The 144179-nt window shown below is 39.5% G+C and overlaps 2 protein-coding genes across 3 annotated transcripts; both read right to left on the reverse strand.

Annotated features, from left to right (window-relative positions):
- Positions 1-2394: 2394 nt before the first annotated feature.
- On the reverse strand, positions 2395-102752 carry LOC125459255 (switch-associated protein 70-like). The gene is made up of 12 exons (XM_048545466.2): positions 102540-102752; positions 86294-86434; positions 79467-79643; positions 72215-72442; positions 52455-52601; positions 45073-45181; positions 39966-40147; positions 22278-22385; positions 20481-20647; positions 15511-15709; positions 11778-11874; positions 2395-6444 (listed from the first exon to the last, which is right to left on the reverse strand). Exons 1-12 carry the CDS (start codon positions 102633-102635, stop codon positions 6332-6334), a joined length of 1764 nt encoding a protein of 587 aa, XP_048401423.1. The 5' UTR covers positions 102636-102752; the 3' UTR covers positions 2395-6331.
- Positions 102753-116592: 13840 nt separating this feature from the next.
- On the reverse strand, positions 116593-135562 carry wee1 (WEE1 G2 checkpoint kinase). Of its 2 annotated transcripts, none has more exons than XM_048545924.1 (11): positions 134832-135562; positions 129572-129792; positions 124921-124978; positions 123681-123853; positions 123179-123300; positions 122900-123046; positions 121063-121161; positions 120374-120459; positions 118808-118978; positions 118513-118658; positions 116593-117439 (listed from the first exon to the last, which is right to left on the reverse strand). In XM_048545924.1, the coding sequence occupies exons 1-11, from the start codon at positions 135297-135299 to the stop codon at positions 117286-117288; spliced, it is 1845 nt and encodes a 614-aa protein (XP_048401881.1). In that variant the 5' UTR covers positions 135300-135562; the 3' UTR covers positions 116593-117285. The 2 variants fall into 2 exon arrangements, with proteins under 2 accessions (XP_048401881.1, XP_048401880.1); XM_048545923.1 differs by having other exon boundaries at positions 124921-124990.
- Between the last annotated feature and the right edge of the window lie 8617 nt (positions 135563-144179).

Consider the following 144179-nt stretch of genomic DNA (forward strand, 5'->3'; position numbering starts at 1 on the left):
CGGTTAAACTGCAAGGGGGCTTATAATTCCGATTTCTACTCTGAAATGAGATCAGAAGGTTTTTTGCACAAGGAAAGCAATGCAGACCACTGGCAATAGCACTATCCTAAAACCTTGGCATCACCTTCATTGTCCAAGTTTTTCACCCATTTTCAAATGTTCCAGTCAAATAATAGGCACAGCACAGCCTGCAAATAAAAAATACTGAATGACATGACACTGATCACATTTAATTTTGACAGGTTTGATGACATACTTTAATTATTCATTTGTGAAGACAGAATTGATGAGGGGAAAGCAGATGAATGGGAGTGAGGAAAGCATGGTGGGGTGGGGGCAGGAGTGAAGATGATGGAGAAACAGGTGGTGGATGATGTGGTGAAAGCAAGGTCAGAATGGAGAGATGGGAGCAGGACAGTGCAGGGGGGGGTATGTGGAAAATGGAACAGTCCATGGGCAAGTAGTCAGGGGCAAGGTTGGATGGCAAAATCAATATAATGGACTTGAGACATTAACTCTTTCTTGCTTAACAGATGCTGCCAGACCTACTGAATTTCTCCAACATTTCTTGAGTTTATTTCAGATTTCCAGCATCTGCAGTATTTTTCTTTTATCTTCCAGTTTGAGTTAATCACTTCCCAACATTTATTGGGCCTCCTATCTTTAAATTTGCTGAAATGTTACCAATTTTGCTTTTGGGAGACCTTTGACAAAATCATTAATTACATTTCAAAAACATTAATGGCCTTACGACTAAATACGGAAGCACTCCACCTATATCCATCTTCTTGACAGCACAATTCTTATTTATAAGTAATTACTTTAGCAACACTTTTTTTAAAAAAAGAAAGTTTGAACAGATTTGCAATAGTTTCACAAGCACCAGAAAGCCTCTGGTGTCTTGGCCAAGCATGTAGCCAGCGAAGTCAGTGAGCATCAAATTAGTGGACAACAGAAGCATTTATGACCTTATTCTTTCCCAATGTTCATTCATATACTTTCCAGCAGCGAGTGATCAGAACCCCAAGTTTTCTTCCTCCTCTCTTCCCCAGGTCTCTGAGGTCAATTCCACTGTAGTAAAGGAGATTGGTCAATTTAGCACTAACTAGGGATCAAGATAAGATCAAAATGGTTCCATATACTTATCCGTTATATAATACTTTACCAATGATCAACGTGAAACCTTAAAGATCTTTGGTTAACTCAAAATGTACAATAAACAGTAGAAATGCAAGAGGTGTGTCTATAATTTCAAGAAAAAAGATTTACTTAGTTTTTTTCATGAGTGTTGCTCATTAAGCCATCATTTGTTGACCACCTCTCATTGCCCTGGAGAAGATGGAGGTGAGTTACTACTGCAGTTCTTGGAACACCCATGGTTCTCTAAGGGAGAGAGTTCCAGGATTTGGACCCAGTGACGGTGAAAGAATGATGATTTTGTTTCAAGTCAGAATGGTGCATGGAGCAGAGCTTGAAGCGGTGTTCCGACGCATCTGCTGCCCCTGTCCTTTTTATTGCAGTAGAGGTCACAAGTTTGGAAAGTACTATTTGAAAGAATATTGGTGAGTTATTGCAGTGCATCGAATAGATGGTACGCACCGTTGATACAGTGTATCAGTAATGGAGAGACAATGCCTGGGGATTTGATGCTGATCAAGCATGCTAATTTGTCTTGGATAGTGTCAAGCTTCTTGAATGTTGTTGGAGCTGCACCCGTCCAGGGAAGTGCAGAGTGCTTTACTGACTTCTGCCTTGTAGGTGGCAGACAGGTGTTAGGGAGACAAATGGTGAGTTACTCACTGCAGAATTCCCAGCTTCTGACTTGATCCCATGGTCACAATATTTATTTGACTGGCCCAATTCAGTTTCTGGTCAATGGTAACCCCCAGGATGGAGGATATTTAGATTGTCATTTGATGGAAGTGATTGTTGCATGGAAGTTTGTATAGCACGATTGTTGCTTAGCACTGAAAGACACTGAACAGGTCTTTGTGAATACTGAAATAGGCTATTGAAAAAAACATCTCATACAAAAGAGAGATGGAAAAGATATCATATTTGCCAACTTAAGCTTCCCATTTCTGATAGCTATCCAAGGGCCTATATAGTATATGTACACACAATTGAACAGTACAGTACTGAAACAACTTAAATAGCTATCTCGCTCTCTCTTTCTATCGCACTTTGGCTCATAGTTCTTTAAAATAATACAAATGGATAGAAGTGTACTAGAGATGACGAGCAGATATAATCAGGCACTCCCACAGCTATAAATACAAAATTATTGAAATTACAGGACACTCGCATTAATATCTGATTATATTCATGAGTGAAAAACAGCAATGTCTGGGAGATAGGTGGTATTGTACATTAGAGTGAGAAACCATATTGAAATTTTTAAGTTCATATCATTTTTATTTTAGTCACTAACACTGTTTCAATGCTGAATTACAACTGGTTGCAAAAAATCAACTTGCCAGTAGTTACAAATCTATGACAGTGATATTAACCTGACCACATTAATAGTAAAATATAAAGCGACTGCAGAAAGCAATTTTTACTCTAATCTTGGCACTTTAGATAAATGTCTACACATTAATCATGAATAAACTCCAGCCATTCAGATGTTTAGTGATCTCAGCTAGGTTTAGGAATGATAAGGTGAACAATTGATTCCAGTTTCAAATAGTGGTTCAAGCCATGGAATTATGGAAGAGAGCTAACCAGAAGCTGTATCAGAAGTTTGCACAAAACCATTGTTAAAACACAAATTGAAAATGAATAGCCCACCTCAAAAATAACAATTTTTAAAACAAAGTCTAAAAATCAAATTACCGTTTAACTTTTAAATATGTCACTTCTAGACAAAAACAGTTGCAGAAGTTAAACACTTTTTTTCTTTCTTTAATTAAAATTATGATAGTATTGAATGTTCTTAGCAAGCTCAACATAACTTTCAACTTGGTTTCACATAGATATTACAAGTTATTTTTTGTTAATTATTCAAATGCACAATAATTGAGTCCCAAAAGCTTTATCTTTCACATGTCCCCTGGAATCTACTAAGGCTGTAAAAATATCATTAATGTGTTTTAGAAGATTATAAAAGAAACTAGATTCAGTTTTCTAAATAAAACCTGCAAACCTCTTCTCTCCTTTTGAGGGATGGCTATGCCCTGATACTTTGTCCATTTGGCTACTGTTTACATCCCAATGATAAAGGATGGGGGAATATCTAAAGAAGATTAAGCCTCATCCAATGAGATAGTCAGCAGGAGTGGGAACACAATTCATTTTCCAGTCTTTAAACAGGGACGCGTGAGACAGGGGTCAGCTAACTCAATGCAGATGCTGGGTTAAACCTGTGATCATCCTATACTGTAACATTCAGCTACCAGCTAGACAAATACATATTTCAGTGCATTTCTTTAAATGCCATGACATCTGGTCAAGAACATGGCCCCTGTAATTCATCTCAGCAATCTAACCAACTAACGACGCTTAATGAAATTTTTGACAGAATAATTTCCAATTGATTTATTAAATGAAAGAAAGCTACAAAGGACTTTTGTTATGACCTGTGTTAATACAAATGAATCTTTCTTGGCCACTTGCTGCCCCAACTTAGTCGTTTCCTCCAAAGTGAACATTTCCACAACGTGACAACTTTGTTGTATTTAACTTGGATGTTATTCCATGTTTGTCTCATGCAAACAAAGGAGGTTTGTTTCTGTAAATAACACTGCAGTGCTGAAAAGGCCAAAGGTCAGTGATTGGATAATCTCTACAATCTAGTCATCTACACCTAACTACACTGATCAGGGATTGCATATAAAAGAAAACAATAGCTAGCAGAATTCAATTACATGCTAATCAAAGCTACTGCTGCTCAAAACCTCTTGTGGATAACAGTAGAACAGACATGTTTAATTTTCAATGGAATAGAACAATGAATTTTGCAAAGTCTCTCTTCAAGGGATAATGGCATTAAAACATTGAAAAGATGCATGGTGTAAAATGCACAAGTAATGAAGCAAAATGCCAAATCTGCTTTTGCTTTTCAGTCCTGATCTTTGTTTGGACACATAAAAGCATATGCTCACGTTAAAAACCAACTCAAATTTAAAATTTTAATTAGCTTCTTTCAAACAATTTTGTGGAACAATTGGAAAATCCTTTACATACCATCACTATAATTAAACAAGTAAATTTAAATGTTTATGAATTAGATGATCACAAAAAATGAAGCTACAGTCTAAATGTCTGCATAATATTCAAATTTTTATTGAAGGCAATAGTCTGGACTTTTAACTTTTGAGACATGTAGCAGGAATCAGAAATTCCAAGCATAGTGTGCATGCCTTGGGAAATTTTGCCTGCCAATCTTCATTTTGGGCGGGTGGGGGGGGGGAGAGGAGAAGGGGGTGAGTCTGCAGCTGGGCAAGCCCACCTAGGAGTATTGGAGGCTGTCAAAAGGCACTGAGGCCTGCTGTTTAAAAGAGCAACCTCGGTGCCATAGGGTCATGCATATTGTTCTAATGAAAAAGGTGATGGCTCCCAGGCCATGTACACTCTCCCAGCTACTTCCCTGGCATACTATACCCCTCCACCCAGCCCCTGTAATCCCTATGCCAATACTGCACTGTATAGAACCAACGGACCACGAGTTCAAGAATGCAACTTAGCTGAGATTCCATTAAACTGTTGAAACAAATGATCCTGGGGAAAGTATTGTTTTATTGACAGCTCTGGTTGTCTACTGTCAATAGGACAATATTTTTCAGAACAAATGCTGTAGTTTGTGTTATTGAGACATTCAATGGCATGGATCAGCACTTTTGTAGTAAAAAAATGTCTTTTTAAAACTATTGCCAAGTTATGAACTTTTTTTTAAAAGAAGTCTTTTTCGAAACAGTATCGTTTTTGCACTATAGGGTTCTTTGAACCAAACAGCATAAAAACGTCACAGTTTAGCATTTTGCGCATTTGAGGGACTTCTTGAACTTATGTTTTAAAAGGTTTCCTGGTACAGTCTGTGCTTCACAATTCTAACTCCCAATTCCACAACAATTACAAAGGAGCTGAACATGCCTCACAAGCTGGAGTCAACTAGGATGGCAGGAAGTAAGCCCATAACCCATACCTTCAACCTTAAAAGGCCTTGGTGAAAATCAGACAGCCCAGAAGAGGGGTCAGGAATTCCCAATGCAGCACCTGTCCACCATTTTTAGAGGGTTTCTAAGTCATCCCAACTGAGCAAATAGTTTTAAAGTTTTAAACGGTTCTACCCCAGGTAAAACTTTTGGCATGACTATAAGTCCATGTCATGTGTGATCAGTCTGTCTAATCTGCAAGACAGTCCAATTGTTCAGTGCACATTTTATAATATGTTATGATTGACACTTATATTTAAATCAATCCTAATTTAAATAGCCTAATTATTTTAAGGTTTAGAAAGTATCACTTGTAAAACAAATAAGGAGCTATGCAAGAAAATCATTCATCTGTCGTCTGAACATTTAAGATCTTTTCAATACAAATAGTACACAACAAACAACAGAATGATTACAGCACAGAAAGAGGCCATTTGGCCCATCATATCTGCACTGGCTGACCTTAAACAGAACATCAAACAGGTTAAGTATTGCCAGACAAAGGTTTTTTGGCAAATTACATCAGTAATGACATTGTGAATATGAAAGGCAAGTTATTAAAAAAGTATAGGATTTCTTTTCTTCCTGCAAATGGATCGCTGTCAATTGGAGTGCCATGGGCAAATTTGTACTTCATGCATTCAACATTACATTTTGTAAACACTACAGCCTTAGCTGACTGTTTTGTAACAGTTCAAATGGAGAGTGAAAGATTGTGAATTGAGATTAGTGCTGTGAATAAAAGTAATAACAACACCAAATTTATCCTATGACACTACAAAATTACATAACTAAATCAAATCAGTCACACTTCCAGCTCAGTGCAAAGTTAATACAACAGTGCAGCTAAAAACTGAAGCAAGCAAAAAAAAAATCAGTTTCAAGCCAAGTATAAAAATTACGGAATGCTGAAAGCAAGCTTTAAATGTATTTAAAATTAACTTGACAATATTTAGTCTAATAGAAGTTCATATCAACTGCAAATAAGCTGTCCTTTGCTCTGTGTGTGCCAGCATACATTTGAGGTTCCAACACATTAAGATTTTAGTATAAAATACTCCTTGGCATAACAGGTTCAAAACAGTTCTGCTTCCACAATGAATGTGTCCATAGCATTTCATTCCAGTGTGTAGCCTGTCACAACAGTGTAAAACTTTGATCTGTTATGAAATAATAGATTACTGCATTGCACTATTTTTCTGTTTTTGCCAGCTCTTTTCCCGCAGGTTCAACTCAGCCTCTGTGAAGGCAGCTGGACCCCAATTAGTGATTAGCTGACGGCCCTTTGGACCTACAAGAATTAAAGAAACAAACAATGAAAAGGCGCTATTCAATATGCACTGAATACAAATAATGTCTTAAAATTAAATAATGAACTAAAAACTACACTGTGCATGTTTGAGGTCAAGGATAATGGAACAGGTAATAGTTCCACATTTTCCATCATTTTGAAGACATTATTGTGTCAATTTTCTTTAGTTCATTTCCTTCTGACATCTGATTTATATCTCCACTCTAACTTCCTCCCCATATGGAATCTACATGGTCTTAGCTACCAGGCATTAAAACATTGTAGTGTTTTTCAAAACAAGATAAAATTGCTATATCATACAACTTTGCATGAAAGAAAAAATATTTTATTTATTCATGGGATGTAGGCTGCTATCTTAAACCTCTGGAATCTGCATGATGGAGGTGTATGCAATGCTATTGACAAGGGAATTCCAGGATTTTGAGGTACCAGCAGTGTGTTTCCAAGTTTGGCTGGTGTGCAACCTGGAGGAAGAACTTTGCAGGTGCTTTTCTGTGTGCTTGACAGCCTTCATTCTAGGAGGTGGTACTCTCATGAATTTGGAAGATGCTGGCAAAGCAAGCTCGGCAGTTTGCTGCAGTGCATTTTGTTGACGGTTCACACTACTGCTACTGTGAACCTGTGCTGAAGGAAGAGAATGCTTAAGTCGGTGGACGGGATTCCAGTCAAGCAGGTTGTTTTATCCTGGGTTGTCGTGAGTTTTTCTTTTTGAGTGTTATTAAATCACCCAGACAAGAAGAATATTCCATGATATACTGCTTTGCACATTGGATTTCCCTGCTTCTGATCTGCTGTTATAGCCATAGTATTTAGTTAGGTCAGTCAGTTACATTTCAGGTTAATGATTATCCTCAGGGTGTTCATGATGAGGAATTTGGTCACGGCATTGTCAAGAGGTGATTAAATTCTCTTTTGTTAGAGAGGTTATGGTCTTGCAGTTGTGCACAACAATTATCACTTGCTATTTATCATTCCTACTTTGAATGTTGTCTAGGTTTGTGGCATGCAGGCACATACTACTTCATATCTGAGGAATTTGAATGGAATTTAATTAACACTGCAATTAGTATTGGAGCATTTGGGATAATATTAAATCACTAGAAGGTGATGTTACATACTCCCAAACAGGTGCACAAATTGCTGTACTAGCAGTATGATACTAAGGTATTTGATAAAAGGGCCAGGCTATCATAAAAGGAATAGAAGTGACATTTAAAGGAACAAATCAGGAGATAGTGGGAAATAAGATCATTAAGAAATCGGAATTCGGCACATACTACCTAGATCAACCTGAAATTGATAAAGTGTAATAACATCTCTGAATGGTTTAATTAGAAAATAATGGCTAGAAAAGGATTGATAAGCAGTGATTTGATACATGGTCAGAAAACCAGTGACTGAAGGACAACTTTAGTCAACGGAAGTGATAAACAGACACGTGCCCAATAATAAATAAAAACCAAAAGAATTGCCAATGCTGTAAATCAGGAACACAAATAGAAATGGATGTGACTTCGCTTGCTGAGCTAGAAGGTACGTTTTTAGGCATTTCGTCACCATTCTAGGTAACATCATCAGTGAGCCTCCGGTGAAGCGCTGGTGTTATGTCCCGCTTTCTATTTATCTGTTTAGGTTTCTTTGGGTTGGTGATATCATTTCCTGCATTGGTGATGTCATTTCCTGTTCTTTTTCTCAGAGGGTGGTAGATGGGCTCCAAATCAATGTGTTTTTTGATGGAGTTCCGGTTGGAATGCCATACTTCTAGGAATTCTCGTATGTGTCTGTTTGGCTTGTCCTAGGATGGACGTGTTGTCCCAATCAAAGTGATGTCCTTCCTCATCTGTATGTAAAGATACTAGTGATAGTGGGTCATGTCTTTTTGTGGCTAGTTGATGTTCGTGTTTCCTGGTGGCTAGCTTTCTGCTTGTTTGTCCAATGCAGTGTTTGTCACAGTTCTTGCAAGGTATTTTATAAATGACGTTCGTTTTGCTTGTTGCCTGTATCGGGTCTTTTAAGTTCATTAGCTGCTGTTTTAGTGTGTTGGTGGGTTTGTGGGCTACCATGATGCCAAGAGGTTTGAGTAGTCTGGCAGTCATTTCTGAAATGTCTTTGATGTAGGGGAGAGTGGTTATGGTTTCTGGGCCGTTTTGTCTGTTTGTTTGGGTTTGTTGCTGAGAAATCGGCGGACTGTGTTCATTGGGTACCTGTTCTTTTTGAATATGCTGTATCAGTGTTGGATCCTTCAAAATGAAAAATGAAACCAGATGGATCCAACACTCACGACCAAAAATTCACAAACCAGGAGCCCCCCTCAGACCCATAGTCTCGCTACGTGGAACACCAAAGTACAGATTAGCCAAGGAACTACACCAAAAAGACTAAAACACCTAGTAGAAGACTCCCGCCACTCCATTCACTCCACCCAAGAATTCCTGAACACCAGAGACACCAAGATAGAAGAGGATGAAATAATGGTCTCCTTTGACGTAACAGCCCTGTTCACATCCATCAACATCAACCTGGCCAAAGAAACACTGACTACATTATTAGAAGAACCGAAGACACATACACCAGACACCACCAACCTCATCAGCAAGGACAACATCATCAAGCTAGTGGACCTATGCCTCACCACCCACTTCACTTTCAATAACAAAACCTACAGACAAACCAACGGCAGACCCATGGAATCTCCGATATCAGGGTTCTTAGCAGAGGCAGTAATGCAGAGACTCGAATAAACAGCTCTGCCAATCATCCAACCCAAACTTTGGGTCCGCTACGTGAATGACACCTTTGTCATCACTAAACAAAACAAATCAGAGGAAACCTTCAAGGCCATCGATAAATACCCTTTACTGGCATAACATTCACAAAAGAGGAGGAAAACAACAACAAACTGCCATTCCTCGATGTCACAGATGTCAGTGGGGAACTTCAAACCAGCGTCTACAGGAAAACAACACATACGGACCAAATACTGAACTACAGGAGCAACCATCCCAACACCCACAAACGAAGCTGCATTAGAACATTATTTCAATGAGCCACCACACACTGCAGCATAGAGGACTATGAAGAGCAGAAAAAAATCACCTATACAGCGTATTCAAAAAGAACGGGTACCCAATGCACACAGTCCACCAATTTCTCAGCAACAAACCCAAACAAAACAGACAAAACAGGCCCAGAAACCATAACCACTCTCCCCTACATCAAAGACATTTCAGAAATGACTGCCAGACTACTCAAACCTCTTGGCATCATGGTAGCCCACAAACCCACCAACACACTAAAGCAGCAGCTAATGAACTTAAAAGACCCAATACAGGCAACAAGCAAAACAAACGTCATTTACAAAATACCTTGCAAGAACTGTGACAAACACTACATTGGACAAACAAGCAGAAAGCTAGCCACCAGGATACATGAACATCAACTAGCCACAAAACAACATGACCCACTACCACTAGTATCCTTACATACAGATGACGAAGGACACCACTTTGATTGGGACAACACGTCCATCCTAGGGCAAGCCAAACAGAGACACGCACGAGAATTCCTAGAAGCATGGCATTCCAACCGGAACTCCATCAACAAACACATTGATTTGGAGCCCATCTATCACCCTCTGAGAAAAAGAACAGGAAATGACATCACCAACCCAAAGAAACCTAACCAGGTAAATAAGAAAGCGGGACATAACACCAGCGCTTCACCGGAGACTCACGTCTAAAAACAAACCTTCCAGTTCAGCAAGCAAACTCACATCCAGAACCTCAACCTGAGCTACGAGTCTTCTCAAAACTCGCTAACAAACAGAATAGCTGGAATAGATCAACAGGTCTGGCAGCATCTGTGAAGAGAAAATCAGAGTTAACGTTTCAGGTCCTGTGACCCTTCCTCATAACTGATTTTCTCTTCACAGATGCTGCCTGACCTGCTGAGCTTTTCCAGCTACTTCTATTTTACATGCCCAAAAATGTTCCTTCAAACCTTAGGTATTTAATCACAGACTTTAGTTGGGCGTGGGGTGTATTTAAACCAGCGCAGTAGTCAAATGGCAGAGATCAATGGGGTGTGCATGGGGTGTCCCAACTGCTAATACAAGAAACACTAGTGCCCAGTCAGCCAGATGTTGACAGCTTATGTCTCAAAATGGATTAACTGAAAACAACTTTTTATTGAATATCATTCATTTTAATTCAAAATTCATGTGAGGTAATGAAAACATACTTGCACTTGGTGTATCTTTCAGGAGATCTTTTAGACTGACTCACTCAACTTCAACTACTTTTGTAATCAAATGGATCTTACAATTAAAGTCATGTGAACCCCCAAATCTTACACTACAGTAATGCCATGCATTATTGATGGAATTGCATACTCAGTATGAAAACAAGACTTCATCTCCAAAAGGAAGAGAGCAATATGTTATAATCAGGGTTCCTTATCAACGTGTGACCCATTACGATGAGTCAATGTTAAGGGCTGTAAAGCCCCCATCCCTTTAACAGTAATCACACAGTTTGACCTAAGCTAATGACCATATTGGATATTAATTCCATAAATCCACACTTTTGCATAGTGGAGACCTATAAATGATTTATGTTCTGGTTATTATCAGAATTCTAGAGGCATACTTTGGAAAAGAAAAGGAAACAGCTATATGCATTAACATATCATAGTGAATAGATTTTCAAAACTAACTTTATTCAGTACTTATTCTGATTTGTCATCCAGATCAATGGGTCATGAATACAGGATTGTAAGAAAAATATTTCTGTGCTTTGTCTAAATCAAGCTCTTCAAAAAAAAAAACAAATTGCAATTCATGAAAAATGCTTCAAAAGAAGGAATCAGCATACAGTCTTTCTTTGACATCTTCTCATTTTGTGCAATGTAACAGCAACAAGGAATTGAAAAGTGACTGGCAGCATCTGTGGAGAGGTAAACAGAGTCAACACTTCAAGTCTAAAGTCTGAAGATGAACCTTTGGACTCTAAACTTCAACTCTGTTTCTATCTCCACTGATGGTGCTGGACCTGTTGAGTTTCTCCAGGTTTCCAGCATCCGCAATATTATGTTTCTACTTGCGTAGTGACTGACGCTTTAGTTTCACCAAAGCAATGATAAATAAATTACTTTCCAACCAGATTTCTCAGTCACTTCCAGGTATACTCAAAAGAGGATATAGTAACCTCTTCACCACCACTTCTAACCAGGTAGACCCTTGCACTTGCTAGAGGCTTTATTGCTGCTATATTATTATAATTTATTGTACAGTAATTATTTTTACTTTTTTTTACCTGGCTCTATAAGTCGTAGCAATCCTTCATGTTGAGCCACCTTGGCCTTCCAGTTCTTTGTTTTGCTAGTTGCCAGCTCTAATTTTTTTGCTGCTTCCTGCCAAAATTATAGAGAATTGAAACAGTTTATTGCACTATTATATCTACATAGCTTCAAATTGTTACCACTTCCTCCCAATTTTCTTCCAATTTCTTCCTCCATGGAAGATTTAAAATCTTATTGGGCAGAGATTGCAGAGTTGTTGAGCACTTTCATAGTATCATTAATCATATAAGAATCTTGACATGCATGTTATTGGTACGCTTTTTGCAATTCCCATATGTCTTATTTGAGAAAATAACTATCGTAGATCTTGGAAGCTACATCACATTCCCAGACAAATAAAAAGGGAGTCTGCAGATGGGATACTTATTTGAGAGAGTGCTAAAAGGTCAAATACCAAACAGGAGTCCATTCCCTAAATTGATCACTCATTAGAGTTATGTAAAAATAATCCCTTTTTCCTGCTTTGTCCCAATGACTTTGTATTTGCTTCGAATATTCATCTAATTATCCTTGAAATTGAACGAGGGTCTCCAATTCATTGACATCTGAGTGTGTTCTCCTCCAAGACAGACACCATCCTGACTTGGAACTAAATTACCATTCCCTCCTTGTCACTGAGAACACTGTCCGCAATAGCACAGCGGATGTACCTCCAGCAGATGAACTGCAGGTTGAAAAGACAGTTCATCAACCACTTAAAGACAATTAGAGATGGACAACCGTAAGAATACACCACAATGAATTCAGAACTGGGAGAAGAGTTTGAAAGAGTTTTGTTTGTTTCTGTATTGACGTTAAGGAAGATTGGTAATAATGATAAAGCATTGGCAGACAAAATCTGGCATTAAGACGGCAGGATAGCTGCTAACATCTGTTAGATTTGCTGATGATAAAGCACAAATAGCAAATGCAGAGAAGGATTGTAAGAACTAGTAAATAGACTGCTAACAGCAGGCATGAACTTTGGAAGGAAAATGAACATGAACAAAACCAAGGTTTTGGTTTAGTACATCCCCAAATTACTTACAAGTATTCATATATTCATGAAAGAAAAAGAACTAGAATAGGTGCAAGAATTCAAGAAACATGTTATCGGATGGATGGCATCAAAATGGAAGAAGAACTAGAACAGGAGTGGGAAGAGTTGTATTTAAGACAACAACAGTTATTACCCGGAACACGGAATAAGCAAGAAGTGACTTGTAAAGCACTTGATCTAGAACATTCTTTGTATGGATGCAAGACCTGGGCCATAGGGAAAGAGGAAATCAATTTACTATTATAGCTTTTAAATATGTTCTTTGAAGGACAATGGAAAGAATCAGCTGGTTGCAAAAAGTAACATTTGGTGAAGTGCTGAAGATAGTAAGTGAACAAATCACATACGTAGGAAATGGTAGAGACACTAGCAGGCACATTTTGGGATGAAAGGGACAGGTAATAGATGTTATGGAGGAAACATTTCCAGGGAAAAGGAGAAAAAGGAAACTATCAATGCTGAATGGATTGAAAATTGTGAAATATAAGTGGTGAATGTAAAGACTAGAAGAGGACAGAGGGGTATGGAGAAGACTGAGGAAAGGCCAGCATTCAGGCCGGGCAATGATAATACATGTGCAACAAATGTTGGGCTTGCCAGTGGTACTCACATTCTATGTACAAAAGAAAGAAAGAAATTTAAATGAATGCGTCCCTGTGGCATAACACTTCATTCTCCAAGTATCCTGTGCACAAATTACTCCTAACATTCTTACTGGTTGTAAGGAAAGAGTTTTAAGTTTATGATCACTAACTTCTCAAACATTCCTTTATTGTTCATTTTGTCAACGCCCCGATATTTGTAAAACTTTTGGAGCTCTTTTCTGTATACCGTAGCACACAAAATCCCAATATCTCAGAAATTAATGAACAATCCCTGTGTCACCATTTAGTTGTCATTATCTTGAAATACATGCTGTGAATCGTCCTTTAAGTTTTTTTTATTGGATTCACGAAGTAATAGGAACACATTGGAACAGGACTTAATGCAGAGAAAGGAGCAAATGTTAAATATGAAAACAGAAAGGTTTACATGGCGATGCAAGATCAGTTGACAACCAGAACCACTAGAAGATAGTTTCATGCAGTACCCCTCATGTAAAGCCTTGTCCAGTAAATAGTTGAGAACATTAACTTATAGCCTAGTGCCTGCAGCCTTCAACATCTCCACTGCCAAATGAAAAAAAAACTGACAACCTTCACAGACATTGATAGCAGGTTGTGGCAGTGACTGATTTGAAGGAAATGGGAACACAACAAAACAGAACAGAAATAAACGATCAGGTAAATTAAAAAGCACATGCAGCGTGTGTAATGAGAAGCAATAGAAAAAAAAACACACCCTTATCAGAGTCCTTTGAAAAGGAACAGACCCGAATCAGACTTAGTAGTGGCAGCACTGACATTGTAGATTTATGATGGCACCAAGAAGTTTCAGGACTAGTAGAAAAGCTACCAAGGAACAGATCAGTGCTCTTTTCTGCATCAAGGATGGCAATACAGATGTACAGTCTGGACATTAACAAAGAAATGGCTGTATATGAAGTTGTTATAAACGTCATTGCATACTTTAACATTTGGAGGAACACTGTTCCAGAGTGGGTAAAATTTAATAGACACACTCAGTAATTGGGAGAAAGCTGGGGAAAATTCCTTTATTAGTGGCTTGATGTGATAGCTCAGAATTCCAATGAGAGAGCCCTTAATTCAAATTAATTTAAAACCACATCATCATAGGTGTTCCAGAAGAGACATTATGTGACTTTCCGCAATTGAGGGAAGATTTAACTTCATTAAAGGCTATTCAGTTAACCTGGCAGACAGAAATGAAAAACAAAATCATGCATTTGCGGAGACAGGGCGACTTCCTGAAGAAAGACCACTGAGACCAGAAAATTTATGGCACACCGGACAGGAAGAGCAGAGAAACCACCACATGGCTATCTCTGTGAACTGGATATGAAGTCAGAGACTTGAGGGGAGATGTAGAGTAAAGGTTAATGTTAAATATGTAAATGGAACAGTCTACATCAACAGTGATGTATGATAATATGACAACCATAACTACTGGGAGATGGCTCTAAATAGCCTTGTGTAAAACCTTGTTGTGCGAATACAAAAGAGTTTAATAAATTTTCAGCATCAGCCTAATCTCTTCCCAATCATCTCCAGTCCAGAACACAAATGCACGACCTTCAGAGACAATAGCAGTAGTAGTCTTGGTAGATATTTTTACTTGAATAGAAGATTATCTGTTGATTCCCCTAGTAATACACATTTAATTAAAGTCTAGCCAACTAAACTGTTCAACTTAGAAGTGATAACTATATGCTGAAGGAAGTGCATAGCCATTTTCAGATGTTACCAAATCAGAAAGCTAGTAGAGTACAAATTAATTGACTCAGCATTTACAAACTGTGAAGCGGCGATCAAGATGAAGAAACTTGCTTGATCTTTAAAATCTTTTTCTGAAGAAGGGTCTCGACCCGAAACGTCAGCTTTCCTGCTCCTCAAATGCTGCTTGGCCTGCTGTGTCCATCCAGCTCTACACCATGTTAACTCAGATTCTCCAGCATCGGCTGTTCCTACTATCTCTGATCTTTAAAACTATTGTGCAATAGGATGTCATCTTGTGTGTCACAGTCTTACCCCATATTGCTCAAGCGCATGTTTCCTCTCCCGCTCAAGTTCTTCCAGTTGCTTCATTGCTGCCTCCAAAGCTCGATCTTTCATTGCCCTCTGGTTTTCCAGTTCTTGCTTTTCTGCTTCTGTCGTTTGTATGGTTTGTTGTTGTTTTAAATGTAGCCTCTCCAAATCCAGTCGTTTGCTGCACTCCTCTTCCAGCAATCTGCAAGTCAAAAAGCACTGACAAAGTTAACAGATTTCATGTTCAAGTCCTTCTCTCTAGGCACAAACGTGAGTAAAAATTCTATCCTGCAATTGTTATCTAACATCCCCAAGAAAAATACAAGAGCAGTCTTACTGAAATCAAGGATGACAGAAATATTTTACGTCTAATCATGCGTAACTCAAATTGTTTCTCTTTATCATTAATCTGTCTTCTTGTGAGAGTTGTTTCAATAGACAATAGGTGCAGGAGTTTCCTATGAACACAGTCGCTCTCTGATACCTTTCCTCAGTGACTCTTTTTACTCATTGAGCTTTGATAACAGTGTTAGCTATCAAGTTAATCTACACAGTTTCCAGCACAGGAACTGCAGTGTTGCAGTGGTAGTATCCCTGCTACTAGGCCGACAGTTCCCTTGTTCAAGTCCCAACAGCTCCAGAGGTGTGTAATGGTCTTGATTAATCACCTCTCTCCTAATACGGAGCAGATGAAATGTTTACAAATCATTTGTGTTTAAATAGAATTGTATGAATGATTAAAATATAATTTCAAAGATAAGTTCTATTGGTAGCAGTATGCAAAGTTTAAGTACATTTGATAAACACAAATCACAAAGGACAAAGGACACTTTCCTTAAACCAGTATGGACTATCAACACAATCAATGGTGTGAAACAATTCACTATTATTCAAAAGATTATTCTTCCAATTAACTACTTGATTATTCAGTTAATTTTTTATTTTTATTTTTAGTGCATATTGTTGTGGAGATTTGCACTGGAGACAATTTCTTGAATAAATGTAAATTCACTTTCCACTCTGACAATCTTGCAGTTTAATGTTCTTCGATATTTAAAAATAGAATAAAGGATGTGCAATTTTGTCATACATACTTAAGAATGCATGCTTACTAATCTCATTTAAATGGAGAACTAAAGCAGAATGAAAAGCAGCCTTATAACTGCAGCAGAATATGATCATAGCAGCACTGAAACACCTCGTAGAATTTGACGCAATTAGAAACATCAAGAACACACACGAATTATCCTGAACTCAGGGGTGACTTGAACACTGGGTATTGTAACACTGTCACAAGGATAGCCCGTTAAGCCTTCAGACATGTTCCACCAGTCAATAAGCTCGTTTGTCATTTCACTCCATTCAACCACCTTGGTTTCAAATCCTTTTAAACTACTGGAAACAGTAATGATTGCAGATGCTGGAAGCATTAGTCAATAAATGTGGAGCTGGAAAAGCACAGTAGGTCAGACAGCATCCGAGGATCAGGGAAGTCAGCGTTTCAGGTCAAAACCCTTTGTCAGAAATGGAGAGGTGGAGACCATAATTAAATAGAGGGGGTGTGGGGCTGGGGGAGGGTAGGTGGGATGGAGATAGGTGGATGAAGGTAGGGGGTTGTTGTAGTTGATCAGTGGGAAGAGTGGACTGGATAGGTCAGTCAGAAGATGGACAGGTGGGTGGGGGGTGAGGTGGAGGAGAGGGGCTGCGGAGAGATTTTGAAGCTGATGAAGTCAATATTCAAGCCACTGGGCTGTAAGTTCCCAAGGCGAAAATATCAGGTGTTGTCCCTTCAGTTTACGTTTGGCCTCACTGACAGTGGAGGCGGCCAAGGATGGATGGGAAGTGGGAGGGGGATTTAATGTGGATGGCAACCGCAAGGTCAGGTGATTGGTGCATACACAGCACAAGTGTCCTGCGAACCAGTCCCTGAGTCTGCATTTGGTTGCCCCGAAGAAATCACTTCGGGAGCAATGGATATAATAGACGAGGTTAGACAAAGTGTAGGTGAATCTCTGCTGGATTTGGAAGGATTGTTTGGGGCCTCAAGGTCAAGCCACTTAAGCCACACACATATGAAATAAACTCTTAAAAACCTAAAGGTGACTACATAGCTTTTAGCTCTCAATCGTAGCTCTATAGCAGAATAGCTGTTTTGGAATTCACAGGGGAAACCCTGTTCTGAAGGAATTAAACACCAAGCTTGGTTAAGTAAGGATTTTAAAGATAGTATCAGACTGAAAGAAAAGTACACAGTTCCTCAAAAAAATGAATGGCCAGGCAGATGACTAGACAGAAAAATGAACAGTGAAGAATTATTAAAAGATTAATGTCGGAGAATTTAAAATATGACAGAAAGCTAGCTAGAAATTAAAAGATAGCAAGAGAGTCTAAAGGCATTTAAAAAAGAAAAAAGTAAAGTGAGCATTGATCCTCCAAATAGCGTGTCTGGGGCATCACTAATTAAAAATGGCACGTGGATTAAACAAACCTTTCTTCATTATAGAGGATACAAATAATATCCCAGAAATAATTGTGAATGTAAGAGGGAGCAGGGAACTTAAAATAATTAAAATTACAAGGGAAACAGTATGGAGAAAATGATCAGAACTCGAACTGGCTAAATCTCCAAGTGGACATCATCCTTGGCTGGTTAAAGAGATGGCTACTGGAACAGATGTATGTGTTTTCATTTTCCAGAATTCCCTATTCTGGAAAGGTCTTGTCAGATTGCAAAAATTGCAAATATGGCTCCTTTATTCAAGAAAGGAGGGAGACAGAAAGCAGGAAGCTACCGGTTGGTTAGCCTAACATTTATCATACGGAAAATGCTGGAATCTTTTATTAAAGTAGTTATAACAAGGCACTTAGAAAATATTAATGCAATCAAGCAGAATATAAAGGGACTAGATATACGGTTGCCAAATTTGCTGATGGCGCAAGTTTAAGTACAGTAAGGTGTGAAGAAGAGATAAAGAGTCTACAAAGGGATATAGCTAGATTAAATGAGTGGACAAAAATTTGAAAGATGAAGTACAATGTGGGAAAATATGAACTTGCCTACTTTGGGCAAGCTCATAAATGAAGAGAGAATGTAGAACTGTTGTGGTACAGAGGCATCTAGGTGTGTTGGTACATGATTCATAAAATGTTCATATGGAGGTACTGCAACTGATTAAGAAGGCAAATGAAATGTTATCCTTTACTGCAAGAGATATAAACTATAAATGTTGGAATGCTTTGCTGCAGTTGCATGCAGCGTTAGTGAGGCCACATCTGGAGTTCTTTGTACAGTTTTCGTCTCTTTATTTAAGAAAACATCTTAATGCATTAGAAGCATTCCAGAGAAGGTTTATTAGACTGATTACTGGGCAAGGTATTATCTTATGAGGAAAGACTGGATAGGATCCATTTGGAGTTTAGAAAATTGAGATGTGATATTATTGAGATGCACAAGATCACAGGCAGACTCTGCAGAGTGGATATGATGTTTACCCTGGTAGAAGAGCCTAGATATAGGGAATGGTTTAAAAATAAGGGGGTGTGCATGCAAGATGGAAATGACAAAGAATGTCTTCACTGATTAGGTCATGGGTCTTTGTGATATTCTCCTCTGGAGAATGGTTTGGGGAGGTAGGGGGGGCGTGTTGGTGCGTGGTGGAGTTTATATGCTTGTAAGGCTAAGATCGATAAGGGGTTGTGGACAAAAAAAAAGAGTTGATGGCTATTAGGGGTAGGCAGGAATGTACATACAGACTCACTATCTTTCTGACTTGCACTTCTTTGCTCTTACATATGGAAATTAAAGTTTTTTCATTAAAACCGCTTCGTGTTTACTACCGATCCCTGAAATCATTCCACTATGTACTCGAGAGAACCATCACAAGAGAACTATCCACAAATTACTCCCATTACAGTTTAGAATCCCCTCTTATTCCTTCATTCTAACCATAGAGCCTCCACTGGTTTCTTTCTGTTGCTAATATCCTTCTTATTAATGTTTTAATAGTTTCTGCAATCAACAGGGTTAGCCGCCTCCTCCGCCCCGGGTTTCCTTAGAAGTCACCAAATCAGTAGAGCTCCCTGTTGCCCCAACACTAATGTGCCTGAGTCTCTGAAGTGGAATCCCTCCTTTGCGTAATAATCTTTAGATAATCAACCATGAGGTTCTACTTGCCAAATTAGAACCTAACATCTAATTTTACCTGGGCAGAGTCTCCTCCCTTTTCTTCCCCTATATTGTTGGTCCTGTTGCAGATTACAACAACCGTCCCTTTTGTATCCATGTTAAAATATATCATATCATGGCACTTGCTAGACAATACACCCTATAGGCCACTAATCCACCTTGCTCTCACACTGACATCCCTATCCTTAGCCTTCTGCACTGTTTCACTGAAACACAATGGAAGCTTAAGGAACAACACCTCATCCTGCCATTAAGAACTTTACAGCCTTTTGGACATAGTGTTCAAATTCAACAATTTCAGATTGTAAACTAACCCTCCCTCTCATTTCCTTTCAATTGATTTTGATTTTTCCTTTAATTTCGCTTTCAGCCAGCAGCTCACATGTTCCTATGGTGACATTATTTTGTTTGCTTCTCTTTTTGCTCCATCACTATTCCTTTTGGCCCTAGAAGACCAACTTTTTCTGTTATTCAGTCTCTCCTATCCACCACCCACCCAATGACCTTCCTTTAGTCCTCGTTCTACCAACCCCTTGTTGAAATCCTATCATGTTTCTAATATCCCTTGTTCTGATGAAACATTAACTGTTTTTCTTTCCACAGATACTCTCTGACCTGCGGGATATTGCCAGCTTTTTCTATTTTACAGGGCTCTCAATTGTCATTGCAGAAGATGTCAGCCATTCATCTAATTAATCAATTCTCTGTAATTACTATACTCTTCTTCCATTCATGTCCTTAAAATTTCCCATTCTAAGAATCTGGAAGGTTTAAAATATTTTACTACCTGGCCTGAAGTTTTCGGACAGATTCCTCCTCTTGCCGAGCCTGACGCTCATCCTCAAGGGCTTCCTCGAGCCTTTTGTACATTTCTTCCAGTTCCTTCACACGTTGCAAGTACTGTTGCAGTTCAGTAGACTTCTGAGCTACTTGCTCTTCCATCTGCTCTCTGATCTGAAAACCACAGTATACACATTATAATCTTTAGCTTGTTGAATTAACAAACATTCCGCATAGATACGTAGTTGTTGCCAACTTGGAATGATCATTCTTGGGTCTTCACATCAATCAAATGTAATGAAGGTCCAACAGGATTAAATGGATGAAAGACTAAAATGAACCAAATTGAAAATGTACAAATTACTTCACTTAGCCATTGAATACTTACCAAAAGTCCAACAGGTCAAAAAAGGAAAAGACATTTAGTTTCAAAGGGAAATTACGAGGCTATGTCTGGATGAAACAAAACTACTAACACTCATTTATTTAGAAAGAGGAGAACAGAGATTCTAAATTGAGAATCGGACCTTGCTGACTGTAGCTGAGACTGTTACTTAATTATGGTTTTAGAGATAAATAATTTCATTGTCCCTGTGTGCCAATTGGAAAAATATAATCAGTCAGTATGATAAAATCAGTCCTGCTGAAATAATGCAATTGCTGCAATCCCTTAAGATCATCCACTGCAATGTCAGCAACTTTTCTCAATTCAAATCAACTAATAGCAAATAAAAAGCTGCTAATAGCAGCTGCTGGGGCCATGAATTGGTGGATTGAGCACAGGGAAATACTGCAAGATGGGGGATTAGGGCTGGGGACAGACTCAGACTCCTGTAAAATAGCACCAATCCCATATGATGAGAAACATTAAACTGAATGTTGCAACACACAATGAGATTACAGACCCATTAACTACTGTTAAAAATCAAGCAACATGCATTGGGCAAACAAGGACTTCCTTTAATATTAATTACTTTGCAAATTGTTGCACATGTGCACTAAGCAGCACTGTGAGCTAGAATACTAAGCACGTACTTAGAAATGTATGGTACTAAAATGTTGTAAGATGAATTCTCATCAGATCCACCTTGTACATTTGCTGCCACCTGCTTTCCTGGGAACTATAGGACTGGTTGGTCTGGTGAGATCGTGGAAATCCAACTGGCAGTCTAAGAGAGGCTCTTATATCAAATAACAATATATTTCTAGCATGACAGCAACTAGATATGAGTTACATTACCAAGATAGACATAGTCCCAGTAACAGTAAGGGACACCTCACTGAGGGTTTCCTCCTTTGTGATCCAAATTTATTCCCTCCCAAGTCCATGTGATATCATATTTGGCAACACTAAATGCGCTCCTCAACCCTTTCAGATCCCAACAACCACACACAATTTTCCAGTGGGCCAAGAAGCCCAGTTGCTGAATCGCAAAACACATTTCTTTAGACATATTTTCTCTCGTGAAATTGATTCCATGAATCCAAGACCACATTTGTGGACCCACAATGCTATGGTTTCCAGAACCCACAGAGGGACAGCTCTGCAGCTGCTTCTGACTACATTCTGCGATGTAATTTGCCACACAGTTTACCAGCTGAGAGACCAATTTCACAACGTTCTCTAATCTGTCAACAATTGGCTGCTGTACTAAAAAAAACCTGGAAAGTAATGCACAACAGATTCCTGTTTATCAAACATGAATGAAAAGCAATCATATAATCACACTTTCTAACAAAGCTGTTCAAATATATCTAAAAAGCAATCATTTTAATGTGGCATATATATTTATCATGTGCTTACATTTTTTTCTCGTTCCAGTTCCTGTCTGAATCGATCTTGTAGCTGCATTTGTGTCTGTAGGCGTCTTTTCTCCTCAAGAGCAGCCTGTGTTGCAGCATCCTCCAGTTCCTTTACAGAGGAAAGGCAAATATAGAGTTGAACCAATCTCAATACATTACATATGTCCTGCATGGCGGTCTTTATTTGACAATGGTGGCATATCAACGGATTTCTTATGCAGTCAGTGGTAACAGAATTATCATTTCAATTTTGTGACTTTTCACAGAACTGGAAGTTACAGATGTAACCGATTTTAAACAAATATAAATGCCAGAAAAAGAGAGGCAAGGACAAAGGGACCAGGTCTGTGATAGGGTGGAAGGTTGGAGTGATTTAGTCACAAAAGGTATAATAGTGGCAAGGCCAAAGGAAATGGTAGTGGAACAGGTAAGAATCAAAAGCTGGACTTGGAGGAACTGAAACTGATCAAATAGTAATTTTCCCTTCAACTGCTGTCTAAAAATACGAGTAAAACAGCATGACTTGTACTTTTTGCAATGTAATAAGAAAAAAATCATTCTGTGCCACCAAGAGAAAGCACCTCAGAGGAGAGGCTAGGACCCAGCATCACCTAGCCTTTCCAAAAGTGTCATGGACGAGACATTCTTCTCAATACAATACAATAATGTCTTTAAGATACTAGACTTCAGGATATCATTGAGTATCTGAATAATCTGATGGGCAAGGGTGAACAGCCAGAGACTGTTGTCCATATTGTCACCATAGACAGAGGTTAAAGAAGGGATAAAAGTACTGAAGACAGATTTTAGGAGGCTATTAAACGAAGTGATAAGGGGAACCTTAAAGTAGTAATAATCTCCAAACTCAAGGCAGCTGCTGGAAATTGGCAATGAAATCAGAACATGCTGGAATATGCAGGTGATTCTAAAGAATGGTCAATTTGAAACATTAACTCTTTCTTCCACTATAGAAATAGCTAGACCTGTTAAGCATTCGCAACACACACTGCTTTCATCTCCAGATTACTTCCAGTGCGTCAGTGAGGATCAAAGTAGGATAGCATGCTGATGAGTATAATCGCTGTGATAGTGCAGAAGGGAGGGTTTTAGATTCCTGGGACATTGAGACCAGTTCTGAGGGGGGTGTGACTTCTGGGCAATTGGAAGTATGGCATTTATTGAAACACAGTTTGAAGGAGGAAAAGAATGGCAACTTAACATTTGTGACTGTTGGAATTTTAGATGAGATAGAGAGGATGATAAAGAAAAAAATGAGACAGAGGACGTGGACCTAATCTTGCTTGAAGAAACATGTCAGCCCTGAAGAGAAATGATATCAAATACAATACAGCACAGTAACAGGCCCTTCAGCCCAGCAAACCTGTGCTGGTTCCTAATCCTTATTTGACTCACTACTTACTGCCATGTGAGCAGTATCTATTACTCCGTTCACGTGTCGATCAAGATATACCTTAAACGTTGCTAACATGCCTGCTTCCACCACCTCCACTGGTAGTGCATTCCAGGCAGCCACCATCCTGTGTGAAAAATCTTCCCCGCACTTTTCCAGTAAAATTCCCCCTCTTACCTTGAACCTGTGCCATCATGTAGTTGACCTTTCACCTCTAGGAAAAGCCTTTGACTATCTATCCTATCTATGGCTTTCATAATTTTGTAGACCTCTATCAGGTCACCCCTTCAGTTCTGTCTTTCCAATGAAAACAATCTTGAGTTTATCCAACCTAGGGGAGGTGATGGCCAATTGGTACTGTTGCTGGACTGTTAAACCAGATACCCAGGTAATGTTTCTGGGGACCCGGGTTCAAATCCTGCCAGGACAGTTGGTGGAATTTTGAATTCAGTGTAAATCTGGAACTAAGTGTCTACTGATAGCCATGAATCCATTGCTGACTGTCAGAAAAAAAACCCATCTTATTCACTACTGTTCTAAAGGAAGGAAACGGCCTTCCTTACCTGGTCTGGCTTACGTGTGACTCCAGAACAACAGCAAAGTGGTTGACTCTTAACTGCCCATTGGGGCAATTAGGGATGGGCAGTAAATGCTGGCCTAGATAGTGAGGCCCTCATCCTCATAATTAAAACCTTCCAAACCAAACAACACGCTGGTAAGCCTTCTCTGCATCCTCTCCAAGAGCATCCATATCCTTCCAGTAGTGTGGTGACCAGAACTACATGCCATATTCCAAATGTAGCCTAACTAACATTTTGTACAGCTGTAACATAACCTGCCAACGTGTATATTCAATGTCCCAGCAGATGAAGGCAAGCATGCTGTCTGCCTTCTTGAGCACCTTATCCATCTGTGTTGCCACATTCAGGGATCAGTAGACCTGTGTGCCACAGTCCCTCCTGAATGTCAGTGCTCCTAAGGATTCTGCCATTTATTGTATAATTCACATCTGAAATGATCTTCCTAAATGCATCATCTCATATTTGTCCAGATTAAATTCCATCTGCCATTTCTCTGTCCAAATCTGCAATCAATCTAGTTTCACTGTATCCTTTGACTATCCTCCTCACTGTCTGCAACTCTGCCAATTTTGGTGTCATCCGCAAACTTACTAATCAGACCACCTACATTTTTCTCCAGATCATTTAAATATGTTACAAACAAAGGTTCCAGGACTGATCCCTGCATAACACCACTAGTAATTGATCTTCATTCTAAAAAGCACTTTTCCACTGCTGCTATAGCAAGGTGCAGAGCTGGATGAACACAGCAGGCCAAGCAGCATCAGAGGAGCGGGAAGTTTGACGTTTCGAGCCGAGACCCTTCTTCAGAAATGGGGGAGGGGAGGGGAGGGGGTTCCTGAAATAAATAGAAGATGGATAGAGGAGAAGATAGGTGGACAGGAGACAGGCAGGTCAAAGAAGCGGGGATGGAGCCAGTCAAGGTGATTGTAGATAGGTCAGTCCAGGGAGGAAGGACAGATCAAGGGGGCAGGACGAGGTTAGTAGATAGGAGATGGGGGTGGGGATTGAGGTGGGAGGAAGGACAGGGACGAGCTGGGCTGGTTTTGGGATGCGGTAGGGGGAGGGAAGATTTTGAAGCCTGTGAAGTCCACATTGATACCATTGCGTTTGGGAACGCTGCAGCTCAATAGGAGTTGCTGTTCCTGTAACCATTGCGTAGCATCGTTGTGGCACTGCAGGAGGCTCAGGATGAACATGTTATCCAAGGAATGGGAGGGGCAGTTGTTTAGTGCAAACTGACTTGGGGACCTATGCTCGGTTCGCACTAAACAACTGCACCTCCCAGTTGCGAACCATTTCAATGCCCCCTCGCATTCCTCAGACAACATGCCCTTACTGGCCCTCCTCCAATGCCACAATGTTGCTATCCGAAGATTGCAGGAACAGCAACACACATTCCGCTTGGGAATCCTACAGTCCAATGGTATCAATGTGGGCTACACTAGCTTCAAAATCTCCCCTCCCCCTACTGCATCCCAAAACCAGCTCAACTCATGCCCCAACTTCCTAGTCTGTCTTTCCACCCCCTCCTCCCACCTCAAGCCCCACCTACATCTCCCACCTACTAACCTTATCCTGCCCTCTTGACCTGTCTGTCCTCCCTGGACTGACCTATCCCCTCCCTACCTACATTCACCTTTACTGGCTCCATCCCCGCCTCTTTCACCTGTCTGTTTCCTCTCCACATATCTTCTCCTCTATCTACCTCCCCCTTTCTCCCTATTTATTTCAGAACCCCCTTCCTCTCCCCCATTTCTGAAGAAGAGTCTAGGCCTGAAACGTCAACCTTCCTGTTCTACTGATGCTGCTTGGCCTGCTGTGTTCATCCAGCTCTACACCTTGTTATCTCAGATTCTCCAACATCTGCAGTTCCTACGATCTCTTTCCACTGCTAGGTTCTGTTTTCTACGACCAAGCCAGTTTTGTATCCAACTATCGAGCTCACCTTGGATCCTATGAGACTCTACCTTTTGTACCAGTCTGCCATGAGGTACCTTATCAAGTGCCTTCCTAAAGTCCATGTAAACAACATCCACTGCCCTTCCCTCAATCATTGTTGTCACCTCCTCAATCAAGTTAGCAAGACATGACCCATGCTGCCTATCACTAACAAGTCCTTTCACTTCGTAACGTGAATAAATCCTGTCTCTCAGTATCTTCTCCAACAGCTTCCGCACCACTGATGTCAGTCTCACCAATCTGTAAGTATCTGAATGATCTCTGTTTCCCTTCTTTTAAAAAAAGGGAACAACATTGGCCATTCTCTAGTTCTCTAGAACCTTGCCTGAGGCCAATGAGGATGCGAAGATATCTGTTAAGGCCCCAGCTGTTTTCTCCCTTGCCTCCCACAGTATCCTGGGAGAGATCACATCTAGACCTGGAGACCCATCTACCTTAATGTATTTCAAGACACTCAACACTCCTCTTTCATTATTTGTCCTGCCTGAGAATATTCACGTATATTTCCCTAACCTCAACATCCCTCACCTACCTCTTTTTTTGTGAATACCAGTGTAAAGTACTCATTAAGGATCTCGCCCGTTTCTTCTGGCTCCACAAATAACAACACTCCTTCAGTGGGCCTACTCTTTCCCTAGCTACTGTCTTGCTCCTAATAGATATATAAAATGCCTTGGGATTCTCCCTAACCCAACTGGCCAAGGATATTTCATAGACCCTTTTAGTCCTCCTAACTCGCCATTTGAGCTCCTTCCCACTTTCTTTGCATTCTTCAAAGACTTTAACTGGTTTCAGTTGCCTAGATCTTAGGTATGCTTCCGTTTTTTATGACTAAGCTGATAACTTCCCCTGTCATCCAAGGTTCCTGAATTTGCCATTCCTGTCCTGCACTCTAATCAACAGGTCCTTAAAAGACTACCACCAATATCCTGGCAGGGAGGTTTGATAATGCCACTTGGGAGGGTAAGATGATGAAGGTTTTAGAGAGGGTGATGACAAGACTTCTGAAAATGACTTTGACGTGACAGACCTCAATTGTATGCATAAATTGGCAGTGCAAGGGTAGTTCTCCTCAAAGAAGGTTGAGATGAGATTGACAGAGATGATCAAATCATGAGGGAGCTAGACAGTAGATAGAAACTGCTTCTATTGATAAAAGGTTCAAGAACCAGAGGACACCAAATCAAGGCAACTGACAAAATAACCAATAATAAAACGAGAAACAGGAGGAATGAAGCAATGAACAGTTGGGACCTGGAATGCACTGACTGTTGTGGCAAAGGCACAGTATGATCAGTCAGTATGGATTTTTTGAGCAAGGTTATATGCAAAAACTTTACTTTTTTTTAATAAAAGGAGATAACAAGAAAAGAAAAATTCAAAATTAGCTCCATGCCAGGAGGCAAAGGGTGATAAGTCAATAGGTGTTTGTGTGACTGGAAGCTTATTACCAGTGGGGTTCTGCAGGGCTCTATACTAGGTTCTTTGCCTTTCATGACAAAAATCAATAACTTAGGCCTAAATGTAGGGCACACAATTAAGAAGTTTACAGATCATACAAAAATTAGCCATGTAGTCAATAGCAAGGGAGAGATCTGCCTGACAGAAATGTGATAGATGCAATTCAATAGAGAAGTGAGAGTTAATGCATTTGGGAAGGGCAAACAAGACAAGGGAATACAAAATAGCTAACAGAATATTGAGAAACGTAAAGACAGGGAGACTGAATTGCCCATCCACAGATCCCTGAAGGTAGTAGATAACGTGTTTAATCGAACAGAAATAGAATACATAAGTGAGAGGTTGTGTTGAAACGTTATGAAACTTTATGAAACATCAGATAGGACAAAACTGAAGTACTGAATACAGGAAGGATGTGTTTACTGTAGAAAATATGGAGAAGATTTGAGATTTTGTCAGTTGTGCAAAATTCTACACATAAGTGGAAAGTGAATGTTTGTGAATGTGGTCCCAAACAAAGGGGCTGCTTTGTTCTAGATAGTGTCAAGCAACCATCTTGGGTGTGGAAATTTAGTGTGATTACTTTTACTGAATTGTGACAAGGTCGGTAGATTTTCATCCAATCCATGGCCTAATGCTTTTTCACTAGAGGTCTAACTGTGTAGGGAAAATCAGAGATTTTTGGCAGATGTCAACAGGTCACCTAAACTAGGTCCCTTGAGATTAAAAAGAAACAAACATCACAGCTGTTCAAAGCCACAGATACTCCTGCAGAGTGAGATAAGCTCGTTATCTAACCTTTAAGTAGTGCACTGCTCAGACTGGTACTGTTATAGAAATACTGTGCTGAGCATCTAACAGCATTTCCTTTTTTTTTACAGTAAATGTTTGCAAGTCCAACAGAAACCATATTCCATGTCATCCATCATACATACTTCAGGAAATTAAAAAATCCAAATGCTGCTTAAGTTTAAATCTAAGAGCCAATAAAGTACAGGATCCCTGAAATAATCTAATAAAGTTACAATTCTCAGCAGGTTTTAGAAAAATTAGTGGGAGAACCAACAGCCTTGCTACAGCTGCCAAAAATGTGATAGTGATGATTGCATGCAGAACAAATTCACATTCCCCTCTCAGAGCAACTTTCTATCTCATTAACATAGCACAATGTTAAATTAGGAAGTACTCAGACTTCAAGTTTTAAAAAAAAATCAGACCTCAGCAAAATTTACATTTATTAATAATTGCTTAAAGCATGAACACATTGATCTGGCAAATAAAAGTTCCCTCATTAAAGGTTCTCACCGATGTCCTTAGGCAATTACCCTGCAGTTGATTATTTTCCATGTTCATACATGAACGAATCATCAATTAGGGCAAGTTATTCAAAAGGTCATTGGACAGTAGGGTGGAAATTGTAGAAGGACAGGTGTGGGGCAGCAAGGAAAGTATGCACTTGAAGGTAGAAATGAAATTATTCTGCGTATTTGTTGTATCTACCGACAGGTTCAGTGCCAGGCTCTGCCCTGTTTTCTGGATCAGTTGCTCCCAAATTGATTTCTAACTTATCTCAAACTTATAATAATAAATCAATAAAGCCAAGGTGCACAAGGCCCTTTCCAATCACTGATTTCAACAGACTAGCCCAGCAGCAAAACTGGATATCCAATGGAGTATTTTAAAATGGGAATGTTTGTTTTAAATATACTTCTATATTGTTTGAATTCTTTTAGACTGCTTCATTGTACAATAATAATTTGATACAGAAAGTCAAAGTAGTAAATTAACCACCAAAAATCAAAATTGACTACAAAATTGAAAGGGTAAGTTTGCTAATCACATCAAGCTGTGGTAATTTTCAATTTTTAAATAAGATTACGCTAGAAGAATAATACCAACTTGTTGAAAAACCTTCTAATCTCCTCTCTATAGATACTCCTCCCATGAAGATGCGAAATACAATTTAGTGATAGTCAATCATTCAGCACAACGCTAAGGGACCATTTCAACTTTAGCTCAGAGGACAAGCCATCCCACCATGGTGCACATCATGACTGAGCTGGATTCTGATTATGCCGATTGACTGTTTAAAACTTGCACTCTCCCTCAGGGTGATCACTTGAAAAATGAAATCTGGAAATATTTTCACAACCATTTTGAGAAAAACTAACTCAAACACACATTTCAGATCAAATTGGGGCTATTCTGGTCCTCATAATTCTGCAGTATACCAATGAATATATTTAGCTACTGAGCCATTTGGTGAGGTTTCACATGACCAACCTGTGGTCTGCAAGTTCTCGACAGCTCCTATGAAATAACTCCACAGAGGCCAGTATCCCATCACCAAGTCACCCTTTATTACACATGGAGGGACCTTGATATTGATCCAGCTTCCTGACAGGCAGCTCTCAGGAGTGAACAGGATGTCTGACACTCCTGTTTTTACCTGTAGCCAGGGCTTCCTGGTTGGACCACATTAACATCCCCAATCAGCGAATTCATATTCCATGAGGTCCACTTGGCTGACCTCATTACATTCACTACACACACACACACTTCCTTATTAACACATTGAACGTGAAGAATTCTAGATAAGAATCTTAAAACTTACAATCACAAGAAGAAAGCAAATTTAAAAATCAACTAGTTCAGCAAAAGGCTAGAAGTTAATTTCAGGCAATCTTGGACAATATACTTCGGCTACTCACTGGAAAAGTGTTCCTCAGCCATTCAAGGAACTAAAGTATTTTACATTTGCTGATATAACAAATAGGGCTATCTGTCATCACCTGCACATGGAGAAGATTCATTCAAGATAAATTGAAGATATTCTAGAATATAAAGACTGTGATGAAGTATTATTTGCACAGCAAACAGTGATATTTCACACAATGTACAACTAGAGATGTAAATGTGGATAGTGATTGAAATCAGGTGGATCTTGCTGACTACAAAATCCTTGATTTGGGTTATTAAACTGGGCCAAATCAGGAAAGCCCTGGCTGACGAATGTAAACAGGGGATTCAGAATCTCCCCAGATCAGATGACTGACTCCGAGCTGGCTGGTCATAGGTGGTGTACTGTGCACAAGTAAATAAAGGGTCACTTGGTGACGGGATACCAGCCTTTGTGTGGTTATTACAATGTGGATAAGCTAAATCTTATATTCAAGAGAAAAGACTACGTGCCAATGTTTAATCCTGCTATTTTTCTTATGTTTCCGCTAAATTCCCACACCACCTTACCCATACTTTGTTGAAAATAACTGGTTTCTCCTGGCAACCTGATGTATTCAAGGTACAAACTAAACTCAAAAATAACCACACTTCAATCATTTTGCTAAGCTCGTCTGCAGCTTTTTTTTAAAAAAAAGACATTCATGGGACTTATGCATCACTGATTAGGCCTTCTTTTCTTGTCTATCCATTTGCCCTCAAGGCAGATCTGGTGAGCTACCTTCTTCAACCACTGCAGACCCACAGTGCAGCTCAGAAGGTGCAGAGACATAGTCCCTTCACAGCAGCATAAGAACAGAGACATAGTTCCAGGTCAGAATGGTATGTAGTTCGGAGCTGATTTTTTTTGAGGGTGAAACACTCCAGTACATCTGCTACACCTGTCCTTTTAGGTGGTAAAGGTCACAGATTTTAAATATGCTATTACAGGAGTCTCGGAGACTTGCTGAGGTGCAAACTGTAGTTGATACACACTGCTGCCATTGTCCGAATGCTGTGTGGATCTTGCTGTATTTCAATATGGACTGCTTCAGTACTTGGCAAGTTACAAATTGTGCTAAATAATAAGGAATCATCAGTGAATGTCTGTGCCTCTGATCTTATGTTTGGAAACAGGGACATTGATGAAGCAGCTGAAGATGGTTGGGCATAGGACATTATCCTGAGGAACTCTTGCAGAGATGCACTAGTTTGAAATGATTAACATCCAACAACTTCACCCATCTTCCTTGTGATAAATATGACTGAAACCAGCAGAGTTTTTTCCCTCATTCCCACTGACTCCAGTTTAGCCAGGGAAGCCAAACGAATGTCTTAGCAATAAGTATGTAATTTGAGTGTTTTCAAAGAAGAGTAAAGACTATACTGCCGCTCTGAAGGTATTTTCACGAAGAGTGATGAACTTCATGTTTTACCACTATGACTATACAAACAAATGGACGAAAAGTTAGAGAAATCAAATCAAAAATGTAAGTAGAAACAGCAGAACCAAACAGTTACTATAACTAAATGCAGAAAGTGCAAGGGAAGCAGATCAGATGAGCTGTACAAAGAAATAGTGCAGAATAGAAGGTTCAACAGCAAAACTGCAATTCATGGTTACAAAATAATTGTTCCCGCTTTATATGCAAAGGAAAGAATGGAAACGATCTCATTGTTTGTGCTTGCATTTGTGCAGGAAAAAAAGGAAAGGAGTAATCCAAAACAATGTGATAAGGACTTGGCCTACATCCAAAGTTAGTTAACCTGGCCCTGCTACAGCAATGATAAACAGAACTGACAGTTTGGAATATTTGAAAGGTTTGGTACAGAAAGCAGAAAATTTCTTGTGAAATTGTTTATAATACCAGGTAAACAGGTGCATTATTAAGAGCACTATTTGGCCTTGCTGCTTGCTCCTTCAACAGTCAAAACTGAACCTGTTTCGTAGAAGCGGATGTAAACGGATTTCCTCATCAGTCAAGAATCCAAGGCTGCTGGGGGCGGGGATTAGGCAGAAAAGTGGTGTTGAGGCCACAATCAGATCAGCCTCAAACTTATCAAGTGGTGGAGCAGGGCCAAAGGACTGAACAGCCTACTTCCATTCTATATTGTCAGTTTATGTGTTTAGCTCCCACACGTATCTTGAATTACACAAGTAGGGTTTCTATTTAGGCCTGGACTATGTTTGCAGAAATACAGATAACCATTAGAAGATAATTTACAAAACTGAATGCATGAGAGATTAGTGTTACAACTTGAGATCCTGCCCAATTATATCTCATCAGTAGATTTTCTCAACAGTACACATTTACTCCTCATTCCCCACCATTTTGAATAAACAACTTCCTCTCTAATTCCTTGACATCAACAATAAAATCACAGGTCACCACCCACTCCCTGCAATGATTAATCTAGGAATAGAAGAACAAAGCATTCATTAATTTTCCCCTGCTACCTGAAAGTAAGCATCAAGTACTGCGGTTCAAGAAAAAGCAGTACCCCATGATGCAAATGCATGCTTGCCACTGGTGAGATGGCATGAATATTTTGTTCACAACTTACACATTTTTGTTTGGAGTGGGTCACTGTATTTCTCACACTCCAAAATTCAGAATTACCTGTTAACTGAAAATACTCTAGATATATGGCTGTGCCTCTGCCAACCAGCCAAAACATAGCTGTGGGCAAACCACCTTTTGTACCTCAGACTCTGCACAGATTCTACATGAATACAGAGATTAGATGATTTTGTTTTACTCTTAGAACATGGCGGATCTTTGGAACTTTCTTCTGGAAAGGGTGGCCATAGCAGAGTTCTTGAATAATTTTGAAGTAGTTAAATGGATTACTTAAGTGAGGGGTTGAAAGGTTATCAGGATGATGAGAATGCAGATTTAAGGATAAAATCAAATTAGTCATGTTCTAATTAAATGACTGAGCTGGCTTAAGGAGCTGATCAGCCTTCTCCTGCTTTATATGTCTCTCGAAACCAGCTCAATTACATCAAAGCAGTAACATTTTAAAAAAAACTTGGCTTGGTTGTGAAAGCCATCAGTGATAGAAAGCTGGTGGAACTACAGGAAATCAATGTCCGACTGCCCAGTAGGATGCAATCCAATACTGTACTCAATCCAATACTGTACTCCAGATTAAGTAAGGCAACCAAAGTCAATTCACACCAAAGGAATACAAGGGACAAAGGACTGCAAATGTTTCAAATTGCAACAGGACCGTTACAATATATGATCCTTGTTCGTTCAATAATAAAAGATGATTACATTTGCTCATAGGTTTATACTTTATACATGTGCCACAGTTACAAAATCCAGAAGGGTTCCAACTTTGCTTGCTGATCTAAGATTGTAGTAGCAGTATTAAAATTCACCTTATTGAGTCAAGTCTAAGTATTGGGGGAAAGATCAGCTACTCAGCCTATATTTTGATAGTGTTCAGAGTCCTCAATGGATACAGGAAGAATCAGATTAGTCTGGTATGTTCTAAAATGTTCAGACAAGTATAAAGTCATGAAACGAGCCACTTGTGCACAGAACTAGAGGGTATTCATTTCCATTGCAGGGGAAATGAAATTTACAAATGTATATCCTGTCTGCAAAACTAAGTTATTTAATGACTGAAATGACTAATGTTAAATCTAGACTCTAAGCTGAGCTGGTGTTGCAGAAAATATCAAGCAGAAGAGCTTTGCCACACAATGATATTCAGGATGATGACGGTGGACAGGGGAGCGAGGTGCACCTTTAAAATGATAAATAGCATCTATTCACTGAGACCTGGACCAATTCTCCCAGTATCCAAGGATAGAGCAGATGCTTTTAAATATTATTTGAAATGAATAAAATTATGCACTTTATTTTAGTTAAATGTTTTGGCTCTGATTACAGTGGTGTGTTTGTATATTGTGAAAGATAGTAGTTAGTGATGCAATAATTATGAAAGTGTTCCTAGGTCTAAGATAGGAAGACCCATTTCACCCTTTGGGAAGTGATAGCATGTCCAAGACTTTCAACAGGAAAGGAAGGTTAGAGATAAGGAAGCAGCTCGCAAAGTCGAACAAGTCAAGGGTTGCCTTTCGAGAAGAGCAGTAATAATAGTGAGAAGAATAGTGAGGCAATACCCGAAAAGAGAGAACCAGTTGAGTGGTATTTCACCACAATAGATGGTGAAATTTGAATTCAATAAAAATGAGATAAAGATAAGCTAGTCTGAAAGCAACTATAAAACTACTGTCAATTATCATAAAATTCCATCCAGTCACCAGTATCCTTTAGGGAAGAAAATTGCCATATTACCTTGTCTAGCTTACATCTAACTCCAAACAAACAGCACTGATAATGACTCCTAACTGCCCAATGACCATTAAATGATAGACAATAAATGCCAGCCTAGTCATAGATCTCGCAAACACATAAAAGATCAGAGTACCTGTCCCCATATTCACAATTTTTAATTTCTCCTTTATTTATTCAATTCTTCTTTGAATCCTCCTGTTGCCTCTGTCTCATCAGGCAGTGTACTGTAAAACTTCCTAGTGTTATATTCTATTTTTTAATGCATAAAGCACATTAATTGCTGCCACCTCCTATATTTTGTGGACAAATATCCCCCGTCTCCTCCTCTTTGCATTCAATTTAAAAAGCATACCACCCAGCTTATATTGGTTCTGCTTACCTTTTGTTCACTCATGGGGTGTGGGCTACGGTGGCTATGCCAGCATTAACTGACCACCCCATGTTGCTCTTGAGGTAGTGTTAAGCCGACTTCTTGACTGTAGTCCATTTTATGACTGTATCATGTTATTTAACTTTACTTTGATTCTGGGTTCTTTAATCTCTGATGAAAACATGGGACATCACACTCTTCTGCCATGCACCCTCCATACCACCAGCCTGTCAATGTCTTTAACTTCACCAGTGTTTGATACAGTTCAAGTCTCAGGTCATTTCCAAATTTCAAAATTGTGCAAAAACAAGTAGCATTTTACCAAATAACTTGCATCTCTATTTCAGGTACTGCCAGTGTTACTAATATTGTTTTGAGTTCTACTGTGTCCAGTACCTAGGAACCTCATTTATCATAGCTTTGACAAAGTTGCTTTATACTAATTATTTACTACTTTGGCAACGTTGCCCACCTGTGCCAATAGATTCTAAGTCAATTCATTTGCTCCTGACACACCTCTTGTTGTTAATATGCCTTCAGATAACTTTTAAAATGCCTTTTGCATTATTACCAATCTATTCTTCATACTGCCTCTTCATCCTTCATTTCCTTTGTCACTTTTCTACATATTATGTTCAGTCCAATTCAGACCATATTTTGTCCTTCTCTGTAACTAATCTAAATCTCATGGTATTACAATCATTATTCCCAAGCGGTTCCCTACTTTGTGATATTTCCATTTGGTCCACTTCGCTAGGTACGTTAATACTTCCTTCCATCTGGACAAGAAAGTTCATTTCTGATATTCACCAATATGAAACTTGCATATTTTCTCCCAATTCTCTCTTCCAACAGCACCAGTTAAATCTGCTTGGAATTCCATTCTCTGATCTATTCAGGCGCAGCTTGTTTATCTTATAGAGGTCGCTCCCATCACAATGGTCAATTTCCTAAGACCCTGAAGCTGCCATTCCCAACCCAAGTCTCAAGCCTCTCTCATCCTTCTATCTCTAGCAATTGGCACTGGAAGTAACCAGAGGTTGATACTTTAAGGCTCAGCATTCTAACTTTCTCCCTGTTTTTTAAAAAACTTTTACCCTCTTCCTTCCTACGTCATTGGTTCTCACGTCAACCACGGCTTTTGCTCTATTCCTTTTGCTCAGAATCTTCTCTGTGGAGTCATTTATTTTGTAACCAGGAAGACAACATATCACACACACTGAAGATAGCAGAACTGCCAACTTTCTAATTCCCCATTACTACTGCATCCCTACACGGCTTCCTCACTACCTGTGCCAGGATGACCTGCTGGTATTCAATATTAAATCGCAGTCAGAAAGTGTTTCACTCCCAGCAGATTCTGCACTGTATGCCTCGTCCTAGCCTTCAAAGAAGACCACTAACTTCCTAGTCTGTAATGGTAGGCGTAACCACTTCCTGAAACTGCAATCCTGGAAATAGTTAACCAAAGTGTACCGTACAATGAACCAGCCCTCAAGTTCCTTAGCCAGAAGCACAAGTTCAGGCAACAAGAGGCACATCCTGTAATTATGGACATCTTGGAGATATTAGTGGGATTGCAATAAGTAAGTGGTCTCCGAATTTCTCGTGTATGCTGCACATTCCACATCTTTTATCACCTCAAATTCTGGCCTTCCTTGATGTCATGCTCATTCCATCCCTCTTACATACCCAACCCCAAGATTTCAGGGTCTCCCATCACCTTAAGCCACAGACTCCCATTCGTAAGCAGGATGGAAACGCATCTACCTCTGGATAAACACTCACAATCATTCAATCCCATAGACAGAGACGTTATTGCTGCTGAGTAAATAGAGCTCATTCTGACTTAAAACATAGGCCTTTGTGCCAACTGCATTAAAATCATCATACCTAAGAGCAGGAGCAGACCATGTAGCCCCTACATTCCAGTTTGCCATTCAGTATGATCATAGCTGAACTCTTAACCCATTTTCTCATCTTATCCTTGCATTCCTGGATTTCCTTGTTGCCAAGTAATTAATAATCTCCGTTTTGAATACATTTATTGACTGTGTAATGACAATACATTTGACAGAGAATTCCAAAGACTAACAACTCAAACAGTCTCATCTCAGCTGAAATGGTGGACCCTATATCTTGAGAATATGACATCTGGACTCCGAACAGATTTTAAACATTAACCCTCTAAGAACTTTATTCATTTCAGTGAGAGCAGCACTCTTTCTTCTGAACTCCAAATTGTGTGGAGCCATTCTATTCAATTTCTTCATTTTGAGTGAGCATTCACATCAGAGGATTCAATCAAAAGCACCTCGACAGCATCCCCTCCCAGACCAGAAAGCGAGGCTTCATGTTTTGAAGGCTGTCTGCAGTTCACAATTCAGGAGTGATCATTTTCAAGTGCAGCTGGAAGCTTTTAGACTGTAAGTTGTCATTAAGTGCCTGGTTTTGGGGGTGTGTTGGTTTGTACAAGGTTCATTGGAGGTTGGATAACTGACATAACAGTCTGTTAATCACTCAGTCAGTCAATCTTATAACAATCATTTCTTAAATTGGTGAAAAAATATACATTTTGTTGAAGCCTTTTGTTTTGTTGTCACCGGGACATTTCCCAAAAGGAGAAAGCCAACATTTATACTTGATGAGAGAGTGCTGATTGGTTGACAAGTGGTCTCTGGTCAATAGACGTGTTGCCATTCAATATTAATTGCAAGTTAACAGCCAAGCTTTTTTAATTTTAAAACCAAGCCACTTGATTCTGATTGGTCATGACATTGATCTGAGGAATGAACCAAACAAGTGGCTGTCACCTACTTTGTTGAGATGAAACAGACACAATGTGTGTATATGTTCTTTCTGTCTGCAAAGAACTGGTCCTCGATATTAAAACGTGTTGCCTGCTGTACGCACAAGTACAACACATACCAGCCTAACAACTCTAAATTGGTTGCTAACATAACTTGTCACACATTTAGGATTATCCAGTGAGTGTTGTGTAATTGCACAATCACGTCTAATGTTATATACTGTCTTGTGAGTTTTGCAAGTGTGGGCTGGTTGGCTACAGGCAGTACCTTGCTAGTTGGGAACAGCTGAAGTGATATGCTATTTGATATGATCCAGTCTTTTGGGCATGCAGCCTGCACACCTATCATCACACCAGCACTGAAATTCCAGGGGAATCAGTTAGCTCAGTTGGCTAGAGGGTTGGTTTGTGCTGCTGTAATGGGTGGTGATGGCCTTAGTTGTGTTATCACTGAACTGTTAATCCAGAGACGCAGGTAATGTTCTTGGGACCTGGGTTTGAATCCTGTCATGGCAGATGGTAGAATCTGAATTCAATACAAACCTGGAATTCGGAGTCTAAAGATGACAGTGAAACCATTATCAATTGTTGGTAAAAATCTATCTGATTCACTAATGTCCTTTAGGTGAGGAAACTGCCAGGTCTGACCTACATGATACTCCAGATCCATAGCAACGTGGTTGACTCTTAACTGCTCTCTGGGCAAAAAGTGCTGGCCTTGCCAATGACGCCCTCATCCCATGAATGAATGAATGAAGTAAGAAGGTCAAGTGCTAGTTTAATTCCCACATACCAGCTGAGGTCACTATGAAGAAGATTCCGCTTTGTCAACCTCACCCCTTCACCTGTGATGTGGTGACTCTCGGATTAAACCAGCACCAGTTGCCTCTCTGTAATGACACAGGAGCTGTACGCTCCTCTGGGACTGTGGCAACGTTACCATTATTTCACCGCATTACTCATTTGTGAGATACACAGAGTGGATTTTTGGCTTGACAGCAGCAATCTATTAATGGTTATTAAGAAACACCAGTTACATTGCTACATGAATGCCATTCAGTTAGCTTCACCTGGTGGTTTGAGCAAATGCATACGATTAAGTATGTAGATCCTATGTTCCAAAGACCAGCAGATTGTATTAAAGATCATGTCCCTTTGACAGTTCACAACAAGCGTGAAATTGACGTACCCAACTAGCCCATGCTTGCAAAACTCACAACATAACATCCAACATTAGATGTGATTCTACAATTGTATAATTGCTGGATAATCCAGAATGTGCAAATGAATTAGACTAACAACCAAAACTGTCAGTTGTGTTCACAATGTGGTGCATTTGTGTGTACTAGAAGCCACATATATTAATATGAAATGGAAGTGCCGGTATTGGAATTGGATAGATGAAGTCAGAAATCACACAACACCAAGTTCTAGTCCAACAGGTCTATTTGAAATTACAAGCTTTTGGAGCACTGGTCCATCATCAGGTGAAGTTACCATGTCTCCATCTGACGAAGAAACAGCGCTTCGAAAGCTTGTGATTTCAAATAAACCTGTTGGATTATAACCTGGTGTCTGACATAGTATTACACAGAGTCCTTTTCTTTGCAGGTGAAAAGAAAATCTACTCACACTGTGCCTGCTTCAACTCAACACAATAGGTGCCAGCCATTTACTGGTTCATTTCTGACAGCAATGCTCTAGCCAACCTCAGCTAACCTGCGTCATTTAAGATTTAACAAAGCCTAGCTGTTAACTGTCAATCAGCATTAATGAGCGTATTCTTTGTGGCAAAACCTCTGCCAATCGACATACACATGCCAGCCAATCAGCACCCTCCTCAGCAGCATAAATGTTGGTTTTCCTCTCAAATTTTCATACTTATTACACGTCCTGATGAGTGCAGGACAAAAAGCTTAACAAAACATGTTAATAATAATAATACTCATATTCTGTACTACCAAATGATGTATCTTAAATTATTCGTTACCCATTTTCAGGAAAACCGCTTAATCACTTCTTTAGACATATCTCCAACAGTAGCTCAAATCAAGTCTTCCTCACCTTCCGCATTTTCTCCAATTCTTGCTGTTTGTCTTCGTTTGCCATTTGCAGCTCTTTCATTCGTTGTGCTATCTCCTCTTGTTCTGCTTGTATTTTCTGTCGTAGCTCTCGCCGTTTCTGTCGTCCTTCCTTGTGTGGGGGAAGCCTCTGGTCCCTCAAAAAGTTGATGGCTGTTTGAATAGCTATTTAAAATGAACGAAGTCAGAAAACAACACAGAATTAGACTTATCAGATGTTACAGAGTCAAAGTTACCACTGTTGGTGTCCCTGTGGTTGACCAGCAGTCATTCCACTTGTATGGGTGCCAGAATGCACCAGAGTGGAATTCAGTTACCATGTCATGACTGCTTTTCAAGTCTGATTTCCTCGATACTAGGACCAGAATTTATGATCTCTTGAAGTCTGTAAAAGATACTGTAAAAAGTTAAGCTGTTGAGACTCCAGGGCAAAGTTATTGTTAAAATGTATTTGCCTTACAGGAAAGCTCTTTTATTAACTGGAACTCTTTCTTACATTATTACCATATCAACGTAATAATGAATTCAGAAACAGGAAAGATTCAACAAGGGCAAATATTATGCAATCCAAGATCTAGCTGGAATCGATGTACATATTTATTCAATGTGGTAAGCAGGGACCTTCTCCCTGAACTGAGACATAGGTTCAAGTCCCACCTGTTCCAAAGGTGTGTAATAACATCTCAGAACAGATTGATTAGGAAAATAGGTGAAATAATTTTTGTTTTAAATGTGGTAAGGTTGGTTAGTTGACTTTTTCCCATCTAGGAATATGTCACTTCCGTAGCATACTAGTAGAAATCTAATCTTGAAGGGGGTGAAGAAGTAGAAAGACCTGCTCATGAATGATCAAAGTTGGCAGGACAAAATGAGAAGTTTATTTATAATACAAAAAAGTGCGATCTTTGACTTTTTTTAATCAGGAAGTACAATACAAAAGTAAAAGAAGTCATGATAAACCTTTGTGACGCACTGACTTGGCCTCAGCTAGAGTACTGTGATCAATTCCAACACCATCTTAAGAGGAGGTGCTGCAAAGATTGACTGGAATGGTACAATGGTTGAAGGTCACCACTTATGAGGACAGACAAGAGAAGTATAGCAGACAAGGTTAAAAAACATGTTTGATAGAGTGCTCATGAAAGATGTTCATAGTTTTCAGCAACAGAAAGGTTAGCAATCTGCTGACACAAGTTTTAAGTTGAGTGGCAAAAGAACCAGAGACAATAGAAAAGTGTTTTTATATACATAGAGAAATCTATCAACCAAAATGGACCTGAGGAAGCACGTAAAGCACCTGCAGGGTATCAAATTATGGAAGAGGAAATAGCAGAACAACTGTCATTCACTGTATACCCCGACTAACCAGCTGAGGGCCTGATGGGCTGACTGGCCTCCTTCTCGGATTCCAAGCCTACCCACATTTACTTTACTTAGAGCCCTCAAAGCCAAATAAACTATTTTCAACCCAACCATATGCTCAAGATGGAAAAAGAGTTTAATTGCACACTACATCAGCTAGCTGGTTCTACAAAGCTGTGATACGCTCATGTAAATGAAAGAACTCCACAGAATCATATTTCATTTACCCATGGAGAGTCCTTCACACTGATTCAGCTCCCTCAGAGCCAGTTCTTATAGCGTCAGGGTGTCTGATACTCCTTATCTGCCAGACCATATTAACAGCCCCAATCAGGGAACTCATATTTTGTGATAGCTACCTGGCTGACTTCATTATAATCACTACAGTAAACATGATAAATTCAGGAGAATGATAAAGGTTAAGCATTTTCTTAACTCAAAGTTAACTTGTTCTATTAATTCCCTCTATCTACGTAAATTGCATCATAGATTTTATTTTAAACTATAAACATTGTAATATTTAGTTATAAGAGGAACACTTTGGGGAGAAGTTGTTTAGTGGAAAAAAAATCAACTTGTGCGAGATCGCTAAACATTTATTTAAACTTTGAAATATCCCCCTGTTCTACGCAGAAAATCAGTCTGTTACAAAAAAAAACTACATTTAATTTCCCAGTCCATCAAGGTCAGCTTGAACAACATATTCCAAAACTGCCTTCTGCTGAGTTGAATTAATGGATATTGGTATTCTATGCTTTCTTGGCGATAGATATTAACTACAGCACTCAAATATAAGTAATGTTTCAAGCACTGACAGTGACATAGGATTCACAAATTTATGTTTCAAAAAGGAATTATAAGGAGTTAAAAAATGTCATCAGAAAGCTGCAAACGCCAAAAAGTACTTCAAATCACCAACAGGAATCTACGGACATTTTGCTGACACACCCACTTTCAAAACATTGAATAATTCAGTGAAAATTACATATAATTTGAAGATTACGGGAGTATTGATCCAGTGGATCAATTAATTTTTACTTATTTCTCTAATAATCTGCAGATCCTTATGAATACTCCTGGTCAATGGAAAGGATGAAATTGCAAATTGAAACAAGGTTTCCCCTTTTTTAAAATTCTTTCAACAAATTGTGGGTAGTGCTGGCATGGCAGCACCTATTATCTACTTCTGACTGCCCTTGAATTGAGTGCCTGGCCATTTCAAAGAACAGTTAACAGTCAAAAGGGACATTATTGAATTAGGTGGGCTTTTATGGTATTTGATGAAAATTTCACCCTTATAATCTCAGTTTGAATTGAAATTGCTTTTGATTCCATATCTTTTGTAATTGATGGGATTTTAAATTTCACCAGCTGCTGTGTTCGGATTTGAAAGCATATCCCTCGAGGAGGTGCCTGGGCCTCTGGATTATTAGTTGCCACTTGGTGACAATCTCTACTTACGATGAAATAGAATGAAACCACAAAGCAGATGTGATTTACCTCTTATGGCCTATTCTGAAGGCACATTGGTACAAGTAAAGAAGCAGAGCAAATTTCCACCTTGCTGATTTAGGAAGTAAGAGAAGAACATTAAATCAAGTTCACTTTAATTAATATTTTAACAAATCCAAATTAAAACTTTAGAATGCTCTACGACATAGTGCAGAGTCACTGTATCACGAGAACCACAAAAGGTATCTCCGGTCATTTGTCTACACTATCCAGAGTGATCCATTAAAAATGCGCTAGCAAATGCTATATACTCATTAAAATTTGGCAGCATACCTGGTTGATTGATGCAAGATCAGGGAATGGAATACTGCACTGTTATAACAATGAAGCTGACTCTAATTTCTGTTTTCATTCAAAGAAGACCACATCTTGATACAAGATGACCATTAAACGTTAAGAACACACTTGTATTCATATTCACCTTATGTTGACCCCAAAGTGCTTTGAGATAAAGTAACTTTGAAGTTTACTACTGTTGTGATTTAGCATCAGTCAATCTACACCAAATAAGGGCCCACAAACAGCAAGAAAATAAATTCTTTAGTATTGGTTGAGGGATAAATGCTGGCAGGACACAAAGAATACCCCCTACCTTCTTCACATTGTGTCAAGGCAACTTTTGCATCCAGCCAAGATGACAAAAAGCCATTAAATGATTCAATGTCCTACCAAAAGATGGCATCTTCATTAGTGCAGAATTCCCTCAGCATTATACTGAAGTATTGACCCATCAGCTCAAATCTTTAACATATCTGAATTTGAGAGACTCGAGGCCATGAATTTTTGAGTCAGCAGTGAGAATGCTGTTTCTGAATTATGATAGATATTATGGTTATGTCTATACTGTCTTTGTTGAATTGCCTCACCTATCCAGCAGGTTTATCTAGATAATCTCACTATCCCAACAAGACGCAAGAAGAAAATAACTTATGTATACTGCATTCCAGTGATGTTAGATCATTTAATATTAACCAATATCGTTCAAATAGAAAGGAAATTAATGGCCCCAGTAGAACACAACTGAATAATATCTCCTACAACTTGGGTGCACACGCCTACTGAATTGCAAATAGTAAATAATGGTCTGTTCTTCACATGTCTAATTCACCTTGGGTTGAAATAATATAGAATAAAGGCAGATATGGTGTTAATTCCTGACATTGTATCACAGTTATATAACGTATGTATTAATAACAGAAAGAGACAAAAATTCATTTTCTCATCTATTTTCACCGTTTTTGCATACCAGAGGTGGGGATATTCACTCAAGATTGCACAATGTTCAACACCATTCATAATATTTCATTATTGAAACAGAGTTCTAAAGCAGCCAGAACTGGACAATATATCCAAGTTGAGACAGATAAGCAGCAAGTAATATTCATGCCACACAATTACTAGGCGATGACCATCTCTAACAAGAGACAATCTAATTATATTCCCCAGACATTTTATGGTATTGCCATTTCTGAATCCCCCACTATCAATATCCACATAACAAAAACAGAACTGAACTAGCCATATAAATACTGTAGCTACCACAGCAGATCAGAGGCTGGGAAAACTGCAGTAAGTAACTCATCGCCTGTCTTCCCTAAAGCCTGGCCACCATCTATAAGTTGCAAGTCATTGAATACTCTCCACTTGCCTGGATGGTGCAGCTCCAACTCAAAAATCACAAATGAATCTAGGACGATGCTGCCAACTAGATTGGCACCCCACTTAACACTTCCGGCATTCACCTCCTCCACGACTAATACGCAGCAGTAATTGTGCATACCACTTGCGAAGCAGCAATTCACCAAGGCTCTTTTGGCAGCAGCTTTCAAACTCATGACCTCTACCACTTAAATATATGGGAACAGCAACATTTGTAAGTTCTCCTCCAACACACTGTACTGACTATCACAAGTTCCTTCATTACGACTTGGTTAAAATTCTGGAACTCCCTCGCTAACAGAGTCCCTATACTACATGGACTGGAGTAGTTCAAAAAGATGTCTTGCCACCATCCATGCATAGGTAATCAGGGAAGGGCAATAAAACTTGCTTAACCTGTTATGCATACATCCTGTGAACAAATTTTCAAAACTATGGTATGTGATACAGTTGGATTAGCTTTGTGGATTGCATATTCTGATTCTCACAAGATTGGCCAATAAGAGTCTCTGTTTAGGAAGGTTGTAGAAGCTTGGATATTAAAAATGAGTCCTTACCTTGGATCCATTCTTGTTTCTTCTTCTTGTCAGATGCACTAATTTCAAAACTTTTATCAGCGCATTTGATCATCAAGAGGCATTTCTTTCCATCTTTGTCCGGTAGAGACTGCAATGAAAATCAAACAATTTTGTTTTCACAATCTAATTACCTTTTTAGACAAAATTACAAACATTTTGTACATTAGGACTTCCTACTAATACTGAAACACTCCATAACTTCTGATGTTCTCCCCATTTGCTCTAAAGAACATTTCTGCAAACAATATTTTAAAAAGATCTTTAGTCTCAAAAGATTCACATGATCAGGAACATCAGCCTACAAGTACTTGAAGTTTCCTGGATTTAATTACCTGATAGATTTGAACTAAGATAGAAGGAGTTTAGAATCAGCATGAAGTCATCAGGCACACCACAAATGTCTGGCAGTCTAATGCGGCACACTTCCTGAGGGGTGTCATCAGACCATAAACATGATGCACTGTTGGAGATGGATAATGCCAAATGAGAGGGATGAAAGAAAACTGTACAAAGAACTGTCATTCACAACCTCAGTACGTTAAGCTGCTTCGCACCAATGGGATCACTTTTTGAAGTGTATTACTATTGTTACGTTGTTAACTTCTAGGCAGCACCATCCTACAATCGGGAGATGGGATGGTTGACTCATTAGCCTGTTTTTATATTGTTGGCTGAGACAGCAAACTGGACTCATCCCTCTAGTTCTGCATCATCCATTTCCAATAGTGCAGCAGTGGCATCATGTTTATGGTCTGATTACTGCTCTCAGGTAGTGTACCTCAAAGTGTCACCTATTTGCGGGTGTGCCCGATGACTTTATGCTGTTTCTAAAACCTTCCTATCTTAGTTCAAATCCTTCAATCTTCAAAATGGCACAATAAGGCCTTGGATATTTGTCCAAATGGCCAGACAGTAACCGGATTCATATTTATTAAATATTTATATTACAGAAAATACCTTCAATACAATATCCTCTTGCTGAGGCATTGAAGGTTCAAGGCCTGGAGCAGGGCATATCAGGATAAACTGCTACTAACAATAAAATGACTGAATATCACAAAAGATAACTGAATTCTTATAAGAGGATTCATTTGGAGAACATAACCAGACCTTCTGTTAATATGAAATGTTTTGATCAACCATTTACAGCAGAGTGCTACATAGTAACAGTGGCCTTTATAAACACACAAGTTAAGATTTCACTACCAACTGAAATCTTGATGCAGAGACAGGACTCATCAAGAATTGACAGTTGATTTCAATTAGATTGCACACGAATACAGATTTGCCATGGTTATCACAATGAACAGGTCATACTGACAGAGGAATAAATGAAAAGCAGAGACAGTCTCCAAGGATATTGTTACCGTCGGGTCCATATGTCTCAGTGATAAAAAGTAATCCCGTTTTTTATGTCAAACTCAAGGATTTCAAAAATTAAAAGCCATGTAAACCTTCACAGCTGAGAAAAAAAAGTTTTAACAGCCAGTATCTTAAGTCAATGGAGAGGCTCAATGTTAGCAAAACTAAAGAACTGATCATCAACTTCAGGAAGAAAGGAAGAGGACATACCCCTATCTACATCAGTGGAACTAAGGTAGAGAAAGTAGAGAGTCAAAGGCCCCTCTCACATCAGTAATATTCTCTTCCATCAGGCAGAGGATACAGAAGCTGAAACACATGTACCAACAGGTTCAAGAACAGCTTCTTCCCCAATGTTATTAGACTGTTGAATGGACCTCTATAATTTCAAATCTAATGGTGAATCTGCTTTTGTGCACCTCCTCTGCAGCCAAACCTTACATGCCTCACTCCACTAGACACCCTATGATCTATGTGTCCCCATATTTGATGGTTTAACGAAGATCTGTAGCTTGGGTTGGGGTTGGAGGTGTTGGTTGGTTTGCTGACCTGACTGGGTTTCATACAAATGTTTCAGCTCCCTTCTAGGGAGCTTCAACAGAAGCTAGATGGCACTGATGATGTCACCCGGAAGGGAGACAAAATGTTTGCACGAAAACCAGTCTGCTCAGCAAACCAACGAACAGCTTGCCCTTACATGTCATGGACTGCATGCAAAGTAAACTCTTGTACTGCATGTAGGTACATGTTATAACAACAAATCAAATCAAGCTATGCCTGCCTCTTTGTAGGTTACGTGGAACAGTCCCTCTTCCGCACTTACACAGGCCCCAAACCTCACCTCTTCCTCCGTTACATTGATGACTGTATCGGCACCGCCTCTTGCTCCCCAGAGGAGCTCGAACAGTTCATCCACTTTACCAACACCTTCCACCCCAACCTCAAGTTCACCTGGGTCATCTCCAACACATCCCTCACCTTCCTGGACCTCTCAGTCTCCATCTCAGGTAACCAGCTAGAAACTGATGTCCATTTCAAGCCCACTGACTCCCACAGCTACCTAGAATACACCTCCTCCCACCCACCCGCCTGCAAAAATCCTATCCCCTATTCCCAATTCCCCCGCCTCCACCGCATCTGCTCCCAGGATGAGGCATTCCACTCCCACACATCCCAGATGTCCACGTTCTTCCAGGACCGCAACTTTCCCGCCGCAGTGGTCGAGAACACCCTTGACCGCGTCTCCCGCATTTCCCGCAACACGTCCCTCACACCCCGCCCCCGCCACAACCGCCCCCAGAGGATCCCCCTTGTCCTCACATACCACTCCACCAACCTCCGGATACAACGTATCATCCTCCGACACTTCCGCCATCTACAATCCGATCCCACCACCCAAGCCATTTTTCCATCCCCACCCTTGTCTGCCTTCCGGAGAGACCACTCTCTCCGCGACTCCCTTGTCTGCTCCGCACTCCCCTCCAACCTCACCACACCCGGCACCTTCCCCTGCAACTGCAGGAAGTGGTACACCTCCTCCCTCACCCCCATCCCAGGCCTCAGGATGACCTTCCATATCAAACAGATGTTCACCTGCGCATCTGCCAATGTGGTATATTGTATCCATTGCACCCGGTGTGGTTCCTCTACGTTGGGAAACCAAGCGGAGGCTTGGGGACCGCTTTGCAGAACACCTCCGCTCGGTTCGCAAAAAACTGCACCTCCCAGTCGCGAACCATTTCAACTCCCCCTCCCATTCCTCAGACGACATGTCCATCATGGGCCTCCTGCAGTGCCATAATGATGCCACCCGAAGGTTGCAGGGACAGCAACTCATATTCCGCTTGGGAACCCTGCAGCCCGTGGTATCAATGTGGACTTCACAAGCTTCAAAATCTCCCCTTCCCCCACCGCATCCCAAAACCAACCCAGCTCGTTGCCCTCTCCCCACTGCATCCCAAAACCAGCCCAGACTGTCTCTGCTTCCCTAACCTGTTCTTCCTCTCACTCATCCCTTCCTCCCACCTCAAGCCGCACCTCCATTTCCTAGCTACCACCTCGTCCTGCCTCTTTGACCTGTCTGTCTTCCCTGGACTGACCTATCCCCTCCCTACCTCCCCACCTATACTCTCCTCTCTACCTATCTTCTTTTCTCTCCATCTTCGGTCCACCTCCCCCTCTCTCCCTATTTATTCCAGTTCCCTCTCCCCATCCCCCTCTCTGATGAAAGGTCTAGGCCCAAAACATCAGCTTTTGTGCTCCTGAGATGCTGCTTGGCCTGCTGTGTTCATCCAGCTCCACACTTTGTTATCTTAAATCAAATCAATGTTCTTTTATATTCATCGCTAGCTGGACCACCATTTATTACCCATCACTAATCACCACATGAAGGGAAATAAGTGGCATTCGTCAACTGCCACAGTCCTTTGGGTATAGCACTTGGTGTTCTATCCAGTTTTATTCTTTTTCGTCTCTAAAGAACTTTGATACAACTACATGGCTTGCTAGACAATTTCAGAGGGCAGTTAAGAGTCATCCACATTGCTGTGGAGTCAAATTTAAAATTAGTGAACCCCTGGCTTTTCATGACCATTGACAGTGGTTACATGGTTACCATTAGGGTATCTTTTAATTGCATATTTTATTCAATTCAAACTTCATTATCTGCCATGGTGGGATACAAACTATGCCCCTAGCCTGAGGGTCTGGATGACATGTCCCAATGGCCTCACCATCACCTCCAGTCAGCTCAGGTTTCACCCTAAAGATTTAAACACATAATCCAGATTAACTCAACACTTTTCCCACAGATGGTGGATGAAATCTGGAAGGCACTACCTCGGGTGAAAACTGGTGTACCTGAAGCATTGAAAGGGGAATATTGCTTGGTATATGCACAGGAAGAATGCATAAGGTTATGGGGAGGAGATTATGGGAGACATTAGATGAGGTTAGAGACCCAATGGCCTTCCTTTGCACTGTAACAATTCTGTGACATGGTGGCTTGGTAGCTCAATGCTTAGCATTGTTGCCTCACAGCGCCAGGGACCCGAGTTTGAGTCCATCCTCAGACGACTGTGTGTGGAGATGGCACGGTCTCCCTGTGCCTGTGTGGGTTTCTGCTGGATGCTCTGGTGTCATCCCACATTCCAAAGATGTGCAGGTTAGGTGGATTGCTAAATGACCCCGTGGTGTCCAAGCTAAGTGAATTAGCCATGACTAATATGGGGTTACAGGAATGGGGTGGGATGCCCTTCGGACAGTTGGTGCAAATTCAGTGGGCCAAACAGCCTCTGTCTGCAGTGTAGGTATTCTATGGCATTTCAGTACATAACTGAGAAAGGTATGTACTATTGAGGAGACTGTCTTGATGATGAGATTTTAAAATGAGGTCCTGCTAGTCTCTCAGGTAGACAAAGATTTTGATGTCAATATTCAATGCAACGCGGTGTGCCCTCAAAATCCAGTCCGTACTTATCCCTTAAATTAATATCCCTCAATTAGCTGGTTATTCATCTCATTGCTGCTTGTGTAACCTTGTGTTAAATTGGCTGCTGCATTTCCCAATGTTACAACAGTGACTCCACTTCAAGAGTTGGTTGCTGGGCAGGAAGTGCCTTGCAAAGTCCTGAGGTTGTCATAAGCACTAAAGATGTGGAAGTTTTTGTTTTCCGCATTGTGTAATAATTCATGACTGAGAACCGAAAGCTGTTGAAGTAATCATATTGCAGTGCTGAGAGATAATCTAAGTGCAAGGTTAATTAATCCAGAACAAGAGAAAAAGCAAGGGGAGAAAACAGCAATTTAACTTCGAGAATGATTTCAAATAGATCCTAGGATTTAGCTCTTAACTCATTATGAACTTCATAGGAAAAATTCTTCAAATATTTCTTGATTTGACTAAAAATCACAAATAGGAGGATTAGCCCATCTTTCCAGTTCCACCATTCAATAAAATCATGGCTGATTTGATTGCAACCTTAATGCTATATTTTGGTCTGTCCCATAATCCTCAACTCCCTGGTCAATCAAAAATCTGTCTAATTCAACCTCGAATATAGATACACAACTGCCCAGCATCCATTTTTCACAGTGGAAGGAAATTCCTCTGATTAGCAATTCTTCCTCATCATTCTTAATTTAGAGACACTTGTCTTTAAACGGTGCTGCCTAGTTCGAGATTCCACTATGAGGGGAAACATCCTCCCAGCATCAACTCATCAAGATCCCAGGAGATCATGTATGTTTCAATGAGATCATCTTCCATGCTTTTAAACTCCAAATGAATATCAGTACAAACCTGCTCATCACACAACAACCCCTTCAACCCAATCAGGCAGGTGAACCTTCTCTGGACGATTTCCTTAATTCTATACTCCTTTTGCTGAAGAATGAACCAACACAAAAGTGGATTGTGATCGCACTGAAACTTTTCAATTGAAGGATCATTGACACTATGCACCTACTGTTTTTAGCAGTGAAGAAAAGATCAGAATCATTGCTCCTTCACTTGTTTACAAAATGTTAACAGCATTTAGAGCCAATATAAAGCTTTACAGCTGGGCAGCCATCACCAGTTAATACACATGGTTTGCGAGAAAGAATTCTGAATGATACGGAGCAAATGGTGAACAGAACTAGATCCTTTCAGCATGTTTACTTGCTGCTGCAAAGCTAACGACAAGCAAAAGGAATTTGAACGCAGCCTGGGCAAGGCTGAGAAAGAATCTTCTCCCACAGTGTGCCTCAAACATCTGTGGTTGAAAAGTTGGTTTTCAAATGCATTTTAATCCTGAACCCCCATTTAAATTACAATGTTATAATATATCTCAATATGAAAGTTCAACTCGTAAAATGTTTTAAGAAATAGGTATTCATATCCAGGTATCAGGGAGATGGTTATGCCTCATCTTTGCTTCTAGAATGAGAAACAGTCTACTCCCAATAGGAGCTCAAGGAGCACAGTAGAGACCAAACAGAGGCGCAGATACAGCATGAAAAAAAACAAGACGACAGAATGCCTCTGGCTCATACTCATGTGCTTACTCTTGGTTCATACAGCCTGAACAGTTGCCCACATCTCCCATCTAAAAGACCAGCCCAGTGTCATAGGTCATCTGGTAGTATGGACACTCGGGGATCAGTGAATCTCAACTTGAGGACCATTATTCTAGCTTATCTAGAATCATACCTATTTCCATACTTGTGCAGAGTACTGAGAGTTAGTTAGTTCCGTTGGTTAGATGGTGTGCTTGTAATGAAGTGTGCTGCCAACTGTTCCCACTTGGGAGCTGAGGTTACCATGAAAGACTCTGCTTGTCAACCTCTCCCCTTGCCGGAGAGAGCTGCCTTTTGGCACGGTAGAACTATGGTAGCTTTATGTTTATGTTTCTGGGCTACTAATTCAGAGATCTAGACTGATTCTTTAGGGATGATTAAGAGTTCAAATTCCAACTTGCCTGCTCATGAATTCAGACTCAGTTCAAAATGAAAAAGAAAATTCAGGAAATTAACAAATTAAATTAATACAAGAATTGTTTGACTGTTGTAAAAATCTAGCAACTTCACTAATGTGACTGAAATCTGCTGACTTTACCCTGTCTGGCCCATGTGATCTCAGGCTAGTGTTGCAACTTCTGGTTGGAAGCAATCCTGGAGGTTTGAAGCATTGTGTGCATATGTTATTGTACTTGATTTCCTATTTTCTAACCTTATCAACTAATAAGGTCATTTAATATCTCATTTGATACCTTGTGATAGCTAGGATGTTTCATGTCTTAAACATTCAATTGGCTGCATTTGTTGTTGTGTGTTACTGAGTGATAAATATAGCAAACATTAAAAGTACTGGCAACAGAATAGCTAACTTACAGTTAACTAACCACTTTGGGGTTTTACAGTGCGAGCACTTTCAAACAAAATGCAAATTTAACTCTATCTGTTTATAGGTTTCTTTTAGTCACTTAAGCAGTTTGAGATATTTAGGTCCACATATTTACCTCCACATAGCATCTGGAGCTCAATAAAATATCTCCTTTCTTCTCTTTCAGATCTTCACCAACATAATATGAAATTATATCAGGCTTCAGTAAAAACCAACGCTCATTCCAGTTCTTCCTTTTGTGTCCTTTTTTCCATAGATAACCCTAATTGAAAAATGACAATTCACTATTAATTTGCACAAATGAGATTGTTAGCTGCAATTAACAAATGGAATTGAAGGCAAATCACTGAGCTGGTATTCCAGTGAAAGACAGAATATTGGAAGGAAGTGACTAATCTCACAAAGGATCTATCGTGTGGCCACAACAACTCATTAAGTTTATAAATGACTTGGATAACACATTAATGTGTTATATATTCAGGTGTGCCAAAGACTTGAAGGATTGGTGTGTAAGTTGACTATTTTTAAAAAATTAAGAAGTATCGATAGATTAGTTAAGTGTTCAAAACTGCAGTAGATGGAGTAAATTTAAAAGATACATAGGTCATGCTAGACAAACAATGGATAAATCCAAAAACATTTCTTGAATGCTTAAAAGCTAGGAACAGTGCACATGCAAAACATTTTGGATTTTTAGATACTTCCCTCAATTCCTTATTCTGCTGCCAATAAGGCTGCAGCAGGTTTCTCTTGCTAACTGGATACTCAACTTCTTGTGCTCCATTCGTTATTTCACCAATACTAACAGTATTCTGAAAGGAAATGTACTTTTGAGATGGTCTGAAGATGAACCTGAATTCAGAATCCAAAAATGACCATTAACACTTATTCCCTGTTTAAACTTGATTAACAGCCAACTGACCTGAACAAACTACAGCCACAATGAGACAGTTCTATAAAATGGCTAATTGGAATTCCATGCATGCAACTGAAGTGTACATTTCATAAATTAATTCACAACTAAGAACTAGTATGTGGCAAAATGAAATGCTACTTACAGCCAAAGGAATTCAACTAACTTCTAAAAAAAAATTGATCATGCAATTTGTATCCATGGTAATACTTAGTAAACATTTTCAGAAGGTCACAGTTAACAGGGCAAAAAAAAAACACACAATAATCCTGCTGGTTCTGTGCATTAAAGTATCAGGCAACTGACATGCACCCATGCATTACATTTCCACATTGGGCACAACTGGAAAAATCGGGTACAATTTGTGCTGATTAGATGACAAATCAGTTGCTATTGTAGTATATTTGAATAATCAAAAAAGTAAAACTTTTCCCATTAACAATTGCAAATAGGGAGAACAATACAATAAGCTCTGAGCACTGCTAAAAAACAAACTTCAAAACTGTTTACCTTACCCCAATCAGAATGGATGCAAGAATACCAAATTTTAAAGGGAACAGCAATAAAGCATGAGAAAAGAATACAGATTGGATGACAAGTGCACTCTGATTAGCCAAAAGATTGTCAATGTAAAAAGGTGTCACATTGTGAGCCTGAATGATGCTTATAAATTGGTTGTCAGTGCAATTCTTAGTATACTCAGGATTTCCTAGTGTTGTCAATTGTTTCTTGTGGAGTCATATAGTCATGCAGCATGGAATCAGACCCTTCAGTCCAACTAATCCACATTAAACCATGTTCCCAAACTAAACTGGTCCCACCTGCCTGCAATTAGCCCATATCCAAACAAACCTTTGGTGGTCACGTACCTGACTAAATGTCTTTTAAATGTTGAAACTGCATCCACCACTTCCTCTGGCAGATCATTACACACACAAACCATTCTGTGTAAAAAAAGCTGCCCCTCATGTCCTTTCTAAGATCATTCTCCTCTCACTTTAAAAAATGTCCCTTAGTTTTGAACTCCCCCACTCTACAGAAAAGACCTTTGCTGTTCACCTTATCTATAACCATCATGGTTTTATAAATCTCTATATGACCACCTCAACCCCCTACACTCCAGTGGACAAATTCCCAGCTTATCCAGGCTCTCTCCATAACTCAAACACTCCATTCCTGGCAACATCATGGTATATCTTTTCGGAATCCTTTCCAATTCAATACTATCCTTCCTGCAATGGGATGACCAGAACTGTACACAGTACTCCACAGCAGGCCTCACCAATGTCCTGTATAACCTCAACATGACATCACAACTCTTACACTCAAAGGTCTGAGCAATGAAAGCAAGCATGCTAAATACCTTCTCAACTGCCCTGTTTACCTGTGATGCAAATTTCAAAGAACTCCTAGGCTTAATTGTTCTAAGGCCCAGCCATTCATTGTATAAGTCCTGCCTTTGTTTCTTTTACCAAGATGCAATATGTTGCATATATCCAAATTAAACTCCATCTGCCACTCCTCAGCCTATTGACCTAATTGATCAAGATCTCTTTGTAATCTGAGATAACCTTCTTCACTGCCCGCAATACTGTTAATTTTGGTATCATCTGACTGAGCGCTGCCCACGAAAAGCACTAGTTAAACTCAAGAAAGACATGAACATTTTAGTTCTACCAGTGGACAAAGGGCGCATGACTGTCGTTATGAACAAACTGGACTATGCTGAGAAAACACAGGCCCTGCTCACAGATACAACCACTTACCAACAGGTGGTAATAGATCCAATATCACAGCTAGATAATAGGCACTGAAGAGACTAAAGGATGCAGGACAAATAACCAAGACAGACTACATGAGAATGAAACCAGAAGGTACAAACAATCCCCCACCATGCTTTTACAGACTTCCTAAAGTACACAGACCAGACATTCCCCTCAGAACCATTGTCTCCCTACTGGGCACACTTTCGCACAAACTGGCCAATGACCTACAACAGAGACTAAAACACTTAGTTGACGGATCATCCCATTCCATCCACTCAACTCAAGAACTCCTTGACACCCTCAAGAACATAAAAATCAGTGACAAGGAGATTATGGCATGCTTTGACATCACAGCATTATTCATGTCAACTGACATCCCACTAGCCAAGGAAACTGTGACCACATTACTCGAGGAAACAACAATGCAAACCAGCAGCTCCATCAATGGTAACATACTCAAACTACTAGACTTGTGCTTCACCACACACTTCGTCTTTAATGGTCAAGTATACAAACAGATCAATGGCACACCCATGGAGTCACACATCTCAGAACTCATCGCAGAGGCAGCCATGCAAAGACTGGAACACACTACCCACCCCCCCCCCCCCACTCCCCACATCCAACCTAAACTGCGGTTCCGGTACATGAATGACACATTTGTCATTATTAAATGTGTCAAACTAGAAGAGACTCAGCACCTCATCAACAACATATTTGCTGGGTTTAAATTCACAACAGAAAAAGAAAACAATCAGCTTCCGATTCTGGATGTCAGAGTTCAAAGTATTACCAACAGGAGTTCCAAACCTTGGTATACAGGAAAGTGACCCACACTGACCAAATCCTCAACTTCTACAGCAACCACCCCAGTGTTCACAAAGCTATGTTAGGACAGTATTTAAACAGGCCACCACTCACTGCAACATGCCAGAACTACACAGGAAAGAGGAAGAGCACCCATACAAAATCTTTGCTATGAATGGATATCCTTGCAACTTCATCCACAGGTGCCTACTAAATAAACAACAAGAGGACTCGGTACGCCTTAACACACCGGCCACACTGCCCTACATCAAGAACATATCAGAACTGACATTGAGACTCCTATGACCACGAGGAATCAGGATAGGACATAAGCCCACAGTCACTCTATGACAAACACCCAAGGATTAAACACCCAATTCCCACAACATGCAGAACCAATGTAGTTTACAAAATAGCATGCAACGACTGCCACAAGCATTACATCAGACAGACAGGAATGAAACTAGCTATCAGTATACACGAATGTCAGCAATGAAGTGAAATGACATGACAAACTTTTCTTAATATAAGTACACTCAGGCAATGAAGACCATCAGTTTAACTGGGACAACACGACTATAGTAGCTCAAGCCAAACAAGACAGGAATTCTTATAGGCCTGGTTCTCAACCAATAATGCAATCAACAAACATATATAATTGGACCCATATATAAACCCATACAGAACAGAACCAGAAATGACACTACTCACCACAATGGACTGAACAGTATAAATTCCAAGCGGACTAGAACAACATCACTTCATCGGAGCCTCACTGATGTTACCTAGCATTGTGATGAAACATCTGAACGAAAACATGCCAGCTCGGTGAGCAAGTTAACAATCTCACCCACAACCCAAGCTACAAATCTGTGCTAAAACCTTTAGTGCCATCCACAAACATACTAACCACTGCCTCCTATATTTTCATCCAAATCATTTACATTAATAACAAAAGTGGTCCCAATACCAATCCCTGTAGAACACCGTTGGTCACAGGCCTCCAGTCCGAGAAACAACACTCCACCAACAGTCTCCGTCTCCTACTGTAAAGCCAATTTTGTATCCAATTGGCAACCTTACCCAAATCCCATGTGATCTAACTTTACTAATTAGTCTATCATGCATAATCTTATCAAGGGCTTTGTCAAGTCCAGGTAAACACATCTACCAGATGCCCTCATCAATTTTTCTGGTTACTTCCTCAAAAAACTCATTGAAGTTTGTGAGACATGATCACCCTCACACAAAACCACGCTGACAATCCATAATCATTCCATGCCTCTTGGAACCACCTCCAACAACTTACCTACCACTGATGTCAAACTCACAGATCTATAGTTCCCAGGCTTCTCCTCATAGCTTTTCTTAAATAAAGGCACATTATTAGCCACTCCCAGTTCTCCAGCACCTCACCCGTAGTTATAGATGATACAAATATTTCTGCAAGGCTCCCTGCAATTTCCTCCCTAACTTCCACATGTACTTGATCATGTCCAAGAGATTTAGCCACATTTTTGTTTTCTTAGACCACCATCTGTAGAACACAACACCTCTTCTGTAATGTGAACTGCTTTCAAAACAAGTATATTTATTTTCCAAGCTGTTTAGCCTCCATTTCTTTCTCTACCATAAAAACTGATGTGAAGTATTTATTTACTATCTCTCAACACAAAGGTGACCTTGTTAATCTTTAAGGGGTCCTAGTCTCTCTCTAGTTCCTGTTTTGCTCTTAATGTACTTGTAGAATCTCTGATTATTCTGAACCATATCTGCCAATACTGTTTCATATCTCCTCTTTGGCTTCTTGATTTCCCTCTTAAGAATGCCCCTACACTCTTTATACTCTTCAAGGGACTCATTTGAACCCAGCTGTCTCTCTATGATTATTTTCAATTCTTGACTAGAACCTCAATATCTTTATTCATCTATTGTTCCCACGTCTTAACAGCCTTACTTTTCATTCTAATAGGAACATAATGCCTTTGAGCTCTCAGTATCACACTTGTGAAAGCCTCCCACTTGTCAGTCATCCCTTTACCTGTGAACGGTATACTCTATTCAACTTTTGAAAATTCTTGTCTCATACTATTAAAATTTGCCTTACTCTAATAAAAAAAACTGTAACGTTTACAGAAGACTTATCCATTTCCATAACTATTTTTAAACTAGTAGAATTAGGACCACTAGTCCCAGAGTATTCCCCTATTAACGCTTCAGTCACTTGCCCTGCCTTTTTCCGCCCCAAGAGGTCAGGTTTTGCTCTTTCTCTAGTGGGAATATTTACATATTGTTAAAGAAAATTTTCTTGGACACTTTTTGACAAATTCCTCATCATCCAAGCTTTTAACACAATGGCTGTCCCACTCTACGTCAGGGAAGTTGAAATCCCCTGCTATAACAGCCCTATTATTCTTATATATATCTGAAATCTCTTTACGTATGTGCTCCTCAATATCCCTCTGACTATTGGGGGGGCCAACGGTATAATCCCATCAAGATGATCATCCCTTTTTTACTTTTAATTTCAATCCTTATATTTTCACTGGATGATTTCTCAGAAATATCCTCTCTATTACTGTAATGATGTTATCCTTAATCAAAAACGCCACTACCCCTCCTGTCTTGCCTCCCTTTCTATTCTTCCTGTAGCATCTAACGCCCAGAACATTCAGTTGTCAGTCCTGTCCTTTCTTGCATTAAAATTATTCATTGATGTAACAATGATAAAAAGGTAAGCAGGTGCAATTTTATTATCACAAGAAAAGCATCTTCAGTAATGTCCAGTCTTCTAAGATTAAGTAGCCTGACTTTAACTTACTGAAAATGGTAAACATACAAATTTCATAGTAAACCGTCTTCAGTTTGTTAGCAAATTAAGTATTTTAAGTAGCGTAAACCTTCCTAAAATGTGTGAGTAATGACTGGGTGTGGGAAACAAGCCCATTTGAGGACACTGAGGATGTGGCCAGATTTGTGGATAGTAACAGCTAATGGCTGCTTAACAAACCAGTGTTGAAACTGATCATATTGTGAACAATTCTGACAAATGTTAACTAATCATGTTAATATTAGGCTAATTCTGGAGTTAATGCTGCTGCCAGTACTGAACTCATTCACACATTTTTAGGCGACACATTAATGAAGCTTTTACCCCAAGAATTAAGTTCCTGCAACTGCCTGATTTTCATTGTAAGGCAAACTGATGACTGGATACATAATGGTTTCACTAACATTGATGCACTGCTGACATGCAGAAAGAGGTCAGGTTGCACAAGTATACCCTCTAGTCAACAGGAAACAATGTCTGCCTTTAATCTGGCAGAATTCCTCATGTGGGTAAAATCATAATATGCAATGTGTCTCAACAACTGTAACCCCAAATGTTGTAAAGGTCACCTAATTCATCTCCAACTAGCCATGGAGGTATTTCAACAATTAGCAAACAAAATGTATTAAGAGTAAATTTGGGCTGGCAGAGTGGTTCAGTGGTTAGCACTGCAGCCTCTCAGCGCCAAGGACCTGGGCTCAGTTCCAGCCTCTGTTGACTGTCTGTGTGGAGTCAGCACATTCTCCCTGTGTCTGTGTGGGTTTCCATCAGATGCTCATTTCCTCCCTCAGTCCAAGATGTGCAGGTTAGGCACATTGGCCATGCTAAATTGCCTACAGTACACAGAGATATGCAGACTATGTGGATTAACCATGGGAAATGCAGAGTGGTGGTGGTGGTGAGGTGGGGTGGGGGTATGCTCTTCAGAGGGTCATTGTGAATTTGACAGGCTGAATGGACTCCTTCCACACTGTTGGGAGTCTGTGATTTCATAATTCCACACCAAGATTGTGTCTAAAGCAGAGGCCATGCATTTAGCTGTCACTCCTGTTTCCCTTCTCACCAATCTAAAACAAACTTCCCTCTGAATGTTAACCTTTACTATTTCCTGGCTTGCTCTAAGTTCTTTATGACCTTCTGCTCACTCAAACCAATTTAATGGCTGGTCACCCAACCTGGGCTCCCTTCCTGGCTTCATGCCAAGTGATATTTTGTATGGTTACCATAGCTAAGGTCACATGCCCCACCCTTCAGAGACCACTGTAATTCTCCTTTGAAAAAAATTCTATCACTAGTTGTCCAATGATGCAGCCAGTAACTCTGCTATGAGAATACAGAAGGAAGATATGAAGTTAATTTCCACATATTTGCTGATGATGCCCAGTTTGGCCTTTCATCCACTTCTCTCAATCCTTTCACTGACTCTCCACTGAGAAAAGTGCTTAGCCATCAGCCAGCTTGAGCCGCATTTTTCTGCAGTCAACCATTAGCATGTCTGAAGTTATTATTTTTTTTGCAAATTCCCAAATCTAGACTCAAGTCATCCATGGTTACTGACTACCCTTTAGCTGTCAGACTTCTGTCATGGAATTGACTCTTATGATTTCTCTCCTCACTTTCTTCTTTAAGCCCATTTTGTCGGCCAAGCCTTTAGTCCATTACTCATTTGTGTCTGTTTACACTCATGTGAAGTATCTAGAGCCATTTTCTCCAAGAACATGACCATATAAATGCAAGACATTGGTGTTATCATAAAACCTTAGATAAAACAGGTCACACAAAGAAGGCAAGAACAACCGTCTTCCAATACTGACTGTTGAATCATGCGAGCAAAGAGGACGAATAGAGAACTGCTTCTAGCAGAACATAGACAGCCTTGAAGGGTCAGATGTCCCACTCCTGCTCCTAATTTGTATGTTTGAAAACTAGACCACAGCACTTAGCTGTCATTTTTAGAAGACATGACAATAAATAAACTCTAAGTATCCCTCAGAATTTAACCTGGTGCTCAATTATTTCAATGATAAATTCGAAAGCAGTTTACACGCAATGTCTGATCAGGGTTGAAAATTGGTTTACACCAACATTTTGCAATGGTAAATTGGTCATAGCATCACTGTCAAGTTCAAAGACCAGTACTGAACGGAGGGCAGTACCTTGACTTAGTGGTTAGCACTGCTGCCTCACAGTGCCAGGGACCCGGGTTCGATCAAGCGACTGTATGTGGAGTTTGTACATGCTTCCCGTGTCTGTGTAGGTTCCATCCAGGTTTCTTCATCTGGTTTCTTCCCACAGTCCAAGCATGTGCAGGTTAGGTGGATTTGCCATGCTAAATTACCCATAGTATCCAGGGCTGTGCAGTCGAGGTGGATTATACATGGGAAATGCAGGGCTAAAGGGATAGGATAGGGGGTTGGGTCTAGGTGGGATGCTCTTCAGACAGTCAGTATGGATTCAATGGCTGAGTGACCTGCTTTCACACTGTAAGGATTCGAAAATTCTATGATAAATAGCTCAAAATTGCTATATAATGCAAGAAATTGTAATCTGGATTGATTTTTTATTTTGGATGAGGCAAAGTTACTCCAAAAATATTGTTACAAACTCAGGGTCAGCTGCAGATACTTTCTCAGGTTCAGTGACATCAGTTACCCCTTACAGGTCACTTGCTTCACATATTCCAAACTTGATTCACACTGCCAAATATCCACTACCAGTTCAGGGATGTAACAATTGGTATCTCCATCAATGCGAATTGGATATTGTGTCATTTGCACATATCTCAAGTGCACTTCTCCAGTCTTTTTGAAGGAAAACCATTCTCTAAGATAAGAATGAAACAAGCTGTTTTATTTGTCAGGCAGCACAAACTTATAGTGCAACAGTCATGAAAGCTCTTTCTTAATGCACGAATCATTCACAATAAGATATAATGAGCTTGTGAATAGACAGAGGTGAAGAGTTTAGATCTGATTGTCATTAAAAACATGGTTACAGCATTGACAAATAATTATCCAAGAGTACACAATATTTCAAACAGGTAATCTGAAGTGAATGTGGAGTCACCTTGATAATAGAACAGTGACATAACGAAAGGCACAGATCATGGCTCAGAAGACCCAGAAGTAGAATCTGTATGGATGGATATTAGGAATACAAAGGGCAAGGCACTAGTGGTGGCGTTAGTTTATAGACTCCCAACAAATTTACTGTTAGGCAGAGTATTAAGTGTCAAATTATTTGAACTTGTGACAAAAGCAAATAACTGTGGGGAACTTTAATTTTCATATACACTGGACCAATCAAGTTGAGAACTGAGATCTGGAAAATAGGTTTGCACTCTGTTTTTGTGAAAGCTTCTTGGAACAATAAGCTTTGGAACCAGAGATTAAGGTACCTTAGATCTAGCACTGTGCAATTAAACAGAGTTAATGTGTAATCTCATATTAATAGCTCAGCTGGGAAGAAGTGACCATATCAAATATCATTCTTTTAATAACAGTCCCTAGCATCTGACTTCATCAATCTCCATGATCACAACCTTGATGTCAGATCTGGCCAAAGATAAGCTATCATTTCCAACCATTACAAAGAATGTGTATTCTCACTTCCATAACAACTTCCAATTCTGGCCCCTGCCTCAATTCAGCTGTTGCTGTTTCCCTCACCAATACCTTTGTCACCTCTGGAATTGATTTTCTAACATATAACTGGTCAATCTCCCTCAAGGTATCTTCCATAAACTTGAGTTCATCCAAAGCTCTATGGCCTATGTCCTAATTGGCATCAAATTTCATTCACAAATTGCCCATATGCTCCTGGCAAAGCAACACTTCAATTTTAAAATTCCTGCCCTTGTTTTCGAATTCCTCCATGCCCAAGTTCATACCTATTCATGTCAAATCCTCCACCACTCTGATATATCCATGCTTTCATTCATTCTGGCCTCTTCAGCATCCCCAATTTTATTCGCTCCATTTTTGGTGGCCATGTCTTCAAGTGGCTAAATTTTGGAATTCCCTCTCAAACTCTCTCTCCAAATATATGCTTCATCTTCCTTCTTTAAAACATTCCTTATATATTACAACTTTGACAAAATCACTGCTTATTTTCCGAATATCTCCTCATGTTGCTCAGTGCCATAGTCTGCTGTTACAGTGCCTCTATAGTGAGGCCCCTTGGGACACTTAATTACATTACAGAATGCTATATAAATGAACATTGTGATTGTTCAATGTTGAATCCAGATGTACTCAAGCATAAGTTCAGATGCTGTTCCTTGAATAGTGCAGCAGACAATTAAGAAGCGAGAGAGCTCAGAGTCACGTTTGTGGACTGGGCAGAAGTGTTCCACAAAACAGAAACAATGTGTGTTTGGTCTCCCAAGCGGATGAGACCTCATTGGGAACAAAGAATTCAATTTACTTTGCAAAGTTTGAGCAAAGCACCATTACATCTGGAAGTCCCTGTTTGGGGCTCTGAACAGTGGGAGGAAAATATGTACAAAGGCAGATGACTGTCTTTCCTGTGTTTGTGAGAAAGGCAGGCGATGTTGGAGGTGACTGAAGACTAGATCAGAATATGATGAAGGGAAATGTACCTTCAAAATGTTAAGAGGGTTGTGGAAAGGTGCATTTGTTGGTGGAATCACACTGGAGCTAGCAGAAATAGCACAGGATGATCTGTTAAACAAGGAAGCTGGTAGATGGAAGGCAAAGACAAGGGAAATCCTAACACAGGTTTGAGATAGAATGGAAGTGTTTAAACAAAGCAGGGAAAATGGAACAACCATTGTGAAGAAGAATCCTCAGGTGAGGAAAACGGAAGATATACTGGAAGCACAGCCTCCAATTTTTTTGTCCACGTCCTTCTCCTTTTCACCACAGACCTCCTCCTCCCATGGGCAATTTGAGCGCTCATTGATTTTTCCTTAGGCATAGACCTTAGCTGTCCCATTCACCACTATTCTTCTTCTGTTTGGTTGACTTTATTCTTTCTTGGCTTTATTAAACAACCTCTTGACTCCATTCACTTCTTTCAAAGAAGATAGACCTGTGCTAACCTAAGCTGGTCAAAGCTGTGACTGTAGTTTCGTGGGCTGTGTGAACCATTTTGTGCTCCACTCCTGCTCAGAATGTGATCTGCCCACCTATTTCTAATACATTGATCAATGAAACACAAGTGGAAATTGGAAAACAAAACTTTCCAGTTGCAGTTCAGGCAGCCTGCATTGGTCTTAGTTGAATGTGTAAAATAATTGCTCATGAGAAGGGAGGCAGTTCTGAATCATTAAAAAAAAGTTACCTCCTTATTAAGTGTTTATTTTAAAAGTTCCAGACCACAAGTATTAGATTATAACCCTTAAGTAATTACACAAAGCTGAAAAAAATCTCACTTGTGTGACACCTCCAGGAAGAGGCCATCAGATTCTCAAGACAGGGTATCAAAGCCAAGGTTAATTTAAGCCTTATAGATATGAAAGATAAGGGAATTCTCTCTGGTGTGTGTATTGTTAAAAGGAGTGGTTTTAGGATGAATGAGGTTGTATTTTCACCCTGTTTCGAAAAGTTTAAACATGTATACATGTAAATAATTTGTTTATTCTATTTTGACTTACATTTCTTTTATAGAGTCATACAGCACAGGAACAATCCCTTTGGTCCCACTCAGCCATGCCGACCAGGTTTCCATGAATAAAATTAATCCCATTGCCTGCGTTTGGCCAATATCCCTCTAAATCTTTCCTATTCACGAATCTGTCCAAATGTCTTTTGAATGTTGTCATTGTAGCTGCATCTACCATTTCTTCTGACTGCACACTTCATGTACAACCACCCCCTGTGAAAAAGTTGTTCCTCAGGTCCCTTTTAAATCTTTCCCCTCTCACCTTAAAATTTTGTGTAGTAAAGTTCTGTTTTATTGATAAATCTGAATGTGCAGCATTATGTCTTTCAATGAAACACAAACACTATCTCGTTAAACCAAAAATTAACAAATCAGATCTGGGGTAAGAATTGCCCAAATACCATAAGATGGGATCATAACAGACATTAATACAAAATCAGAAACTGCTGGAGAAACTCAGCAGGTCTGGCAGCATCTGTAAAGAGACAGAGTTAAAGTTTCAGGTCCAATATTATTCCGATGCTTTCTAATTCAAGGAACATTACCATCCCCCAGAACTGCAAAGATATTAGTAATCTCATTTATCAAATGGCTACATAACTTCTACTATCAATAAAACATTGCCAAGTTCCTTGCTTTTTAATAAAAAAAGGAGGGATTCAACTGAGCAAAGGGGAGAAACAAACTATCAGCCCCACAAAATGTAATACCATCAGTTAAATCTTCCTCCAATATACATATTCACACAATCAAAACTGCAATATAGCAATTAACATGGAGAACTGCATAATAAAAAAAATCATATATGCACACACCATATCTCAAACAGGTCTTGCTCACGCCCAATTACAGACACATTTATCCCTTTGCACCTGATTGGATCATTTCTTCCCCATGACTGAGTTTCAACTCTAACTTCCACTTTAACAGCTGCTGCTGAGCACAGAAAATAAAGTTAAAGTTAAAAGAAGAAAAACAAAACTTTGGCAGACTTCTTGGCAAATGCAAGAATCACCCTCAATTAAAATTTTAAAATCTGATGTTGCATGCAGCACCAACACCAGCCATGTCCACTGCCAGGCCCTGAATCAGGTTTTGAACCCTGGCATCCCACAAACCATAGCAACGTTTCAAAGGCATTTAGACAGACACATGAACAGGCAGGGAAGAGAGAGATATGGACCAAAAGGCCTATTCCTGTGTTGTACTGTCCTGTGTTCTATGTATAACAAACAATTTTACTTCCAGAATTTTGCAGAAAGGTCTACTGCTGTGTTGTATGGCTCAATGACTTTATAACTCTTCAAATGCTGTGTGGTCCAGCTCTACTCTCCCCCAGAGCTGCTTGTTTCACAATGACTCCTTGCCTAATTTAATAATTAGCCTGCCAAGCATATTAAGTAAACTCAACATTAACTTCAACAATACAAAGTAATTGCCACTTCTAACATTAAAAGGCACACATACTTCTATTTTGTTTTCGTGGTAGTGTTCCTCCCAATATTCAGTCTGTCTTTAGTTCAGATAACTAGCATTTATATGCACAGCCCAACCCTCTCATGCTCCATCACTCCAAAATAAAATTTTGGAAATTCCCAGCCATTCAAATTCCTAAAATGTTGTAACCTCCCCACTGTCCCACTACCTAACCTCCATGCTATTCATTCAACACATCGGTCTCCTGTTCAAATACTCACTTAACAGACATTGTTTTAATCCCAGTGAAAGCTTAAATAATCAATGCTCTCTACCTCCCTCAACTACTCACTAAATCACCACACTACCCTTCACTCGCTTTTCTTACCTGTTGTAACACCTCTCGTCTGGTAGCGAGAGGCCACATGATAGCGTAGAGTTCCAGACAGTACTCAATGCAGTACATGCCTTTCATCTAAGACTACAATCACCAACACACAATTATGCAAACAATTCATGTATTTTTATGATAAATGGCAACACCCTCTCCAGTAGCAAACTGCAATAAGAAATCTACAGTCAAAGCCTTCCAGGAAAGCCCTTAATAGAGCAGCAACAATTATTCAAATATCACTCTATAATGTAATAAACATGTCTTTGAGGTGAATTTGACCTCCTGCAAACAATTAATAACTGTGGAATTAAAATGGTGACCACAAAACCATTGCCAATTGTCCTTAAAGACCTATCTGGTTCACTGACACCCTTTCAGGAGACAAAATGTGTTATCCTGAACTGGTCTGGCCTACATGCGACTTCAGATCCACAGCAATGTAGGTGACTTTTAAATGGCCCAACAAACTACTCAGAAGAAATGAGACCAGGTGTCACTTGGCGTCAACTGAGTGACTGGAAACATATGATACAAACAGCCCCATTGACCATACAAAGTCCTCATTTCTAATCTCTGGGGGGTTGTGCCAAGACTTGGAGAGTTGACTCAGAGACTATCGAGCAACAGCCTTATCTTGTCATTTTCATACAATGACACCTTACAGACAACATACCAGATACCAGATTCATCATCCGTGTTTATATTCTCACCACCAAAAGAACAGGTTCATTAGAGGTGATGGCACAGTGCTGTACAGTCAGGAGGGAAAATGCCCTGGTAGTCACTTCAGAACAATGGTATCCGGCGAAACATGGGCCAGGAAACTGCTTGCTTATTATTACCTGCTACCCACTTCAACTAATGAATCACTACTCCATGTTGAACAACAACTGGAGAAGACAGCGGGGATGGTAAAGATTATACTGTATGTGGAGGACCTTATCGTCCACGATTATGGCATCAAGGAGTCTGAGCTAAACTGAAATCAATGGAAATCAGAGGGAAAACTCTTCGCTGGTTGGAAGCATACCTAATGTAAGGGAAGATACCCTGGTAGTTGGAGGTTAGTCATCTCAACCATGTGACATCATGTCAAACATTCCTCAGGTTAGTGTCTTAAGTCAAATATCTTCAGCTGCTTCATCCTCCACCTTGAAGTCAGAGGTAGCGATGGTGCTAATGATTGAAAGACATTCAGGCAAGCTGCAATCCTTATAATGTAGCAGATCATAAGGTGTAGGAGCAGAAGTGGGCCATTCAGCCCACTCAGGCTTATCCACAATTCAATTCAATCATAGCTGATCTATGATCCTCAACACCACTTTCCTGTCTCTTTGCAACAAACTTGGATTCCCTCACTGATTAAAAATCTGTCAACATCAGCCTTGAATATACTTAATGACCAAGCCTCAACAGCCCTCTGCAATAAAGAATTTCATAGATTCACTACTCTTAGAGGAAATTCCTCCTCATCTGTCCTGAATGGAATAACCTTTACTCTGAGATTATGCCCTCTGACCCTGGATTCTCCCACAAGGGCAAATAACCTCTCTGTGCCCACCTTGTCAAGCCTCCTAAATAATCAATACATTTGATAAGGTCTCGTCTCATTCTTCTAAACACCAATGAGTACAGGCCATTCCATCACTGCTGCGGAGTCAAAATCCCAGAACTCCCTTTCTAAGAGGAAGTGGGTGTCCCGACAACCCCAGGACTGCAGCTTTTGATGAAGACAGCTCACCACTAGCTTCTTGAAAGAGAGATAATTGCAAAAATTTTAAAATAAGGTGGTGCTGGAGACAAACTAAATGATACATTGTTATAAGAAGGTGGAGAGCTGGATGAACACAGCAGGCCAAGCAGCATCAGAGGAGCAGGAAGGCTGACATTTCGGGCCAAGACCCTTCTTCAGAAGAATAAATTGCAAATTCTTTTCTGAAGAAGGGTCTAGGCCCGAAACATCAACCTTCCTGCTCCTCTGATGCTGCTTGGCCTGCTGTGTTCATCCAGCTGTACACCTTGTTATCTCAGATTCTCCAGCATTTGCAGTTCCTACTATCTCTGATAAATTGTTATGATTTCTCTACCTTAATTAGTTTGTACAGCTTTGAATTCTGCATGCAATTCCTGTCATTTAGTTTGGCTCTAGCACCACCTTTTTTAATTGTTTATAATTATCTCTCTGCCTCACTGAATCAGATTACAGGTCATCCCTTCACTGGTTGACGCTTGACTCACTGTTGAACACTCTTGGTCACCTGCACAGACTTAGCATCTGACTCCACTTGCACCAGTTGTATGATCTTTTGATCTCTCTGCCCTTGATCTCCCTGCCTATAAACTCTGTGTCTGTGTGCTCTCCTTTCTTACTGCAGCTGTGATGGGTGCACTCCGAAAGCTTGTGTGCTTTCAAATAAACCTGTTAGACTATAACCTTTTAACAGAAACAGAAATTGTTGGCGAAACTAAGCAGGTTTGGCAGCGTTTCTGAGAGACAGCAGAATCAACATTTCAAATCTGATGACTCTTTGTCAGAACATCAGAAGAATCACTGGACTCAACACATTAACTCTGTTTTCTCTCCACTGATGCTGCCAGACCTACTGAGTTTCATCAGCAATTTCTATTTTTCTTTTAGATCGACAGCATTTGCAGTTGTTTTGTTTTAACCTTTTAACAAACATGTTTAAAACTGATTATTTATTAACATCAACCTACATTTATATAGCACTTTTACACACTAAAACATGTCAAGACATTGTAAATACGCTGCAGTAGCACCAATTTACAATAGTAGGGAATGTTAGCAAAGATAAAAAGACGCAAGTTACGTTAATTTTGTTTATTTGAATATATTTTTACTAGTTACTTTATTAAGAGTGGCCCATATCTTAAACATTTGTTTAGTAAATGGAAAGAACTTCCACCTCATAAAACATGCAAAAATTTGTATTTTGAAGTTTGTATTTTAATCTCTACTGTCCAAATGATTTATATTAAAATACATCACAGTAAAGTCATTCCCTTACTTAGCAGTATTAGCTAAAATGCTGATATCCATCACCTAACCTTCTAAACCTCCCATATATTATTCCCACTTTCACATCAAACCACTCAAAAATTTCATTCAATAATATCTTCGTGTCTAAAATTTAAATACAAGTCATCACTACTGGAATTCAATCATAGTTTCAAACAAAACTCAAATCTCTCCAATTCAATAATGAATCACAAATTGTACCCTCAGCTTATCATGGTTTACTGGCTCTAATGATAAAACATTCCAGGGCATAAAAACTCTTTCAAACAGTCAATCTCATTTCCTGAGACAACTGCAGGAACAGAACAAGTGACCAACACATGTTGGATAACACTTTCTGTACCCTCTTGAGTTCAGATAATTAGAACAAATGTATAAAAACCATACTTTTCTATTGAATCATAAGATTTGAAAGAAAATCATAGAATCCTTACAGTGTGGAAGCAGTCCATCAAGTCCACACTGACCCTCTGAAGAGCAGCCCACCCAGATCTTATCACTGTAACCCTGTGTTTCTCATTGCTAATCCACCTAGTCTGCACATCCCTGGACACTATGGGCAATTAACATGGCCCATCCACCTAACCTACACATCTTTGGACTGTGGGAGGAAACCAAAGCACCCAGAGAAAACCCATGCAGACACAGGGAGAACGTGCAAACTCCACAGGGAGAGTCATCCGAGACAGGAATCAAACCAGTGTCCCTGGTGCTGTGAGGCAGCAATGCTAACCACTGAGCAACTGCACTACTCTTGTGAAAATGTTTGTGTATTTCTCGGGAACATATTAAGCAGTGGTCGATTCTGGAGGTGTTACATGCCCAGTCATCACAACAGAAATGGCTTTAGGAAAATACTTTGAAAATAGATATAACCAGCCATTATGCTAGGTTAATCAAGAGGTTTTTGATTTGAATTACATAAACACATAGCTGTTAGTCATGTAAATTCCAACAATATATCTTGAGATATGGCCCATAATAGCCTTTTGCTCTACTAATGACAGTGTTTCCCTCCTTTCTCCTTCATTGCATTTTGTTGAATACTGGGTGGGAGTTAGGTTGAGAAGAATGGCAAGAATTACTGCCGAGTTACACTTAAGTTACACTCCAGAAACTGCAGGAAAACAGCAGCTACCATTAAGATCCAAATGGTGACTACCCATATTTCTTTGTGACTCATAAGATTGAAAGAAAACCAGAAGTTCAAAGACAAAAGTTAGAGAAAATGAGTCAACGCCTGAAAGATAGGGTATATAAGATATTAACTTTTAATTGGGATCTGCTTTAATATCTCAATTGTTGTTCAATTCAATAAAAACAGAAGTTAGCCATTTAAGTCATCTCTCGTATTCTGACAAGACAGCTTGTTATAAACTTCGATCAATTATCTGCTCTGTTTTGGTGGTGGTAGACACTCATACAATTAGTCTGGTTGCCTGATTCTTAAGGACAATGATTCCCTTTGTTGTGTGTTTCCCAACATGACAGCAGTGACTAGGCATTTCTACACACCTATACTACATTGCCAACATCAACTATGAGAGAAATTCAGAACTATATTTATGGCCTAAAGTCAGTATTTAGACAAGAGCCTTTGAAGTGCCTGTTAGAATAAGAAGTGTTGTTCAAGCTTTCAGTTAGTTCCCCTGGAGTAAAGTGTGGAATTGGTGAGTGGTTGGAGATGCAAATTGAAACAGCAAATGAAAGGGAGTTGAAGGCACAGATCCAAACAGACACTGGGATTTCAGGGACAGATTAAGTGCTTTCTCTGCTCAACAACTTCAATTTCCATTCCATTGCTATCAAGAGATGAAAAACAAGCGTTTGTGCTCTCAGGACACACTCAGAGCGACTCAATAATGACAGTATAAATATAAATTGTAAAAAGGATTCCAAAACAGAATAATTGTAACATAACACCATGAAATTTCTTTAGACATGTAAAAAGTTAACTTTTACAGTACTTTAAACTTCATCTTTTGCAGTCAAAGTGCTACTGCAGTCAGTTCAAACTCAAATACTCTAAGCATATTTTTTGTTCAATTTCTTGACAATATTTTGCTCTCCCAGGAACAAACTTGCCTCATTACTTTGCCAACATGGCCATAAATTTACAGTTTATAAACTGTGCAATTCTACTTAACTGTGTATCTTGTTCACTTTTTGCTTGTTTTCTAAAGGCTTAGTGAGATTCAAAATAATTGTTTTTGATTTTCTCCAAATTTACCTATTTTTGTTTTATTTGTAGCTTGTACCTAATACTTCCCCGATTTGTCTCAATTACTGAGGCTAAAAAAACATAAAAGCAAAAAAATTTGGCAATAAAATATTTTAAGAGGATCTTAATGTTTTAATTTTCAACTATTCACTTTGGTTTTAAAATATACCAGACTTAACACTGGGTATTTCAGCAAAAATTGGTGGAGTGAACATTAAATAAAGAAACTACGATTACAGGTACAGGCCAATCTAACTTGCGCTAATTTTTTTCTTTTTACGGAACATGCATAAATAAAATCTTATAACTTTTCAACCTGTGTCATGAAATATCATTACAGCAGGAACATTATTTTTTTCATTTATGCGGCTTGCTTTTGGGTGATAGCCATCTTAACTCAGTTTTACCCTCGTGAATTTCCCCATCTGGGTACAGTCCTCCAGTATCAAAATGATGCTATGAGCAGCTTGATCAGACATCTCTGCCAATGCCACTCAATGCTGTTTCAAGCTATCAAGTGTAACTCAATAGATACTTATCCTCTTGAAAATGTCCATTTAACATCACCATGAACAACCAGGGAGATGAGAAACACACAATAAGTTGTGAAACTGAATCTCAACTAGTGCTGTACAAAGCATGACGACTAAAACCTTTTGAGGAAATACATTGCTTTTTTTTGCTGGAACTTATGAGCCTTTGAGTGTAACAATTAAGTTTTTCTTTAAATAAAAACATTTATTGTCACATCTTTCTGTCACCACTTATTACATTCCACTCAGGAAAAACAGCATTATCCAAGTAAGAGAGGTTTGGGGAAAACAGAAGGGAATAAGCCTGAGAGTTGAGAAAACTACTCTTACCTGTTTCAGCACATCCAGAATGAGCTCACAGTAAACTTCATTGATTGCCATGGACAATGTTTGTCTGTTCATGCCCTTAGAGAACAGGCCAGAGCCAATCAGTTCAATGAACTCCCAAGCAGAAAGGCCACACCGCTTGGCACCAAGATGAGCTCTGTAGTCTTCAAACTGTTCCTGCTGCCAATTAACTCCCATTGCTTCAGTTAGTTTCCGCAGGAAATATTCAATCTGAGCAATGAGAAGAGGAACGCTTTGTTGGCATAACAACTAATACAAAGCAAATGACAGTTTAATATTAAAACAGCATACATAAATGGAATAACTGGTTCTATTTATATAACACAATGAAGTCAAGACTATGACCAATTTCAGGTCTAATGCTGTTGGAGTGTGGACATATATCTGACCAAAGGTATGTGGATAGGATTAGAAGAGAGACAAGGAAATGAAGAATGAGGTGGTAGCGCATAAGGTGGTGGTTTAGGAAGAAAGAATAGATACTGAAGGTAAGGAGACAAGGGGAAATGAGTACCCATAAAGTGAAATTTATGTACAGTCAATGTCTGAAAGAGTTTTGTCTCTGGCCTTGTCTGTACAGTACAAAGACATTTGATTCTGATGGTTATTAAATGTTATCAACACTCTAACCGGGACCAGAGGTTGTGGTCCTCATTTCTGTTGTTTGGGTTCAACTTCACAAGTGAGTGAGGGTCAGTTGACTACTGTGTAAATCATTGTCTATTGGAAAGTGTAACTGGTGCATGACGTGAACAATACAGAACTAGAGATTTTCTTAATAATGCTCTACTATAAAATCCTAATTTCCGCTAGCAACAGAAAAGTAGAACGATGCTCGATACATAGCGAGTCCTGCATTAGTAACTTTTGCAAAATTCCCAGAAGTCAGAGGAGTGCTCATTAACTTATTTGAAGGCTAAGTCCTACTACAATTTACATATGACATTCGAGTTTCGACTGCAGTGTTTAAATTATGAAAAAGGAGCCACTGAGGCATTAGTGATGTCTCACCAGGTCACCTTTAAGCATTTTCTCATCACCAGCATGACAGAATATCAGTGAGGTCACTGGTTGGTTGCTATGGAGAAGCTGCCAGTAAGGCTTGCTAATCCTGCGCATCAAAATTTGCAAATAAAAAAGGGTCTTAAGGGTTCATCAGCCATAATTTTAAGTACTTACGTGCATTTCAGCACCACAGCTTAAGCAGAAGCAAGATTCTCCTGAAAAGCCATTAATAAGCAGGAGGAACACAGTGTTTCATGTCAGAATGGGATCTCTATTAAACAGGAAGCTCAACACAGCACATTACCACAGGCTAGAATGGGCCAATAGTAGTACTAATAAACACACATCCTGTTAGGAAGGAACCCTTTCAGAAAACCTCTTTTTTTTCCCTTGCCTGTGAAAGGGATAAACAATAAATAATTTATGTAGTTTAATTTCCCTCCCAATAAGGGAATTCCACTACCTTTGACTTTAACATATATTTCAGAGAATTCAACCCACGCCCACTTGTAAATTGTTTCGTAAAAATACGTTAACCGCAGCATTTAATTATTTATTTAGAAAAAAACAAACATTGAGTACAATCAAATGTATAAATGAATATAGTGTTCCCTGAACAAAATGGAACTAAAGCAAATGAAAACCATGTTCTCTTTTTTATCAGTTAAAAAAAGCTCCTTAATAATTTAAGTTCACTTAGTCATCAACAGTCTCCATAAAGCAGTCAATGTTTAACAGGCAGACCAGGTGATTGAGTTCATGAACATATCTTTGAGGACAAACATTACAAAACTAGATCTATTGAGACTATTACAAGTTACAGAAAAGCAGAGTTTAAAATGTTGTATTCACAGCAAACATTACAAAACTTTACAACTAGATTGTAATCCCTTGTGTCATTGATCAGGAAAATTTAGAAACATTATTTATGCATTTCTTAGGAGACTTCTGCAATATCAGCAATACATTCTGAAGACAATTACAAAAGTTACAATGGTATTATTTATAAAATGGCGGACTACATATTAGTTTGAAGCTTGTACTCTCGAAATATTGTGTACATTTAGTTAGCTGCTTAAATCACAAACTGTGGACATGATTTATAACAGGAGTCAACAGGACAAGGTGCAGCCAATCAACATTTGGATATCTACAACACAAAAAACAAACTAAAATTCATTGAAAATTGTAGAGAAACAATGCAAGAACACTGAGAAAAGCAGAAGACCTGCGACACAAGACACTGATCCTTATTTGACATTGGTGACTCACAAATTACTGGTCTACACAATGTTGTGGGCCCATACCCAAGTCAGGAGTCAACACATAAACACAGAACACTGAAGATCTAGGATTACAGTACCATCTTCAATATTTCTATGAGCAAGATCTTTCTAAATTTTTATTTTAGTTTTGTTGATATTTTATCATCATATTTTGCCTCCCATGCTGCAGACAGCTGAGTATTGACACATATAGTATAAAGAGCAGAGAAGAGAATTTGCAAAAGATGAACATATAGTAATGGGACTTTACTGTATTTGTAATAGCTACTGAAATGCATTCTTCAAATGTCTTGTCTAAACTTGTTTTTTCACTCATACTGTCATAATGAACTTTGTTTTGATGCATTTAAACAGCAATTCAAAAGTGGGATCAGTGCAAACCCAGCCTTCACTATTATAAATCACCAGCACTAAATTTCAAAATGAATGATGGTGCTTGACAAGCATCACAAAAGTCTCCAGCAAATGGTGGAAATGCAATAAATAAGTATGTATTGACTTCAGAAAAGCCTTTGCGAAGATACAGCATTGTAGCAAAGTAGATTACAAGCCAAAATCAATAGAGTTTGGTTTGAAGTCACAATCTCTATTTCTGAGGCTGAAATGCTTGCACACAGCCACAACAGCAGTGAACCTCTTCAATTCTGTTCAAATGTTTAGAACATAAGAACTAGGAGCAGGAGCAGGACATCAGGCCCCTTGAGTCTGCCCTGCCATTCAATAAGATCATGGCCGATCTTTTTGAGACTCAGCTCCACGTACCTCCCACTCACCATAATCCTTAATTCCTTTACTGTTCAAAAATTTATCTAGCCTTGCCTTAAAAACAATCAGCAAGGTAGCTTCAACCGCTCACTGGGCAGGAAATTCCACAGATTCACAAACTTTTGGGTGAAGAAATTCCTCCTAACCACAGTCCTACACCTGCTTCCCTTTATTTTGAGCAATGCCTTCTAGTCCTAGTTCCACCTGCTCACGGAAACCACCACCCTGTCTCCACATTGTCTATTCCCTTCATAATTTTATATGTTTCTATAAGATCTCCCCTCATTCTTCTGAATTCCAATGAGTATAATCCCAGCCTACACAATCTCTCCTCATAATCCAACCCTCTCAACTCTGGAATCAACCGAGTGAATCTCCTCTGCAACCTCTCCAAGTGCTAGTATATCCCTTCTCAAGGAAGGAGACCAAAACTGCACACAGTACTCCAGGAATGGCCTCACCAGGACCTTATACAGCTGCAGCATAGCTTCCCTGTTTTTAAAGTCCATCCCTCTAGCATTGGCAGACAAAATTCCATTTGCCTTTTTAAATAACTGCTGCACCTCAATCCTATTTCTGGCGATTCATGCACGAGGACACCCAAGTCCCTCTGCACAGCAACATGCTGCATTTTTTTAACCATTTAAAACATAGTCCATTTTGCTGTTATTCCTACCTAAATGGATGATCTCACACTTATCAACATTGTACTCCATCTGCCAGACCTTTGCCCACTCACTTAGACTTTCAGTGTCTTCTGCACACTTTGCTCTACCACTCATCTTAGTGTCATCTGCAAATTTTGACACGCCACACTTAGTCCCCAACTCCAAATCGGTCCCAACACTGATCCCTGAGTCACACCACTAGCCACTGACCACCAATCCCTGAGTCACACCACTAGCCACTGACCACCAATCAGAAAAACACCCATTTACCCCTACTCTTTGTTTTCTACTAGTCAAGCAATCCTCTATCCATGCCAATACATTACTCGTAATATTGTGCAACTTTATCATATGTAGCAGCCTTTGGTGTGGCACCTTGTCAAATGCCTTCTGGAACTCCATTTACACCACATCCATAGGTTCCCCATTGTCCACCATGCAAATAATGTCCTCAAAGAATTCCACCAAATTAGTTAAACATGACCTACCTTTCATGAACCCATGCTGGGTGTTCCCAGTGGGACAATTTATATCCAGATGTCTTGCTATTTCTTCCTTAATGATAGATTCAAGCATTTTCCCCACTACTGAAGTTAAGCTAACTGGCCTAAAGTTACCTGCTTTTTGTCTAGTTCCTTTTTTAAACAGTGGCATCACATTGGCTGTTTTCCAATCTGCAGGAACTACCCCAGAGTCCAGTGAATTTCGGTAAATAATTACTAGTGCATTTGCTATTTCCCCCATCACCTCTTTTCGAACCCTGGGATGCATTCAAAAAGGGCCAGGAGACGTGTCTACCTTTGGCCCCATTAGCTTGCCCTGCACTGCCTCCTTAGTGATAATGATAGTTTCTAGGTTCTCACCTGTTATAACCTTCTTGCCATCAGTTTTCGGCATGTTATTTGTGTCTTCTACTGTGAAGACCGACACAAAATAACTGTTTAATTCCTCGGCTATTTCCTCATTGCAGTTATTAAATTAGCCTTTTCATCCTCTAAAGGGCCAATGTTTATCTTCACTAGTCTTTTACGATTTACATATTTTTAGAAACTTTTGCTACCTGTTTTTATATTCTGAGCTAGTTTACTCACAATCTATCTTACTTTTCTTTATAAAACTTTTTTTGTGGTTTTCTGTTGGCCTTCAATGATTTCCCAGCCTACTAGTTTCCCCACTGCTCTTTGCTTTTCTGCATATGGTTTTTTTTTCAGTCTGAGACTTTCCTTTATTTCCTTAGACATCCATGGCTGACTCTCTTTTCCTACAGTTTTTCCTTATCACAGGAATATACTTCTGCTGAACCCTGTGAAAAATCGTTTTGAAATTCCTCCACTGTTCCTCAATTGACCTACCATAAAGTTTTTGCTCCCATTCTACCTTAGCTAACTCCTCCCTCATTCCTTCATCGTCTCCTTTTTTTAAGCACAGGACATAGGTACTGGATTTAACCTTCTCACGCTCCATCTGTATTTTAAATTCGACCATACTGTGATCGCTCCTTCCTAGAGGATCCTATAACATAAACTAGATTGCTAAGATTCAAAAATAGAGCTGCTAGAAAGATGAGCACAGGTTTGGGAGACAATATTACATTCAAGGACTTCAGGCAGAATGGTGTATTTTCAGAGGTAAGTCTTATGATGGAAAGTTTTAATAGAAAACATTAAGGGCCCAAGTGGAAACCATCTGAAATATTAACGAGCAACAGGGACATGAATATCAGCAGTTTCATGTATTGGTTTGGAGAAGGCATGAGAGTGAAATAAAAGAAAAAAATTGAGATGCAGGATCAGGTCTAGGGTGGAGGAAATGTGGAGTCTAAATTGATGGACGACCAATGGAGACACCTGAATGCTCTCAATTTTAATGGCACAGATTATATTCATCTAGCATAAGCTGTCAGCTCAGCATGCCCAAAGTTTTAATTACCTTGCGTCTTGGGGAAGATACTTTACTACTTAGCTTGGATGTGATCTTTGATCATTAACAAGGTTTTATATTAGCTTCAACATCCATTGATCATTAACAAGGTTTTACATTAGCTAATTGGGATATTGCCTGAACAAACATTTAGCTCTGCACTTAAAATACCCCGAAGTTCATGGTACAGTGAATGGTTACTCATTTCAAATTTCCATTGTTCGTCTTTTAGACTTTGCTGGTGTTGGCTGAAACTCAAATCTTAGGATTTACTACAACTTTCACCCAGACAAAGATCACATAATCAACATTTTGAAAAGTTAAGTCAATTTAACCCATATTCAAATACTAAACTAAACACTCATCCCTTTGACTGCCTCATAGTGGACAACATACCAACCATGCTTGTAAAACTCAGAACAGGGTCCAACATTAAATGTGACAATCTGTTGGACAACACTTACAAAATAATCTTGACTGCACTAAGAATTACACCATAACTGTAATGTGCATTATGGAATGCATTTGCACATACTAGAGTTGACATTTATTCATACAAAGGGCCATATTCTTTGTCGGCAAAAGGAATAAATCCACACACAGCCTTTGCTCATGAGGAAGGTGGAATGGAGACAAACAATTCCTGAAACATTCCTATTGTAACACCCTGATCAATCTGAAACAATGTCCCTGACTTAAATTTAATTAAGTTAATTAAGAGTGACTCTTAACTACTTCTGCTGCACCTCCATATTAACAAATTAGCACCCTCTGAATTTAGTTTCCTACATGTCAATCATAGAATAGTGTACCTATCATGCAGAAAGAGGCAACTTAGCCCATCGAGTCTGCACTGACCATCCAAAGAGCATCCCACCCAGACCCACACCCTCACCCAATCCCTGTAACCCCCCATTTATTATGGTTAACCCAACTACCCTGTACATCCCTGGACACTATGGGGTAATTTAGCATAGCTAATCCATCTAACCAGCACATCTTTGGACCGTGGGAGGAAACCAGAGCACTTAATAGAAACCCATGCAGACATCGGGAGAATGTGAAAACTTCATATAAACAAACAGTCACATAAAGCTGGAATCGAACCTGGGTCCCTGGTGTTGTGAGGCAGCAGTCCTAATGGCTGCAAGATGAAAAGCTTTGAATACATATCTCTTTTTGGCAACATTTAAGTTCTGTACAACTGAACTATTATTTAAAAGTGAACTGACTTCCCCCATTTTCGTTCCCATTAACTGAAACAACAGGGTACTTGAGTTCTCAGAAACACGTGTCAAATCTTCAAAGCCTTTTTCATCATCCATAAGTCTCGAGACCAAAGACCAAACAGAACCCTCACACGGATAGATGTGTCCGCAACAACACAAGAAGCTCATCATTATCCAGGATGGAGCAGTTCACTACATTAATCAGCCTCCATGCCTCCGGCCCCCATTTCCAAGCACTCAGCTTACAATGATTGCAGTATAGGCACAGCTTTCACAGCAGAAATTCACCACATCAGTTTGATCTTCTCCTAACAAAGCATGCTGAATTTAAAATGTTCATTTGAAGGTTGACCGATCTTACCTCTTCTGGGACTATGATGAGAGGATACACATCTTCTGAGAGGAAGTTGAAGATACACCAAACTTTAAAAGTATCATCATCACTGATCAGTAAATTGTTGCGGTTCAGATTTTTCTTGACACAGAGTGTCCAGCACATCCTATTGAAGTCAGATTTATCAAAGCTGTTTGGTTGAACCTTTAACACAGGAGGAAGGCGTGGAAGAAAGGAATAAAAACATTTAGAAAGAACTCAGGAAGAGTTGAAACAAACAAGGTGATTATATTTCTTTAAACTTCTAACTTGTAGTCAAAAAGTTTGATCCTTTATTTAAGATTTAAGTTAATAACAATAAGAATGCCTACTGCCAACCCATACCACCAACAATTCGCCTTTGCAGCATTGGCAGAAACACCAAGCATCACTGCACTGCGACTTGTAACATTCACCAAGCAGAAGAAAACTCTAATTGCTTCTGTTGCACAACCTTCACCATAGAAACCACTGACTAGTTGGTCAGGAACAAATTCCAAAAGGCTAATTCTATTCAATGTACTTCAAAGCTCTTCTAACCAAGTGTGAGATAAATGACAGAAATTAGTAATGTCAGGATATCAGTTATGCAGCTAATTAAAATCTTTAACTGTACAAGGTTGCCCTCCAGACTCAAACACAACTGCAGCCCTCTATAAAGTTACACAATTCCATTTCGGGTCAGTGACGGCTTCTCTCTCTGCAATTTCAGGTCATACCTGCATGATGAACTCTGTAAACGAAATTGCCACTCATCTTTTTTTAAATCTTTCTCCTCTCACCTTAAAAGTGAACCCTAGACTTGAAATCTTCTACTCTAGGGAAAAGAAAAACACCTGCCATTCATCTTATCTATACCCCTCATGATTTTATAAACCTCTATAAAGGTAACCTGTTAACCTCTTATACTCAAGTGAAAAACGTCCCAGCCTCTCCATATAACTCAAGCCCTCCATTCTTGGCAACATCCTGGTAAATGTTTTCTGAACCCTCTCCAGCTTAATAATATCCTTCCTAAAACAGCAGAGGACACAGTACAACAGAAGAGGCCTCACCAATGTCCTGTACAAGCTCAACATAAATTTCCCAAATCCTATACTCAAAAGGTCTCAGCAATGAAGACTGGCAATGCTAAATGACTTCTGGACAAGCCTATCTATGTGATGCAAACTTCAAAGAATTACGCATCTGAACCCCTAGGTCCCTCTGTGCCACAACACTAACTAAAGCCCTGCTTCTAATTGTGTAAGTCTTGCCTTTGTTTGTTTAACCAAAATGCAACACCTTACATTTACCCAAATTAAAGTCCATTTGCTACTCTTCAGCCCATTGATCTGATTGATAAAGAACTCTTTGCAATCTTAGATAACATTTTTCACTGTCTACTATACCAACAATCTTGGGTCATCCACAAACTCACTAATCATGCTTTCTGTAGTCTCATTTAAAATTATTTATATAAATGACAAACAAAAGTGGACCCAGCACCTACCCTGTGGAACACGACTGGTTGCAGGCCTCCAGTCTAAGAAACAACCCTCCACCACCACCCTTTATGTCCTGCCCCAGGGTGAAGGGTCAACCCTTTAGTACTGTGATGAGGAGGAATTTCTTCAGCCAGAGTTTGGTGACTTTGTGGAACTCATTGCCACAGAGGGCTGTGGAGAACAAGTCATTGAGTGTATTCAAGACAGAGAAAGATCGGTTCTTGGTTGGTAAGGGGAATAAGGGTTACAGGAAGTTAGGAGAATGGGGTTGAGAAACATATAAGACATAGGAGTGGAAGTAAGGCCATTCGGCCCATCAAGTCCACTCCGCCATTTAATCATCGCTGCTGGGCATTTCAACTCCACTTCCCTGCACTCTCCCCGTAGCCCTTGATTCCTTGTGAGATCAAGAATTTATCAATCTCCGCCTTGAAGACATTTAACGTCCCAGCCTCCACTGCGCTCCGTGGCAATGAATTCCACAGGCCCACCACTCTCTGGCTGAAGAAATGTTTCCTCATTTCTGTTCTAAATTTACTCCCTCTAATTCTAAGGCTGTGCCCACGGGTTCTAGTCTCCCTGCCTAACGGAAACAACTTCCCAGTGTCCACCCTTCCTAAGCCACGCATTATCTTGTAAGTTTCTATTAGATCTCCCCTCAACCTTCTAAACTCTAATCAGCCATGATCGAATGGTGGACCAAATTTGATGGGCAGAATGGCCAAATTCTGCTCATATTTTATTCACAGAAGATTGCAATTTTAAAAGGTGCACATTTCTAATCTTTCTAAAAACATCATACAAATACAAATGAAACCATTCAGTTTATGGGCTATCACAGCACTTGTCAGCATTAATCCTTGAAAAACTGCACTCTCAACCCTCGAGAACCCTCCTTTAGACTCTCCCAGGAAAGCTCAAGCACAAACTCCATTTAAGTTACAAACAGGCCTCTTTTTAGGCTCAATTGTAAAGTCACAGGCAATAGGTGACTGGTTCAGATTAGATGGAATTGGTTCAACCCATTGTGCCTTATCTACCTTATTCTCTTGTCAGATGAAACAGACTTAAATGTCTCTGTGCAAATGCACCAACTTCATACATTTGATTATGTTTTAACATTTGCAAACAGCCTGAGAGATACATTTTCTTAAGTTAACTAAAATAAAGAAAATCTATATAAATTCCATCAAACAAAAAAGGCAAAAAAATCCCAAAATTCACAAACTGTTTGGATTTGAATTAAATGGTTTTCCCCTCCCTTGGTGAAATACCCAGCGATCATTATCGGGTATATCTGTATTTAGGACTGTGTGCAGAATAATGACCAGTCAAGAGCCAGTGACAGTATTTTCATCCAAGTTAGAAAGCCGTGGGTAGAATCGTTACTCTCAGAGAATTGAGCAAGACTAATACCTCTGTGCAGTCCTGACTGGGACATTATCATGAGTGCCATCTTCTCAATGTGATCTTATACTGAGGTCTATCCTGCAATCTCAAGCGTGTCTATTTACAAACGAGCAGGGCATCCTCCTAGTATCTGGCCAACACATGAACTTCTTGTCTACAAATTGGCTGCCATACTTCCCTGTAACTTCCCTAAGACTTCAGAAGTACCTGATTGGACCATGCTGACTGGACAGAGAATTGCAATTTCGATATACACCAGGACAATGAGCCTTGGTGGACCAATCTGTTATGATCCTAAATTATGCCAATTTCCTGTTCCAGTTAGATATGTCCATATATAAACTAGCCTTCAATTAACATCAGAAAAGACTGAGGCCAATTATAGCTGCCCATCCAGACAACAGCACAACCTTTTGCATTGTTAACTTGCCATGTAACCTGTTGAGTTATCCTCTAACCATGCCACCTTCTATGAGAAATAATTAAAAAACTGTAACTGTTTCAGAGGAAACTTCGGACAGTGCCAAATTTCAGTCAAGAATGAGAGAACAATGCAGTTGTTGATTCCTCACAAATACTCTCCTGGAGAGTCTTGCATGGTACGTTACCTTCCTCATTCATGCCAGAGTGTGGAGAGGGTGCAGAATATTGTGCAGGGGTGGGGAAAGCAGCAAGCAAAGGAGGAGAGGCAATGGCTTCATGGTATTTTCATTGACTTTAATCCAGAAAGTCAATTAATATCTTAGGACCTGGCTTCAAATTGCACCACAGCAGAATCTGAATTAAGGATCTAATGATAACTATGAAAGCATCGTCGATTGTCGGAAAATCTCAACTGGTTCACTAATCTCCTATAGAGATAGAAACTACCATCTTTACCTGGTCTCACTTAAATATGACTCCAGACTCACAGCAATGTGGTTGACTCTTAGGGATGGTCAATAAATGCTGGCCTAGCCAGAGATGCCCACTTTCTGTGAGTGCATTAAAAAACAGTTTTGGTACACATTAGTAACAACAATAGGAGGGTAGATATTGAGGTCCAATTTCTGATTTTCTGAATTAAGGGAAGTGTTAAATAGTAGGGCCAGAACAGCACACTCATGACAGTGTCAACTAAAAGATTCGGAGAATCACGAAGTACGACAAGATGCAGAAGTGGTGGGTGTTCAGATTCTTGGGGCAGTAGAAGCTTCTCTGGAACGGATTCAAAGTCAAACGCAGAGGGTATTGTACCTCAACAGGAATAGAACCAATGACCTCATCGGGACAGTGACAGGTCTGGTTCAGAAAGGTTAAATTAGTGGACGTTCAGCATAACTAAAGTAGAAAAGAGTAAATCAAAAAAAAAGAGAGAGAGAATGATGGATAATACTAGAAGAGAGTGTGGTATATATAAAGTAGGAGTTTAATGATTTAAAAATGATTATGAGAAATGCAAATAAAGGCTTAGAATGCAAATAAAGGCTGAGAACACAGGCATCTAAACTCAGTGTGGTGAGTTAACTTGGTTAAATCAAGCACAAACAGCCCCTAACTTCTTGATTGATTTGAGATACAGATTGCAGAAGTACTCCATCTACTTTTATTGATCTTGCCACTTGAAATAATCTATCAGTAAATTATAATCAACCTACCCAAACTTCAAAGACAGCCATCCCTCAAAACTTGCTGTAAATAAACTTTATTCTTAGAGGCTGTCCTCACAAGATTTAGAGTAATCCTAGTTGCATCATCGCACCATCTCCAACAAGTAAATTCTTGTTTATTTTTAACATTGCTAAGATCAATCATTACTCCTCTAATTTTCCTTCCTGCATCCATCCAACCTTAAAATAGAGCCTCTTACATACTTCATCCTTCTAAAATCTCTATACATCAAAGTCAAGACTTGCAAAAACACCCTCCTACTCTGGTACAATGGGACAACTAGGATTATTCTAATTCCTGTGAGGACAGACCCTAAGAATAAAATTTACTTACTTCAAGCTTTGAGAGGATGGCTGTCTTTGAAGGTTGGGTAGGTTGGATACAATCCACTTTGATGGATTATTTAAAGTGGCAAGATCAAAAACAAAATTTCTGGAATGACAGAAATTGCTAATGTTTATCTTCCTTCCCATTATAGTTTTCAGAGTTTTAAAAGTCAGGATTAGAATCACCTAATCAACTATTTCCTCACTTAAATCAGCTTTTATCATTTGCTTTTTGTGATATTGATCATAAATGTTCAATATGACTTTTGCCTTTGAAAAATAAACTGAAGTTTTGTTTTAACCCACAAAAGTATAAAATACTTTGAAGAAGGACATTAAAAATTCTCAATTATTTTAAAATGAATTGCCCATTAATATATGCTTTTTCAAAAGCAGTGGAACAGAAAGATCGAATGTTCATGTTTATTGGCTTGATACAGACTTATTTGTGGTGAGTGACATCTGCATGTTGTGTCAGGACTACTTTGGTTTGCTTCATGAATATGGTTCAATTCTTGGTGCAAAAAATATATGAAAGGAGTTTTAAACAAATTATTCAGTTCATGAAAACTAGTATTATTTGATAATTGGGAAAATGATGCAGGGATAACAAGTTAATAAATCATTGAGGCTCTTGGATTTTTAAATTATAAAGTTTTTTATTTTAAATGAAAATATAGGCCATAAACAATGTTTGTCAAATTTTAAAACATAGGAGTTTCAATTCTTTGTATCTTTGTTCAAGTTTAAAATATTAAAAGCTTTTGTCTGCTTTAACAAATGCAAATGACTTGTTTATTTAATGGAGCAATAAACTGCCTGCCCTTTAACAAGGCATTCCTTGTTTGTAGAGGGCAATTATGGAGAACTGCCCAGATCTCTGGTTTCAGCTGGGTGTGTGGTAGAAAAGGAAAAATGTGTTTCCTGAAGTTTACATAAAGCAAGTACAGAAATATTCTTGTGGTCATTACACAAACAACCAAGAAAAAACTAATGTACAGAATCAAAATGTGAGTCAAGGGAGGGGAAGTTGCACAAACTCTAAGCATACTCACTCTTCTAAATCTCATTGTGGTAGTTTCAATTGTGAGACTTAAAAAAAGTTCATCCATCATTTTAAGAAATCTGCTTCCTCTGCTTTCATTTCTTGTCCCAAAAAAGGTAATAATTCTCTTCAAAGAATGTCAACCTGAAAAATCAACTTTATCTTTCTCCACCAACCTGTGTGACCTGCTGTCTATGTTCAGCATTTCGGGGTTTTTTCAAAATTCCAGAATCCACAGTATTTTATGTTACAATTATGATGAGAATATAACCAGAATTTGAACTCTTCCTTCCATGTTTTAGCCTACAGTAAATGTGAAAGCATGTTGTGAGGGACGTCACTACACTTGAATTTAGGCTGAGATTGACAAAGTGGATTTTGCTCACTGTTACTTTTCATCAATTGTGGCATGTACAGGGTTACGGATCGGGTTTGCTCACAGAAAGAAGTAGTTAAGCATAACTAGCACTTTTCACCTTGGAACATCCCAAAATGAATCAAAGTAATTAAGCAGTTTTGAAATGTAACAGCATTCATCATAAAGGAAAACTGCAGCAGACAACCTGTTCTTAGCACCATGCCACTAAAACAATCTTGAGTAAATGACCAGCTAATCTGTTTTTATCAATGCACGAACCAGGAGGGCTCTCTTGCTCTTTGTCAAAAGCATCCACTTCAGAGGTTGACAGACCTCAGTTTTACATGTCAATTGACACTTGGCATCCCTAACATCTAATTCAGAAATAAGGATACTACTTTAAAGCTATACTCAGATCAACAGATATTAATTTTACTACAAAAGCTGCTACTCAGTGCAATGGATTGTTAAACTATAATTGCAACATAAAATAAAGCATCACAATCTGGGTTAAATATCAATTTATTAAGAAAAGATACCTTATCCAAGATAAATCTGTTCAAATATGGCATGTATCCCTGGTTAGAAACTGGTCCTTCATCATCATCCTTAAAATGGTTTTCCAAAGCCACTGGATTATGAGGTACTTGCAACACTGTGCAAAGACTGTGGGAAAGGACCTGTTTCAACAGAATGTAAAACAAGTTAGCAAGGTCTGCATTACAACGACTTGCAATCTCAAACGTTCGCAAAAAAAGTCTGACTGGGTGAAGTAAATTTTTTGAAATATATCTAATTTCAAGATAAAACTTGCATTAATGCAGCACTCTGCATGTCCTCAGGATTGTTCAGTAGTACAATCAACATAGTACTTTTGAACAGCAGTTAGCAACATTTAAGCACAATCAGAAGTGTGTCACACAGGGCAAACAGGCCACGCATCTGCGTCACTTGAAAGTGAGTACAAACACTGTGGATCATTAATATAATGGTACCATGCACAAGGGGAAATTAAAGGGAACACTGTCAAGTCATATTACCTATGTAACCAAGACAAATATGGCTGCTCTTCATTATTACAAGACCAAACCATCTCAAAATATATCAAACAGATAACCTAAACCCCAAATCTTATCTTAAAGGTTGCGTTCCAGATACAATTTGATCAGTCCACTACTAGACATTAAGCAAAACACATTTTATTCTTATGGCTATAAAAGATGTTTTTTTTCTTTAACTTTAACTCTATTGAAATACTTAACAAAATATATTACTGAACTATTAGTCATCAACTGTTCCTATATAGCAACATCTCAAACAGAACCTTAAAGGCAAATACAGCAAAACAGATTCCCCTCACTCCTGTCTTCTCCAGGCCAGTAGACATTCCATCACCGGCAATACCCACCCTGCAGGAGAAACAGGACAGAACAAATCCCTTTCAAAAACATAGTACTGTCACCTCTTGACCTTTGGCATTCTTGCAAATTGTCCTATTGAGTATGCTAGCCAAAAAGCAATAATCAAGTTGTGTACTACCAAATACTGATGGTTGTAATTGTTGGAGGACACAAATTTAAGGCTCAGGACATAGCTTTTTTTTTGTCAGGAGTGTCCTGGACACACCAACATCACAAATGCTGCTTAACCAATCCGTCTAGAGGTCAAAAGTAGGTTATGGACTGAAGATTAGTGTTTAATTCCACTCACAACTCACATACTGACAGAGTCCTTATCTGCATGCGATAAAACCTGGGCATTATTTAGGTTTTGACTGATAGGTGGCAAGTAACATTTGTATGATACAAATGGCAGGCAATGACCATAACCAACAAGAAAGAATCGAATCATTCCTCATTGACATTCAATGGCATTATTACCATCATTGAATCCACAACTGTCAATATATAGTGGCTATAAAAGTAGGTCAGAGGCTGATAATTCCATGGTATGTCCCTCATCTCCCAACTCCCAAAAGCCTCTTCACCAGTTACAAGTCAGGATTGATGGAATATTCAAAGTTTGGACAAGTGCAGTCAAAACAGCAATGAGCAAGCTCAAGACTATCGAGGCAATGTGATCTGCTTGAATAGTATCCCATTCAGCAACTTAAAAACATTCTGCTCCTCCTCATGAGGGGCACTGATATGGTGATAGCAAAAGGTCTTTTCCCTAGGGTAGGGGAGTTCAAAACTAGAAGGCATCATTTTAAGGTGACAGGAGTAAGATTTAAAAGGGACCCAAGAGGTAGCTTTTTCATACAGAGGGTGACTTGTGGAATGAACTGTCAAAGGAAGCGGTAGATACAGTTAGAACATTTAAAAGGCATTTGGACTGGTAGATGAAGTAAAGTTTTAGAGAGATATGGACCAAATGCAGGCAAGTGGGACTAGCTTAGTTTGGGAAACCTGGTCGGCATGGACATGTTGGACCACAGGGTCTGTTTCTATAATAAACATATCTATAATAGACACACCCTGGCTGGAAGATGGGCGACGCACAGCATATCGCAGCAACTCACCAAGTTCCTTTCAACTGCACTTTTCAAAACTTCTATTGCCCATCATCACCACCTGCATCCTTTAAAGAGAGACCATCCTGGTTTGGAGAGTATTTCACTATTCTTTCACCCTTTTGTCAGTTAGAACCTTGGAACTCCTTCCCTAGCAGCACTGTGGGTGTAGCTACACCACATGGGCTGCAGAGGTTAATAACATGGTTCACCACAACCTTCTCAAAGGAAATTAGGGAATATCTGCCAAACTTGCCAGCAACACCCAGATCCCAGAGACAATTTTTTAAAAGTCTGTGTTCAGCAAGATTAAGTAATTGGCAACTGAATGGAATGAGCAGATAATGGTGGCCTAGTTTTTTGGAAGACTGGTAGCAGAATATTGGTAGAACTCATTACTCATCACTAGAAAGTACCATGTGATCATTTACAGAACCTAGGATGATAAATAGAGCCTTTGGTTTCTTTATTCATTCACGGAATAAGCGTGTCACTGGCCAGGCAACATTTATTGCCCATCCTTAATTGCCCAGAAGGCAGTTATGAGTCAACCACATTGCTGGAGTAACATGTAGGCTAGACCAGGTAAGGATGGCAGTTTCCTGCTCTCAAGGATGTAACTGAGTCAGATGGGTTTTTCCTGACAATTGACAATGGATTCGCAGATATCATTAGACTCTTAATCCCAGATATTTATTGAATTCAAATTCCACCATCTGCCAGGGCAGGATTTGAACCCAGATCCCCACAGCATTATTTGGGTCTCTGAATTAACAGTCCAGCGATAATACCACTAGGCTATCACCTCCCCCCATAACATTGGTAACATGTCACTTCCTAGGTGGCACCCCCAACAAACCCATAGCACTCTATCAGGGCTACAAACAAGTACAAGAGTTGGCAGGTCATGTTACAGTTGTATAAGACTTTGGTTCGGCCACATTTAGAGTACTGTGTACAGTTCTGGTCGCCACATTACCAAAAGGATGTGAACGCTTTGGAGAGGGTGCAGAGGAGGTACACCAGGATGTTGCCTGGTATGGAGGGTGCTAGCTATGAAGAGAGGTTGAGTAGATTAGGATTATTTTCATTAGAAAGACGGAGATTGAGGGGGACCTGATTGAGGTCTACAAAATCATGAGGGGTATAGACAGGGTGGATAGCAAGAAGCTGTTTCCCAGAGTGGGGGACTCAATTACTAGGGGTCATGAGTTCAAAGTGAGAGGAGGAAAGTTTAAGGGAGATCTGCGTGGAAAGTTCTTTACGCAGAGGGTGGTGGGTGCCTGGAACGCAGACACGTTAGCGTCTTTTAAGATATTTCTGGACAGGTACATGGATGGGCAGGGAGCAAATGGACACACGCCCTTAGAAAATAGATGACAGTTTAGACAGAGGACCTCGATCGGCGCAGGCTTGGAGGGCCAAAGGGCCTGTTCCTGTGCTGTAATTTTCTTTGTTCTTTGTTCAAACATAAGAGTAGAATACCTGCTCATTGTTTAAAGTCCCACCAAAGCAACAAGCTATTGACTCAGTCAAAACTTCACAGTCAACAATATTTTATTAACAAAATTATTTCAAAAAAGAGAACAGTAATAATAACTTACCAGAATCCCCCATTCTGACATGTACAAAAACACCTTATCTTTAATAACAGCAGATTTTAAAACAAACATATAGTTAAACAATACCTGTGGGAGTAGAAATTTTAAAAAAGTTGGAAATAATGCAAGTGTCTATTTATAGACACAGAGACAAAGCTTGAAATACTTCTGTCTACAAACAAATCTTTATGTGAAACTACATTTTGTGGATTCTTGATGATTATCTACTTTTACTGCAGCTAAAGTCCATTTTATTAACCGGGGAACTTTAAACATTTGACGTAGAAATGTAGACTGGAAAATATTAAACTAGAAAATAATGTAGTCCCAAAGATCCCAAATCTCTTATTCCCCAAAAATACTATCGAATTTCACCTGAACCTTTTTCACATTCTCTGCTACTTCACCTTTGTGTTCACTCTAGTTCTCATATTTATTATGCTGAGCAGAACTAGTTGCATTTAATCTTACTGCTCTGCTGGCTTAGCAGCTTGTTGCAACTTCAAATATATCACCAATTTGTTCCCTTTTGTAAGAATATTTGGATATCTCTCCTGTAACTTTTCTATTGCAAAGTTTGTAAGGATTAAGACAAAATGCATAAAAGCACTTTTTAATTATTGGATAAAATTCTGAAGAGCGACCAGATGTTTATAGACCCCTGATCTGCCACCAGAAATAGTGACACTGAAGCTGAGAAGGTGGTGAACAGGATATCAAGCACAGATAAACAAACCAAACCAAATACTGTTCCGTATTAGATTAGAATCAGGAACAAAAGGATTCACACCACAAAAGAGTGCAGTCTTAGAGAATTTAAAAAATAATGCTCAGAGCACAAATTATTCAAATAATTTTTATTAAATTAACAGCAAATCATTAAAGCAAGGAGGTGGGGAGTAAGATTTGAGTGGTACAGGACAATACCAACTAGGATTCCTATACCCTGCTAACAATATGAAAATACCTATCTGCGCATGTTCGGGCACTCTATAATGTGATTCTAGTGCTGAATACCCAGTTGTCACGTAGTTGAGACGTACATGGAGATTGTCACATTGGATGAAGTATTAAAAACATGTAGAACTATACATATAGCAGCAAGAGTTGAGGGCGGCATGCCCCTTTCAGCACCAGGGACCCAGGTTCGATTCCAGCCTTGGGTGACTGGATTTTGCACATTCTCCCTGTGTCTGTGTGGGTTTCCTCCCACAGACCAAAGATGTGCAGGTTTGCAGGATTGACTGTGATAAACTGTCCACAGTGTCTAGGGTGGGACATGCAGGAATAGGGTAGGGGGTCGGTCTGGGTGGGATGCTGTTTAGATGCTTGGTGTGAACTCGATGGGCCAAACGACCTGCTTCCACACTGCAGGGATTCTAAGATTCAGTGCCTTCACTGGGACAGGTGGGGGCAGGAGTGTTGGAGAGCAAATACAGGTTGGCCCAGATGTCACATTGCTAACATGCACTGTTGCCTGAAGTACACAAGTTTTTTGAAAACTTCTATCCAAGTTACCCTGCTCTTCCACACACTTATAAAACGGCTTTGAATTTAACACATCCATCAAGAAAATATGGAGAGTAAATGCAACAACTAAATAAAAACTAAAAACTCACTAAATATGTCAGAAAAAAATCAGGGTCGTTGCATTCAGGCAAACAAATTTAACGGTTTGATAGATTATAATTACAACAAACAATCTCGCTGAAAATTTAACTTTACAAGCATTGTATCTCATTGCTTTAATGCTAAAAGTTTTGAATTTTTTAATTTGTGTTGCTTTGACCTCTCTTAATTCTTTGTTTCTTCCCTGACCTTTGTTTTGCTTTAGGAAACAAGAGGCTCCCAAAGTGGAGTACGTACATTCCTGGACGTGCAATGTCTAGTGGGTATGTTTATCTTAAGCGTGTAATGGTGCACTTTCAGAAAGAAGAGTTTCTTTCTGGCTCTTGCTGCTCCTGGTCCCAATTGTCTCAGATGTACCTCCACTCAACTACGTGCTGCTCCTCCGGCCGCAGATAGCTCTCTCCTACATTTCTACCAAAATCAGAAATCATACAACACCATGTTATAATTCAACAGGTTTGTTTGAAAACAAGCTTTCGGAGACTCACTCCTTTCTCAGGTATTAGTCACTGCTAAAAGGCACAGCTGCCACTTACTAGTTAATTGATTGGAGACACAGTGGGAAGTGAAAGCATATGAGCCCAAGCACCAGCGCAACATATGACCGCAGGAGTCTGCCTCTGAAAGTCTGAGTGAGAGAGGCAGCAGTATCACCCACAGGTCAGGAGACGTCTGGACTCACATGTCTGTTTGACTGGGAGCAACACCCTGGTGGAGTGTCTCATAAAGTACAGAAGGAGTGAGTGTAAGTATGGGTTTTGGAGCAAGGGCTGTGAGCGACATCGAAAGAGGAGGAGCAGGAGGACTGCTGAGTGAACGGGTTGGGAGGGGTTGAGCAATTGGGAAGAAGGAGTGGCCGAGTGAGTCTGTGGAATAGGAAGTGGGTTCATAGGTACATCCATCAGTGAGCAAAATGTTTTCATAACGTGATCAAAATTTTATAATTAGTTTCCTTATCGCATTGCTAAAATAAACTAGATTATGCAAATTATTTTCAAATGGATCGACAAGTGTACACCAAACACAAAAACACGATTTACATCTAATGATCAATCAACATGGTATCAAGCTACTTCCTCCTATGAGAGCCATTTTTCATTGTAATGTTCCTAAACCATGTAGCCACTAAAGGCCTTGTTTAAAACCAAACCCTCTGGCAGGTAAACAGAAATTTAGTAAATATGAATAGGAATGCACAAATATGTTCGAGCATCAGTGATGCATACAGTTTAATTCTAACTTTTCCTTCCTGCTTTAGACTTTCCATGTCTTGGTGCAAGTTCTTCAACTTCACAGGGTGAAGGGGTTTGGCACCTTTTTGGCCTGCTCACTCAGCTCCTGATAGCTTGCTGTGTTGGATCAGGTGGTCAATGATAGCACTTCTCCATTTAAAAGACCACAACGCCTGCCAAAGACTCCCAATTTCTTATTTCCCAAAAATCACCTTTCCTGGCTTTCACGCTAAATAAGTTAGTTGATGAAGAGAGCTAGGATAGAAAAGGAAGGAAGACACAAGCTTCGGGGGAACCTTACTCAAAGTCCGGACTGGTGAGCAGAAGTGATAAAACGAATGACTTCCTTCTGCACCATGACAATTCTGAGATTCTAGAGAAAGAGATGGAAGCAGTAGGGGCAGCTGATGATAGGATTCAATCATAGCAATAGAGGTTTATTAGACTGTAGAAGCGAAGAAGAAGGACAATGTGATTTAGGAGAAAAGTGAGAGGAGAAATATTTAGAGAAGACATCAGGGACAATTTATTTTTGTTACACAGTGGTTCATGTGTGGAATGAATTTCCAGATGAAGAGGTGGATATGGGCACAGTCAGAAACACTCAAAAGACATTTAGAGAAGTACATGAATAAGAAATGTCTGGAGGAATATGGGCCAAGTGCAGATAGGTGGGACTAGTTTAAGTTGGGATTATAATAGGCATGGCCTGGTTGGACCAAAGGGTCTGTTTCCATGCTGTACAATTCTGTAACAAAAAAGGGATATGCTTGCAGCATAGGGTAATTCTGGGTCGGTGTGAAATTTTACAGGTGAGAGCAACTCACGTGCATGGCTTGATGTAGTATTGAGTGATGCAAGCTGTTGTGTGCCGTAAACACTCAAGTTTGCTTCCCTTAGTACTTAATCCATATTAACTTCCTTAAACCTAAGTTTAACAATGAAACAGAAAGAGGATAAGGGCCTAAACTTCTGAATATCTATTATCATCGTAGGTGAGACAAGAGAAGGGCACATAACCTCAGGGAAATTGTCCAGGAAGTTCAAACTTCGCGTGGAGTAATTTCTACCATCTAGTACCCTCTGTACATCCCTGATTGAGCTTGGTGTCAGGTACTTGGCCAGATACACTGGATTTCCTGGATACACACCCAGGAAATGTCAGGCTAGTTAATACATGGTCTAACTCCAATACTGAAACAACATAACTGAGTGCCACAGTCAACTCCCCCATCCACCTCTCCAACACCCATCCCATACTTGACCACATCCCTGACCTGAGACCACCCCCAGCCTACTATAAATTGATTAAAGAAATTGAGGCACATTTTTAAAAAGACTCAAATATAGATTGGTTAATATTATGAAAGGGCATTTCCTTTCTTTGTCCACCTTTACTGACACCTGACTTTCTCTTCAATGGATATCTACCCAGACCCATTGATGCTTCAACTGGGACTGGAACTCCTTGTTGAGAAATCGCAAAAGGGTCGGGTCATCAAAATCTTCAGTGACAGTACCAACATACACAGGATTAGCACTGACCAGAAGGTTTGGGCTAAAGATTTTACTGGGACAAGGACAACACAGGGACAAAAGTGTGATTTCACAGAGCAGAAACTCTCCATCATGATCAAAGGAGCCATTCAAACAATGCACCAGAAGGAGCTAGTACAGTTACTATCTCTCCCCCGAAGGAAAATTGAAGACACAGAAAAAAATTAATCAAGATAGTTACAAGCATACTGTGGCCTTGTATTTATAAATGGCAGCTACCTTGTTCACAGTAACATTGTTTAATCATGTTTTTTTTAATAATACAGCCACTATACTATTTTTCACTTGCATTTTAACAAGACACTGTTTACATTGACAACCCTTGAGGAAATCTCCCAATAGTGTTCAAATGTTCATTTTCTTCGATTCAAGTTATCCCACCAGTGGCCTTTGCTGTACGTGGTAAACAAAAGATGCCTGTTCAAGTTTCATGCTCTGATTGTTTTAAAAGTCCAGTCTTCCAAGGCCAGTGTGAAGGATCTTTCATAAAAGGAGTTCTTATCTGTCAGTACAAATATATATTATATCTTTTCTGTAATTTTTTCATACTATTTAAAGAGGAAAACTCATCAGTTCCGCTTTAAAAACCAAAGAGAATGTTACTTTTGATGTTGATTTCCACTTTGAGATTTCAAATAAAAAGAAACAAGCATTGATAATATTACTGGTGCACTAGCAGATTAAAGCCAAAAACACTTTACTTAGCCCATTAACAGAACATTTTACAATCTTTTCTTTGTTGTGTGAAAGCTAGAAATGTGTAGAGCACAGATTGAGGAAGTAAGTTATTCTGGTCAATGTGCAGATTAGAGTAAAACTGAAAAAGCAAACATTATGGAGCACTTTAAATAACATCACAGTCAATTAAGGGAAGGCCAGATAAACACATGAGAAAGAAAATAAATTGCTGTCTCCGATTCATGGCCATACAAGCTGGCAGTGGGTATCATCATTTAAATAGAAAAAGGCCTGTGAGAGAAAATAGAGTTTCTGTTGTACATGTTTTTAAAAAACTTTGTAGTAAGATGCATTAAGATCTCCATTTAGTTTGAGGAAAGATAAGATTCAATACCATTTATGTATGTATTAAACAGCAGTGATTTGTGCCTATCAGAATTTTAGGTCGTTACCATTAACATTAATATTAGATTATATTGTTAATCATCATTTGTTAGTACAGAACTCGTGTGTAGCTGTCAATTTTTTTCCAAAAACATTGTATTACTCCCAATACACATTGCAAGCTGATGAGCACATAAAATTTCTTAACAGACACTGCACCCTATAACCAAACGCCTGTGTTCTAGGACAGTCCCAATACTCTCCACATCTCATGACAGCCCTGATAATTCTCAGAAGCAATGTCTCAACAATACCTTAAAACTGCACCCTGTACTTTACTCTTCACATATTAGGTGTTGAAACAATTTAACAGATGTGCACAATGCATTTGCCATTTCAAACTGAGAGCTCAATATAGACATGCATAAATTTAATAGTCTGAACTATTTCAGACTATTATCTCCATTATTTGCTTACTGTAATTTACTCAATGCCACAGTCAGTCTATTAATTATTCTTACTTTGCTTGCAAAATCCATAGCAAGGATAAGACAATAGCGCAACAAGTATAAATAAAAAGTCAGGTTGGCACAAGACACTGAAGTAAACAACACAGAAATTTTCAGCTTCAAGGTGGATAACAGCTAAAATGCAGGGAATGCTAGCCTTCAAAAAAAAATCGTAGTTGATTTACAAGAGAAAACAGCATGGGTATAACGAGTCTCAACTGAGATTTTTACCAATTTATCAATTTCTGATTCATGGTTGTGCATCCAGACAATGGATTTCGGAATACAGTAATGCTCTGTCTGACATGGTAACATTGTACATCACATGCACATCTCAGCACGTTTGTCAAAACTTTTCCAGGGGAAAAAGAAACAAAAGCTCACAGGTTGATTTTCTTCATCATAGTCCTTTACAACCGTCTGCTTCAAGTATTTATGATTCATGAAAGACAAATTTTTCCCTTTGGTAAAGCGTTCGTTCATTTTTCCAATAGCTTCTTACAAAAAATTAATAATTTCTAATCCATTTTATAAACTGTGACCAATTTAAATTGATCAATCAATATTATTGACACCTTAAACAAAAATAGTAGTTTTAATTTATTCATTCCAAAAAAGCCTCAAATTTCAAAACTTCTATTAAATCTCCTTTAAATTGTTTCTCCTGTTGTAAAACATGTGTTAAATATTCTCTCTGGACCACTATTTCATCCTCTGATGTCAAGTTACAGAATCAACACTTTCTATAAATTTAAGGTAAGTTTATGCATTTTGATTATTAAAGCTCACACAATGCCCTAAACATTGATTTGAATGATTTTACTATCTTGCGTTCTATTTTTCAACTTCTAAATTGCGACTCGCCCTCTTAATGGAGGTCTATGTTCAGAGTTTATGCATTTGACTTTATTGAAAAATAATGCCTTTCTACTTACTGTATTCTATCCTCACAAAACCTAATTAACATGTTTCCAATCCAAATTCTATCTACCACCCTTCTGCCCATTCTACTTGAATGCCTGTTTGTGTTATTCAAACGATTTAACAATGTGCTGTCCATGTCCAAAGTCAAATCCATCAACGTATTTAGTGACACTGAGGAGACACCATTTCTAATGCTTCTCCAAACTCAAACCTATTTTAACTTTATGTCTACAGAATTACGAAAAGCATTGATAGTGCAGATAGGCAGAGGCTTTTTCCCAGGGTGGAGACATCAACTACAAAACAGCACAAGTTCAAGGTGAGAGGGGGAAAGTTTAGTGGAGAAATGCGGGGAAAATTTTTAACACATAGGGTGGAAGGTGCCTGGAATGCACTGCCAGTGGAGGCGGTGGAAGCAGGCACATTAACAATGTTTAAGGGGTGCCTTGATAGACACGTGAACGTGAGGTGACCAGACGGACAAAAACCACATAAATCGTAGGTCAAAATAAGGACTAGGAATTGGTGTAGGCTGGCGTGCTGAAGGGCCTGTACCTGTTTTGGATGATATTGTATAACAGCCAAATCTTCACCTTCCCTTCCCACCCCAACTCCACAAATTAACACTTATTGATTACTTTTATCTACATAATTGATCGCCCTTCAAAAACAAATCTATCACAAATCCATCCATTCTGGTTGCTATTGTGTTAAGATGATATTTCTAAATACTCTATAAAATGAATTGTAATTTCCATTGACAAGTAACCAATAGGCAGTGACTTATCCACCTTCATAAGTAAATGATTCCTCTTCAATCTTCCTGGTTTGTTTGCAGCCTCTGACACAGCTAAGCACACCATTGCTCCTTCAGTGCCTCTTGCATGTCTGCTTGGAATTGCACTCAGTTCATTTCTTAATTACTTCATTTGGATATAACCAGAGCATTTCCTGCAATCCACATTTCCTCTCCTTTTTCATGCCACTGGCTGGAGTTCCAAGCTTACAAGTGGTAAGAGATTTAGGATTCAGGAGTCAATGCCTCCACACATTGACTGGCATACGTAGACCGTTCAAGCAGTTGCATGGTTGAGAGGGAGCATTGCCTGTAATTGTCTTCCTTCCTGCTCCATCACAGTTATGTTGGTGTCTGCTGCAGATATACCTTTGCCCTCCTACTTGTCAAACAAATGCTGCCCATCGGTCACAGCAGAGTAAAAACGAAAAAACTGTGGATGCTGTAAATCAGGAACAAAAACAGAAGTTGCTGGAAAGGCTCAGCAGGTCTGGCAGCATCTGTGAAGAAAAAAAGACCCTGAGGAAGGATCACCAGACCCGAAACGTTAACTCTGATTTTTTCTTCACAGATGCTGCCAGACCAGCTGAGCTTCTCCAGCAACTTCTGTTTTTGGTCATACCACAGTGTCACCTTGTGTGTGTGTGCTGACGACACCCTGGTCTACCAGAGCATCACCTCTCTCAACGTCTACAGTCTCTAAATTCAGGCTGCTCATATACAACATAAAGTGCTAGATGAACGAACACATCTCAGCCAAATAAATGTTGCAGCAAATGAAACGACTGTTTTCAGTTTTTCCAAGAAGAACCTCAGTTCCTAACCACGGATTCCATTACTCTCTCTGGCAACTGTCATGAGGTTGAATCAGAGTGTTTACATCCTTGGTGTTATTTTTTACTCTCAGGTGATATCCATATCTCTTCTGTCACAACACCAGAGTATGGCCCCTCTTAGCTCACCTGCTACTGAAATCCTCATCCATGTTTATGTCACCTCTTGACTGACTAATCTAATGCATCACTTTTCTGCCTTCCATTTTCTCATCTCAGTAAACTAGAGTTCATCCAAAAGTCAGCTTTCTCTTGCTCCAATATGCACGAAGTCCCAGGCAATCAATGCCCCACAAACATGCAATGGCTTGCAGTAAAGCAATGCCTCGCTTTTGAACTGTCCCAGGGCCTTGGCCCAAAGTAGCTCTCCTATCTCCTCCAGCCTTGCAACATGAAGATATCTGCATTTCTCCATCTGTGGTCTTTGGGACATACCCAGTTTAATCATGCAACCATTGGCAATCCAGTCTATCAAAGCCTAAAGCTTTGGAATTCCCCCAGTAAATCTCTCCACTTCTCTCTCTTAAGACACTCCTGGAAACCTCTCTAAAACCAAACCTTGGGTCATTTATTTACCTGAATCTCTCTTTGGTTTGGTGTCAAGATTTGTTTGATAATGCACCCGTGAAGACCCTAAAGTCGCTCTATATGTAAGCACTATTTTTGACTTCTTGCACTTTTTAAAACCAATAACTTTTCTTAATAATTGTTTAACAATTGTTCCACATTAAACATTCTGAACTTCAGACTTGTGGAAAGTAATTAACATAAGCTATATTATGGCATTTTATGTTATGTTATAAAATACTTTATGTTTACAGGTATCTCAGACATTCAGCATAGAAACAGGTCCTTCAGCCCACCATGTCTATGCTGATAAATAAACACCAAGCTGCAATAATTCCATCTACCTGCACCTGGTCAATAGCGTCCTATGCCCTGGCATTTTAAATGCTCATCCAATGCTGAAATTAAATTTAGGATTTATGCCTGTTGGCACTGACAGTATAGGCTCCTATATGAAGAATAGTCAGTAGGATTCAATAACAGATTAAACCTATTATCTGTGGAGCACCATTGTAGCATAAAAAGCTCAGATACAAAGACAAGATAAAGTCTGTATGTACAACGATTAGGTATTCAGTAAAATTACAAGTAAAACCTTGACTTAAATCATCCTAAAATCCTTGAAACTCAAATTATCCCAGCAAAATCAATGCACAATACCCTCAGTGTATAAAGTGAGTGGTCAACAAACCCTCAGGCATACCATGTGCATTAATGGAAAGTCAATTTGCCCTATTACAATTAGAGCAAAGAAGATTCAAACACCAACATCCACTATAACCTAAAAAGTTCATCCAGAGATTAGATGAATCATACAAGCTATGATGATGGAGGGTCACTTCCTTGCCTGTAATGTGTGAGCTGATCTGAGCCACTGAAATACAAATGCCCTCATTAAAACTGCTACCCGATGCATAGTATTGATTCCATATGACTTCTGAAAGCAGAGTAGCTGCCTGGATACGTAGCAAACAATTTTTGGTAACAATCAGTGGAAAAACAAGGCTAGAAGCCTCAAACATAATCTGTATGTACGACAATCACAGTTCTGTGTGGACTGCATCTGATGCCTTCCTTAGCTCTGGTTACGCTTTACTAAGTTATCTTTTAAATAAAAAGAGGTTAAAAACAAATTTAATGGAATATTCTTTTCCTCCCCGCAGAGCTATCGCTTTTACTTTAAATTCCACTAAAAGTAATGGTGCATAACAAATCCTCCAATTCCTCCACCCAAGTGGTTATTCTTCAGGTATAATGCAGACAATGGACATAGGTAGATGATTTGACCACTTGATGCATCACAGTTAAACCCAATCTTAAACTCCTACATCTGTCCTTCACAGCATAACTCACTGAATTGCAGCAAAAACTTTTATTTTTCATTTCTTTATCTCAAAATGAATTGAAGCCAACTGTGGCATCTGAATACACCCTAAGACTACCTAAATTAGAAACGAGGGTGGAACCTGGGACCTCATCACCTATTAAACACAATGTGGAGGTGCCAGTATTGGACTGGGGTGGACAAGGTTAGGAGTCATATAACACCAGGTTATAGTCCAACAAATTTATTTGAAATCACAAGCTTTTGTAGCATTGCCCCAAAGTGAAAGTTTGTGATTTCAAATAAATCTATTAGACTGCAACCTGGCATTGACTTCTGACCTCATGCTAACCATTTGCATGGGTGAGATGATTACAACTATTAAAAACATAGGATGAAATTTTCTAAAATATCCTATTTCACAGAAGAGCAAGGATATGGAATTGATGCAGATATGCTCCTGCTTTCCCATTGAAAATAATTTGAAATGCACATCAACAAAAGCACCAGTTTCATCCCGGAGGCTTTGGAATGCACTAACTCTCGGTTATGACAGTCCCTGTAACAAATGATCTGAGTTCCCTTCAGGCACACAATTAAGAAGTCACAATGGAAACTGTAACCATTCACTGACCATTTTGTCATTCACAACCTAATTTCCTAGCAATCTTATTGATGTACACAAAAATGGGCAAAAACAATCCAAAAAATGATCAGACTTCTTCAAGTACAGAAATTAAAAACATCAAGTTACCTAACTATCACTTAAGCACACTGGGCACAGGGTAGGATCAGGGTCAAAATCATGCAGTGTATTAACATTGATTGCAGCTAATAAAAGAAGAGAATGCAGCTCAGCCAGGATAATCAGCATAATTCTAAAAAATTGGCATTTCTGGTTTCTAGCAGGATCATCATAATGAGCTGAGTTGCATTTCAACACAGGAATGGAGAGATGGGAACAGAAGAGTACATTCAGGAGCAGCATTCTTAGGCAGATAATGTGACTTCATCCTTACTTCCTCAATATTTTGAGCCAAGTTCTCTGTTCCCCCACCCCTTCTAATTACATGCATCTCCAAGTGCAAATGTTTTTATATCGACTTGTGGGACATGAGGGTTACTGGCTGGCCAGCACTTACTACTCATCCCTAGTTACCCTTGAGAAGGTGGTGAGGTGCCTTCTAGAACCACTGCAGTCCATGTGCCACAGGTTGACCCACAATGTCCTGGATTATACAACTACATATTAAAATCCAGCCTACAAGGCAGTTTCACTAACAAAGTTCCTTAATTGATGGCAATTAAATACACAAGGAAACAAACACATTGTGCACAATGCAGTAAATATTTAGCATTTCACCATTCACTAATACATCTTAAAACAGGGAACACACAAAAGAAATAGCATTGCAAATGAAGACAGAACAGAAAATTAGTCTATTATTCATGGCCTGCTGAAAGAAATTTTAAAAATCTCTTCTTTAAAGAAGAAATGAATTTTTCTCAGTTACATTTTATAGAAAAAAATGTGGATGAACTTTGAAAATAACCTCATCCCTTCACAAGGCAGATCAAATTCTAGAAATCCCTCAAACATTCGACAATCACTAAAAGGATCTTGCACAATCTGTTTTCAAATTTCATTGCTGAGATCAGATACCAAGTGTCACAGTTTTAGTGGAAAATGAATGGTAACAGTAAAGCATAAAGTATACAGTAGCAGCCTGCAGGTCTATGCCAAGGAAGAGGAGGAACTGGTGTATCTCTCATACAGCCCTGCCCTCGCCCGATATAGCTCACACCAACACAGGTCCCACAGTCCAGGAAAGCCCTTGCCACAGTCCAGCCCTCACCCAACAGAGCCCACATCAACACAGGTTCCTCAGTCCAGCCCTGAGCCAACACAGCCCACAACAGCACAGCGCCTTCAGTCCAACAAGACCCTTAACACAACACAGCCCACACCGCACAGGTCCCACAGCCTAAAACAACCCTCAACTCTAACCAGCATCTCACTTCCCTCAACACAGCAGCGCTGACCAGTCCAGCACCCTCACCCCTTTAACACTGGCCAGACCAGTACAGCTCCCACAGTCCAACAAACCCCTCTCAACACGGCCCTGCCGCTCTCTGATCCCGCTCTCCACCCCCTCGAAAAACAGCCCGGGTCCCCTCACCTCCAGCCTATCTTAATGCAAATAGCTACCAAACTCAACAAAAAGAATCTCAAACTCGCCTTGAGTTGGGATTTGGACACTTTTCCACATTTGTCGACGTCTAGAGCGGTAAATGCATGCCAGATCACTTTCAAAAGCTCATCTCGAAGCGCCATTCCTGTCTCTTACGTGACCGTTTTGCTTTCACTGTACAGTCACTGGCCGCAATCTCCCAGCGGTGTAACCCAACCCTTCCGCACGTCCGTTACCGGCTCGGCGCAGTTCACATTCCCAGAGAGGAACTCCACCCACAAACTACAGTGCCCAAACTGAAAGGGACTCATTGTAATTCCTCAGACTGCACCATTGCAGAAAACTCACGCTTTAAATCAAACAGTAAATCACAGAATTTACACGTAGATGTATTTTATGGCTAAACTGTACTCCACTTCAGAAACGCGAAGGTGCTTGTTCAAACCAGAAACATTGAGGAAATAATACTCAAAAGCAATTTATCAAAGGGACAAAGTGTTTTTAACCCGATCAAGTGCTCAATATTCTTCCAAAGTTGTACGTCAATTCTGAACGGTTAAACAAGTTGGCGCAAAGCAGGGCAGAATTGTCATCGGCTAAAATCACTCAAATTTTACAACCGACAATCTCCAATAAGAAGCACCTCTCAATTTTACCCATGCAACGCTTCTACGGGGTTACTTAAATGGTGGAAACAACTATGACTGGTGAGCAATTAGAACTTGAAGACTTTTGCCGATATTTTACTTTCATCATTTTTAAATAATCCATGAACCAAATAAAAAATACAATGCGTCATAATTTATACTTGTTCGGCGTCATTCATTTCAAAACCTCGAAATTTTTGGTTTAAGACTTCGGAATTACAGAATCTTAGAGCACGGCAGGCCAATAAGGCCATCATGTCTGTACTGGTTCTTAGAAAGAACAGTCGAATTTAGTTGTACTTGCCAAATACATGTCCAATTGCCTCATAAAATTTCCTAAATAATTTAATTCCACCCCTGTGTCAGGTAGTGCATTCTAGGTCACAAAAGTTTTCTGTACAAGAAATGTGGCTGTGTCCTCTCTTGTTCTTTTGCCAGTAATTTAAATTTATAAACTCTGCTTATGAACTCACTCTCCAAAGAAGTTTCTTCCTACTTGCTCTAGTTAAAACATAATAATTGTTAGGTCTCCCCTTAACTTTCTCTACCCGAAGAACGCAACCCCAGCTTCACCAATCTCCCAAAATAACTGAATTCTCTCATCGTGGGTGTGGATATCCTATGCACCTTCTCCAAGGTCTTGGCATCATTTGAAATTGGCACCTCCATGTTAAAATGATAACTTACTGAGATGTGGTCATCGCTATCTGGGCTAGCATTTATTGCTCACCTCAAACTGCCTTGAAAAGGTGGTGGTGTTGAGATGTCTCCTTAAAGCACTACAGTCTCTATGGGTAGGCAAACCCACATTGCTGTTCAGAGGGCCTTGGGATTTTGACCCAGTGACAGTGAAGAACGGCAATATAGTTGCCAGTCAGGATGATGTGTGGCTTGGGAAAGGAACACAGAAGGGAATTGTGCACAACACCCCATCTGAGGTAATAACTAGACATATAACAGAGGGCTACGCAGCATGTATTGCCCAGAAGGCAGTTCAGAGTCAAACACATTGCTGTAGGTCTGGAGTTACATGTAGGCCAGACCAGGTAAGGATGCCAGTTTCCTTCCTTAAACTTGCCTTTATTTATCTTACAGCAGTTTGGCTGTGGCTCAAGTATTAATCTAGAAATTATTACCTCAGAGATTCTACTTTTAAATTAGCTAACTGTTAAAGACTTTTCAGCAAGATCTCATTTTCCAGTTGTTGGTACTGATGTAGACAATGAAACTGGATCCCTCTCTAAGTTTTTCTTCAGCTCTTAGATGTCCTCAACCCTAGCACTGGGCAGGCAACACAGCCTGCTCATGGCTGCAGAGAACAGTATCTATTCCCTAATTATACTGTACCCTATCACAACAACATTCTTTTCTCCTTCTCTGCTTGAATGACTCCCTGTGCCAAGGTGCTCTGATTGGTTTGCTCATTCTCCCTGTAGTCCTTACTCTCACCTGCAGAGCTTGCAAGAACCTCATAACTGTTGGGCAGTTGCAGAGGATAAGCCTCCTCAGTTTTAATCCTCTGGGATGTCACACATGCCTCACCTGCTGTCCTCCCCCTGACCCTGATCACAGAACAATTTTGAATGACCTAATTTGGCTTCCAACTCCATATCATTTTGGATAGTAATTATCTCCAATTATCCATGGCTTTGTAACTCAAATAGCTGTTGGCATTAGGCAGCTAACCCATGTCCACTTGAAGGGGCAAATTTGAGATGAACATGATGATCTGTTCACAACCAAAAACAGAAATTGCTGGAGGAATTTAGTGGGTCTGGCAGCATCTGTGAGAGAAAGCAGAGTGAACATTTCAGGTCCAGTGACCCTTCTTCAGAACTGAAAGACATTTATCTTGTTGCTGTGGAAGCACCAAGTGGCATGCTCTGGGTTGCTGAAATTATTTATTCTTAGTCCCTGAATACACAGTCAGCAACCTAGGGTCATTGTTTCTTTATATAGGGGTGGCAATAGCCTAGTGCTATTATCACTGGACTACTAATACAGAGATCCAGGTAACGTTCCCGGGGCCCAGGTTCACCACAGCAGGTTGTTGGGAAAAACTCGTCTGGTTCACTAAATTCCTTCAGGGAAGGAAACTGTCACCCTTACATAGCCTGGCCTACATGTAACTCCAGACCAACAGCAATGTGTTTGACTGAACCGCCCTCTGGGCAATTCAGGATGGGTGTTAAATGATGCCTCGCCTGCAACACCCTCATCCTGTTAATGAGCAAAGAAATTACTTCACCCCATCTGTGAATGATCTTGTGCTTTACCCAGACATGACAAACATGAAATGATGCTTCAGTGCAGGCCCTATCTTTTGCTGCTGGTTTAGAAAAAAAAACTACTGACATTGTGAATAACTGAAACCAGATACCAAGTTTGTAACTTTAAAAAATTGAACAATTTGTTCTACTAAACCTACTGTGTCATTAATAAAGTTAAACTACAAAATAACCTAATTAATGTCTATGATTCCTTGATTCTAGCCCCCACAGTTAAGGGATAAATCAAGAAAAAAAAAGAGATGCAACTGGCCAGTTCACATAAGCAATCTCAAGGATGCATAATGTGACAGGGGGTGGAATTATGTCATTTTACTTCAGAAGACAAATTAAATTGAATCCTCTCGGACCCTCTGCATGGACACCATCTTTTTTAAACTCCTAATGGCATTTGTTGACCAACAGTCTCATGCCAGTATTCAAGCTCAGATGGAATTTACTTTGGGTTGTATTCACACACAACCCAGCATCAAGACAACCTGATCCCAATCAGTTAGAGATAATGGGAACTGCAGATGCTGGAGATTCCAAGATAATAAAATGTGAGGCTGGATGAACACAGCAGGCCAAGCAGCATCTCAGGAGCACAAAAGCTGACGTTTCGGGCCTAGACCCTTCATCAGAGAGGGGGATGGGGGGAGGGAACTGGAATAAATAGGGAGCGAGGGGGAGGCGGACCGAAGATGGAGAGTAAAGAAGATAGGTGGAGAGAGTATAGGTGGGGAGGTAGGGAGGGGATAGGTCAGTCCAGGGAAGACGGGCAGGTCAAGGAGGTGGGATGAGGTTAGTAGGTAGCTGGGGGTGCGGCTTGGGGTGGGAGGAAGGGATGGGTGAGAGGAAGACCCGGTTAGGGAGGCAGAGACAGGTTGGACTGGTTTTGGGATGCATCCCACCTCCTTGACCTGTCCGTCTTCCCTGGACTGACCTATCCCCTCCCTACCTCCCCACCTACACCCCCTCCACCTATCTTCTTTACTCTCCATCTTCGGTCCGCCTCCCCCTCTCTCCCTATTTATTCCAGTTCCCTCCCCCCATCCCCCTCTCTGAAGAAGGGTCTAGGCCCGAAACGTCAGCTTTTGTGCTCCCGAGATGCTGCTTGGCCTGCTGTGTTCATCCAGCCTCACATTTTATTATCTCCCAATCAGTTAGAGGTGGCTTTGTGTCTCCCATCTTCCACAGGCTAAGCTTCAAATCAGGAAATTGGGTAGTGGAGCTCTCAGATGAAGGTCTTCAATGCGCCACATTTCCTCCACTTGCCAGATGAGCAGGGATTCAACGCTGGACTCTCTTCTACCACCCCCCTACCCCGCACCCCCTCGCCTACCCTCTCACAGAGTGACTAGTGATATCCTTGTTAGCATTTTTCTCCCTCTCCACTTTGTAAGGAGTTTAATTTCAGTGAATAAATAAATAAATTGTTTGGGAAATAAAAACAGTTTATATCCTTAGTTTGTTGTCAACAATCTCAAGTATCATTACAAAAATGACATTAAAGATCATGATTAGAACTTATTGACAAGAAATCCTAATGATTTTCATTTGGGATGCCCCTAGAATTTCAGTTCTTTTGAACTGATAAATGGGAATGAGATGAAAAGACCTCTAATTAATTTAAGAAATCTTTAACACAATGCTCAGAAGCTACAATTCCCACAAATGTGCGTCAAGTATCTGAGAAATATTAACAAAGGGGAGAAACATTAATCAAAGAAAATAGCATGTAATGGATAGACAAGTTGCTGGAAGAAACAGATTACAGCCTCACCAGCTTTGACAAGGAGATAATATTGACTCATTTACTGAGGTTTGAGTGAGGTTATTGCCAGGGCAAAAGGGATGAACCTGTCTTTCTGATATTTGTAATGAGATTGTTCCAATAGTTCTTGTGTAGGGTCATATAATTTATGCTCTTCTCTTGTTTAACCAACTTTTGTTTTCTTTTATTTAAAGTGCATAGAGAGTCTATTGTGCATATGCTCAGTGACTGACCTCCTCAACAAACAAAAGAAAAAATACAACTCAGTTTATCAGGTCACTATCCGCTCGTAAATCTGACTTGTTTAATATCATTAGCTGGGATCATAACAGGTTATAGGCAAAAATAGCATGTACACGTGTTATGCATGGACAGGCCTGTCGGCTGCATCCTTTACACAATAAAAATGCACATCATCCTCTGCCCTAAACTTGACTCATCTGGTCTCTTCATCAGTGAAGGGGTGAGTACGCAGATGTATTGGCACTAGAATAGTCTGAGCATGAATCACAGCGCCATACAATAAGGGCAGAAGAGTGGATGAGTGCTAGTGTGTGAGATAGATAGAAAGGCAAGCAGCAACGGATGTGCGAAGAGTGGAACGTAGGATGAAAGTGAGAGAAGGATAGACTGAAGCCAGAGCAATGCAGAGTGACAAACATCAATACGGACAGAGCCTGACTTTAGCAAACACAGTAGTTGGCAAGGTGCATACAACGAAATGGGAGGCATTGTGTGAAAGGAAGCATCTGTGGACAGTGTTAACATTTCGGGTTGAGAAGCTCTGCCACGGAAACACTAACTGATTTCTCTCCACAGATCCTACCAGACCTGCTAAGCCTTTCCATCAATTGAGGGTTTTTGCCTGATTTACAGCATCTGCAGGTCTTTTGGGTTTTTATTGTGTAATTGGAGTTGGTCTCCAACACTACACAAAACAACACGTCAACAGTCTCATGCCAAAATATAACCACTAAATCCATGCCATGGAATCCAATACACCAGCCAGAGGACCAAACCCAGCTCAGCCAGAAGACACCCAATCCTAACACCACAGCATAAAAACTTGAGAAAGTAAAAGATGGGACCAGAAGCAAACCATTTGGTCCCTCAAGCCTGCTCTACTATTTGACAGCATCATGGCTGATCTGATTGAGGCTCCAACCCATTTCTCAGTCCTGATATACTTTGACTCCTTTAGTTAAGAATTTATGTACATCTGACTTAAAAATACTCAATGTCTCTGCCTCCACCATGGATGAAAATTCTACAAACTTTCAACCTGAGAAAAGAAAACAAACATTCTCATCTCCATCTTAAATGGGAGACCTCCTATTTTTAAACAGTGCAAAAATAGCATTTCTCCTAGTTCTAGTCTCTTCTACTAGGGAAGACATGTTTTCAGCACCTAATGTCAAATGTTCTTAAGGTCTTATGTTTCAGTAAAATTACTTTACATACCTCTAAAGTCAAATGAATACAGGCCAAAGTTGTGTGGACTTTCCTTATAAAGTAACACATTCACCCAGGAATCCCTCAAGTGAACAGTCTCTGAATTGTTTCTAATGCAATTATATCCGGTTTTCAACAATCAAAACAATACTCAACACTCTCCAAAACCTCCTATAAATTGTACAAAAATCTCTCTATACTTACATTCCTAATTGCTTTTGTACCTACACACTAAATTTTATATTGTTCATATACCAGGTTATCCAGATGCCTCCAGGCACTGCAATTTCTCTCCATTTCTGTATTTCCTGGCAAACTGCAGATGTGTACATTTTCTTTCACTGGACCCCGTCTGTCAAATCTTTGTTCAAACTATCTATAACCTTTTGCAATCTTATGTCCTCTTCATAATTTGCTTTCCTAAGTTTGTGCAGCAAATTTAACAACACATTTGATCCCTTCATCCAATTTATTGATACTGATTGTAATTCGTTGAGGTCCAGCACTGATGCCTTCGCAACTATTGTCATTACATGTTGGCAACCTGAAGATTACATAATTATGGCTATGCTTGGTTTCCTGATAGCTGATAGCTTAACAGTTAATTTGTTACCACCATCATTAAAATTTCCTATTTCATCAAATTCCCTCTGGAAATCCAAGTAGATTACATCCACGGCTCCGCTTATACATGTTGCTTCCTCGAAGAACTTTAATAACTTGATCCAATACAACTTCCCCTTTCACAAAATCATGCTGAGACTATTTGGTTACATTGAAATTTCCCAAGTGGTCTGTTGTAACCTCCTGAACAGTAGATTCCAGCATTTTTTCCGTGATGTTAAGCTAACTGGCTTGTAGTTTCATGCTTTGTCTCCCTTCTTAAATATTTGCCAGGGTAGAGTGCCAGGACCAACCAGCCTCAGCTGCTTCATTAATTATCTTCTTTCCACCATAATGTGAGAAGTGGAGATGTTTGTTGTTGATTACACAATATTCAGCACCATTCACAACTCCTCAGATACTGAAGCAGTCCAAATGGAACGAGACCCAAACAATATCCAGGTTGAGACTGACAAACAAAGTCAGTAACATTCACACCACATAAGTGCCAGGCAATGTCTATTGCCCTTGACATTCAATAATATTACCATATCTGAATCATAGTAGACTATTTTGTGTCTCAAGCCTATTCCATCATGCAAGGAGATCATGACTGATCTATGCTCTAGCACAATATTTGGCCCACTTCCCTCAATTTCTTTGCTAAACAAAATATTGTGTAAGATTTAAAATTAACAATTGTTATTCTACCACCATTTTTGGAAGGGAGTTCCAAATGTCTACTACCTTTTACGAGTAAACATCTCTCCTGGACAGTCTGGCCATAATTCTCAGGCTCTGCCCCCTACTTCTACAATGCCACACTTTTGGAAACAATTTATTCTTATCTGTCTTTTCAGCTTAATATCTTGAACTTCCAATTAGATCACCCCTTAACTTTCTAAATACTAGAGAAAACAGGCCTAATTTGTATAATCTCTTCTCAATTTAATCTGAGGGGTCCAGGTATCCCTTTGTAAACCCCAGTATCAACATGTGAGATTACTATTGTCCAGAACTGAACTGGATTCACTGTGGCTACAAGGCCAGGTCAAAGACTAGGAATTCTGCAGTGAGCAACTCACCTCCTGTCCGCCATCTATAAGATTCAAGACAGGAGCAAGTTGGAATACTCTCTGCCTGCTTGGATGAATACAGCTTCAACAACACAAGAAGCTTGACACCATTCAGGACCAAACAGCCAGCCGACCAAATAATTAAGCATTTAAAGAGGACATGCTAGAGTTGTTGGGTGGGCAGGTGCCACATACCACCTTGCTCCTAGTCATGATTGCAGTCTGTCATAAAATCTGGATTTTATAAGCCACAGATAAAATAAAATACAAACACTCAATCAATTACTCTTTATGAAATAAATCACCCCATAGCATATATTTTGGGCTTTTAAAGTTTAAGATCCAAAAAGGAAATGTTACAGAAAGTTGAATACTGGCAGATGTTGTTTGAACTATCAATAGGAAGTCAGAGTTTATAGTGAGAGGGAGTATGTCTGGTTGTGAAATTGGCACAGTAGAATACATACAGTGAAAGAATTTGTAAAATAAATGCTTAGAGGTCAGTCCTTAGAAATCACAGTTGCTTTATTCAGAATGTGTAAACAAGAGTTACGAAGGGCAGACAGGAAAAATGGAACTGAAATGAAGCTCCCCAGATCAGCCAAGGCCTCACTGAGTTGTGGAGCAGGCTCAAAGGGCAGAATGTCCTTGCCCACTCCTTAATCCTACACTCCTATAAAGTAACTTAGTTTAAAAAAAAACTCTGCATTAACTTCGAGGTTCTTGTATAATATCTAATTGGGAGAAATTGCATGGTTGTGGGGATAGGGCAGGAAAAATGGGACAAATTAGATAAATTTTCAGTCATCACAGGTCTGATGAGCTGAAATATTTTCTTCTGTGCCAAGGCATTTTGTAATGTCAGTTGGTATATTTGAACCTTCTATCTCCAAAAGTCTAAAACCACAAACTTTTCACAAATTACTACCTGATTTCTCTAAGTAATGATCATTATTCTGAAGCTGTTAGTCCATCCATCTTCCACTGCATTCTGTCCAAGCACAGCTCTGAATTACATATAGACCCTTCAATCGAACTAGTTTATGTCTATCAGATATTCTAAATTAATCTGGTCCCATTTGCCAGCATTTTGCCCAGATCCCTCTAAACCGTTCCTTTCTTGTGCCCATCCAGACGCCTTTTAAAGTTGTAATTAAAAGTATCACACAAAGTTCTTTAGCCACTTGGAGGAGTTGTGCTTTCTCCACTGCCTACTTCTTGGTTTTCACCTTTGAAGCACCTTCTCCAAGGTAGGCCACAGCCAGGTCCTCAGCAGCCTCGTTTACACTTTATCTCAGTGTAACACAGCATGGAAACAGGCCTGTCAGTCCAAACTGGTCCATGCTGACAGTAGTGCCCACTCAGCTACTTCCAATTGCCTGCATTTGGTCCATCTCCCTCAAAACCCTTCCCATCCATGTACGAATACAAACGTTTAAGTGTTGCTACTGTACCTGCCGCAACCACTTTCTCTGGCAGTCCCTCTCTCTCTCACACACACACACACACACACACACACACACAAGTTGTCGTATTTCCACTTTCACCCTAAAACTATGACCCTTAGTTTTCAATTCTCATTCCTGGGAAAAAGACTATTTGCATTCATCCTGTCTATGCCCCTCATAATTTTGTACACCTCAAATACGGTCACCCTGTGTCACATTCTCCTGTGTTCCAAGAGGAAAGTCCTGTCTCGGTAACCTCTCCCTACAACTCACGCCCAATAGTCCTGGCAACATCCTTGTAAAGCTTCTTTGCACACTTTCCAGATTAACTATGTCTTTCCTATAACAGGGTGACCAAAACTGGACACAATACTCCAAGTGCTGCCTCACCAATGACTTGTACTCTAACATGGGAGGCCAGCTGCACCCATTCTCCCACAGGGCATCAATACAATATTCACAGCTAATATAAACGAAGAACAGCCATTTTAACCATTTAGACTAAAATATAAAATAAAAAAATTACTTTGAAAATGTGGCCATAATAAAGTTGTTACATCCAACTTGCAGAAATCACGAATATAACAAATCAACAACTACTCACCTTTGTACAATTTTTAAACATACTGAGAATGTTTCAAAGCATTTCACAATAAGGAAAAAAGGATACTGTGAACACGGAGCACATGAAAGTAATTCGGAATGGAAAAGTTGCAATAGGCAGCAGTGTGATTGAAATGTGGGAATTGCATATGGCCAAAACATAGTAGCTAAATCATTAGTCATTAATTCTGAAATCATTTTGCAAGGGAATAAGATCCAATAAAAAGGGAGAGTGTGTAAAGAATCTAAAGATAAAAATCTGAGGACAGTAGTAGTTAGGAGCAAGAACTCAGGTCTCAGATCGTCATCTCAAAAGAAAGACCTTTCTCCCCAAGGATATCCAGCAAAATACAGGTGCGATTTTGTAATCCATGGCCCTCATTTGTGAATCAGAAACTTTTCCTTTACTGTAAAGAATAAATGGATTATGTAGCAGATTCAATGAAAACTTTCAGCAGCTCCCAGCTCAGAACTGACTTATGACTAGTACAATGCTCCACAGACACAAATTTGCATTCTGCAGCAATAAAACAAAGGGTTAGCTAGCATTTGGGTTGGTTCAGACTACTGTCATTTGGCTTTCAGAATCTGATCACCGCCGCTGCACTAACACTGATCCACAGTTGGTTGGCCGGCCTCCCCTTCAGAACACCATGGAAGTGGAAGTGGAATATAGGAAGCAAAATCAGAATGCTCAAGGGAAAATGAGGGACTTGAAGGAGGAAACACAGATATGCCTGAAACTGCTTGGAGTCTCAAAACAATTAGAATGATGTTGGCAGTCAAACTTAAGTTTATTCAGTCAGTTTCCTCCCAGTCTTAAGATGTGCAGACTTGGTGGGTCAGCCTTGCCCATAGTGTTCAAGGATGTGTAGATTAAGTGGGTTATGCAAGATACTGAGGGTTGGTGTGGACTTGTTGGGCTATCAGATGCTTTCATTCACTTACTGGGCTGGAACCCACTGACTAAATACCATATTTTTGATTTACCAGACAACCGTCCCAAAAAGAGGGCAGGATTAGAGATGATGAAGTGGAAAGAATAAACATACCAATGAAAAACCCAATGGGCAGCAATTAAAATTAAGGAATACTTGAAAAATCAATTTCTGAAATTTAAAAATCAAAATAGATGGTAGAAAGAAAACAGAGCACACCATCTAAAGTTGCATAGTGAACTACAGTTGACTGAAGCTGGAGGAAAATTAAAAAACTTAGCAACGATAATGAGGGGTCAGGCCAGTAGAAGTAAATACAGTTCCAAAAACATTAAAATGTCACAGCATGCTATTTTGTGATGTGACAGGGTTTGTGCATTGGTAGCATACCACCATCTAGTGGTTCTGACAAGAATTGACAATTTCATCAGGTTATACACTGTTCTAGCTTAACCCAATGTTTCCTATTCTGGCTACTACTACTTTAGAACTAATTCCTGGTTTGAGTCAAGTGATGAAGCTTTACTTTTCAAATTATGCACCCGTCTGGATTCACACAAAAGGAAGTAGTTTATGTCTAGGTCAATAATTAGTCAAAAAGCATACAATCACACTGCAACTTCTGTAGATCTTTAACCTGTATCCAATTCAATAGCTCAGTCAAGTACTAAGAAGACATTGCAACGTTCAAGCATTATCCAACAAATCAGCATTTATATGGAGATTCCACCTACCTTCCAGTGAACATGTGGCAGTATTCAAAACTAAGCAGCAATTTTCCTTTAGTGATGGATCAAGGAAAAATGACGTTACCTTGGGGGAGTGGGGGAGTTTAGAAACATTGATGGCATAGTTCATCAATGCTATTTCCTGATAGAAGTCTTTTCCGTCCCTTGACTCCGTCTGGCCAATAGCCTAAATAACTGCTGTCGTGCCTTGATGCTAGTTTCTTTCAGGGAAATTACAGTGCCCTGTATGCAAAAATTCTCTCAAATCATCCCTTAACTCCAATTTCTACGCTATTGGCTTTTGTCAGAACTCTCACCTAGAAGTAACTTCCTCTCATTTACTTCAACCATAACAATATAAGGCTTAGCTATGCACCCTATGCTCACAATTTAATACTGATGGGGACATCAATAATGTGGGAACATGACTTGGTGCAAATAACATGAGCACCAGAGTTTTGGTTCAGCTTCAAATTTGAAAGTAATTTGAGTAATCAGTTTGAAACAACAGAAGTATTTTCATCAGATGAGCTGAAGCAAACACAGACCCAATTGATATTACCCAAGTGGAAATAAGCACCCTCAGTACTAGATAAAACTGGTCTGGTCAAAAACAGCCAGTTACCTAGACAGGGGATGATAACAGCGACTAAGGAAGAGAATTTACACAAACCAAATAAAGCTTTAGCCCTCCAAATACTTAATTGGAGGAAATTTTTGCTCATCTCTACTGTATATCGAACAAGTAGTCTGATGATTTAACGACAGGAATCCACACTTGAGAACTGAAACTTTTTTGAATGATGGCAGAGAAGGATTGCATTATGAAAAATTAAAAAATCTTGGGACACCACCGGGGTAACATTACTTGGGGGGGAAAATAATTACAATTTAGCAGATGAGAACAGAAACATGGGATAACAGTTCTGGCCAACAGGTCAATGAAAAGACATTAGAGAATGGTGCACGTAATGATTATCAAACACTGCAGATGGGTCAAGAAAGGACAAGCAGGGACTGCCAAAGTTACAAAGGACATCCATCTACTGTTTAGTTAATATTGTGGAGTTTGAAGTGAGAGAAGACTACACAATTACAGGAAAGTTGAGGACAGATTTATAAGCAACACTAGAGTAATTAGAAGAAAAAGAGAGAGAGAGAGAGAGAGAGAGATCAGAAATGGATTGATAACTTGCAGGGATGGTGCAAAGGTCTCCCAGGTGAATGCATCCGTCCTGTAATATGGTGCCCAGAAGACAAATGAAGGACTGCAAATGGGCATGACCATGGTGCTATACGATGGTAAAATAACTTCAGCTCCAACCTTTTTAATTCTAACCCTGGTCACATGAAAGCCAGCAGGCCACCGTTTTCCCCTGCATCGCGTACAAATGAACTAAATTTACTACACAAAACATATCCATTTCAAATGCATCCAATTTGCTCATTTGCTGAAATGCCCTATTCTACCCTCAATGAATTTTCTACAATTTCTCACATGCCCTATTCTACCCTCAATGAATTTTTTACAATTTCCATCCAGAGGTGCCTTTTCACACAAAGTTTTATTACCAAATATTACTTTTCCTTTTCACATTTTTGTCTCCACCAAAATATCTGTTTCTAACAAACTAATGGACTTATATTGCTCTGGCCTGTTTAGACCACGGAGTGATACTGGCTTACACTACACTTACAAAACAAATATTTTCATGCAATGCTCAACATAAATACAAACTAGTGCAAAAGATCATTTACCTCAGATCTGCTTTATGTTTCACAGTTTAGAAGTCCAATGCTTTTCAGGTACCCAAACAGATTTTCCATCTACAATTCAGTTCAGCTCTTTTGTTTCCCACAATTGAATTCATTGCATGCTCTACGCTGCATGTGCAGGTTTTGATTTCATTGCTGCAATAAAAGCTCCATTTAATATTCAAATCAGATAGCTCAAAGTTCTTTAAAACAATACCTGAGCATGTTAAAACAAAATGGAAAACTATTGTCATTAAGAGGACAGATTACCTTTCTTTCATACGGACAACACCAACACTAACATGCCCTATCCCGAATTATTCCAGACAATAGTGAAGAGTTGCCTTTGTTAACCACTGCAGTCCATCTGATACTGGCACAACCGAGTGGTTTGCCAATCTGTTTCAGAAGGCAAATAAGTCAGCCATATTGCTGTTGATTTGGAACATCATCATGTTAAACCAGCTTAAAAGTGGCAGAATTCATTCCTGAAAAAGGGAATTAATGAATTTTTACAACCAAAGATAACAGAAATGGTGACCGTAGAACTAAGACTAGCTTAACATTGATTTATTTAATTCAATTTAAATTCTGTTAGCTACATTGCTGCTAGAGCATTAGCCTCAGATCTTGGACTACCCCTAATTTAGTTACATTACTGTTACACTACTGTCTAGTGTATGTGCTTAGAAATCCATCTATGGTTTGGCTGAATTTTCAGAAATAAAAATCAATTTAAGTAATTTTAAGTAATAAATGACAAAGTTCTTTACACTAAAAAGGTAACATTTACAAATGTACACCAGTTTATTGGACAAGACAGTCAGGTGCCAAAGCCCACAATTTACATTTTTAAAAATACAGAAAATACAAACTACAAGAAACAAAGGTGCAATGTATCCCTACAAAGCACTAGCTTAATAAAAAAAACTGCTCCAAACACAAGCAGTAAACAGTTAACAACTGTTATTTCATTTAATACACATAATTAAAAATGCATTCTCCAAAAACATCTATTCCTAGTACAGCAATGATTGTTTATAATGCTAACGGAATTTTACAGCAAGTGTACAACACTGACTAATATAGCAGCAATTTATCCAAGACAAGTTCATCCATGGCGTCTGCCATGGAAATCCAATGTCTACAAAGTGCTCCCAGTATAATGTATAACATGGTTCAAATACATCCTCTAGTTTTAAAGAAGTTTTAAACAAAACCTGGCAGATTTACAGAATTCATGGTGCATGAGCCACATTAAAAATATCCCAATATTTTTGATCGATTTTTGTCCCTTTTATTCAAAAGGCACTTTAAAATTGAAAAATTAAAATTAAGACCACTTTGGCAGCAGAAATGCTACACCCTAACCAAGTTTACACACAATATTCTCAACGGTCCTATAATTGTGTGTTTAACTGAACTGTCAACAAACCTTTCAGGAAAAGAAATCCCCAGTCTAAAAACAAAATACAGAATCAGCTTTCACCCTTAAAGTTTCAATATATTGTAAGGCTAACAGAACGGTTGATCTTTTTCCCAATGATCCTTGCACTTCTGTTACTTTGCACAGTAGACCTAGTCGTCATTCGGTCCGTGAACAATACTCTCTCTTCTGCTGCTGCTTTTGCCATTTGTGCCTTCTTCAGTTCTCTGAAATAATAAGGTTCGTTATTTAATTCAGCATCTCAGTTAGCAAAACTTTAGAAAGAAATGAACATTCATAATTATTTTCAACATTTCCTGGGCAAAATTAATAGGTGCATAATTCATTGAAGACTTTTACAATCCATAGACAGCTACTCTATGGAATCATTGTTAGGCAAAATAATACTTGTGCTACTCTAACTTCCACAAATAATTATTTGTGGTTAAAATCTCAGCTACACTCTGAGTGGACATGTGACAGTGATGTTTAAGAGTGTATAACCAGCAAGGGAGCTACGCCACAGACTAGAAAAGTCATAATGCTATCTCTAAAGATTGAGAATGTACCAAGAATGCAAGATTGAGGAGAAGAGGCAGCAGAGGAAAAAGAGGTAGAGAATAAAATGAAAAGCAAAACATACCAAGTATCTACAATTAAGTGTACGATTTTGTTTTTAAAAGAAGGTTAAAAAAACAACTGATTAGTTTTGAGGAGCAAAGAGAGCTGAACAACTGTATCAAAAATGAGTATGCGAGAAAAAGGGCAAGTCACACAGAAGTACAATAACAGAGGAAAATTGCAACCAAATGGCAAAGCTTTGACACTTTTTAAAATTAAGTCTGTACGTGCATTTTGAGCAGGAATAACAAGTCAGGCACAGAGACCATAGGGTACTGGGCTAACCTGACTTGTATCCATTACACTACTCACACCAGCTCAACATGTGAAACATTTCAGACCTGCTTAACGCAACTATTCATTACCTAAAAAATCTTCCTAATGATTGAAGAACTGAACCACACACCTAAACGCCAAATTAGGTGAATACATTGATTAGTATTTCCTAAATAAGCCGAGTCTACATCAGTAAAGTTGAACAGTTAAGTTTTGTGATACAAAAGCAAAGCACTGGTAAGATCTACAAACATAGTAGACAGTTTAATATCTACAGGCAATACTGTAGAAAATTTCTAGACCTGTATATTAATGTTGGCATGCATAAAGTCAGTTTAAAGTCAATGAGGCCCAGTTACCTTGAGACCTACAACTGGCTAACCATTGAAGAATAAAAGCTTACTTTTGCAAAAGTGCGTTTTTGAATTTTTCTGCATTCAGCTCTAATCGAAGTTGGTCAGCACTCTTCCTTGCAGTTGGAAGCAACACGGAATGTCTAATCAAAGTACTTGCAGTCGGTCGTTTCTCTGGGTCTGGATGGAGCATTAACTTAAAATGGAAAATTCAAATAAGCATTCTTTTTTAAAAAAAAAAGCAAAGTGAAACTTAAAATTGTTCTCACTTGAAATTTCACCATCATTGTAGAAAGCTGTAAAATAACTCAAAACCCAAAAAATCTTGCTAGGCAAATATCTTACCTTCAATAAATCTAAAAATTCCTGAGAGTGTTTTTGTGGAATTGTGGGAAGTTTTCCTTGGCGAATTTCATGCCATTTTTCTCCATTAGTTGGCAAAGGCTCTGCACCAGCAGCAGATATAACAGTGAGTGCAAGGGCAAAAATATCTGCTTTTAGCAAATGTCTATAGTCCTGAAACAGAGATACACAATATTTGAAAAAAAAAAATCACCACACAGAACAAGACTCAATGGGGTTGGGAATGGGGCAAGAAAGTAAGATTTATGCAGTTAAGTTAGGGTGCTTACAAACATCATGTAAAATCAGACAGATTTCAAAACCTCATGCATAAAACTGATCACCATTTTGCTGGGTGAAAAAACAACTACTAACCTACAATTGAATTCAAGGTATTTCTGATCCACTTGGTTCAATTATTCATTGATTCCTAAATCAACTAGAACATGGCCCAGATTTTCTGACAGTCAGCTGTTTCTGAAACATAGATGAGAGTTGTGCATGGGGATCCTACAGAACCTCTCTGTCATAGCACAGGATTGATAAATCTGTTTGGTAATTCAAGATTCCACCGGGCAACTGACCTCTCCGGGAAACTTTTCAAAAGTATCCATGAAAAAGATTGAAATAGTCAGAGGATTCCACTGAAGTACCAGGATTAGTACTACTCAGGAAGTCTGGTTCCACATATTTAGCGAATATCACAAACAAATTTTTAAAAGGGTACCCATTCAGAACAGAGAAAGCAGAGGTACTACAGAAACCTAATTCTCCAGGGTACAAAGAATTTTTCCCAATCAGAAAAAATATCATGCAGCCCAACGTGTAAGAATTCTCAGCACACTTCGGGCTTCAAAAGGAGAAGCAAATCAATATTTAGATAAATTACAGGCTTCTTTCTTTGTTTAAGTAGGTGTTGAATATTTTGTGTATTGTAGAAACAGGGTTTTGAATATACATTTGAATACAGCTAAAATTACTGCTCTACATATAAAAGGAATATTTTTGAAGCAGTATCATTATCTTACGCAACATATATACATGGTGGATTCATACTCCAAAATTCCAACTCACTTAAAAAGTGACTTCTAATTTCACTTAAGTTTCAATGCGAGCAGCAACCAGGTTCATCAAGCAATTTACAAAGGTATCGCGAAGCCTGCAAGCAGTTGGCAATAATATTGTCACCTACACATTTTACTATTTTGGTAGAAAATGTCACAACAATCTGGCTGTTCACTTAAAATTTCATCCAACCTCATTTGATCAGCCGAAAGGTTAATACCATATTGAAAAGAGAACAGCTAAGCTTCTGGGTCTTCAAGTGGAAATCACCAACTGCATGGTACACATACCAAACTAACTTTCTCAAAAAGGGAACGTACAAGCAGTTCTTAATAAAATTGCTGATACCAAAGATAGATGGTCAAGATTTTAACCAGGACAGTTAAAAATACAGATGCATTCCTTATGATTTCTAGAGATGCAAGCGAAGTAGATAGTTAATCTGTTGGCACAATAGTCAAGGACACATTCTACAAAACTATTGTAACAAATCATAAACACTACCTCTTGGAGCACTTCATTGGCCAAAAACCGACTATCTCCCTCCTCTACATGAGGATTGGATACACGAGTAACGTGTCCAAGATCACCTTAAAATAAAAATAAATTTGAAGTTACAAATCAAATGCAAATTTGTACAATTAAACCAAAAAGTGCTGGAGAAACTCAGAATATCTGATAGTATCAACTGATAGAGAAACAAAAATCAACTTCAAGTCTAAAATTGCCTCTTTGGTTCCAAAGAGTATTTCTACTCTAAAATGTTAACTTTTTCTCTCTACACAGTTTCTGCCAGACCTGCTGCTTTTTTACCAACATGCAAGGTATTTTCTTTTTATTTAAATGTGTACAATTCTTCACCCAGAAACAGGCTATATAGCTGAACAGGTTCTTTGACTGTGCTGTCTAAATAGTCTCACTCTCCACACGTTTCATCACAGCACCACAAGTGATTGCTTTTCAAATATATACCCAATTCTCCTTGAAAGTTCTTTTAAATCTGTTTTCATCAGCCTTAGACAGGACACTGCAGACTATAGCCTGAAGTAGAGACAATTATTCACCATCTCCCCTCTGGTTCATTCACCAATCATTGTAAATCATTGTCCTCCAGTTATTCTCCTACCAAGTGGTAACTGTTACTTTATTTACTCAAGGTCCCCAACTTTGCGAAGTGAATTCTTAAGTTATACCTATTTTGTATACAATGTTTGTTGACAATATGCAGTCTTCTTCATCGATCTCATCTGCTGCTGAATTAGTAACTAACTTTTTGGATATAAATATGTTACCTGAAAATAAAAGAAAAAGCACTGTTAACACACAAACTATTAAAAAGCAGGCTTCCAATTACAACATATTTCAGAAGCTGAATATTCTGTACTGATATTTATACACCCATTGATCCAACCAGAATATCATCAATAAAAAGGAATTAAATATCTCCTTTGAAAGAAGCATATCAATACATTGCAAACATCAAAAACCTTGAGGAATCTTAGCAACATCAGATTAAAATGATATTCCCAGGAATGATATTTCCCACCTTCCTCATGCCTACTGGTTGCCTGAAACCTTCTGGCCCCTTCAAGGGACATTTATGTGTAGATACAATCACAGAAGACAGACAGGCAGTCAGACTGAATACCTCATTACTCACATTGTCTGGTGAGCCCAAGTGGGTTTAGCAGCAATTCCAGAAAGAGGGCCTCAAAAATCAGCCAACTCCACTACACAATAGGTGTCTAAACGTCAAGCGTGTAGATCTCAGGTGTGACAAGGCAGTGCAGCCATCTTAAACCATGGAATGGGGGCTATACTTCTCATAGCCCAAACAGATGATAAGTGCAGGCTCCTCTAAGCCACAGAAATTTACATTTGTGCTCTATCAGATTTCCTCAAGAGATAAATAAAATGGTGTAGAACAGATGGCATTTTAACTCTATCCCTGGTCTCAAGTTCTGATTTCACATGGGCAATGCAATTGCTGCCAGCATTTTCAGGCATTCTTTTGGGGAAAAGGCTTTACAGGAAATAAGGATAATTGTCCTGGTCTAACAGAAGTCACTAGATGTCATCACTTGCACAGATAATCAGTGCAGAGATGAGACACTTCCATAATTAGACAGCTTTCATGTGAGACATCATATTAGCCAGTCAATTCAGTGTGATACCATGAAACATTCAACACCTAAGAGAATGTACTGATCCTGAAGCTGACTCTTTGTGAAAGGGCGGGCACGGTGCCAGAATATACAAATATTAACTAATCATTTTATCAAGTCTGGAACCAACCCCTTTAACAATTTAGGGCTCGAGTATATGCAAAATAACATAATGTAACATTTAGCATTACAAAATGAGGCTTGATCCAACATTGAGCATAATGAGGATTGCCATACTAACATGTTGCATGAACAATACATACTCAAACTTGAGACAAACCTTTCAGGACTGTATCAATTTTATTTGGGTAATGTTTGCAAAGGGTGAGCTTCCAAATAAAATACATTCCTGGTACATACAGTCTTCAGAAGCAGAGAAAACAGAATGCACCAAGCCACTTACTGTCTCTTTCCTTAAAGAATTTCAAGTCTAGGAAGAGGACAGGGTGGCTGGGCCTATGATCAACTTTTACTAATTCTTGAGGGGCTGTGAAACCAAGTGAAGCACTGTACAAATCGGAAACTGTCACAACGACCACCTCAGTCCTTGTCCCAAACCTTGGAGAATAGGATTTGCACAGTTAGCAAGCACAAGGTCCCAAGCTCTTGTCACTTCAAGAAAAACTATAGTTGAGTACACAGGACCTAGATACTCCCCTTCATTCTGCAAGTTGGTCCTCGTGCACTGTTTTTCTCCCAAGAACCAAAATTCACCTACATTCTTCCCATCGTAATTGGCGATTACCAAAAAGATAACTTGAAAATTCTATAAAACTAAAACTATAAAGCTAATTATTGACAGCCAAACGAGGATATAAGTGACAGTAAAGCATTCATCAAAATAACAAAGCATTTCAATACTTACTTGGCTTTATATCCATATGTACAAGAGACATACTGTGAATATATTTTAGACCCCGAGCTACTTGTAATAACAGGTCCCTTAGCTCTGGTTCATTAAAATACTGTTGGTTCCTATTATTGTCCAATATTGCATCTGACAGGCTTCCACCTTTCAAAACGAAAAGTATACAAAATATTATTTAGAATAATGTAATTTAATTAAATATAGGTTAAATGTAAACTTACATATACAAGAACAATATAAGTAATATCCTAAAACAACATTAATTCCAAAACTCACCATTACAATACTCATTTTGTATCAGCATATGGTCATCTTCAGCCCAAGCTGAATAATAACGAACCACATGCGTGTGCTGTCCTAGCACTGCATGTGCATAGACTTCTCGTAGAGCATTCTGTCTGTAAAAAAATTTGAACGTAATCAAAACAGCAAATCATAGAAATGCAAATGTAGCAGTCAGCATAGAGGGAGAGAGAATGGTTATATTTCCAGTTATTAACCAATTATCCAGTTGAAGACCAAGATAGGCAACCATTTAGGAAAGTTAGAAAAAACTTATTAGTTTTTCATGTATGAATTTTATTCATTGCATCAACAATTCCTCAAAAAAACCTCAGGAGCAGTCAATATCAAGTAAAATGGCAAAATAATCAAAACACTGAAGAATTCAGTATTCTGCCAAAGGGCTGGATGTCAAAATAAGAACAGGTATTGCCTGTTTTAAGAAATGGGCTGTCACCACAAATTTTGACTACATAAACATTCAGAAGTTACTTACTCATCAACTGAACCTGCTAATGGTTTCTTTGAACGTTTTATTGCGTATATACAGCCATCAAGTCGCTTGACACACTTAAAAACGGAGCCAAATTCTCCAGATCCAATCTTCTCCAACTCATGAAACTCTGTAGTATATCGTGACTTCATGTTACTTTCAGTGATTGGAATTCTCTATTTTAAAAAAAATAGGAAATAAACCGAAAGAATAAGTATTTTATTACTCTGGAAGAGGTATGGGTAAAATTCATACTAAACGGTACTAGATTACCACTCATAATATATAGCATTATCAAGTGAAAACTGCCAAAATATCTGCATATAGATGATTATTAGATTCACACTAAAAGTAATCCTGCTCAAACTTAGCCAAAACACATGCAACATTCTTTTCCAAAACCACTTTGGAAATAAATTATTTCACAAATGTGTGATTAATATCCATTTTTAGAGAGCAATTTCAGCATTCAAATTTAAGGTTTGAATTTAACCCATTATAATTTATTAGATTAATTTTAACTCAAATGCAAGATACCTCAGCAATAGAAAGTCAAAAATCACAATTGAAAAATAATTTTTGAAAAAATTAACCACTTAAAGACACATTCAATTCAATTATTTACACTTGAAATGAACTTTTCTGAGCATACTTTTGAATGACATTCTACATGGTACAAAAGGTGAAGAATACGCTGGGCAAAAATATGTTTTATAAAAATTAACACATCTTTAAACATCAACCCAAGTCAGCCTACTATTTGTAGTGCTGTTCACAGTACTTTCCATGAAGTTGTGTGCATTCTTCCAAACAATGCAATCGTAGATATCAGCACAAGTTTCAATTTTGAAAAGTCGTACTGGATTTGACAGGATAATCATTTCTCTCAGTTGCTGCTGGACCAGCTGAGTTTCTCCAGAACTCCATTTAAGTTCCAAACAATTCTGTAATGGATCTTGTCTCTGGATTAGTCTTCAAGCAATTTATTAATCCAAACTGCAAAGCTGCTTTCAGACTTCATTTTTGATAGAATAGATTAACTGAACAATTTAGATGACAGGAAAATATCATGACATATCACCAGGGGCTGACACCAACTGCACTCTCTGCTCATATGAACTGTATAACATAATAGTCCTGCATTTGTTTTAAAAGAAACTACACCACTATTACATCAGCTTAATTGTAAAACAGTAAATTGAGTTACTAAATCAAGATAATACACCAAGAATTTTAGCATTACCTTTGCTGGCCGAATGCTTTCATCATCAAGTTCCCCATCACTTCCATCCATCATCTCTCTGCATGGAAACCTAAAACAATTAGATTACAAAACCAAGAAGCATCCAAAAACATTACATACTTTTAACATCAGAGATAATGGGAACTGCAGATGCTGGAGAATTCAAGATAACGAAGTGTGTAGCTAGATGAACACTGCAGGCCAAGCAGCATCTCAGGGGCACAGAAGCTGATCTTTTGGCCCTAGACCCTCACCTCTGATGAAGGGTCTAGACCCGAAACGTCAGCTTTTGAGCTCCTGAGATGCTGCTTGGCCTGCTGTGTTCATCCAGCTTCACACTTTGTTATCTTGCATACTTTTAACATGATTGCTACAGGCAGTAAAATTAAGGAAGGATGCTTTACATACAAAGTTGGAAATGCATCTACTTGGTATGAAATAATAAAGTGGCCAAGAATAGAATTTTCCTTTTGAACATACCTAGAAGTGTTTTGTTAAATACATGATTGGTTGTCATAGTTGAAGTTACATTATTGGCCTAGTTCGAAAATCAGTTGAGATTTATACCCTCTTCATTTTCATGTTATCACAACACTGTGGGGCCTTACTGCAAAACTTGCTGCCATTTTCCTACACTATAATATTCTGACTATGCTTCAAAAGTACTTTATATCCAGTGAGGTACTAAATACATTTGGTGTTCTTAAAAAGCGCAATACAAGGACAAGACTTTTTTCGTTACCAATAATTCAGATATCTAACTGTGGCCAGGTTATTACATTCCACCCAAATATAGATAGTGTTCACTTGCACAAACTCACCCACCTGTATCCCAATCTCACTTTATTCATGTTTTTCACAACCATGTCAACTTCTCCAGTGCTCCCCTCCATCCACAAATTCACTCAGTCCCAGTGCCCAAAATGTTCAGGGTTTTCTATCATATACGGTCAACCTTTCAGGAGATTGAGATGAAGTTGAAAAAGGACCTCAAAAGGTTTAAATTTCTGGATTATTCCCAATGCCACGTTACCAAACTTAAAAACAGACAAGGAAATCGTTGATGCATGTTCTCAGGCTCAGTGCAAAAAACTAAGGCATTGGGACCATTTCCAGGCAAAAGACATTCATTTCAGAAGGAAAGATTAGAATTCAAAAAGAACACAATCTGCTCTTTGGGAAGTTCACTCCTGACTGGAAAGAGTTTAAATTAAATTGGCAGGGGACAGTCTGCAGCATATAGAAGCAGAAAAGATTACTGGAATTATTAAGCCAATCATCCCACATTGGAGGACATGGGTCAATATCAGAATTGTTGAAGACTTCAGAAAAAATATAAAACAAGGATATTAGAATGAATTTGCAAATGTAAAGGAATTAAGGGTCATGTGAGTTGGCGGGTTAAGTGTAGCTGAGTCTCAAAAAGATCAGCCATGTTCTTATTAAATGGCAGGACAGGCTCGAGGGGGCCAGAAGGCCTACTCCTGCTCTTAGTTCTTACATTCTTAAGACATTGCCAGGTTGGAAAGAGTGGCTATGATGGAGGGGGTTAGGGCAAATTCCATCTGTTAGATTCAAAATGCATAAATTTTATGATAATGCTATTAAGGATATTCAATAGTCTGGCAAACACTAACGACAGTAGTAAATCTACAAAAAAATCAGAACAGCGATACAACAGACTGGTTATTTGGTTGGGGAGACTAAAGTTCAGGTGAGGTCAAATCATTGCATTTGATTCTCGTCATTACACTTTAGGATCCAACAGTGCTTAAAAGCATGCAAAGATTTACCAAAATAGTTGCAAGGATGAAGGACCTTAGTTACACAAGACTAGTTTACAGAATATGTGGTTGCTCTCCTTGAAGCCCATTAAGCCTGTTCAGCCATCTAATGAGTCCTCTGATTATAATATCATATCCACCTATCACCTTCTTGCTTACCAAAAACAAACCCAACTCTGCCTTAAAAATATTCTATATAAAATTTTTTTAAAAACTCCACTTCCATTGCCTTTGCTGCAACGGTTCCAAAGATTCATGACTCTCAATTTTTTCTGCCTTGTTTGTTTTAAATAGGTTAGTTGGTTATAAACAATAATAATCTAGTTTTAAATTTGCCAAAAGGAAATGCCCTCTCTAAATTCATGAACTTGCATTTTTCAATCAAGTTACTTTTTATGTTTTTACATTTCTTAAATAAAAAGGTGACCAATATAGTATACACAACTCTAGACTTGGCCTCACCAGTGCCCTATAGAATTGAAGCATGACCTCTCTACTTCTGTATTCAATTCCCTTTGCAATACGTGCTAACATTCTATTAGTTTTTCCAATTACATGCTATACCTGCAGACCCTGATCCCTCTTACCTCAGTGTTCCAGAATCTAACACAAAATGGACAATTGCTCAATTTCCCCAGAATTTTCCCTGCACTTGTCAGATCACAGCTCCAACAACTTAGTGTCCCTTTTCTGGTAAATTTTCTTGAGTTCTTCCCTTCCTCTTATTTTCCCCGATCTATAACTGCTTCTGGGATTTGCTTCCATCATCCATACTGAAGACTGGTTAACAAGGTTAGATCACACGGAAAGAGGGAGAACTATTTGGATACAGAACTAGCTCAAAAGGAAAAAGATAGAGGGTGGTGGTGGAGGGCTGCTTGTTAGAACTGGAGGCCTGCAACCAGCGGACGGTGCATGCGTGAAATGAGTTGCCAGTACAATTGCAGCACCTAGAAGGCATCTGGGTAGGGACACTTATAGAAAGAGTTGATGGATATGGGCAAAATGCTGGCAAATGGGACTAGATTTGGGGTAACTGGTCAGCATGGACAACTGAAGGATCTGTTTCCATGCTGTATATCTCTAGGACTAATTCTGCAGACTTACTTTCTAAAGGACTAATGCTCGCTTGGTTAAATTTTTTAAAAAACGTTTACTGAAACTGTTTTGAGCAGGTTGATTAGCATTTTTTGTTACTGTTCCCATCCAATATTTTTACTGCTGTACTTGAGACAAGCACTTGTTCTTTCTTCCCTTATTCTCCAACCGACTGTGTGGTTACTGTTCAGGGGCCCGAACCACTAAGTGAATCCTTATCTTTATCATTTCTCATTGCTATTCAAACTATTTTCCTACCTGGGTGTGCAAGAGGCACCATTAATGAGTCTTCACTCCACCTTTTAGGCAAGTCACAAAAATATCTGCTCCCAATTAACTGACCATATGAGGATCAAAAGGACAAAAATAAAAAAGGGGTAGGCAAAAGATACAGCAGAATGAGAGAAGCGATCCCATCTCCTCCCCACTCACTATGAGTGGCAATAATCTGGAACACACTGGCAATGAATGCAGTGGAAATTATCAATGATTTTAACAGAATATTGGCTGGGCCTTTGCAGTAAGCTTGCAGGGCTTCAGGGATGAATATAGTAAGCCAAGCGTTGTCCTCTTGCACCAAAATGACTCCATTACCCTTTGAAGCACCTAAAAAACTATTTTCCCCTCTGAGCATTTGTCAACTCTATGTAAGTAGCTTGACATTTGGCCCTTCACTTTATTTTACCTTCAAACTATGTTGACATGTTTTTAGCTATGAGAAAAGCTCTAAATAAATGTTACTTCATATAAAATAAGGTTCTTGCAAAGTTTATTTATCATAATGTTATTTCTCGCATTTACATTAGTCTTTGTGACCTAAAAACATTCCTCCCCATCCAAAGAGGATTTACGCTCTTATTTCCAAGCTTTATAGCATTTAAGGCACTCAATGTAATAACAAGTCAGACCTCTTCAGTTTACCAGACTGAACATCAATCTTCAGCTCCATGATCTAACATTTTCACAGTAGCTGAAGATAGGAAGTTGTGATTCAAACATTAATCACTCGTTCACATCCAAGATCCAAGATCCAAAGAGAGTCTCCACCAAATCCAGGAAAAATTAGGGACAGCTGAGTTGTTGACTTTAGAGTTAGGAATTTGGATAAAACATGATTCAAAGAAGCTGTTTCCACAAGAAAAAAAAAGGTTTATATGAGAGGATATATTTAATTCACCTGGTGAAGTCATGGAGAAGGGAAGAATTTAGTAAGCTGTGATCAGGAATATTGACTGAAGTGATTGTGCCACAGAATTCATATAAAATTTCAAAACAATTGGATATAAACTCAAATTGGAAAAACTTTGCAGAGGGCACAGGAGAAAGAGGTGGGAGCAGACAGAATAGTTGATTAGCATTTTGAGATTCAGCATAATCACACCATAAGCTTTGCTGCTTTACTGTATCATTCTACAGCAAACAAAGAAATTACAACTTAGTGAAAAGAAATGCCTATTTTCTTTTTAATAAAGATGTAAAAGAAACAAGTGTCATTAAGTTAACAAAGGGTACCGTGTGAAATACCAGAGAATTGAAGTGGTGCAGTCAGTCAAGGCATAAGTTTTTAAAATAGATTTTCAGCATCACAAGAGGCAATATAGCACGTGCTGGAAATACTTAAAATTAATAAATGCCCCGTTAGATGTCATAGCCAAAGCAGAACGTTGTTTCTAGTTTTTTCATACCTAAAAATGTTGACAAAGCAAGATAAAATGTCACAGTTCTAAATTTCCAACAGCTATATTTTAAATCATAACTGGAATACATACCCATCCCAGTAGGTTCTTTTCCTCCTCCTACATTGCGCAGAAGAGTGGATGTACATAGAGTCTGGAGTGAAAGGGTTAACGTTGACATGTGGAGGTTTATTCCTGTTGTAATCACATGGCATTCTCTCTGACTGCTCAACATTCCTGAAGAGAGCTCCTCCACGGCGTCTTACTGAGTTGGAACTCAGGCAACTCCTAACCCTTGCTTTAGAAAGCAAACTCTGAAAACAAGCATGACATATTGGCGTTTAGATATCAACTCAATGATACACAGCAAATTCAAAGTTATCCCATGTTACATTTTTAGCTTGGTTCAGTTGATAATCAATTTAAATTGTGTTAAAGTTCATAGAAGGCTCACAGAATCCCTACACTGAGAATGCAGGTTATTCAGCCTGAGTCCACACTGAACCTGTAAGAGCATCCCCACCGAACGCACCCCCTACCCAATTCTTGTTATCCATGTGGATAATCCATCAAACCTACACATTCTGGAAACTACTGGCCATGCTGAATTGCCCACCTACCTAATTTGCACATATTTAAACTGTGGGAGGAATTGCAGCCCCCAGAAGAAACTCTCACAGACACAAAAAGAATGTGCAAACTGCACATGAACAGCCGCCCAAGGCTGCAAGGTAACACGGGTCCTCTGCACAATGAGGCAGCAGTGCTGACCACTGAGCCACTATGCTAGAAAGATGGATTAGAAACCTCCATGTGGTTCTGTATCACATCTCCATTTGAAGAACCATATCAATCTGGTCTTCTGCAAATATTATGCACTAATATGACAAATTTATTTGTCATTTAATTATTTTACATAGGACCTTATGAGTAGTTGAGAAGTAGTTGCAAAAAGTAGAAATAATTCCACTGGTTTTGGACCACCCCGGGGGCATGTGATAGCAAACGTATAAGAACCTTAAAATCTCTTAATTTTAATAACTTTTTCATTTCCTCATTAATAATTTGCACTATCGTAAAAAGGTAGCACGCAGTCTAAAAAAAAAACCAATTCCACATTCCAAAATACTCAGTAGCACCAACTGAGACAGCAACAGACGTCATAATAACAGCACGTGATTTGCAAGAGTTCAACAAGCGGCTGGTAAGTTATGAGTCAAGCAAACATAACCGGAAAGAATCTAGGACTTCTGTAATACTCATCTATATCACTCTTCACGCAGAAAAAAAACACAAGCGGAAAACGATTACGGACCGTGAGCAATGTTAAAAGGCAGCGTTAATATTTTAAAAGGAAAAAAAAAATCAGGAATCAGCTCAACAAATTGAATAAGGTAAATTTTCTCATTAATAGATAACCTCTCAATGGCTCGCGTGTATTCAAATCTGTTCATGGCGCGTAAACGCAAATCGGAAAACGACGGCAAATAAACAGCGATTTACTACTTCGGCGTCCCAATCCACGTGCAACCGAGAGACAAGTACACACACGTGCACCACCTGTCTCCATTATGTGCGTAAAGTGTCAGGTTCAGAAAAAAAATCAACTAGTTACAATGGTGGAATATATAAAACCAATTATTCAAAGCTGCCCGTCAGACGTTGTTATATCAAAGGGGGTTTTGCATGTGGTACACCTTTTGCCTCGCGATTTCAAAGAAATCTGAACTGAAAAGGCAACGCAACACTAATGAACAATTACTAAGTCCGAAGCATTGTCAACAGCAGAAACGAACCCAATCTATTAAAATTTCATACTTGTTTGCTTCTGGAAAGAGAAAATGCTACAACAGACCACGGTTAACCTTGACTACAGCAATAACTAAAGCGTCGGGAATATGGTTAAGAATATGATTAAGAATATTATGTCAATAAACAATGTATTTTGACCATCAAAATCCCAGCGTCTTTAGCATCTTCTGGGAGTTAGGAAACCACCTTCTTCAAAATCTGTTCTAATTATTTTTAAAAGTGAGCCAGACGTTCTTCGTGGAAAATGTAGGCCGACACTGACGGGGCGGAATGTCCTTCAAGGGGTTAATGAGTACTTTAGGGATTCGACGATTGCTCCCTGTCATATACGAGAAGCACTTTGAAAAGGGTAAATATTCTTACGTGAATTTGAGGGATTACTGGACATAGCCAACTTCTGTCAGCAGTAAATTAAATTTGGGCAATTAAATTTGGTGCAGCCAATCCTTTGATGAAAATAAAGACATACACTAGAATTTAAAGGATAATAATGCTCGACATTAACTCAATTGATTTTAATATACCTAAGATAAATTTCAATGCTCCAGTGAGGCTATTGTAGCTTTAGTATGAGAGTGCTTCACATAAAGTGCTATTCTAGCAAAATAGCCATTTCATCCAATATTAGTCTATGTAAAAATATGCCCGAATACATACAATTCAAAACAAGCTTGAAGCCATCATAAATCTGAGTATTAACTCTTTTCTCTCTATATAACAAGTTTTTATTTAAGATATAAAAAGATTAGCTTCTAGGCCACAGCTCTGGAATTCCCTCAAACTTTTTTTCTGAACAAGCTTCTGTTCAGCTGTTCAAAGATCATTGCTAAATTGTATTTAAAAATGCTCGCAAGAAGGATTGAGACATGGTATTACATTAACTATGCTTTGCACAGAATTGAAACTACAGTGATCCGAAGATGGGATTAAAGACTGCGGCACCATTTCAATTTGACATATTGTGGTTTAGTTCCTTTACCTGCAAATTCCAACAGCAACTGCTGACAGAGACACTCACTGTTCATTCTAAACCAAACTATCAATCCAGAAAGCATTGCAATGTCAACAAGAAATATGAACCCAAAGTCATTTTCCTATTTTCCATAAGATCACCCCTTATCAACTGTAAAATGCACTACTACCCAAGTTAAGATTACATAATTTGGCACTAAACAGAGAGTGCTTTGTTGGGGCTATATTCCTCAGACCGGAGATTTATGGCTACACAGTTCTGAAATATATTTATTCCAGTTTTGAGAAAATAAATCATGGATAGTTCACCTATCTAGCCATCTTTAAAGAAATGCATTGATCTTGAGAGACAGAAACAAATATCAGATGTGATACTTCAGGATTAGTGGAAATACAACTCTACATAACAATAAATCACCACATAGAAAATGTATTTTTAAAAGTTCAACTTTGGTAGTAACAACATGACAGCAGGGAAACAATCCAAAAAACCCAACAGGTCCCACAGCCAAAATGCGTAATAAAAACTGAAAGAACAGTGGATGCCGCAAACCAGGATCAAAAACAAAGTTGCTGGAAAATCTCAGATAACAAGGTGTAGAGCTGGGTGAACACAGCAGGCCAAGCAGCATCAGAAGAGCAGGAAGGCTGATGTTGTTTCGGGCCTAGAGCCTCCTTCAGAAATCTTACTACCTACTGCTGGAAAAACTCAGCAGATGTGGTAGCACCTGTGGAGGAGGAAACAGAGTTAAAAGAACTGAGGAAGGGTCATCGGACTCCTCCACAGTTATTAACTTTCTTTTCCTTCACAGATGCTGCCAGACCTACTGAGCTTTTCCAGCAACTTTGTTTCTATGTCAAAATTCATATATGTCACTTTTAAAGTCATTCTGCAAATTAATTCTAATACTAGCACAAAACCACTGGAACAAAATTGTCCCAAAACAAAAAGCTTTTCCAATATTTAAAAGAACCTCAGATGTTGATTTTCCGAAATGTCAGCCTTCCTGCTCCTCTGAAGCTGCTTGGCCTGTGTTCATCCAGCTCTATGCCTTGTTATCGGAGCTTTTTCCAGCAACTTTTTATTCCTGGTTTGCGGCATCTACAGTTCTTTCGGTTTTTATTGATTTTCTGTTTTCAGTTCTTAAATATTTGCAGCTACTATAAGAGACTAGAAACACTCCTTAACATTTAATGCCGCCATACGAGATAACCATTGCTGACATCCAGATTCACTTATTCCTACTATGAAATACCTATACTGCACGTTAGGTTGATCTTGGTCCGATAGGAGTGATGAACAGATTATATGAAAGCCATACCTCAGTTAATTTGGTCAGAAATCTCAGCACCAGGTAATAGCCCAACTGGCTTATTTGAAAACACAAGCTTTCAGAGCCTCAGTCCTTCTTCTGGTGTTAATGAGAGGTAGTATCAGATACAGGATTTATAAGTAAAAGATCAAAGGGTCACAACATTGAGGTACTAAACAACCTTAAGATGCTGTTAAATCTTTAATCTCCACATCTTCATCCCGACACACACATCTATTTGCAGATACATTCTATTTTGCTCAAGAAAATACAACTTATTGACAGTCATATTGACTTTTCACACATTCCTACTTCAGAAATAAAACCAGCTTAACTCCAAACTAAAACACAGATTCTAAACAAGGTCTCACCAACCAACACGCACTATCTGACCTAAAATGTCACTTTTTCGGTACTGAAAAAACCTTAGGTTCTCTGAGAATCATGACTTGTTTTAGGTATTCACATATAAATATTGATCAATCAACTGATTCAAGATTTAACAGCATCTTAGGTGTGTTTAGTAGATCCTCAATGGTGTGAATCTTTGATCTTATAAATACTGCGTTTGATACTACCTCTCTCACTATTACCTGAAGGAGAAGTGAAGCTCCAAAAGCTTATGCTTTGAAATAAACCTGTTGGACTCTAACCTGGTTTTGGGTGGTTTCTGACCTTGTCCACCCCAGTCCAACACTGGCACTTCTACATCAATGAACCTGGATCTCAAAATCCTAGTGCTCTTTAACTATAAATAATCATTACTTAGATCAAGAGATTAATTAGAAAAAGTGAATTACAATTTTAAATATACCAAGTTCCCGTTGCTCACGAAAAAGAGCCTGGCTACCGTGCTGATCATTACAGTTACCACCGGTTGCAGCTGAGAAACGTGCAGTCAGAAAAGATGCCCAAACCTGATGTTGTACCACTCAGGGCCCAGAACAATATCAATCTCATTGCTAAAGTCAAAACAGTTACTACTGTATTCGAGAAAATCAAGTGAAAAAACACACATTTGGACATAAATATTAGAAAGGGCGGAGATCCGTTAAGCGCTTGGTAGCTAATTCTAAAACTGTTCAAAGGGTCTGAGGGATAGACCCCACCTCCCTCTCACCGGGTTAAACAATTCAAACCCTAGAATGTCCTACTTTACTAGCACCTAGATCGCACCCTGGTTAAAAGTATAACATTGAAAGGTTTTTTTAAAACCCTGGCAGTTAATGGTGGTGTGACATGTGCGGCATCCTTACCTTGGGGGTGTGGGGCGTGTCGAAGAGCCGCAGTTTTCTGAGTGTTTTATGTGGCGGTGTATCGGGACAGTCCGGGATCGGGGAGCTGCACTCCTCCTGGTCCCCTCCCTCTCGGATTGGAGAACTGCACTCTTCCCGGTCGCCGCTTTCCCGGATCGGAGAACTGGAAGATTCCTCCAAGTCCCGACGGTCACGGTAATCCCGTCGGCTTTTGAGCGGAGACGGGCTGCCCACGAAACCATCCTCCCAGCTCAGGTTCCCCAGCTCCAGCTCCTCTGCGCACTGGCCGAGCTCAGAGATCCCACCGTACTTGCGGTCGGGGTCCGGCGACTCCTGGAAGGCCGAGTCCTCGGTGCTGTTTCCACCATCCTCCTCGTCGCTCCCTGCAAAACTGAGTTTTTGTACAGGGAATCCCGAGGCCGTAGTGGGGCTGGTACCAGCTCTCATGCACACTCGGCGGAAACTCATTGCCAGAAGACTCAAAGTCACTATCCGGCCCGGTCCTGACGGAGACCCCGCTGCCCGCTCGGCCTGTCCGGGTCGTGACGGAGACCCCGCTACTTGCTCAGCCTGGCCCGGTCCTGACGGAAACCCCGCTGTCAGCCCGGCCTGGTACGGTCCTGATGAAAACCTGGCTGTCCGCTCGGCCTGTCCCGGTCCGGTCCTGATAGAAACCGAGCTATCCGCCCCTCGCGCCGTCCACAACACGATAGGTTTCCCGCGACCGTTAGTCACGTGACGAATTCCACCAACCACGAGCGCTCTCCTGTTTTCAAAAACACGGTCACATGATCCGCAGACCTGCGGCTGCGCGCGCAGTCTAGCCGCTCGCGTCATTTTCGCGCCAAACTTTCCCCTGACCTTATTCAACCTCTCTCTCTTTTGTTGTATTGAACATATTTCATGCAGGTCTTTATTAACAGCATTCTTAAACATGTATGTAAAGCTTTTCCTCCATTAGCAATAAATGCAGTTTTCAATCAAATGAAACTAGTTTTTTTCAAGATTTACAAGTTAATTTTAGAGCAACTTCATTGAATAATTGCATTAAATCTGATTAAATGTTTTAAATCTAATCAACACTTCACTGACAAGACTTACTGCTTGTTGTTTCAACGTTAATCACATATTGGTTTCCCTGTGCATTTGTATTCTCATCTCTGTTTTGACCCTTTCTGCAAACTTGGCAGAAGCAGATTAAAAAAATCGTCTTTATTTCCAAACAATGACTCACTGACGGTGAATTGTGTTTATGACTGGATAATCTCTCACCAAACATTAAATCAGAACAAATGTTAACATTGTGCAACTGAAACCCTGGGGCATAAACTTTTAGAGATATATTAACTTAGATCTTTCAGTTTTCTTCTGAACGTTCGGCGAAGCAACACAGAAGCCGATCTGTGACTATAGAGATAATGGGAACTGCAGATGCTGGAGGATCCAAGACAACAAAGTGTGGGCTGGATGAACACAGCAGGCCAAGCAGCATCTTTGACACGAAACATAGTGTCAATAAATTACCTCTTAACATTCTACCCCATCTGCTCTCTAATGAAGAGGTCTTTAGACATCAATCCTTCAGTATTGTACTGGAATCTACCAAGAAATTAATCTCCAAAACATTGCTCCAGGCAGCCCAAAGTTAAACTAAAAAGAAATTGTGTTTTTATCCCTTTTTTGAGCATGTCATTTCTTAGCAGTGAAAAATATTAGACATGAGGGACAAGGCTCTATTACTGAATCAATCATTAAATCAGTTGGGTAACAAAAAAAATTCCCTTTTCAATATATGGTAAGGGCTGTGTGTATGTAGCATAAATAAACAAAGTTCAGTGTGAAGGAGATAGCAAGAACTGCAGACATTGGAGTCAGAACACGGTATGGAACTGGAGCAACACAGCAGGTCTTCTGAAGAAGGGTCCTGACCCGAAAGTCAACTTTCCTGCTCCTCTGATGCTGCCTGGCTTGCTGTGTTCCTCCAGCTCCACACTGTGTTGTCCAAGGTTCAAAGTGAAGTCAGGAAAGGGGGTCAAGTGATAAATCGATAAATACAACCAGAGTTGACAGCATTATTATTATCTGCATCACTCACTCCATACAGAAGCCAATCCAATACTTCAATTACTTCCTGTTTAAAGATATTGCCCCTTTCTCTGCTCCGTTAAAGGCAACTTCATATTTATTCCCTGTTACTCTGGACCATGAATGGAAACAGTTTAGCTATCCATCTGATAGAAACTCTTCATTATTTTGCTGACATCTAGGAGATCTTTTCCCCATCTGATCACGTCAAGACAAAATAACCCACACTGCTCTCAAGTTGTGGTTATTTTAATTAACATTGCATAATTGAATCACAATTTAGTTCATTTTTGACAATATCATAATTCTGGTAACCCTGTTTCATACTAATCGTCAGCAAAATCATCTAAAAGCACATCAGCTTCCAAATGGAATCTGAAATACCTCATCACCACCTCTTGACTGCTTTCAGACTTTTCATGCTGTTCATCCAACATCTAGACTGGAGCAGTAGTGATTTCCTTCAAATAAATATTGAAAGGTTTGAGCTATAGTTTATGAGTACTGGCCAAAAACTGTTCTCTAACCACCAAATCCATCCCGTTCACTGCCACCTCTTGAGGTTAGGCTAGCATTTGTCTTTTGAATTGCTGAGCCTACTCTGCCACTCAATAAAGACCATAACCAATTTGGTTGTGGTCTCAACTCCACTTTCGTGACTGCCCTCCAGAACAGTGACTCCTTGTCTATCAAAATCTATCTAACACAATTTTGAATACATTTAATGACACTACTTTCTGGGGAAAGAGATCCACATAATAGCAACACACTCTGAGAAAAAACAAACTCATCTCCATCTTAAAATAGAGGCTTATTTTTAAATGATGTCCCATATTTGTATTTACCCAAGAGGAAACATCCATTATTTACAATATCAAGACTGACCCCCTCAGAATCTTACATGTTTCAACTGGATCACTTCTGATTCTACGAAATGTCAATGGGTGTAAGCTCAACATGTTCAACCTTTCTTCATAAGATGTACCCTTCATCTCAGGAATGAGTTGAATGGATCTTTGCTGAACTGTTTTAAATGCAGTTATGATTTTTCTCGGATCAAAAAACTAAAACTGAACGTAAATCCCCAGATGTGGTCTCACCAAGGATCAGTACAGCTCCAGTAACACTAACTTATTTTTGTATTCCATTCCCTCTCAAGTAAATGAAAACATTCAGTTTGACTTCCTAATCATTTACCACACCTACAAGATACATTACCAAGACACCCAGATTCCTCTGTACAACTGGAATTTTGCAATCTTCCTTCATTTAAATAATATGCTGCTTTTCTATTCTTCCTGTCAAAGTGAATACATTTACATATTCCTGTATTATACTTCATTGATCAAATTTGTACTTACTCACTTATCTATATCCCTCTGCAGGTTCCATATGTCCTTGTGACAACTTACTTGCCTGATATCATCAGCAAATTCAGTTAGCATGCATTGGGTCCCTTCTTCCAAGTTATTGATATGGATTATAAATAGTTGAGAACTAACTATTGTTCCCTGTGGCACTTTATTTGTAATAGCTTGCCAATTCAATAATGATCCCATTTATCCATACTAATGCTTCCTGTTAGCGAACTAAGCCTTTATCCATGCTAATATGTTACTCATTATACTTTGTGCTCTTTGTGTGTAATCTTTGATGTAGCACCGAATCAAATACCTTTGAAACTCAAAGTAAATGCCACCTACTAGTGTCCTTTTATTGACCTTGCTAATTACTTCCACAAAGAATGCTCATAAGTTGTTCTGCAGTAGTACAGAACTTGAGTATTGTGAAAAAAAAATTAAGCTTTTAATCTTGCATTCATCAGGGCAATTCACAAGAATCCCAATTTAAGGGAACAACCAGCATTTAGAAGAATGACGTAGATATAGAAACCCCATCATATTCCAAAAGGATGATACAGAATATACACAGGAAGGATGTTCCTGATGACTAGGGAGTCCAGAACCAGGGATAGTAGGAACTGCCGATGCTGGAGTCTGAGATAACAAGTGGAGCTGGAAGAACACAGCAGGCCAGGCAGCATCAGAGGAGCAGGAAAGCTGACGTTTCGCATCTGTACCCTTATTCAGAAATGGGGGAGCAGAAGGTGGCTCTGAAATAAATAGAGAGAGGTGGGGTGGTCATAGAAGGTGGATAGTGGAGCAAATAGGTGGGAGAGAAGACGGACAGGTCACAGAGGCAGGGAGGAAACTAGTAAAGGTGAGTATAGGTAGGAAATCAGGGTAGGGGTCGGTCATTGAGGCAGGAGGAGCAGATAGGTTGTGAGAGAAGACAGACAGGTCAAGGAGACAGGGATGGGGGTTGTTGCTGGTCTTGGGTTGAGGTTGGGGGTGGGAAAAGTTTGAAGCTAGTAAGGTCCACATTGAGACCATTGTGTTGTAGGGTTCCAGGTGGAATGTGAAGTGCTGTTCCAGGTCACTCTTAAGAATACAGCGTAGGCCAGTTAGTCCTGAGATGAGGAGAAATTTCTTCACACTGAATAGTGAGCCTTTGGAAATCTCTGCTACAGAAAGTGGTTGAGGGCAATCATTAACTGTTTTCAAGATGGAGTCAAATATCATTCTCAGGGCTTAAAAGGATGAAATGGTATGAGGAGAAAATGGGAACAGGTATTGAGTTTAACGACCAGGCATGACCTTACTGAATGGCAGAGCAGTCTCAAAAGGTGAAATGGCCTACTCTTTCTCCTATTTTCTATGTTTCCTTTCTGCCATACTTTGATGATTATTACCCCATTGTTTCCCCTTGATTAATTTCACTTCCACTCACATGGTCTCTTTTCCCTCTACTGTTTAGTTCAAAGCTCTCCACTGTACCCGGTGTGGCTTCTTCTACAGTGGGGAAACCAAGCGGAGGCTTGGGGACCGCTTTGCAGAACACCTCCGCTCGGTTCGCAATAAACAAGTGCATCTCCCAGTCGCAAACCATTTCCACTCCCCCTCCCATTCTTTAGATGACATGTCCATCATGGGCCTCCTGCAGTGCCACAATGATGCCACCCGAAGGTTGCAGGAACAGCAGCTCATATTCCGCTTGGGAACCCTGCAGCCCAATGGTATCAATGTGGACTTCACCAGCTTCAAAATCTCCCCTTCCCCCACCGCATCCCAAAACCAGCCCAGTTCGTCCCCTCCCCCCACTGCACCACACAACCAGCCCAGCTCTTCCCCTCCACCCACTGCATCCCAAAAGCAGTCCAACCTGTCTCTGCCTCCCTAACCTGTTCTTCCTCTCACCCATCCCTTCCTCCCACCCCAAGCCGCACCTCCATCTCCTACCTACTAACCTCATCCCACCTCCTTGACCTGTCCCCTCCCTATCTCCCCACCTATACTCTCCTCTCCACCTATCTTCTTTTCTCACCATCTTCAGTCCGCCTCCCCCTCTCTCCCTATTTATTCCAGAACCCTCACCCCATCCCCCTCTCTGATGAAGGGTCTAGGCCCGAAACATCAGCTTTTGTGCTCCTGAGATGCTGCTGGGCCTGCTGTGTTCATCCAGCCTCACATTTTATTATCTTGGATTCTCCAGCATCTGCAGTTCCCATTATCATAGATCATGATCATGTAAGTGCCATTGCAGAAATAGATCTGCATGGTGACCAGGACTGGGAACTGAATTTTCAAGGATATTTAGCAAGGACAGAGAAGAAGGAAGAGAAGGGATGGAATCAGTATGTTCGTAACGGAGAATCTCAGACTGGAAGAACAATGTGTGGAATCCAGGTGGAACTAAGAAACAGCAAGGGGCAGCAGACAGTTATTGGAGTGATTTATAGGCCACTAAATAGTATTGGTAGTGTGAGGCATGCCATTGATCAAGAAATGAGAGAAGCATGTAGCATTGACAACATAATTATCTCGGGTGACCTCAAAATACTTATGTGTAGACTAGCAAGGATGTTAGATTTGAATAAGGGGAAATGATGAAGGTATGAGGCACAAATTGGGTGAGATGGGTTAAGAAAGTACACTAAAAGGCATGATTGTACAGTCTTTAAAAGAACTGTTGTATGACTTACAGCAACTATAATTTTTTTCAAGTTGCAAAAATTCAAGAAAGGTCAGTCAATTGTGGCTAACAAAGGAAGTTTAGAATTGCATAAGATTTTAAAAAATGCTTATGAGTTTTCCAGAAATAAGTGCAAAACTATAAAATAAGCTTGTAAACTCTTCTATAGGTACATAGACAGGAAACATTTGTCTAAATCTAATAAGAGTCCAGTCAGGCAGACTCAGAGAATTTATAACGGGGAGAGAAGCTAAATGATTATTCTGCATAATAACAAAGTGTGAAGCTGGATGAACACAGCAGGCCAAGCAGCATCTCAGGAGCACAAAAGCTGACGTTTCGGTCCTAGACCCTTCATCAGAGAGGGGGATGGGGAGAGGGAACTGGAATAATTAGGGAGAGAGGGGGAGGCGGACCGAAGATGGAAAGAAAAGAAGATAGGTAGAGAGGAGAATATAGGTGAGGAGGTAGGGAGGGGATAGGTCAGTCCAGGGAAGACGGACAAGGAGGCAGCATGAGGTGGTAGGTAGGAAATGGAGGTGCAGCTTGAGGTGGGAGGAAGGGATGGGTGAGAGGAAGAACAGGTTAGGGAAGCAGAGACAGTCTGGGCTGGTTTTGGGATGCAGTGGGGGGAGGGGATGAGCTGGGCAGGTTTTGTGATGCAGTGGGGGAGGAGAAGAACTGGGCTGGTTTTGGGATGCAGTGGGGGAAGGGGAGGTTTGAAGCTTGTGAAGTCCACATTGATACCATTGGGCTGCAGGGTTCCCAAGCGGAATATGAGTTGCTGTTCTTGCAACCTTCAGGTGGCATCATTGTGGCACTACAGGAGGCCCATGATGGACATGTCGTCTGAGGAATGTGAGGGGGTGTTAAGATGGTTCGCGACTGGGAGCTGCAGTTGTTTGTTGCGAACCGAATGGAGGTGTTCTGCAAAGCGGTCCCCAAGCCTCTGCTTGGTTTCCCCAATGTAGAGAGTGCCACACCGGGTGCAATGGATACAATATACCACATTGGCCGATGTGCAGGTGAATATCTGCTTGATATGGAAGTTCATCTTGGGGCCTGGGATAGAGGTGAGGGAGGAGGTGTGGGGGCAAGTGTAGCACTTCCAGCGGTTGCAGGGGAAGGTGCCGAGTGTGGTGGGGTTGGAGGGGAGTGTGGAGCAGACACTCTACCTATTTTCTTTTCTCTCCATCTTTGGTCAGCCTCCCCGTCTCCGATGAAGGGTCTAGGCCCAAAACGTCAGCTTTTGTGCTCCTGAGATGCTGCTTGGCCTGCTGTGTTCATCCAGCTTCACACTTTGTTATCTTGGATTCTCCAGCATCTGCAGTTCCCATTATCACTGATTATTCTGCATCTGCTTTCACTGAGGGAAATACAAGAAATCTCTCAAAACTAAAGTGGTTACAGAAATGAGTTGAAGGAAATTAGTATTAGTGAAGAGATTGTACTGGAGAAATTAATGGGTTCTATGTTGATAAATTCCAGGAGCTGTTCGTCTTGTTGAAGGAAGTCCCTACAGATAGTCGATGCATTGATGATTATCTTCCCAAATTCTAATTTCTGGAATGATTGCTGTGGATTGCAAGGTAGCAAATATCACCCCATTATTAAAGGGGGGAGCAAAAGAGAAAACAGGGAACTACGAATCTTTTAGCCTTACATCAGTAGTAGGGCAAACGATACAATCTATCATAACAAATGGTATAAATAGACACTTGGTTGATAATGGCCTGATCGGGAATAGTCAGCATGGATTGTGAAGGGGAAATTGTATTTAAAAGACTCAGAAGTTTTTTTTTGCAAACGCTAATAATAAAATTGATAAAGGAGAGCCAATCATGTAGCATTCTTAGATTTCAGGCGTTTGATAAAGCTGTTGAGAAAGATGACAGCGCATAGGATAGGTGGATTAACCTCCCTTTACTCCAATGTGAGGGTCCCACCTGCTTCAAGAAGGCCACAGTCATCCTGATGCAAAAGAAAAATCAGGCAGCAAGGAAAATCAGGCAATGTGCCTTAATAACTACAGTCTGTTGGCTCTGATATCCATCATTATGAAGTGCTACGAGCGGTCAACAATGGCACACATCCACTTCAGCCTCACAGATTACCTTGATCCATCACAACTTTAATACTGTCGCAACAGGTCCTTGGTGGATGCCATCTCCCTGGCTTTTTCCTCCTCTGTGGAACAGCTGGATAAAAGGATACCTACATCAGCCTCCTATTTATTAACTTTAGCTCCACCTTCAACACCATAATTCCAATCAAACCCATCTCCAAACTCTTGAGATCTGGTACTCTGCTCCCTCACTGCAACTGGATGCTTGACGTCCTGAACTGCAGACTGCAATCCATAAGGATGGGCAACAACACCACCCCAACAATAATCCTCAACACTGATGCCCCGCAAGGCCCCAAAATCAGCTCATTTCTATCGTCTTCATATACTCACAACTTTGTAGCTAAATTCTGTTCTAATGCCATTTACAGGATTGCTGATGATGGGTCAGATCTTAAACAATGATGAGGTGGAGTACAGGAAAGAGATAGAGAACTGAGAGGCCTGGTGTAGACACAAGTTTCTCCCTCAATGTCAGCAAAATGAAGGAGCTGTTCATCGACTATAGGAAGCATAGTGGAGGACATGCCCCTGTCTGTATTAATGGTGCTGAGGTGGAGACGGTTGAGAGTTTCAAGTTCCTAGGAGTAAAGATCACTAACAATCTGTCCTGGTCTATCCACATCGATGCTATATCAAGAAAGCACACTAACGGGTCTACTCCCTCAGAAGGCTAAGGAAATTTGGCATGTTCACAATGACTCTTTCCAATTTTTACAGATGCACCATAAAAAGCATGCTATCCGATACATCACAGGTTGGTATGGCAATTTCTCTTTCAAAGGCTGCAGGAAATTACAGACAGTTGTGAATGCAGCTCAGGCACGAAGACCAGCCTTCCATCCATTCTCTCCATCTATACTTTGTGCTGTTTCAGGAAAGCAGCCAATATAATAAAAGACCGCTCCTACCCTGGTTATACTCTCTTCCACCCTCTTCTGTCTGGCTGAAGATAAAGAAGTTTGATAACATATACTATCAGATTCAAGAAAAGCTTCTTCCCTGCTACTATCAGATGTTTGAACTGATCTCAAGAGGTTAGTAATGTTAAAGCTAATCTTTCTCTGTAGCTGTAACACTATATTCTGCATTCTGTTCTACTATCC

The sequence above is a fragment of the Stegostoma tigrinum genome, chromosome 17, assembly GCF_030684315.1.
Source record: "Stegostoma tigrinum isolate sSteTig4 chromosome 17, sSteTig4.hap1, whole genome shotgun sequence".
Taxonomy (NCBI): Eukaryota; Metazoa; Chordata; class Chondrichthyes; order Orectolobiformes; family Stegostomatidae; genus Stegostoma; species Stegostoma tigrinum.

Excerpts from the sequence above, each read along its gene's own strand:
- LOC125459255 (XM_048545466.2), bottom strand. The coding sequence starts at position 102,635 with ATGGCGCTTCGAGATGAGCTTTTGAAAGTGATCTGGCATGCATTTACC. Across the intron at positions 79,644-86,293 it reads ACAGATTTATCTTGGATAAG|GTTCAACCAAACAGCTTTGA; the intron begins GTATCTTTTCTT and ends CCTGTGTTAAAG. Across the intron at positions 45,182-52,454 it reads GCTCCAGATGCTATGTGGAG|TCTCTACCGGACAAAGATGG; the intron begins GTAAATATGTGG and ends TTTTCATTGCAG.
- wee1 (XM_048545923.1), bottom strand. The coding sequence starts at position 135,299 with ATGAGTTTCCGCCGAGTGTGCATGAGAGCTGGTACCAGCCCCACTACG. Across the intron at positions 123,301-123,680 it reads TTAGCAGGTTCAGTTGATGA|ACAGAATGCTCTACGAGAAG; the intron begins GTAAGTAACTTC and ends ATTTTTTTACAG. Across the intron at positions 121,162-122,899 it reads ACATATGGATATAAAGCCAA|GTAACATATTTATATCCAAA; the intron begins GTAAGTATTGAA and ends TTTTATTTTCAG.